Below are 143380 nucleotides of genomic sequence, written 5' to 3'. Positions count from 1 at the left end.
TATATTGTTACTTAGAAAAAAAATTTGTTAATAAAACCCAAAATAATTTGTTTTTTCATGGTCAAATATGAGTTTATCTTGTTTGGCCATTCTCTCACTTATGATCACTACAATAGGAATTACCACTGAGTATGTGCTAATTTGCTAGTTTTATTGAATAAAGGTTTGACGACCAGATTTGAAATGAGATTCAACATTGGATGTCAGGAAGTTAAGCATTTATTGCAAACTCATTGTCTTAACTCTCAGCATTCAGTGGGTGAGGCAGGTGTAACCAACAGGTCACTCTTTCCATTGGAAGTCTGGGGTCTCAGGCGTGTGGCTTCAATTAAGAGCATATGAAGTAGGAGCTAAGCACACCAACAAGAAGTCCTACTGTGTCCTTTCTATATGCTTCCCCTTTGCGGGGGGATAAGATACTGCTAGATGTTTTCGGCTCAGGGATATTATTTTTTTCTAAACTCTCCTGCTTCTGCAAAACCCAAGACCTCTCAAGCACATGGAGACAGCACTGACTGCAATGCACAAATTGCAGTCGTCAGGGCTGCAAAGAAGTTATGAAAAGATTCATCCTGAAGCAAAAAATTATGATTCTAGATCCCCCTCAAGGGATTTCCCCCACTAAAGGAATTCAACTTTTTTGCAGTGCCCAGATGAGACAGTGATCGCCCTAGTGATTGCAGTAAGTCTCCTTTCATGACACTTGAAACCACTGCCTAGGTGACTGCTCGTAAGCCAGGGGAAAACTCCAAAACACAAAATGAAGTAACAGTGCATAAGCACAGCAACTTAGGCCAATTCCCTCCCTTCTGAGCCCAGAATAGGATGTATTATAAATAGGCTGCACCTGACAGATGTTTTTCTGCATGGTTCTTAAAAGTCTGTGGCAAGAAGTCATGGTTTCCTTGGGTAATAAGTTTCATTCCTTTCTAGTCTTACTATTCAAAACCTGTTCTTAAAGTCTAACATATGGGTGGTTAAGTCATTTGCATGAAGTCCAAAATGATTCCATTACTAAAATCATACACTTTTCATTTCAAAACTCAATTTTGAAAAAAATGAAAACTCATGCTCTTTTTTATCTTCTCTGTCAAAATGTGGTGAAGCTGAGCAATGTAAAAATGTAGCATTGTTGTTTTTTAACTGCATACAGATCAGCACTTCAGCTATAATTTAGATCCGGTAATTAATTAGAAACATTTTCTAAATCTATACTATGGAACATCAAGGATCTGGATCCAGAAATGAAATCTGGAGCAAAATTCATTCCAACTCCTGGGACAACTCAGTAGTGAAAGCACTTGCATTTGAGCTAGTCTTCCTCATCTCACTTTCTTGTAAATAACTTTTTGTTATTTCTTGTAAATAACTAAAACTTTTAAAGTCATCTTTAGGAAGCAACATGACTAATGCATTTAAAATGTTAGATTAGAATAAAAGAATCTGTCAGACACAGGTCAATGAGACAGATAAGCTACATCCCTTCAATCAGATTTCTCGCATAAAACAAGTAAACCAGTGCCTGTTTTAAGTGACTGTTAATAATATGGAAGGATACAAAGAAAGTGAACACAGGAGAGTTCTGTATGGAAACATCATGTGGAACAACAGTGTTGGTTTTTTTTTCACGTTATGTCTTCCTCTGTCTGATGTAACTAAACAAAACATAGCTATGCCCAGCTGATGTTTTAGAACAAATCTGTTATTTGAAATAAATCTGGCCAACAGGAAACAAAGCAAACAACATCATTTCTCAGAATCCAAACTGACTCTTGATATAGATGATTTATTGAGTGTATTGGTTTTTTTTTTTTAAAGGAAGTGGAATATACATCCCTTTCCTTCTAACTTAGAGTGAAAGACAGAGCAATACAAACTATCACAGATACCTGAAATGTAATGGCAATCTGGAGATATTTGTTTCTTATTCATGGATAAAAATGATTTTAAGGCTCATCTTTAGGTTTACATGCTTAATGACTTCAGCCATAAATATCTCTGTGTAAAACAGGTTATACAAGCTGAAGTTTTTCATAAATACCTTTTTGGTTGCTACGTGTGTTTGCTGGGAAAAAGTGTTTCTCGAATCTAACAGGAGTGATGACGATGTGGGAACTTTTTCTGTGAATTCTTTAAAAATGTGTCAGTCCTAAATTCATTCCACATATATAAGCATTTTAGCCTTCTCATGCATTTGACATAAAGAGTATATCAGAGGTATTGTAGATGGCACAGAAAGGCTGGTCTTGTAACACTGTACAGTTGGTAAAAAATCTTGAACTTGCTGAGACTGAAAGGCATGTTTAAATGTAGAAGAAAACACAAAAATCTGATTTGCAAGTCAGTGAGTCCTTCATGGCCTGTTCTATTGGACTGCTTGCAGGAGGCAAATGAGAAACATTTGGAGCAGTGAAAAGAAATATTGATAATCTCCATTTAAAATCACAGTATCCCAGCATGAAGAGTCATTTGGAAATGATATTGGTGATTCATTGCAGTTTAACTCACAATAATTACTGAACTTACTGCATTCGGCCACAGCCAAGCCTGTTCATGAAGCAGCTTTTCACCTTTTTTGTAATAACATAAAGGTTAACAGTCTGAAATGGGAAACTACTTGATAAAAGATGAATCTAACTTACATAACCAGAGGGTATATTACATACCCATTCACAGCATGTCTTGACTGAGAGAGCTTTCCACACACCTTGCTGAAGCTGAGCCATTCCACAGTCTGACGTGCAGGAACCATAGGCCTAGATGGAAAAAAAAGCAAGAGCGGGTATTTAGTTGCATGAAAAAGGCCCTGAGAAAAAGCACTGGAAAGGGAGGCACAGACTTCTGTTTCTGTGTCCTGTAATGTTTTTGTCTTTTTGAGAGATGTGATCTGCTAGAAAAGGTACACACAATCCAGGAAGAACCTGGAACACTCTGTTCCATAATGAACTGTAGAAAAATAACTGGTAAAGAAAAACATATTTCCTGGCTGAAACTGGTATGCATCTTTTACAAGTTTCTGCTATCAGAAAGTATCCAGTTATTTAGACTAGTATCAATGGTATTTAAGCACATGTGTACGTATTAGGGCTTCTCTATGGTTAAGGTGGGGAAAAGCAAATAAATCAATAAATAGACTCTTCTGAAAGAAGTCATAAAATATAGTTGTGTCTGACCAAGAGAGGGTATCTTAAATGTAAGTTTCTACAACTGAGCTAGTTGTCCCAACAGAAGGAAGGAGATCATTTAAGTTAGACACCTAAGTCTAAATCCAGCATCTCATATGGAGGCACTTGGTTTCATTTAATGTAAAACAAGGTGTCCGAGACACCCTTGTGGAGCTAAGGATGTTACAAAGCACAACTGGAAGACCTTTGCCCTTCCAAATTGTGGCTGGAGCCCTGACAGGATACTATGGGGCACCTCAGGAGATTGGGGACTCCCAAGTGAATTAAACACTTAGATGAGACAATGGGGGTGTGTCTTGGGTGATATTTCTTTTATGTTAAGATGTATACACTTCAGCAGGTTTACTGTGTATCAGGCTGTGTTGTTTCATTGATCTAGCTCCACCAAGGAGAGGAACCCAGAACAGTTCTTTGGAAAAGCTATGCTTGTAGAATCAGGTGAATCTCCAAGGGAAAGACAGATGAGATCAGTAGCACTTAAGGCATCCCTATTTTCTAAGTTTGCACTCCTCTACCTTTTATTTCATGACTTGCAATATTGCCATTATGATTCCACATACCCACAATAATCTTTTAATAACTAGGGTGGAATTCAACTTACAGCCAGACTGTATATATTTATAGTATAGCTGCCTTCATTTAAATGTTATAGTCACTGAAGAAAAACAGTGAAGAACACCCCTTTATAGTCACTGAAGAAAACCAGTCACTTCTGCGATATACATTGCCACAAATGTCTCACCCTAAAACAGACCAAAAAATCTGGGATTAGAAACATGTATTTTTCTCAACTAACAATAAGAGTAATTTGGAGCAATTAGTCTGCTTTGTAGATATTTCAGTCCAGGAGGATTGAATTTCACCTCCTACTCTTCAGCAATGGCGTGTAAGGAGCTGGAAGGATCTGTTATCTATGAGGAAGGTTAGTTTGGACCAGTTATCTCAAAATGAATCTGCAGAGAGAAGAGAAGTCATGCAAAACTAAACTTGCAGCAGCCAGAAGTTGTTTTAGAAGCACAGTAAATAAATACTCCCAGCCTTCTGGTTTCCTTGTGTAACTGAGTCTCATAAATTATGTCTATCCAAATCAATCTTGCTCAGAACAATTCTGTTCAGAGATATGGGCCTGATGGCTTTGTTTCAACTACTGTTCCAAAGTCAAGTGCATTTATTGACCATGTCTGGTTTAAGTTGCCATCTTTGTCCTGTGTTCTGACATTCTGATCTTTCCATTCAAAACTGGAACCAAACCTACTTTTCTCTTCGGTTTGCCTGGTACGTGTTGGGACATGGTAGAACCTTAATGCAAAATACAGTAAGGAGGAATTAGTGAGGAGGAGGAGAAAGAAATGGGCATAAAAAGAGAACCACGCAAAAGCAAGACATGGATATACTCAAAGCAAGGCCAGCTACAAAACTGGGGCATTGAAGGGCACCACAGCTCTTGAATTCATCCCCACCTGCAACTGTACTTTGAGGAGAAAGCCTGACAGTGGTTAGAGGTTTGAGGAGAGAGCCTAACTGCTCAGGTGGTTAGAGCTAAATCTGCTCTATTGTATCCATCGACCACCCTGTCAGCAGCTAAATAAGCAATTTAGCCATCAGCTCCTAGAACAGCACACATGCTTTCCTCCTCATGTCCACTGCTGGCAATGAGAAGTCACCGCAAAAAATTCCTGGCTATACAACCTGCAGGTGCAAAAAGAAATAGGTACTAACACTCTTCTCCTGTCCTCAGCTCTTAACAGCTTAATACCTTCGGCTAGTGCCTTGCTTACATTTGGGACGTTGGGGATGGAAATCCTGTGCCTCACTGCATCAGCACAGCTGGAGAGCACCAGGAGAGACCACTTCTGTGGTGACAGCTGTGGATGTGGATTTGCAGAGGCTGCAGCTGTGTGCAGAGAGGAAATGGGCAGGGTAGGAAATGCAGGGCGGCTAACAGCTCATAAAACCAAAGCAGAGCGTCAGAAGCCTACAATCAGTGCTATGCAGTGTAGCAGTAGCCTAGGGCCGTTCATTGCAGGTGGAGGCTCTTCCAGGACTGATTTTTTATCCATCCAGCTCAAACTAAGCAGTCAAATGTGCTTGCCAGACAAATAGCAAAACTGTGGTCTAGAGGGGGAGAACACAGATGGGAGTCAACCTAGAGCTGAAAAAAAACAACCAATATCTCTGATGTTGCAAGCAGCAGATCTTTCACATCCCACCCCTGACACCAAATATGAAGAGATATTGAGAGGATGCCACTTTTTTATGTCAGCTTGCATTGTGGAGTCAGCAATGCTTGACATTCACTGATCCTTAGGAGAACAGACCCTACAGAGAAAGGGTAGATAGAGGTGTTGACATGATGCACATTTTAATTTGTCCCTTTTGCAAGCCATAACGAGCTGGCCCTAAACCTAGATGACTCCTGAACTACATACTAGCCTTTTCTGAGGAAAAGGAATACTTTATTTGGATGGTCTAAGGTGAAGAAATTACTGTTGTGATACATTACTGGGTTGCTTTGAATTTGTGAGGTTTTTTTAGACCCATAAAAAACTGCAAGAAACCAATTTGTGAAAATAGGCTTTGTACTCAGAGAGAGCAGAACTGTAGTCTGGCTGAGGATGCAGCTACAAACCAGTTTCTCAGAGTGGGAAAGCTCCAGTGGGTCTACAACCGTGAACAAAATTATTACTGGTTCTGACCCAGAATGTTCAGCTAGAGAAGTAGGATAGAGTTGCTTTGGTATCCTCATTTGGAAAACTGTGAGCTAGCTGAAGAGAACTGGTTTAGTTACCATGAAAGTATTGGGGTTTTGGGTCACATCAGCCAGTAATTTTGTCAGGAAGTAATTCTTCAGGGCTGGAGAAACACCGTTCCTTCCTCCTACTGGCATGGGACTAAAGCATCCAAGCAGGCTACATGAAATCCAGTTGAATTCTCTCTGATTCAATGGAGAAGACATAGCAGCTCTTCACAGACCTCCCCAAAAGGGATTTGTACATTATTTTGAGGAGGCTGTTCTCCCCTGTTGACATCAGCTCTGCAGCCCCATGGTTAAGACACTCCCCTAGGAAGCAGCGTTAGGTGTATTCCTGCATTCCTTTAGAAACTGCAAACCCTGCACAGATATAGGTGCCTAGAGTGGCTCTGGATGACATGTAGGTCTTCCCTGGCCTCTCCCTTCTATTCCTGAAGGGTATGGGTGTGCTGGTTTTGGCAGGCATAGAGTTAATTGTCTTCACAGTATCTGGCATGGGGCTATGGTTTGGATTTGTGCTGAAAACGGTGTTGATAATTCAGGGATGTTTTTGTTACTGCTGAGCAGGGCTGACACCAACCCAGGGCCTTTTCTGCTCCTTACCCCACCCCACCAGCGAGCAGGCTGGGGGTAGCACAAGGAGCTGGGAGAGGACACAGTTGGGACAGCTGAGCCCAACTGACCCAAGGGATATTCCAGGCCATATGGTGTCACACTCAGCGTATAAAGCTGGGGGACATTTGAAGTGATGGCATTTGTCTTCCAAGTAATGGTTACGTGTGATGGAGCCATGCTTCCCTGGGGATGGCTGAGCACGTGCTTGCCCATGGGAAGTGGGGAATGGATCCCTTGTGTTGCTTTGCTTGCATGCTTGGCTTTTGCTTTCTTTGTTAACTGTCTTTATCTCAACCCATGAGCCATTTGTAAAGGTCTGGTAGGAGAAAGGAACAGTCTTTATCTAGATCTGAAAAATAACTTCCAGCCAATTATTTTCAGCAAATTCTTGTCAAAGAACCATCTCATAACCTTGGGGAAACAATGCGCTGGATTCGAAACATACAAAATGTGTACGACTGGTTTGGGGAGCACTTAAAAGCAGCTACGGGAGTCCAAGGATGGTGACTTTTTCAGGCTTCTTGTTTCAAGTACAATTAAAGTTCTAACACTGTCATTTAAGGCATTTTGATGAAATCTTAAAGCTTTTGCTGTAGCTTTCTGCTAAAGGTGCTTGTTGATTTCCCCCCTTTTTTTATTTGTCCTGTCATTTTTTAAAGATTGCTGCTTTATGAAGGAGAAATATTGATTTATGGATCTCCTGTTTTTTTGAAATATGCACTGCAGTGTATAGGCCACCCAGAACCCTGACCTTGGTTATTATGATATTGCATGCTGTATTTTATTCTGATCACCTATTTACGTTGGTCTGGTTACTCCTTCCCCCTCAAAATGGAAGAATAAATAAATCCCTTAGTTCCAGTTACTCAGACTGCTTCCTGCTATCTTTTTCCCAAATATTTTCAGTCTCACAATCACCTTGAGAAACTGAGGAAGGTCTTGATATATGGTGTGGGCCAAATGTATCCTCACCAAAATTCCCATTGCCTGAGATAAAGTGTTGCTCTAGATGGAGAAATGATGCTACTGGGCTTATTACAGCTGTAAATTTCTAGTAGCAAAAAAACTTGAAAATGTCAAGTATCTGCAAGAAATAAGCCTCTTTCCCCCACCCCGCCAGCTGTTGACCTAATACAAAGTTCAGTGGGTTGTCCAGTGGGGGACCCTCAACAGCCCTGGTGGACTCAGGTCTGCAGATTGGCATGTCTGCAGGTGTCTACACTCTTGCTGCCAGAAGATTCACTTACTATTGTTCTTTGATTTCATTCTTTATTTTCCTTTTTTTTTCTGAGTCTGAGCCCACCTTTTCACTGCCCTTGCACCCCATATTCTCTTCTCAGTCTCCTCTCCTAATTACATTTCCCCCTTTGATCCAAGTTTTGCTTCCAGTGTATGCAAAACCCGATATTTCTGATAACATTCCCTAGGCAACCTTGCCCTCGTATGGTATTATTGATACAGTAGGTGTGAGTGCCATTGCAACCCAATCAAATGCCCCTGCCATTTTCCAGTTCATACTGGTTATATTTACTTTACCATATCCAGTCACTTGATATAATTATTCTGTTTTAGCCTCGATTCTTCTGCCTAGCTCCAGTTGAACACAAGCAGCTGCTTGTCTTATGTGCCAGTGGTTTGCATACCAGAGCAGCAGAGTAATTTGTTTCACATTTCTGCTTTGCATACATCAAGGAAATGTAAAAGTTCTCTTGTAAGGGCTTAGCTATACCATGAGGCCTCTTCACCTCGCAGACCTGCCTGATGGAAATTTGAAATATTGGAAGTGTTTTGTAATTAGCAAAGCATTTATGGATTTATGCATTGCTTTTTCAATAACGTGATCCAGATTTTTTTCCTGGATCAAACCAGGCCAATGATTTAAATGCTCCTTTTGTTTCCTTTTTAGACAGAAGTTCCAAATTCATCTTCCCAAAGCTCTAGAACACCTCTTCCAGGAGGTGACTGCTTTAATGAAGTTGGTTTTTCATGGTTCATAGGTTTGTTCCATTAGTTTCTTAAGTATCAATAGTGAATTTCACCAGACTTGACTACACCTCTGCCCCTCACTGCTACCTTCAGTCTTGCAGATGGATTTGTCCTGTCTTCTGTTGCAGTGAAGACAGCTTTAAAAAAAGGAGATTTATTGCATTTCCTCTGTGTGTGACTGGGTGTTTAAATTTCACTGCCTGGGTCATCCCCGGATCTGTGTAGCTTTAGGAAAGAAACAGAAAAAAGTTTTTTACATTGTGACATTCTCATATGACAGATCTGCAGATTACAGTCTTGTGGACTTTCGTCTTCCTTGTCCTTTGCTTTGTGGAAAGCAAACACTTTGGGTCAGTGACGTACCACTCCCACAGAGCCTGACAGTGTTTACCATGAAACTTTCTGTTTGCCAAAGTATTTTTTCTTTAATATTTCATGTTGTACAACCAGGGCATTTTTTCATCTGCTCCAGGATTATTTTTAGTGCCAAGCAATAAATCACAAGCTCCATTCAGCTTATCAATAAGCAAGTTAATGTATATTTACCTTAAAAGAACATCATCACAAAATGACAACTCCTTTCCTTGATTTTCCTTCCTAATTATTTTTCTTTCTTTGTCCCTTACTCCTGTGTGATAGGCCTGAGCAAACACAGGGAAAACCTTGTATAGTGACAATAATATTGGTCAAATGTGTGGACCAGGGTGAGGGTGAGGTAGTTTGGAGGGAGGTTCTATGGATGCCTCCAGCTTCCCAGTTCATTGTTCAGTCACCTGCTGTGTTACGACCTCTCTTTTGGGTCCGTTTGCTCTGAAATTATTCAAGCAAGAGATACAAAATATAAAGCAATATAAAGCTCAGGGTTTTCTGATATCTGATTGCAGGTTCAAATCTACACACACTAACCCACAGACAGAAAGGCTTTATACTGACACAGATTTATTAGACATTAATAGAACAGACCTGTTCCCATTTGGGGCAGCTGTATCACTATAGGACATTTTTATGTCAGTGCAGCTGAAATTACAGACTTGGCTTGTGCTGCTTTACTTTTCCATGGGGTGATGACAGTATCTCCAGAAGCCCCTGGTGATTTGTCATTTTAATTTGAAGCACCCTACCTAGTATTTTTTCCTTATAGAAGACCCTTTTCATTTTTTCTTTTAAGGATATAAACAAATGGTGAGCAATTAAAAGTAATTTACATTTGACTTTGAAGGTACTTGCATAAATAAAAAATAGAGTTGGAAGAAATTTTGAAAAGCCCAGTTGCAGAATCCACAGACATTCCAGCCAGCTGTTTGCCTAAACTGGCTTTCTCTCTGTTGAATTTAGTCTCTGCTGAGTTGGCTCTGGGAGACAACTGCAGCCCCCACCCACTCCCAAGAAGTTGGTCTCTCAAAGTAAACAATAAAATAACATAAAATCAAACTTTAAACACAACACTATCTATTAAATAACATAACCCGCTGTTCCAGTCATTTGCACATTGCAGTATGATGAGCTGTACATTATTTTCTTTCTCACTCATGTAACCTTAAATAAATATATGGAAAGACATTTAAGATTATGTTCCTTCAGAGAAAAATTTCCAATATTGGTGGGGTATTGGAATGGAAATCTCTGCCTGAAGACAGGCTGAGTGCCAGTAAAGAGAACCCTGTCACAAAATGTTTGTCTTCTTATTTTATCACTAATTAAATATTTTCTTTCTCTGTTGTTGATAGGATGTTGTTAGCACTTGTCCTGGCTTTGGTTGGGATAGAGTTAGTTTCCTTCACAGTAGCTGGTGTGGGGCTATGGTTTGGATTTGTGCTGAAAACAGTGTTGATAATGCAGGGATGTTTTTGTTAGTGCTGAGCAGGGCTGACACAGCATCAAGGTCTTCTCTGCTCCTCACCCCACCCCACCAGTGAGCAGGCTGGGGGGCACAAGGGACTGGGAGGGGACACAGCCGGGACAGTTGAGCCAAACCCACCCAAGGGATATTCCAGACCACAAAATATAATGCTCAGCAAAAACAGCTGGGGGAGGAAGGAGGAGGGGGGACATTTGGAGTGATGGCATTTCTCTTCGCAAGTCACCGCTACACATGATGGAGCCCAGCTTTCCTGGGATGTCTGAGCACCTGCCTGCCCATGGGAAGTGGCAAATGAATTCGAAACCGTGTTGCTTTTCTTGTGTGCACACTTTTTCTTTACCTATTAAAATGTCTTTATCTAAAAAGGTTCTTTGTCTCTTCTAATTCCCTTCCACCTCCCACTGTGGGGGAGCGAGGGAGCAGCTGTGTGGCGCTGAGCTCCCTACTGGGGTGAAACCACAGCAGTGCTACATGTCATTTGTCGGTAATACACAGTTATTCCGCATGTGTAACACACACATTCTGTACAAACTGTGACTGGTTTGTAGGTGGGTTGTATTTCCCATGAAAAACCTTGACTCATTTCTTTCTTCTGTATTTTATTGTCTCTTTTTTCTTGTTATATTGTTCTCTCTATAAATGTAGAGATACACAAAAGCTGCATTGATATATAAATACAGAGATACGTACACATAAAAGCTGCATTGAATATGTGCTGCCTGTAGTTATTGCTTATTTTCTGTGCTATTTGTAATGTCAAAGGTATTTATGATATGATAAAAGACATAGATCCACTCTGAGAGTTAGGATTACATGGCTTCCTGGCCTTGTCCCAAAACCAATGGTCCCCCTCAGCACCCCTGCCATGGGGAGAGCCCTGCTGTCAGCTCCAACTGGTCCTGAGCTTTGTCAGTCTGCAAGGAAGTCTTCAGAGCCTTGAGGCTGAAGACAAGCCATCATTTTGCTCTACAAGGCAGAGCTAACATTACTTCTGCATGTAACTTGCTCAGCTGGTCTTGCAGCATTGTAGCAGAGTCCTAGTGAATCCAAGCTTAAATAGATAAATGAATAAGAACATGGAAATGGTACAAGTGGGTCACAGCAAAAGTCAGCCTAACCTCATTGTCTATCTGCAGGAAAGGCCAAAAGTAAACTCCTAGGAAGAACTGAAGGGCAGGATAAAGCTATGATGCTTTCAGACTATTTCCCAGCCCCTGCTGGATTCCTTGAATTTGAGACAATGTATTTGTATTTAATTCCTTTGACAGATTATTCTTCCCTGAGTTGGCCTAATAACTTTCAAAACCACAAAATATTTCAAAAACATAGTGCAATGAGTTTTAAGAAGAAAATTTCGTATGACAAAAACCCAAGGTGAACTATTATTAAAATAATGCTGCAGGTGTTGTTTGCAGCTATTGAAAGGCAGGTGACAAGACCTTGCCAAACATAAAAATCAGGTTTTACAATCTTCTCACTTTTGAAACCAGTCATTGTGGTTTTGTATGGACTTCCTCCACCTTTCTTTTCAGTAGAAATTAGCACCAAAATAATTCATAAACTTGATAAATTGGAAATGAGTTCCTGATTGTGAAGGACGTTATTAGAACTGTGCTATCTGTCTCAACATTGCTGGCTGACCGCTAACTGACACAGAGACTCTGTAGAGAACTTGTCTATATCTGGCTTCGGTGAACCACGGACGTTTACCCAAACACTGCTGCATCCGCTTAACCACGAAAACCACACATCTCCTGTTTTGTACCCTCATCTCAGCAAGTACGCCCAGACCCCAGAGGATGAAAAATTCTCTGATAAGACGGTATGGGTGCTTGCACTGCTGCCAAGTGAGGGGTGAGGCTATGCAAAACAGCTCTTGGAAGGAGCAGAGACTTTTGGGTGAACAACTCTTGAACATCTATAAAAGAACCGTGACAACCAGCACCGAGTGGAATTCCCCACCTGACGTGAAGTCGATCTGGGCTGATGGGACCCCCAGCTCCGTGCGGTGGTAGCTATTGCACCTCTCTTTATTTTTCCTCTCTTTCTCTCCATTTCCTGCCTCTATGCGAGTACCATTAGACTTCTTTTCTTTATGGCATTTGACCTCGTTTGTGTCTTAATCTCACTCCGGGAATCACAAAGAATCTCCCCAGACCCGACCATTCCGGGCCTGGACACTGATGCGCTCTACTTGGTGCTGCATTTGTGCTGTATTACGTCCCTTAGGATACATAAAGCCTTGTTGCACATACTTACCAGATATTCAGCCAGGGGTGCCATTTCTTTTCTGGCATGACCCCATTCTGGGTGCACTAGCAGCATATTTATTAACTACATTGTACTCTGTGATACCATGCACTGGAGTACTTTGCTGTGCTGTAGTAATGATGACTATGACTGGGGGAAAGCCCACAAGTGTGCAAAACTCTTCAGGATATCTGAACTAGTTTCTGAGTACAATTTTCACAGAAGAAATAGTTGATAGCATTGGGCCCTGATCCAGACAAATATTTAAGCACACATCTAAGTTCAAGCACAGGAGTTTTTATATTCAAGCCAAAAGACCAAGCATCTTGGTGAATCAGACTCTGTGTGCGTGACTGTTAGCTTCAAATAAATAATTCTGACAATGAAGGGATCCTGCTAGATGGAAACCATTTCTCTATAACAAGGCCAAGCTGACAGAAGTCTAGTGTTGGGATGAACAGGGGTTGTTTTTCTGTTCCTACTGTGCTCTCCCCTGAGTGTGAGGAATTTACAGCCATCAAAGAGACCAAGACTTTCCCCTGTCACCAGTGGAGGGGGTGGGTTACTTCTGCCCTGGCATGGAGGTCTAAATGTTGTATATTTAAGTCTAGACATCCTTTATGATTATAGATACACTTGTACAAGATGTTCACCAAAGTCCAAAAAACATGGAGAGGAGCTGAATAGCTCTCCCTACAGGCAGGATTAGTTTTTTTGGCACATCTCTGACAGAGGATGGCCTTTTGGCAGTGCCTAATTCTCCTGTACATACAGAGAAAGTTTAGTCATCTAAACCAGAACTCCATATGCTACAATCCCACCAAAATTGTATGTGCAACATAAAATGTGTTACACTCAGTAACTGTTAAACAGAGAGTATTTTTCAGTTTCAGGAGATGAAACATCAATCCCTAATATACCAAGAGGAGATGTGTCCCAATGCTTTTATTAGAGTAGGAAAGAAGATGAAATCTCAACCCACTTTTTAATGAAAAAAAAATAAAATCTCCAGGTTGTCTAGCCAGGGGCAATGGTTAGGTGAAAATATCCAGCGACATAACTAAGAATTGCTTTGGGTCCTGCAGTTTCTTTTGGTCTACCAGCAACAACTTGCATGTATTTGCATTTGAGGAAAAAAGTGATTTTTAGTGACACTGATGTTCAGTTTTCCACCAGAGGGCACTCCTATATTTTTAATGAAGGCAAGTTTCTGAACACACTGGGCAGGTTTGCAGAGCTTGGCGTGTCCGCTATAATTCTAGCTGCGACGTGACAGACAGAAAAATGCAAAAAAGTCTCACCTAGTCACACATCTGCCAAACCTATGCATCATCTGGCACCCCCCGCTGCCACCCAGTCCTGCACCAGTCTTCAGCACGCCAGATGTGTCAGGCTTAGGCACATAAAATAAATAACCAGTTCATACACACAGGGTCTGGTGTAGCCAGGATATGACCTGCTTTAAGCTGGGATTGAAAGGATCTGTGTCTTCCTCTTGAGAAGGAACGAGACCACCTGTGTCACCAGGGTTGGTACCAAATTTCAGTGTTTTCTATGGAGTATTACATTCCTTGCACTGCCCAGTGATTTTATCTTAGTCCATAGAAATCCACATTGTTGTAAATATTAAATCATTTTGAGAGTCGATGCAGCTTGGGTTGATTTTGTAGCTTCAACGCTGGAGAATTTATATTAATATACAATAAAAAACAAATATCTGCAGTCAAATCTGTAGCAACTAGAGAATCTTAGTTTAGCTGGACTCTGTCCCTATCAGGAGCCATATATTATAGGGCTTTCTGAGCATTTTGTAAGCTTTTTTACTTGTTTTTAGAACAATGTTATGGTAGTTAGGTAATAATCTTGGACGAAGAAAATCCAGGTAGTTTGTTTTTCGATGCCAGAAGAGAGGGTACAGTTTTTAGGGCATCCACCTGAGGAAGCCAAAGCTTTCTGAAGAAAAATGCTGGAGAAAAATAGGAGTTTGTTTTATCTAAACACATTTCTTAACAGGCTCTGTCAATGCTGAGTTGCCTCCTAAAGGATTTATTAAAGTTAGTCTAATTGTTTAGTTACTGAAGTAGTCGACAAAGGCAGTTTAGGAGGAAATAAACCCTTCTGGTAATTGGACTAAAATATATATGAACGGAGTCAGCAGAAATTTGAAGTATGACACACCAAATGGTTTACATGTTCTGGCACCATGTCAAAAGCAACAGATTCTCACAGCAGCTCTTAAACTGGACAGGTAAATACTTTTCCTTTCCTCTAAAGCCGGTGAGAAGGAATAGCCTGAAATTAGACTCACACTCAGGTCTGCACCAAGGAAGCATTTATGTGAAGCCAGCTGAGACAACAAGGAAGAGCCAGGCTGAGCTAGCATAGGAGTAAGCATGCATTTTTTCCCCAGTCCTCTCCTCTCAGTTGTGTTTTTTTCCTGTGGACACCTTTGCCAATTTTTTTCTGTCACAGTTTTTCCCAAGTGGTTATAGTTCTACCAGAGGAGCCTGCAAAATCACTGGTCTTCCCTGGATCTACAGATGCCACATGGTTGTGACCTGCCGGTCTAGTTGGAAACAGAGAAAATCACGGAGAAAATCTGTGTGGGTTTTAGTCACAAATGTGCTTTGTAGTAAGACGACTTCCTTAACTGCACTGTTCTGTGATGGCACCTCTCCATCTTGCTGCCTCCTGTGCTCCAGCTAATGCATTCAGCCACTGTCTGTTCTGGGCCAAACTCATCATCTGTACTGTAATCGAAAGGAGATCAAGAATATGGGGTCTCCTATGAACCTGTGATGTTGCACTTCAGGAGGAGATAGCTGATCTCTGTGCTTTCAGGATTCAAGTAGGAGGAATCTCTAGCTATTTCAGCTAATGGGACCAGTCACTTCTCTGAAGTGTTTTGCGACTACTAACCTTAATGTACTTCTTAAACTTCTCCTTTTGACCCAATGCAGAAAATTTCGGAGTGTTTAACTGCCTGCCAGTATCTCCACTATTCAGTCTCCTGCTTTTCAGCCAGGACCCTTATGCTCTGCAGATCCCTCACCTCCCAGCCAAGCCTGCTGCCATTAGTTAGCCTCACTATAGCTAGCTTCCACACAAGGCTTTTGAGGCTGCAGATGATAATGAAGACCTGTCCCTGCAACAGTACGATCTAGACCGCTGGGGTGGGATTCATCTCATCCAGCTCTAGAAGCTAGGGGTCTACTTCAGAGCTGTTCTCCTTGTGCTGCCTTTAGAGGTAACAGAGGCACGTCAGGTTTGCATTTCATCTTTTCTTGCAGCAGATGTCTGGGAGAGGCTGGATGAGCAGTGAAGTTAAATGACTGCCTTGGCATCACCAAGACTTGAAAAAAAAGTATCATGTGAGTTAAGTCATTCACTATTCTATATCTCTTTGAGGACAGGGTTGAGGAAAACAACTGTTTCAGGAAGAGAGGTAAGGGGGAACTGTAAGGATAGAAATGCTGCTATCTCTATAGCACTATGTGTCTCGGATAACTTTTTGGGCGGTAAGGCCAGCTGGTTTAGCTCTGGTTGGTATAGCAGAATCTATATAAAAAGCTGAACACATATATAAAGCAAAGCCTTTTGAACCACTGTGACATATTCCAAGCTGCTGGTAATGAAGGGCCCTTGGCATTACTAACCTTTCAGCCATGTCAAGGCTTTTCTGGAGGACAATGCTAGTTGGTCTAAGACAAAATAGTAAGTCTAAGATTATAAAGGTAGAGAAAATCACATCAGTGTTCAAGCCTGTATTCTGGCTCTCTGTAACCTATCAATATAGATAGGCATGGAAAAAAAGAATGGGTGGAAAGCATTTGGAGGAAGATCTAGAAAAAGGTATAAAGCAAAGAACAGATTCAGGTCATGCCATGGAGACAGCATTTACTCTTCCTGCTGTAGGATGCCATTGGTGATTGACCAGCAGTGTATACATACCCTCTAAAATACACAGGGAGTGTGTTAAACTGCAATGGACACATGTAAGGAAGGCCTGCCTGAGCTGGCTCATGCTTGTTGGAAACTGCAGCACAAAGTCACCAAGAGGAAAACTGACTCCCAACTGATTCATCTTCTCATCAGTGTGTTGTTACCTTTGGAGCCTTCTTGATGGTGTCTCTCTGTGGTCTGTAGGAATGATTAAAATGTGCTGTGTTTCCTCTGTGAGAAGCAATGGAAAATTGCACCTTTCCACTTCTTCAGCTGCTTGGTTAATTGCAACAAGCTTCATAGCTTTGATGTGTAGACACATCACCTATTCCTGCCCTAGATCTGAGGGCTATTTTTAGAATGCAGTGCAGTTGTTAATGTGTTTCCCAGTTGCACAGTCACACAACACCTCTTCACCAGCATGAATACTACACATACCATATGTATTCCATATATATGAAATATCCAGGTAATGCTGCACAACTGCTATTTTGTCTTCAAAACATGCCTGCTGCAGAATTGAGCTCATACACTCACCTCCACGTGACACACTGCTGGAAACAGTGGCACGAAAAAGATTTGCTTTTCATATGGAACAATACATTTTACACAGTAATAGAATGATTTGGGTTGGAAGGGACCTTTAAAGATCACCTAGTTCCAACCCTCTTATTATGGACAGGAACATCCTGATGGAAATTTTTTATGGTTGTTGTGGTTTAGCCTCGGTAAGGAGCTAAACCCCACACAGCCACTTACTGGCTCCCCCTCAGTAGGATGGGGGAGAGAATTGGAAGAATAAAAGTGCAAAAGTTCATGAGTTGACATAAAGACAGTTGAATAGGCATAGCAAAAGCTGCCTGAACAAGCAAGGCAAAATAAAGAATTTATTCACTATTTCCCATCGGCAGGCAGGTGTTCAGCCGTTCCTGGAAAAGCAGGGCTCCGTCACATGTAATGGTGACTTGGGAAGACAAACACCATCACTCCAAATGTCCTCCCTCTTCCTTCTTTCCCCAGCTGTTATTGCTGAGCATGATGTTGTATGGTCTGGAATATCCCTTGGGCAGGTTGGGCTCAGCTGTCCTGGCTGTGTCCCCTCCCCGCCCGTTGTGCCCCCCAGCCTGCTCACTGGTGGGGGGAGAGGCACAGAACGCTTTGGCACTGTGTCAGCACTGCTCAGCAACAGCTTAAACACCAGTGTGTTATCAACACTGTTTTGGTCACAGATCCGAAATACAGCCCCATACAACCTACCATGAAGAAAATTAATTCTCTTCCAGCCAGAACCAATATATATAATGGCAAACAGCCTCACTGATTGCAAAGACAAGGACCTATAGAAATTGTTTTTAACAGTCTAAAATGATTCCTTCATTTTTCTGTAGCATGTAGAGTACCCACCAGCTTGTGTCAATCTTTGCCAACCCAGAATATGACATAATGCCTCTGTTGGAGAAAAAAATTTGAGTTTCCCGTGAATTGTTCCACAACATTACCAGTTTCTCTCCCTTCTCCTCATTAAAGACTGTCAATATGACCAAACTGGCTGTAGATGGCTGAAGTCATTCAGGACGGATCCCACCCCCCATGTTGATATTCCTGATGCTTTAATGGGTAAGCTCATTTGCTTTGGTTGACGCAGGAGCTGCGGGATACCTCTGGGCTAACAGGTGTGTTCAGTGCCTAACATGTGCAATCTTGTTTCTTATTAATTGGTAATGGGTGGACTGGTTGGCAGTTACAGCTCATTAGGTGATGTGTTAACTTGAATGGCCTTGTTATTTATTGTTAGTTCCTTAAATGCAGCAAAAGGGTAACCTATGTTTTGTGTATCACCTCCTGGCAGGACAAGCCTCCTGCCACCGCCCACTAACAGCAAAGCAGGTCCGATGCTGCGGTTCATAAAGTGAAATAAGACAGCTTGGGCTCAAGGGAGATGCTTTATGCAGAAGATGAGATCAGGCTCAGACATCGAGCTGCTCGGGGCGATGTATTATTAAATACTATCTACTGATATGCTACTTTTGTAGAACCTGATTAATGACATCCTACTTTATTATTCCTTATCTTTTATCTTCGCCTTGTTTCACAGATGTAGCTGGCAGTACACGGCACTAACCAAAGACCCGTGGCACTCATTAGATGGTGGCTGCTCCTCACAAGTGCCACCAGGCATGTAGTTCCTATTTACAATTTTGCTAACGATGCTGGTTAACATGTTGCTGTGTTGCTGTTCAAGCAACCTAAACAACATGGTCTTGTCAGTCTTGAACTAACTTATCTTTTACTTATCATTTTCTTTGACACAATCCTCTGATAAGCTGAGAGATAAATACATGACAGACTCCGCAATGCATTCCCCCGGCGCTAAAAATCTTAGCAGTAACACTGCAGAGGGGTTTCATTTAACAAGTGCTTCTTTTGACCTGCTTTCTGTTTTGTTAGAGTGTTGCAGCTGCAGATCTTAAGGCACATTTAAACTAGAAACAAATTCTTGTTTAGCCATTCCCCATGCCTCAGGAAGTTTTCTGTCTTTGTGTGGATGTGGGTGTTTAATGCTAGCAGCTCAGGACAGGTGCAGGATACAGACAAGTCAAACACAGCCAGTTGCTTAAGGTCCTGTTTTGGATTAGCTTTGATGCTGTGATTAGAGGAGAGGAGTGATCCCCTCTAAGAAAAAAACGACTGGCGGAATAATTTTCTGCTGGGTTAGCATGCTGATTTACCTCAGCAAGGGTTAATTAAGCACCAGGACATTTTTGTTGAAGACAGCTCAAACCATCTTCATTACTCACTATGCACCAGATGTGGATTTGGTGAGGAGGGAGAATCAGGGGTGGGTTAGGGAAATGCAGCTCCTTGTTAGTACTGGCTCACCTGGTGGTAATGGTGTGAGTCTGTTGTGTGACCGAGCGGTCAGTCTTCCCTTCCGCCTGAGGCTGTGCCTGATCCTGGGGGCAACCCAGAGCTCTTGCATAGGCTACAAACCCCATGCAGGTCAGGGGGTAAATACCAGGGCAGCTGCACTCTGTGGAGCAGTGAAGGCTGCTGGTACTACCTGAGCTATAGCCAAGGATAAAATCAGTTCCAAAAAAACCCATTTAGAGCCACGTGGTGTTCAGTTATTAAATTAATAACAGCATGGATAGCCTGTAGAGATAGTAACACATCAGTAACTGAGCCATGGTGTCACTGGAGGCAAGCACATGGGATTCCCCACACCTTGCCTGGTGCTGTTTCCCATTCCTAAAGCTGGCTGGGTGACTAGTTCAGTTAAAACTCACGGTACTAAGACACAAACAGTGTTCTTGTTGGTATACCATCATAAGAGTATGGCTTGGTTTATTTTATTTCAGTGGCACAGAGGAAGCTTGCTAATGATGCTGAACTAAATTGTGATAATATGCCCAACCCCTCTTTAATTCGGGACATTTTTAACACTTGTCTGCACATTGGCAAGGCTTTGCTGAAATATAAAGAGTGGAAAATTTGGAAGAAAACCTGTGATAGATGCACTGGCTTTCAATCCATACTTAATATTACAGATTGCCTGTCACTGCAAGTCCATTCAGCTCCATGTCCTCATCCTAGCTAATTTAAATGGGAAAACGACTGATCTAATGAAGTGGAAGTGAGTAAGATGCAGCTTTCTTGATGCACTATCCTTTTTCTATATTTTTCCAGGTCAGAAAGGTAGGATTTTCAGTGACACCAAACCCCTCACCAGTCTAAGCCGGGCAAGGGGTTCCAACCTCTGCCAGTCAGTCTCACAAGAAACTTTTCCCAATGTCAGCTTCCTGGGAAGCAGCTAACAAAAAAGCTTGTATTTCATACGTTTTTGAAAAAAAACCCTCTACAAAGTTTTTCCCCTTCTATTAAAAAATGGCACTGAGAAATGAAACCTTTCCAAGTGCATGTCTATCTGATGTCAGTAGCAGAGAGGGATTGCTCCTTTGTAGCTGCTGCACTTACACCTTTGTGCTCTTTAACACATGGCTAAGAGGTGCTCAGTGCCTTTTCCTGATCTCTAGCCCACACAGTACCTTGGTTAAGAATAAACCTCCTGAAAGACCCTGAACAAGACCAAACTAGACAGAAAAAAATTCCTCGAGTCATGGTCTCGAAGCAAGCCTGTAGGTTTATGAACTATGGCTCATAAATTTTGACCTTGTACGGAGGTCGTGGAAGGCCTCATCAATGGGAATAGTGGTCACCAGGCAGAATGAACCATGACTGACATGGAAAGATTTTCACCAATACAAAAGTCAAAAGGACAAAGTCCCCCCAAAATAGCACAAAAAAAGTCTCGGTTCTGAGCATGCAGGTACCTGAATCCAGTTATCCCAGGATAAGCTAGAGCTGGCAATGAATGGCTACCCACTGTGACTCCTCAAGTGTCTGCTCTTTCTCCACACACAGTAAAAAATAGGAGGTGATACATCCCTTTTTCATCATGCCTTTTGTTACCTCATGTTTATTACAGAATAAGAGCATATACATGGGCAGTTATTACAGAGCACTTCATGTCTCAAGACTCTTGCAATAGGTTTCCTCTACTTTTATTTGCGCAGGTCTTTACTCACACTGAGAATCACCTTTATTTGTGAGTATTAGATGTCATGAGAAATAGCTTTCAAAAAGCAAAGACTCACTACGTAATGAGATCGTTTCCGTGTAGTATTTTCAACCATCTTCCAGAACTGACACAGCTAAACATTTGTATTTAAGTCTTTAGATGATACTTGCTTTCCATCAGATTGCTTTAAACTGCTGTTTAAAGGGCCTTCTTTGCTGTAGATTATGAAACTGATTTTTAGAGTATGGACATACAGAAAATGAAGACCAGCTCTGATCTGTATACATTTGGTGTACTCACCCTTGTAGCAAAGGGTGTGTTAAGGGAAAGGTAACCTAGTTTGAAGCTTGACCCAGAGGGTGCTACAGAAACTCCTGCCTGCTGTCCAGAGAATCATTATGCCTTAACTAGGTGGGACAAACATTGCAACCAAGCAAAGAATATACGTTCTATATGCAAGATACAGAGATAAATTATTTGCAAAATTTATTAGTACAGCTGCCTGAGGCAGAATGGGGTTAAGCACCTAATTTTCACACCCTTACGTGTGTGAACTGAACTGATCCTGCTTTCAGGTGGAAGCAAGAGTCCCATGCATAGGGGTGTACGTGTTGGTAAGTGTCCCCAGAATGAAGTGTGGTGCATAGGGTGGAGGAGCACAAGCAGCTCTGGAAACGCCAGGGAATTATTTCAGTGCAGCACTGTGACTACATCCCGACTGTTTCACTTACTCATTTTTCTTTACTGCTGAGGACTGTGGGATTAAAGGCACTGGTTTGTACAGTGCTGGGGTTTTCTTGCAGCAGCAGGACTGCGTTCTTTTAAGAAATGTTGGATGTGTCCCTCTCTCTGAGTTGCATCACAGACTGAGTTAACAGTAGATCAGCTGCACAGCTGTCAGCAACGGTGCCCCAGTCCTGGGGAAGCTGAAGGACTCACACCACCATTGTGCTTTGTGCGTCTTCTACGTTGGAGAACTGGGCACTGACATCCGCAGCCAATCCACTCTCCTTAGGAAGTGTTTAATCCCTCTTCATGGCCACAGGGAGACCCAAATTACATTTCCAGAAAATTTAGATGCTAAATGGCTTTCTCTCTGCTTAGGTGGGAGTGGGTGTATGAAAGGTAAAGAGGAAGTGGTTTGATGCACAGTGAAAGACTGTGGTTTTGCTGAGCGATCTTTACCCGTCACGGTTGGAGTGACAGAGCCCTGCCTTGTCTAGCAGCCAGGAAGGTCGCAGAAGAATAGACAGGAAAATCTTCCTACCTAATGATGACAGCTGGTCTGTACCATAGCCCAGCCCCAGGTGGACAAAGCTCAGCTGTTGAGGCACTCTCTTCTCTTCCTCATACTTGGGATTTATCACCAGGTGTTTCTGTTAGAGCACACAGCTGATTTTCCCCTTTCTTTGCAGTTGGCTGTTCAGACATGAAGACCTCAGTGTTTTCAAAGAAAGTGCTGGGATAAGATGCTGCTTTCACTCGTGCAAAAAGCTGGAGTGAGCTCAAAGTCACCTCCCACCAAAATGGGGCAATCTTCACCCAAACCAGCTCCTGCAGTTGAGGTGAGCCTGCTGGACCAATTCCCACCCACAGTCCTGCCTTCCTTATCCTTTCCTTTTAATTTTTTCCCTTCACAGCTCATCTACTTAATAAGGACTACAAGCACATCAACTTATTGTGGGTTAGGAGGGACCGTGCCAATAGCTGAAGTGGGGAAAGAGATGAAAGAAGAGAAAAAGGGAGCTCAGCCATCTCTTCTAAATACACTCCTGGGACGAAGCTGATTTGAAGCCATCTGATAGTTCCCCACTGCTGCTGCGGGAGATTCTGTTCCTTTCTGTGTCTTCATGTCTCAGTAGCAGCCAGACTGTGGATAGTTTTTTGTCAGGTTAGGAAATGGAATCAACTCAGTAAGGAGGAAACACAGTGGTGGCACTGGAGATGATCTTCTTCTTCCAACAGTGGTAACCTCTGTAAGCCACCCCAGGTAACTTTGCTTCCATGGTGCTGTCAGAACAGCATTAACAGCAAAACTTATGGAAAAATTGACATAAATTGTTTGTCACGGCACTACTGCTAAATGATAAGCTTTGCAAACTATGGCCAAAACATATTATAGGCAGAATAATAACTATACTTATAGCAATGGACATTCCCTGCCACTGACAGCTGAAAAATTAAAAGGTTTATTCTTGACATATTAGTGAGGGGTTGGTCTGTGGACAGGCCGAGACTCAGATTAAAGGACTCCTGCAGAGAGCTCTGGGACAAATACAGCTGCTTAAATCCAGATGTATGGCCCTAACTGCCTCTGATAGCTCTCTGCCATGCCAAGGGAAATCTGTAACCCTTACACATGCCACAGCACAGAGGGAGTGGGAGGATTAAAACCTTGTTTTGTGTTAAATTTAAAGAAGCCACTCCTTCATCAGTCTTTTGTTGCAATTTACATCTAATTTGGAGACACTCACCTCTTGTGTAAGGCACTGTGCAGGCAGCTTGGATGCCAAACAGATGATTGTGGATGCCATGGCTGGATTTTGGGGTGGAAAATGTCAGGTTCTGCAGCATTTCTTGGATCAGCTGAGGGCACAGATGATCTCTGGTCCTCGTAAGATCTGAATACACCTATTGTATTCTTTTACAACTGCAAAAGGATAAAACAATAAACTACAAATATGCAAAACTAGCTGTAGATTATTTCTGTTTTCTTTAAAGGTTGTCTTATCTTTCTTACCTGTCCAGCAAGCTGATGTAGCAGAGCAAGTCGACAGACATAAGTCAGAAGATCCATCCAAAAATGGCATGGAACGAGGTGAACAATGTTCATCACTTTGTTGTACAACACTGGTCTAAAGGCTTATCTGTGGCTAACTGTTACAGACAAAATTAATGAGGATTATCCCCATACAAGTGGACAAGACACCTGTCTGCCCAACATGACTAATAGTTGAAGTACAAAAGTCCCAGTTTTTTTAAGGCCATTATGAAGTCCATTATATTTTTTATGCCATCATTACTCTTGCAGAACTGAATAAAAACATGCCTGATGCAGACTGTGAAAAGTCTGGTACTAGATACAGCATAGTATGTAGCGGGTGATGACTCAGCCTCAGAGGAAATGTGTTTGATGAAAGCAATGTTACGTATGACAGGTTAAAAGTTAGACAAACAGTACGGAAGGATGAACAGCACTGAGAGGAATTAACTGGATGGGAGCACCTCCACCACCCCCACCACCCCAACCCCCCATATATTTTGTTGTTTTGTGTAAACTTACAATTCCAACTAATTTCTCTGTATTTATATAATTATGTGAGAGAAGATTAAGCCAAACGTATGTGCTTCTGCAAAAATGCAGGAAAACAAATATACTAAAAAACAATGCATTCATTCAATGTAGCAATCAAACTTGTGTGAAAGGTTTAAATTCAACTTCATTATGGTCCTACACTCCCAATCTTTGTATGTTCACTGCACCCTCTCTCTTTTTAGTTGTCATCCAGTTAGTTTTAGCTCAGGAATGGGAAGTTTTATCTACCATGCAATTTCAGCTACTTGTGACATGCATTTCAAAAAGTCAAGCTGTATTTCCTTTCAATGCTTAGGACTTTCTTTAGGACTGTATTTGAATTCTACGTGATTTTCCACATTTTGATCAATGAATTCATATAAGTTTACATAGCAGGATATTGAAGTGATTGCAGAGCCGACATTTCTTGGCTTCCTCAAATGTTAATAACTTATGTTTAGTGTGAAAAAGGGAAAAAGAATTGATAGTTACATTAAAAATGTAACTGTCAGTAAGTTACATTAATAAGTGGACAGGATGTTAAATTTCATTAGCATATTTTAAAACATTAATATTTGTCAACTGTATTATCTAATGATGATTGATGCCTTTTGCAGTAAGTACATTCTTGCCTTTGTGATACACGTCAGGCAGAACTTTGGTGAAAGCTGTCAGGCAGATTAAAGAAATAGAGCTCCCTTTTCAAATATCAAGAAAGAACTGCAAGAAATTCACTGGACATATCATCAAAAGTCAGTTTTCAACAGTTTAATTTCATTTGTGAGATTTGTTGGTTTGTGTTGCCCACTTTCCGAGTTATCCTTGTATTAAGGCCACGTGATTGTCTGGTTGCTAGCTCTGTCTTTTAAAATGTGGAGTTTGGTCCTTGGATGTTATATGGATATAAATAAATAAAAAGATGCAAGCAAAAAGAAGCAAAAAAAAAAAAAAAGCCTATTCATGTGAAGATAGTCTTGAAGAAAGACAACATGGAGTCGTTTTTCTCCTGCTGTTGATTACATGTATACAAATTGGAGGTTATAATAGGTCTCGCCAAGCTTTGAAATGCATTGCCATTTATTCACTATTTACTTCTCTTATAAAGCCTATTGGATGTACAGGTGCATTGTTAAATGGTATTGTCCTGCCGTTTAAAACATTCACTGGTTTAAGGAAAGGTAGCTTTGTGTTGAGGGATGTTATTTAAAAACTAGAGATCCTTCTTGTAGTTACTTTGCTCAGGTGGATGTGCATTCTGTTTCTTTCAGCTCCTTTTCACAGAGAAGAAATTTTATTGTAAAACATGTTGAATACCTTCTCCTTGAACTTTGGGAAAGAGTTTTTGCCTCATGCAGCCAGGACAAAGCCTAAGTCAAAAGCAATGCATGGTTTCAGGAGGGATTTTTCAAACCCACCACACATAACAAGACTTCAAAATTTTTCCATCCTCACTACTGAAACGTTGTAGCACTTCAAAGTGTTAAATCAATCAAGGCTCTAGGCACACATTTAAAAGCCTACTTTTTTTGTGTGTTTGTTTTTGCTTTGCAGGTTGCAAGAACATTTCTTCAGATTCTGAAAACTAAGTGAATTAAGGCTCACGGCATGAGAGAGGTATAAAATGCATCTGTCTTACAGCTTTCAGAAGGCTTCATACATCCTAGGAATATCCAGAAGTTTTCATAACTATTGATAACTTTAAATGTTTCTCTTTTAGCACTAAAAGGATGTCATGACTATCGGATAGCAAATCTGGGGAAAGAGCAAAACTCATTTCTGCCTGCCACAGGATTTTTCCACCTACCTTTAAAAGACAATATTTTTCAAATAGCAAGAGGCAGGATACTGCCTTAGCTGAACTGTGCATATCAGCAGGTTTTGCTGTTCTTGTTACACCATTGCACAAGTGAAAGAATTCTTGCAGTTTAGACATAAATCTAAACTGATTTGTGGTCAGGCAGTTTGACTACTTAGGCTCATGCCGACTGAATTCTTTCCTTTCCTTTCCTTTCCTTTCTTTCCTTTTCCTTTCCTTTCCTTTCCTTTCCTTTCCTTTCCTTTCCTTTCCTTTCCTTTCCTTTCCTTTCCTTTCCTTTCCTTTCCTTTCCTTTCCTTTCCTTTCCTTTCCTTTCCTTTCCTTTCCTTTCCTTTCCTTTCCTTTCCTTTCCTTTCCTTTCCTTTCCTTTCCTTTCCTTTCCTTTCCTTTCCTTTCCTTTCCTTTCCTTTCCTTTCCTTCCCTTTCCTCTCCTTCCCTTTCCTCTCCTTTCCTCTCCTTTCCTCTCCTTTCCTTTCCTTTCCTTTCCTTTCCTTTCCTTCCCTCTCCTTTCCTTTCTGTGTACTTTTCCACATGAACCAGGGGCCCATGATATGGGACATACTTTAGGTACCGTCCTAGAGCAGCCAGCTGTCGGAAGGGAGCTCCATCAGAAGTAGGCGAGAAGGAGAAATGGGAAATGACCCCTTTCTATGGGTTTTCCCATGGCAGCTCCTTGTGCCCTCTGGATCCTTGGTAAAGGCAGGAAGGGTTTCAAGAGTTTTACCTTGAAAAGTGAAACCACCCAGGACAGGACATACTAGGAGAAATGCACACTCTGATGTGGAGACTCCAGTGACCACAAGGAGCTATCAGGGACAAGGCTTGCTGTCTTGCAATACGTTACAAAGCATACAGTATAACAGCTTTTAAATCTTTTACCAACACTGCCTGGTTGCAACATGACCGCTGGGTACCAGAGTCAGTCACTAAACTTCTCTCATGCCCTAGAAACCAGTAGCTGGACCTCACATAAAGCAGTGGTCATAGTTATCTTCCTTCCAAAATATGCTTAAATAAAAAAAGGTTGTTGTTGGAGGTCTGCCTTTTACCAGTTTGCTTTGTAGGGGAAGAATGTGTTGGGGGAATAGGAGACTGGCACAATGCCAGTCTGCAGAACAGCCAACATTTATGAAGAAGGTACTGTAAGCCCCAAGTTAAATGTTATTTGGGATGGGTGAGGGAAACACTCTGTGTTCCACTTATCGAAGGTATGTCCCTTTGGAGAGAAGAATAATATAAAATTCCTTGAAGCAAACAGGAGCAGGTTAATGTTTCTGTGGCACAGCACAGGACATCTTGGGGTTCCTGCTCTAAGGGTTGTTTATACCATTATAAATCTATTGATTGTTATTACCTCCCCATATCTTGCATCTCCTAAGTACCAGTTATCCATTTTATACTAAACTGCAATGGATTAAAATCCCTGCATATTTCTTAGCACAGAATCATCTCTTCATGTTTCTTGGAAGTAATCTGGGAACCTAGAACTCGTTTTTGTCCAAGAAAATGACCTAAATATGCTTGTGGCAAGGATCTGACCCACCTTTACCCAAGAAAAATGTTCAGTGAGGGCTTTCCATCCATTGGCAAAAGCTGTCTTCAGCTGTGATTGTAACTTGTGGCTGGCAAAGGTCATGGACATGACATGCAAGAGCTGTGCAATTAGCTCTGGATGGTGGTACTGGCCGCCTGTGCAGACATCTAACCACATTGCCAGATGCCTTTGTGTCTGCCCCCTGCACAGGAGATGTGTGTGTTCAGCAGCTTGTATGTGCCATGTCTTATTATTTTCATCTGAACTGCATCTCCCTAGTTTGCAAATGTCTTCCGCAGCTTTGTCGAACATACTACCAAAGCCAAAACAACATCCACTCGTCTGAGTCACTCACTGAAGAAAGTTTGGTTTGGCAAGATCAGCTCAGGACAAATCCATTATGGTATTTTCTACTCTACTGATTAAAAAATGTCAGGTAAACAATTTGCTCCACTGTCTTCCTGGATATCTAAATCAGACTGATTGACCTTTAGTTCCCTGTGTCCTCATGGATAAGATAGATGTGTGAGGGCTAATTTTGACTTCATTACATTACTTCTTTCCTCTTGTGTGTGACTGAGAAATTAATTCTTGAGGTATGGTTTATGACAGCAGGGAAGAGATTTCTAGACCCATGGACTTTTACAGGAGTGGGGGTAACAGGTCTACCCATTTCCTTAATGGTAACTTTGGAAGAGCTATTGCATCATCATTCTTACCTGGACCTCTGCTATTTACTTAAGAGTGCAGTAAGCCACATCCCAGTACTCACATCTATGTCCTGGCATTGCTTAATTTACTAGTAAGGATATACTCAAATGAGAAGGCTGTATATCAGGGAGGGAAAAAGTGGTGGAGATGAATGAGAAAAAAATAACCCCAACAATATGCACTTTGAATAGTGAATCCAGGCTTTTATACTTAATGCTCATCTTTCATACTAGAAAGCAATGCCACTGAAATGAATGATTTAGAAATGTGTGTTGAAATTGCCAATGAACTGAATGAGTCAGAAATGTGTGCTGAAGTTATTTTGTGCCAAAGACTCTGGGACTGAGAATTTTAATTATGACAGCAGCTTCCTTACTAAAAGAGGACTGGAATGCGAAACCATTGCCAGGTGAGACTAAAATAACATTTAGTCCCACTACTGACTTCACAGAAGAACACCTGCTTCCCAAAGGTCACAGAAGTGGATACCGCATGTTGTTTATGCTAAAGTTCATTTCTGTCTGAAAGAGTCTGAAGGAACTGTATTTGCCTAGGAAATCTTCAGTTTCTCATATGGACTGTTTCTGCGTATCCTGCTAATGAATCAGGCTCCCTTCAAGACCTAATGCTAATAAAGTCACAAAGTTGGTGAAAGTTTAGTGAACTGTATTTCATGGTGATAAGAAAGAATGAAAATCACAGTGAAGTGGTCAGTGAAAAATGTGTAACTAAATGATTGATAGAGCAAACCCAGATATTTAAGAAATAATTTTGCAAGACTTGTGTTAAAAGTAAAGTTCTGAAATGCAAATACCTCTCCCCTTAGCTATGTTTTAGTATGAATTAAGCCCTTTTCTCAGTCAGTTGTTCTTCATTAGAAGGCAGATTTGGTTACCTGTATTTATGCTAAGTGCAATCTTATACTACCGGCAAAATTATTAATTTAAATTAAATTTAAATTAAATTGAGGCAGGGTTGAGTCTATTTTTGGGAAAAAAGTCACTGAGGAGATGGATGTCCAGGAAGGGAAAAGCTGCACCTTTTATCTTATTTCAGTTTTGCATTGGCAGGAAGCAGGGCAGTGAACTTGATGAAGCTATGGGAAATCCAGGAGACTATGCCAAGGTAGTTGGAATAAACGTCTTCAAACTTTCAAAGCTTGGCTGAAAAATAATTGAAACACAATATTAATATTAAATGGGAATTGAAAATGCACAATGTTTCCTTTCAGAATATTTTTTTCATCAGTATTTCTTTTCTCTCAAATTTTTTTCCTCTTTGTTGCCATTTACTCCATAGCAGCATCCAAAACCTTTGATCACCCAGACAAAAATCTCTAACTCTTTCAAAGAGATTTCTCACTGAATTTGCAAGGTGGTCTGAAGGTTTATTCCTTTATTCAACAGCCTGTTATGACAATTAGGTTAATTCCGTAACAGAAGATTGAAAGTAAATCTTGCATTATGAGACTCAGCCCATATGCTTTTCTGTTAGAATTCTTAAAATTCAGATTTGCTACTTGGTCTTATCAGGTGTGTTGCTACTTCTACTTGATCAGTCACCTTTGTTTAATGGAAGAAGAAGAAAAAAAGATAAAAGAGTCCCCTCCTTCCCTGGCATATCCTAGATTCAAAGATGACAATTGCCTCTCCTGGTATGGCTCATATTTTGTGCTACCATTAGTATAAACATACACTTGACCTCACTTGCAGCCAACGTGTCTTCTTACACTAGGAAGTATTCATGAGAGTTTCCATATGGAAACCCAGACATTATCATCTTTGATGAAGATATCTAGGGCATATCTTGATCCATGAATTGGAGGGTATCAGCATCCCAATGCACACTAACCACTGTCTAACATTTGCCCACACTTAGCACAGATTCCTTCTTTAGTTTCACTCCACAAGTCATCCCACCTAGGTAAAGCACCTAGCACAGTGAAGCATGGGTCTGTAATAGCACTTTTGGCCCTGTATTTGAACAAATAATTTCACAACTTTTCCAATTGCATAAACAGATCGGTATTTTTAAAAGCATCAACTTTACCCAAGTCACAAAAAAAATGTTTAAAACTTACTGCATAATCCATTGTCACAAGCATCAGGGCAATCACCACAGGGTTCTCCTTCTTTGTAGGGTGTCGGGATTGAACTTCGTATATTCCCCCTGAAACATCAACATTACCAACATAAACTATAATGTCACTATAACATGTCTGAGAATAATATACAGATGCATACCTATAGTAATTTACACTCAGTCTTTGGCTATATGTGAACTTTTATATATATGTGTGGGATTTCTCTGGAAAGGTTAGGGCGGGGGGGGGGGGGGATATGACAGGATTTGCAGGGGGGATTTGCAGGGGGTGCTTCTGTAAGAACCCACCAGAAGCTGCCCCTGTTTCAGACAGAGCCAGTGCCAGCCAGCTCCAGGTTGGACCTGCTGCTGCCCAAAGATGAGCCCATCAGCTCTGAAGCCACCAAGATGAGTGCAGAAGAAGGCAGGAGGTGTTCCAGGTGCCGGAGCAGAGATTCCCTGATTCCCTGACAGCCCATGGTGAGGACCATGGTGAGGCAGGCTATGCCTCTCAGCCTGTGGAGCAGATATCCACCCTTAAGCCCATGGAGGATCCCATGCAGGATCCATGCTGCCTGAAGGAGGCTGTGACCCCATGGAGAGCCTGTGCTGGAGCAGGCTCCCAGCAGGACCTGTGACCTGGTGGGGGACCCACACTAGAGCAGTCTGTTCCTGGAGGGCTGCACCCCATGGAAAGAACCCACGGTGGAGCAGTTCATGAGCAGCAGCTGGTGGGAAGGACACACACTGAAGTTTGTTAAGGACTGTCTCCCATGGGTGGAACCCCATTCTGGAGCGGAAGAAGAACATGAGGAGGAAGGAACGGTGCAGACAAGGTACAATGAACGGACAGCAAGCTCCATCCCCATCCCCCTGTACTGCCCGGGGGGAGGAAGGTGAGAAACTCTGAGTGAAGTTAAGCTTGGGAAGAAGGGAGGGGTGGGCATAAGGTGGGCTTGGATTTTTTTTTCTCATTATCCTGATCTGTTTGATTGATAATAAATTAAGTTTATTTCCTCAAGTCGAGCCTGTTTTGCCTGTGAGAGTAAATAGTAAGTGACCTCCCTGTCCTTACCTTGACCCACGAGTTTTTTGTCATATATTTTCTCCCTATCTTCTTGGGGAGGGAGAGTGATCAAGTGGCCACTGGCAGTCAGCCAAGGTCAACCCACCACAACATATTGCCATGTGAATGTGAATATGAAAGTAAATTTTAGGTAGTTTATGAAATCATCACTCTGCCTCAAAATTCCCACTCAACCTTTTAGGTTTTAGTATTATTTATAGTCACAACTGTACTGTACACATTGATATGCCTTTCTGAACCAAGATTTTAAGTAGAACATGGAAAATATTTGTGATTTATTACTATGAAAATCAGGATTTTTAAGCAAATGGTATTTAATCTGAAAATCAGTGTCACTTGCATGTGGTTTATGCTTTTGTTTCTTTGACAATTCTTTTGATGAGTATGTTTCTGTTGTCTCATATTCCTAATACATTCTTCAGACCTGTTCCTCAGCTATGGGTGATGTGTACTATTACAAATTTCACCATCTCCTGACTAATTTTGATAATGTAAAAAGAAGTTCCAGAATAAGAATTTATACGTACATGGGACAGTATTGGCAGACATAGAAGTATTTGTATCTACTGTTGGGACAGTAAGCGACAGCACATCCAATTTGGTAAGAATTGTACCAAACCATCTGTAGATATAAGAAAAAGAATCATGGGAGAATGAAAAATACTCATTTAAAAATCATTAAAGTACAATATGCATTACAGAAACATTTGCAACCAAGTTAAGGCACTTTATTTACACTTTAAAGTAAAATGCAAGTCCCACCTTGCTAGAAAAAAGTTTTTTCCCCCTGTTTTCACCTCTGATCCAAGGAACATTTAGGATATAATGATAATAATTTATCACACAATTATAAAACATTTGAGTTAAACTGTTTCAATTATGTATGTTTTCATTCCATTAAAAACTGTTGAAGAAGATGTAGGAATCATCATATAAAATTTTGCATCCTGTATTTTGTGCAGGTGAACAGAGGAGATTATCATAAACCATTATCCAACTGGAAACTCTCTGAGTCAATGGAAAGCTGAAGATTGTAACAAACCTATTTATATTTTCTCCCTGATAGTTAAACAACCCTATTCTTCCAGTGCCTGAGCAGCTGTCAGATGTTAAACAAGCAAATAAATTTCTTCCCTTTGTTTCTTCCTGAAGTTTTATAATATCAGTATCTTTACTCTCTACTCTGTAAGGACACTTAGCCTATTGTTTTCATTTTAATTCTGTTACTTTGAAAGTTTTCATCTTTTGTCAGAATAACTCTCATGTCTCGATTGTACTTGTTCCCTTTAAAGATAATCAGAGGGTAAAAGTTGCTTAGCTCAGATATAGATATTTATTTATTCAGCCTGAAATATAAAAAAGCTGCATCTACCTGAGTGTAATGGCCGATGACAGCACCTGGTGTTTTTGCTCCAGTTCCGTATTTGAAATCTTCCTTCTCATCATACCAGGACTGAATAACATCTGGCCATGAGAAAGGGGCAGATGACATGAAGAGATTTTCACCACACTGTGTAGCTGAAAAAAGAAAGGTATCGAGAAATACATAAAAGATACACTTGTGAGAAAAAGACAGTAAAATGTGATATGTTTTCCATGGAAGTCCTCATCCTAGATTGGACAGCAGAGTGGTTTTGTTCCCAGTTCAGGGACATCACCTTTTGTCAATACTGAAGTTGTCACTGGACAAGTTTGCAGCATGGCCAGCCTGTTTGGCTGGTAGTCTGTTTGTTGCCATACCCTCTGCATCTCTGTAGCTACACCTGCATACGTGCACCACAGATTCATGACTGTAATTTTGCTCTTTAGAAGTTAGCAACCTAGTAATTATTCAGGTCACAGCTCAGTAGTCTTGGGAAAATCCAAATAATTCAAAGCTTACTTCTGGTACACAAGAAGGTGTCTACACTGTCTTCACTTACTGTTTTATCCAGGTCCAACCCTACTGTGTACACATTAGTTCTCACCTGGGATTCAGCTCAGCAAGAAGCAGAGGATTTGGCTTTTAGGCAGACAGTATGGGGACTGAAGGACAGTCCACATCTTTGTACAGCATAGACAGAAGTCAGTCAACAACACATCAGGCACTGATCGTGGCTATTTTTAACATAGCATAGCTGTAATTTCAATATCCAGTGACTGAAGTGTTTATATGAGTCTCCGAGATAGTTATAGGTTGCAAGCTGCCGGGGGACTTAAAACCTATGAGTCTTAGAAATTATGCTTAGTACCACCAGATGGTTTTGGACCTTCACCCTTTTCCCATTCCTTCCCAGACGGTTTCATCCAGCACATGCAAGATGGTTTCTGCGGCTAACTGGGTCTTGATTCTCTTCTTTCTGATGGATATTTTGAGAGAATGTGCTTTCTCACTATGATTTTTTTTTCCCCCACCTACTGAAGAAAATGGGATACATCTATGTAAAACTGATACAATTGGGATGAGAATGGGATTAAACTTTTCTTACTTACTGGACAAATTTATATCTAGATTTTTGCCATTGTCTCATGCACCAACAAAATCACATTGAATATAAATGGCATCTCAAAGAAACCCCACCAAACCCCAACAACTGAACCAGTCACATCAGTGACATGTATGACATCATTCAGTTAGCACTCATGCTTCACTTACTGGTTCTCCTCATGCTAGCGGGACTGTGACTTAAAGTACATTGATTGGCCCATTCTTGGGCATTCGTTGCAGCTGGAGGACACCATGCCTTAATGAAAAAAGAAAATAGAAGTAATTCATATGTGTACTAATTAATAACCCCTCCTGAAGGAAAATTTTGAAATTATGCTTCAAATCAGAAAAAAAAAATAAAAATCCTTTTCTTCCCCTTTTTTGGGGGGCAGGGAAAGTAGGAACAAAATCACTATGCACCCAAGAGAATAGAAACTGTAAAGACTGATGAATAATGCATAAGAAAGAAATGCACCATGCCATGGCTTCTCCTTTTCTTTTTCCTCCAGAAGAAAAAGACATTATTGTTCATACACCAGAGAAGTTTCCAGACTTTTTTTTCCACCTACCCAGTTTTAAGTTTCTCTTGGTGCTGGCCACGCTCAACCCTTAGGAAATGTCTGGAGAGTGAATTTGAGGCTACATAAAATAATGTGGCCTTGCATACAGTCCTGTATCTCTCAGAGTCCTTTACACATTAAAAATATATTTACAGCATGCAACTTACCATCTTCAACATGTTGCTAGCAGTTGGTTTCACTCCTCTCCTGAGGGCATTATGTCTGTCAACAATCAGCTTTTGCTGATCTGCTTTGCTAGTTGACAAAGCATCCAGACCTTCAGGTTCCTAAATTGCAAGAACATGTTATATTTCTTTTTAATTTGAATGTAACTAAATCCTGTATCCTGTCTAGGAAATATTAAAATACCAAGATGCTGCTATCAGCCAAAGAGAGAATCCTCGTGGTGGAGGAGGTACTGTGAGATGCTTTATCTCCTAAGCGTCGCTAGGGGTGCTTCTATGTGAAGTAGCACTTTCAGCGGTTTCACAGTGTAGAGGTTAACACTAATAACACTAGCTCCTGTGTCATATCTGCCAACCTTCTGTGATGGCTGAGATATCCTGGAATGCCTCGTGTGCCTGTAGACTCTTAAATTTAGGCAACTGAATCAGACTGATTTTACTATTATCATAATTTCCTTCATGAGATTTTGAGGAAACAGGATCTAAGAATCATCTGAAGACATGAATGTGCTTAACTTGTGTTCCCCTTCTTCAGTATTTTAAACATGCCTATCAATGTTTTTTATTCTAGGAACCTGTTGTTTAATCACAAGATCATAACAGACCTCTTGTGGTACTTCATCAGGACATCCCACTGAACAAAAAAAGTGCAACTGTTTTTCATGCCATAGATTTTCTTCCACTCCTGCCAAAACTGACAGCATTTTCCAAACTTTTGTTGTGTTTTCTCATTAAAACACATCCATGTGAAGAACTGAGCCTTCTCTTTATGACCATTCTCACTAGTCTTCTAGACTGAAGTATGGAGAGCAGAAATTGAGTAATTAAGGGGAAAATGTAATCAAGCCTTTGGTCACAGTAGTTTTTCTGAAGTAGAAGTAGCAAACTTCAAACTTCACACTAAGTATGGGTTGGGAGGAACTACTTTAAGTGTGTGTTGAGTATGTTAGTTCATTTAACTGTTTGAGGGAAATCGGTGATACATGTGGAGAGGATGGGACTGTGCACAAACGGAGAGGCACATAGCTCAAGGATCTGTCGGACTAGAAAGGGAGAGTAGTAGGCAAGTGCTGCCTGTAAAACTGTGGGGAATTAGTAGGAAGGGAGATCCAGATTACTGGATGTGTCTATGGAAGCTTCTGGAAAACATAGCTATCTCTGACCTAACTCATAAGTAACACTGAGTCTAGAGACAGTTTAGTCTGCAAGTGTGGAACCAATCTACTGCTTTGAAGTTAAACAAACTTCAAGGATAAATGCTTTCCAGATCCTAGACATCTACTCAGACTCTTTCTGCATGTGATCGGTGCACAGGGGAAAACCAATATTCAGTTAGACCACAAGTGCCTCGGGTCCCACCCCCATTTTCCGAGTACAAATTGTGGATCCTACCTCTCCAATGGACGGAGGCAGCACAGCTGCGAGACACAGAAATACCACTGGCAGAATCATCTCTGAAAAGAGGAGAGGGAGGATTTCATTTATTTTTTTGTGAAGCTTTCGATTCTCTGAATATATAATGCCTCTTTCTCCTGTGTATTTCCTGGTTGTTTCTTGAGTAGCAAGGTAATGTTTACTTTCTTTCCTCCTTCTCTCCTCCTCCCATTTTTAGTAGTAAAAAAATAAAATTCATTCCCCCTCTGCATTTCCAAGTTTCTATGAATCAACTGCTTTGTACATCTCATGCTCCCTGCTGTAATCCTGTCCAAATACCTTTACCTGTATTCACAGTACAGAAGGACATTCATGCTTCCCTTCCTCTAGGAAACCTTCTGCTCCTTCCCACCCTGTGGAATGGCTGGGGAGGGATGCTGCTTTTAGCTTGTTTGTGTCTGTGTTAGTCTGACGCTTCCGCTACTCCCTGTTGCTGGCTTTGACTGGACTGCGTTGGTTAAAAGGGAATTAGACACTCAGCCCAGATGCAGACCTCTACACTTAGGTGTCTGAGTCAGGATTCAAAACCCTTAACAACCAGCACAGCAGAGCCTTGCACGAGCTGAAGCAGAACTGCCTGGACCAGAAATGGACCAGCGCTGGCTTCCTGGGAAAGACTTGTTTCAGAAAGCTTTTCTGGTTTTTATTTTTTCAAAGACAGCTCTTAATTATATTACAGGTAGCGTGAAAGAACAGCAGAAATGAGAGCCTTCTCTCATGGAAGAAGCAAGCACCAGAGGCTGGACTCTAAGGCTCTGCTTGCTCAGGAGGCTCCAAGCCCCATACCATCCCACTGCAATGATCCGGGAGGTCACGTAAGTCACTTCAGTGTTCAGGTGTCTGATTGCAATCAGTCATAGGAGTTATGTTCATCTGGTTTCTCCTTAGTTACCTTGGGCAGGCAAGCAGGTGACTAGGGGGAAATTTACTTATTTTGGCATTTTTCCCAGCTTCCCACTCCCAGGGAATTTATGGGCACATTACCGCAGAGATATATTATTAGCCTAAGTTACTTGTTTTTGAGGGACTGCTGGTTTTAGTTTTAATTTATTCTTGGGGAAATGCCAATAGGCTTTGCTGATCTTTTCATATTCAGCAAAGCCACTTTACCTCGAGGCAACCAGCTTATATAAAACACAAGGTGCTCCGGCTCGTGGAGAACGTGTGGGTAAGAAAAACTCTGCTTTTTCAAATGGTACAGCAAGGCCCATTTTCCTCACTCGCTTGCTCACATTGCTTTGGGCAACCCACAGTCCCCAGCCTGTAGGCAGGGACACGGCTACAACCCTACTAAAGAGCTAAGCCCGTTGAAGTGGGCTGTGGCTGTGGGCAGCTGTTGCTTAGAGGCCAAAAAACTGGGCAAACTGGCCACATCGGTACAATTAAACTCTCACAGCCTTCAAAATAGGGTGGCTTATTCTAAGCACTTGTAGTTGAGGAAAGACCTAGTTGATCCAGGAGAAAAACACACTGGTAATTAACAGTAGAAGTCATTGATTTCCTTTTCTTAGTATTACGTTGCATCACTTAAGTTTAATTTTGACATCACCTATGCCTCCTTGGAGTACTTTATGGTCACAGAAGTCTTTTCTTACTAACTTTTCTACCACTAATTTCTCAGAGATGTTACAAAACTTCACAGCGTGTATGACCTAGGTGTTTAGCAATATAAGATTATACTCCAAATAGCATGAAAAAATCTTAATTCACTTAATTTCTAACTAGAAAGTACGTAGAGGTGGTGGTTTATTTTTTTTAGCTGTACCCAAGTTGCAAGCAAAAATACGTCTTTTGAGTGCAAAATGTGATGATATGCAAATAGAAAACAACCTTTTTTGCACCTGTAACATGTTAAACCAAATTCTTTGTTTTAAAGGAAAAATAACTCTTTATTGAAATTGTGAAGCTTTCTATTTTGGAAACCAAACTGAAAAATCTAACTTAAAGACATGGGCAAAGTATTCATTCACTGTAATATTTTCTATGAATTAACTTAAAATTAAATTTAATTGGTAATGTAATACATGATATAAGTTTCAAAATGCCATTGGAATGCTTTTTAAGACCCAGTGGGTTTCCTGCTCAAAGATATTAACATACTTTTGGCAATTCCACTGATTTCAACCAAATGCTTATGGTTTATGAGATGTAAATTTAATTGCTCTGCATTAATTTCTAGGCACTGGTCCTAAAATCAGTCTCTCTGTCCCCCTCCCCTGTTCCCCCTCAATCAACATAAATCAGGACACGTGCCAAGTCATACTGACTTTCCTGCAACTCCATCTGTGTACAGGGATCTGCCACTGAAAGATGGTGCTTTAGCATCCCTAGTTTGTATGAGTTTAGCAAACTTGTGTGAATATGTTTTTCCCATCTCTCCTCCTAAAAACAGATAAAAAAAGGTGTATCCTAAATTATTCATACAATTGAGTATCTATTACAAAAGAACATCCCTGTTATTGTTATCCTTGAAAAAGACCTAAAGGGGAATAATACAAAGTGTCATTGCACTTCTATAGCATTGTTGCACAATGTCCTTTTTATCAGCCCCCTTGCACAAGAGTGGGAAGTTGCACAAGGTGGTAATTTCCCCACTCTGAAAATAGGTGGTGATAGCTACATACAGCAACAGAATATACTGAACTGAATATATATCCAATTCAATATGTTCTGTCTGTCTCTGTCTCTTTCTCTATGTACATATAATCTGCCAAGATACTACTTTCTTGCATACAGGCAGCTTTTTATCTGTTTTTGATTGTTCATCAATTTTCTCTCCCTTTTTTCATCTTGTGTTACACCACTGCCTATGTAATCCTTATTTTTCACTGAATAAAATCCTCCTTCTGTGACTGTCTTAATTTGTTCAAGAAGTCTTTTGACACTAGGTTGAATTTTAATACATGAAAAAAATTGCAATACTTAAATGAAATCAATATAAATTGTACCTTTTGTTTCCAGGAAGATCAGATGTTTCTTCTGTCTTTCTTCAGGTGGTTGTGGAAATGACTGGTGTTCTTCACTGGAGGGTGATTTATAACTCTTCTGTTTCCTGATAGGACAAGGTGACTCAGCGTCACAGGTAATATAAAATTCAAATAGTGACCAGATAGAACCGTGCATTTGTCAAATGCACATTCTTCCAAGAAGAAGGTTGTTTGTTTGTGTTCCATTTTTATTTCCTCTTACTTCTGGTACTGGAAGAGATGAACTACACTGGAACGAGTTGTATATGCATTGCTCCTTGTATGTGAGTTTGCAGTCCATGCGAACCCCAGGTACAAGGGCTCACTGCTAGTGATTGACACATCCAGTTGTAGTAAGACTTGATCTTAATCTCCAGCAATGCAAATCAACTCAGCTGGCTACTGAGGTGTCTCCAGATTGATACTATCGTTACTAAGATGGAATCTTGCTTATTGATTTTTCCATGGGGCTAAAAAAAATCCCGGGCCAAGTTCCTCTTCATGTTATGGCTTCTTTACATCAATCCTGTAGTGTAAAAGTGAAAAAAAAAGAGACAAAGATACTTTTGTAATTACTACTTTTACCCAGTATTGGATAAAGATTAAAAGATTATCATATGCACTAACATTAAAGCATATATTTTTTTTGGCATTTCAGGCTGGGTGAGGTAAGATGAGAATGGGTGGAAATACTGCCAGATCAGGAGGGAATTTGTGTGCACATTGACTGTTTCTGTCCACATTCAGTCTCAAGTAATTGCTGACGAGAGCAGTTGTCATTGTCTGCTTTTATATAAAATGTTGTTATTTTTCTATTTAAATTCAGGTCTTCCTTCCTCATGGTCACTCAAATCCTGCCCTAGTCCCTGGTGAAGTGTGCCTTCAGAATAATCTTTTGCTTTTCATTACCTGGGAAACCTGTTTATTGGCTCTACCAGACAAAATGGTAGTGGTATGATTTGTTGGTTTGTAATTACATGGAAAGGAGCATACTGTCAGCAAGTTTGGGGGTTAAACCAAATTGCAGGGAGCAGTTGATATGCTAGATTATAAGGATGAATGAATCTCAAAAAGATGAAGAAATTACTTGATGGAAAAGATGTGAAAGTAAACAATTGGGAGAGACCAACTGTCCAAGGAGCAGCTCTAGCAAAAATTGTTTGAGGGTTGTTGGTAGACAACAAGTTGCGTATGACTCAGTGCTCCCTTGCAACAGTGAGGGCTAACCATGTACTGCACTGCGTTAGACATTGCGTAGTGCAAGTGCTGGGAAAGGTGATCACAGCCACTTTTTCAGTACTTCTGAAGCTGTCTGACTACTCTGTCCAGTTTTGGAACCCCCAGTACAAGAAAGACACTAACAAACTGCAGTAAGCCTAACAAAGGGCCACCATGATGGAAAGGGGAAAGGTGGGGATGGACTCTTTTACAACAGGGACATGAGGTAAGTGCCACAGATTGCTACCCTGACTAGATATAAATGAAAATAATTTTTACACTGAGGCTTGTTAAAGCACTGAAGTAGATTGACTAGGAGGTAGTTTTTGCTTACTTGGAGGTACTCAGAATTGGACAAAGTGCTGAGCAAACTTTAAAGTTGGCAATGCTTTGAACGTGGTGTTAGAACAGATGAGCTTCAGAGGTCCTGTATAACAAAAACTATTCTAAGGTTGTGTCATTTTTGTATTGTTTGCACTGGAAAGGCACCAAATGAGACTTGCCTTATTTCACTTGTTGACAGATATGACAGTTTAATTAGTTATAGTGGGAACCTCTAATTGTTAGAGGGACTAAGTGTTACCAGTATAATTGTTATAAACATTACTAAGAAAAAGATCGTATTCAGGCAATCACTGAGCTGTGGATCCTAAGATAAAGAGGATATCCTGTTATGCTCATGTCATTCATCTCTCTGCTTTGTATACACGGAGATGTCTTGAATCAACTTCCCATGTAAGGGTAAGGCCTGTCTACAAACCCAAGTGAATGATTCAGAACAACAGCCTATCCTGTAAATAACATTCCTGTGCATGTCTGTCATGACATTTCGTAAATTGTTCCTATAGTTTATATCATAGAATCATAGAACAGCCCAGGTTGGAAGGGACCTCAAAAAAATCATCTGGATCAACAAAAGATCTTTGTCTGTGGGAAAGGGAACCTGGATGAGATTAGCAGCCTGTCCAAACACACCTTAAAAGCCTCCAGTGATGAGGACTCTACCATGTCCCTGGTGAGGTTGTTCCAGTGAATGATTGTTCTCACTATGAAAAACATATTTCTCATGTTGAGGTGAAACCTCTCCCAGTGCAACTTGGACCTGTTGCCTCCTGCCTTCTCTATGTGGCTCCTTGCGAAGAGACAGCCTCTGTCTTCTCTGTAGCAGCCCTTTAAGTCCTGGAATACTGTCATGAAGTCCTTCCTGAGCCTTGTCTTCTCCAGGGAGAAAAAACCTGACTTCTTCAGTCTTTCCTCAGAGGGTACATTGTCCATCCCCTCAACCATCTTTGTGTCCCTCCTTTGCCCCCTTTCCAATCTGTCCATGTCTTTCTTGAACTGTGGGTACCAGAACTGGACACCAGACTCAAGGTGTGGACTGACAAGCAGTGAGTAGGGTGGGATGATGACAACTTTATCTCTGCTAGCTTCTGAGGTTGCAGCCCTGTGTCCAATTTGCCTTCGTTGCTGCACCAACATGCTGCTGACTCATGTTCATCTTGTTATCCTCAAGGACCTTCATGTCCCTTTCAGCAAGGCTACTCCCCAGCCACACAGATCCTAGCCTATACTGGGCTCTTTGGTTACGATACGACATCATAACTCTCAGACTGGGCATGGAGACCCAGTTCTTCCTGCTTGTTGACTTTAACTTGTATATAAAGCACTTCTACTAAAGCTTTTCTAGTGGGAGGACTGCCACTTCCCTCTGCACAGAGGACTTGACACCCCCACCCCCAAGATTCTGAAGCAAAACTAACTGCTAAAATGTGTTATCAGGGATGATAAAAGGTGGCTGTATCAAGTGTTTTTATCTTGACTGTCAAAAACATGCATTGCATAAACACAGGCTTAGAAACTACCTCTCTGGCTCTAGAGTTCAATCTCTTATTTGAACTATAGATTTATTTGAATGAAGCACTTCTAGTCTGAATTTCCATGCCTTCCATTTCTAGACTTTGGATCTTACTTACCTTCAAGTAAAATTTGCCCTTTTACAGAAACCTCTTCTTGCTGGAGGCCTTAGTTATGTTGATCTCAGGATCACAGAAGAGTTGAGGTTGCGATGGGACCTCTGGGGAACATGTAGCATAATCTTCCTGCTCAGAGCAGGGTCACATAGAACAGGCTGCTCAGGGCTGGTTCCAGTTGGGTTCTGAAAGGCTCCAGAGATGAACAACATCTCTGGCTAAGCTATTCTAGTGTTTGACCACCTTCGCTGTAAAATAGTTTTTTTCTCAAGTTTAAATATAATTTCTTGCATTTCAGTTAGTTGCCACGGCCTCTCATCCTTTCCCTGGATATCACTGAGAAGATTATGTTTCCATTGCCTTTACACACTCCCATCAGATATTTTTACATACCTATAAGATCCACCCTAAGCTTTCTCTTCTCCAGGCTGAACAGACCCATTTCTCTCAGGCTTTCCTCATATGAGAGATGCTTCAGTACCTTTGTCATAGCATCTCTTCTCTGGAGTTGCTCCAATATGTTCATTTCTGTCTTGCACTGGGGAGCCCAGAACTGGATGCAGCTTCCCAGGCAGTGCTGAGTAGATGGGAAGGACCACCTGCCTTGACCTGCTGGCAACACTGCCTTCTGCAGCCCAGGATGCAGTTGGCCACCTTTGCCACAAAGGTACATTGTTGGCTCATATTCAGCTTGTATAGCAAGATGGCCAGGTCTTTGTAAATCTGATTTCCAGCCAGTTGGTCTCCTGCATGAACTGACGTATGGGGCTATTCTTCCTCAGGGGCAAACCCTGGTGTTTGCTTAAGCCTTTGCTTGACTTTGTAAGGTTGTAAGGTTCGTGATGGTCCGCTTCTGCATCCTGCTGAGGTCTCTGAATGGCAGCACAACCAGCTGGTGTGTGAGCCACTCTCCTCAGTTTTGTATCATGTGCAGACCCGCTGACAGTGTACTCTGTCCCATCACCCAGGTGATTAATGAGGATGGGTTATATTATTGGTCCCAGCACTAACCCTTGAGAGGAAACAACTGGGTTTTTAGTGATCTCTCCTTAGTTTATTCTGTACTGTTTTGTTCTCAGAATTAATTTTAGTATTACACTGAACTGAAATGCTTTGTTATCCCTAATCGGAAAATTCAGTATTAAGCATACTGTTAAAGTAAGATCTGACAGAAATGTAAATTCTTGAATGTTTAGTAATAGTTGATCTAATACCCTCCCCCACCCAAAAAAGCCTTATTTTTATGGTGATTTTCACTAAATTTGGGAAATTAAACTCTCTGATGTCATTGAAACTAGTTAGGCGCTTCTCCCCTGATAGCATATGGGAAAAAATGGACACTTCCAGGATGTGAATCATGTAATCCTGTATTACTTATCTAAAATATATTATATCCACAAAAGCTTACAAACATCTGTTTTACTTCATTTTCTCTAAACAAAGCCTAGAGCAACTAACTCAGCTCTAGACTTTATACTGAAGATGACTAAAGGATGATGAAGTAAATCACATCCACTGAGGAAGCAAAGTGGTCACGCACACAGAAAACATGATTATCTAAACCTCACTTTTCTAGTAAATCACATGAAGTCTCAGGCATTTATAATGGGTCTGTATGACTGGCATTGCTAATATAAAGACTATTCCTAACCATGATTTTTTTTATCCCAGCTCCATCTCATTAATCATAAGCTACTTGTTTCTATTTTTCAGACATTTTCAGACCCTCTCTGTCTCCTGAAGTCATCTTTCACCCACTCTTCAGATCTGACCATGGCTTCCACAGCCCCTGGTGTTTGCTTTCACCTATTAGATAATAAATTTTCAGCATCTTTGGTTTTGTTATGGGAAAGTGGTTAGTAAACATTTGCAGAGCTATCTCTAGATCTTCCTTACTTTTATGCCTACAACATACTTCAGTGAGGTTAGCTAGTTCTAGTCTGTGGATATTGTCTTACAAATAGGTCAAAATAATTTTATTTTGTCCTTATAATCTCCATTTATAAACCCTGTTTATCTGTACCCCTCTTTTATCTTGTCTGGTAGATAGCTAGGAGGAAAAGCATCCATTTGTTCTCATTTGTACAGCATCTTCTAAAATGGTTTCTTGGCACAGAACAGGGTCCCAGAGGTTATCACAGTAAGAACAAAAAGCACTAATAAACTACATGAAGAATCATACTTCAGATTGCTCTCACCTGTCTATAGATGTCCAGATAATGCATAGCTAGCACAAAATAGGTCTCTGGAGTCCCTCAATAGTCATGAAAGTAGGTGACATCTTTCTTTTTTCCTACCATAGACAACTGTATTAAATAAATCAGCTTCTGAAAGTATTTTTCTGTTCTTGCTGGCTACAAAGAGAGCCTGACCTAATCTAGAAGCCACAGAAGCCTCCAAAACCTCACTCTGCAAAAAAAAATTCCCATATGTTAGAGGCAGTCTCCAAATATCTAGATGTTCCTGGTCTTGTTCCACTTCATGATTGTAGAAAGAATTAGATGCAGAAAGAATCAAATTTTTCCAGTAGAGGAAAAAATAGTTGTTTTCATGGATTAGGATTAATCTCAATTAAGTTTATTCATCTAAAAATTCATTTTTAGCCTTTAAAACGGCAGGTAGCCTCCACATTCATCTTACTTAGAGGCCAACCTTGCATGACATCCCTGTTCATGCATGAAAACAGACACCTGAATTACAAATGTCAAAACATTTGAGCGAGAAATTTCACCTTTCCAACCACACAATCTCTTCTGTTCAGCAGTCCTGCTTTACACATGGGTGGAGCTGTCTCATTTTCTGTTCGCCACAAGCAAAAACCCCAAATGCTCATCTGGAATTTCATGCCTGTTACGCAAATGGAACAGTCAATAGATGTATTGCTCCTAAAGCCCAAGGAGGCCTGCTGGCAGCTTTCCCACCGGTATTTTAGACATAATGGGCCACATTCTTTTCTTATGTTCCATATGACGAAAATGTCCTCAATTACTCAAGCATATAATTTTTTTTTATTACCCTGAACAAAAGTGTGTTCTTTCCTACATATCATCTGCATTTATCTCAGGGAGATAATTCCATTGTGAACAGTATAACCCCAGAACACCTGCTCGATTAAATATTTTGAGTCCATTATTGAGAGTCCAAACTGTATTAATAATCCTGAAAGAAACTTGATGCCTCAGCTTTTATTTCTGCCTCACTTTCGTGTTTCCGAAGGCCTCAGTTTTACCAGTAAACCGATAGAAATATTGTGCCATTAAGTACAACCTTTGCAGAACAGTATCCTGAAAGCTCCACTCTGCATTTCTAGGAACAGGCTGGTTGCAAAGGCAACTGCTGGGGCACAGTGCTTCCATCCTAAAGATGATACGGTTTCTTTCAAGGGCCAATGACTCTTTCTTCTCTCTCCATCACCCCTCCTGCAGACAGAGCACAATACCCAGGCTCTTCTGGAGGTCTTCCCAGAGTACTAAAGCCAGTAACTCTAAGCAAGCATGACTTAGAAGAAGGTTAAACAACTCCTTTATTTAGTGACGTCAAACTTCTACCATAGAAAATGCATTTAGCAACAGTACATTTACTTAGAAGGATTATGTTTCAAGGATCTATTTTATTAGGCAGTCACACAGGAAAATGCAACTAAAAATAAAACTAGATTTCCATAGTTTATCTGAAAGAAGTGTTTCCATGTTTAAGGTGAGATGTCGCTTGCCACTATTTTAGTAATGTAACAAGGTTGTATACCAATATCCTTGTACCATATCATGCTTTTCTATAAGGCCTCATTTAGATCTTTGGTACAGTTAATTCCCAGCATGCCTGCTGTTATCAATCAGTTCCGATTAAAAAATGTCAAGAACCTGTTTGATGTCACAGAAGGGAACATCTATGATAACTGTTTTGGGCCTGGAAAAGATGATAGAAAAGAAGCATTCTGTGAATTTTTATAAATGTCTGATATATATATTTCTTACCCTTTGTTGAACATGGGTCTTTTAAGGAAAGAGTACATCCATGGGTATGTTCCAAAATTCAGTACCTTCACCTAACGGTGCACTGGACTGGTGAGGCTCCCATTTCTCTTTTTCCAGAAGGGTTTTTTTAGGCACAGCCTAACCTTTAGCCTGATTAAACCCTGAGGTGGTCAAATGCAAGGGTCTGTTACAGACATAGCAAAATCTTGTGTTTAAGACTAGTAATGTACTTTATTATGAAGTAGACTTGGAATTCAAAAGTAACTCTATCAAGAAATCTGAGTGGAGAAAGATTTTGTGGCAAAACTATATTTCTGTTTTTCTATATCCCTGGATATGTTCATTTATCTCTCCATGACTCAGAGTAGAGAAGAAAATCCACTGGGCAAGGTCAGTTGTGTTCACAGTGCAAATTTGTTTTCCTCCAGCACCTGCGGTTCCCCAAGCATGCACATCAGAACAAATCTTCAGGTCTTTTGGGCTGACTCAAGACAACTTGGCTAGAAATTCCATCACTGTTTCCCTGGCTGCAGTGGCATATGTGTTATCCATGAAGGACTCTGAAAACTAAAGTGTCACATCTCCTCTTACGGCCAAAGCCAGAGTGTCCACTCAGACTTGAAGCTCAGTATCTTGTTTACTATTTATTATGTCCTTCATCAATGTGTAGAGGATGGAGAAGGCTCCAAGAGCCAACAGAGCTTCTGTGGACCTTTTCAATATCTCCAGGAACACACGTAGGCCCTCGTTAATGGAAGTGCAGAATTGCACCCTGTGGCCTTTCACTGAAAGAGAAAAGCCCCAAATCTTTTTGAACTGTCTCCCACAAAAAGGCCTTGTCTTGATGCCATGAACAGGAAATGTTCAGGCATAAATTCATCACAGTTGGAGAATTTAACAATTATTTCTATGAATAATGTGCTTCCAGTTTTATTAAGAAACCCCAAAATCTTTGGGAATAATTTCTTTTCCTTCTACAGGTTAAAAACATATCCTGGTATCAAGTACCTGGACATGATTCCAGTTGGCTTCTAAAGTAATATTGTATTCATCGTCACACTAAATTCTACACATATAAAGGTAATAAAAGCTGAATCTTTTTTTTTTTTCCCCAGGTATTCTATGTTAATAGACATACGCAATACAGGAAACTTTATCTATCAACCTAAACAGCTAAAGAACCACTGTGCCAAAACTAAGTGTCATTACAATGTAAGAAAGAAAAACAGACAATGCTACTGAATCACGTAGTTTGTTTCTTCTAAAGAAGCAAGTATTGGCAGCCTATACATTATAGCTGTGGCTGCCCCTGGCATTAGTGGCTTATATAGTCACATCCCCTTTGAACTCACTTAAAAACAAGGTTTACTAAGAAAAATGGTGAAAAGTTCTGAATGAAAGAATATTACAAGGGCCATTAAGACCACATGCTCCAAGTCCTTTTGGTACCTGAAATGGAATTAATTTAAACAAACACAGCCACCTACATTTGAGCAAGACTCCTTTCAGAGACTTTGGAAATTAAAAGATATCTTTGGGACATGCTTCATCCCATCCTGAAGTTAACATCTACACAAAATCATACTGCATCCTAGAAGTACCTTTTTATCTTATGATTATTGAAAGGTCATATTTTTTAGTTCTTCCTTTTAAAAAAATATTTTTATTTAACTAATTAATGAAAGAGATACTAAAAGTTAGCCTTGTTAAGATACACAAGTGTAGCAGAAGCTGAGGGAAATGGGTGAAGGAAGGGACTAGCACATTCAAAGTTGGTGCACAACCCCTGGAGAGTTAAGTCTTTTCTGTTCTTTTCACAGGGAATTTCTGTAGCTTCTCTGGTTTGTGTGCCATGTCCCCTGGCTTCTTGCGCTGTGGAAAGACACATTTGAGAAGACAGTCTGAGAAAAAGTAGAATCCAGTCAGAGCCAGGGCAAGAAGAGAATGCCAAATGCTAAAGTGTGGAAGAGAAAGTGAACTCTGTTGTTAGATGAAGGCTGGGTTTGTGAAGGTTAAGAGGGACTTTTTCGTGCTCATGAGAAAGCAAAAAAGAAGGACCATAGGGGCGGAAGAGAAGTGAGAATGTTCAGTACTGTTGGGTTGTAACTGTGATTGTTATCTCTCTGGCAAGAACCCCTGAGGATTCTAAAAATTTCAGTGGTAAAAATATTCCTGGACATATTTTAATAAGCATCAACGAATGTGTCCAGCCAAGTTATCTCAGAAAAGGGGAAGTAATATTAATTGCCGGATGCAATAAGAGGAAACAAGAGGAAAACAGTTGCTTGTCAAATGCAGGAAGTTTGTGGCTCAGTGAGAAATGGAATTTAATTTTTGTACACAAAGCCAGCCCTTCCTTTCTGCTTCTTCTCTTACAAAAAATGTCATTACAAGAGATTTGCACGATGCAGATCTTGTATACTCTACATCCACCAGAAGGGGATGAGCATCCTCTTCGGGTATGTCCTCAGTAGTAAGAGTAAAGAAGGCTGAGCAAGCTTGGATTATTTGCAAGAAGGAAGAAATGTCTCCATTTATGGAGCCATGAGCCCTGCCTGGGGATGAGGGTTATCTGCCTTTGATCACACACCATACTGCACCGTACTGCTTAGCTGTGTCTTAGCTGGCTGGTACTTGCAGTTCTGTGCTGTGTGGGTGACAACTTGCAGGGTTGGATCTCCACATGCTCAGGGAAGTTTGAAGTGGAGACATGTAAGAGAGGATTTTGTTGCTGAAACATGGATGTCTGTTCCTAGTTTTGCTATAGCATGGTTGAGACATATGCATGGTACTGACAGGTATTGCACAGCATTTATAGGAGACCGCCCTTCTGGAGTGTCAGGTGAAGGCTAGATAGGGCATCCTGCAGTACGTAAAATAACCCTAAATGTCTATTTTCAGGCAAGTGAATCACATCCCTATTGTTTCAGGCATCATGAGTTATGTTACCTGGCCTCAGTTATGCTTCCAAACCTTGGGGATTTCCCAGAAGCTGTCTGTCATATCTTCATGGTTTCTAAAATGACACTAAATACCAAAGTTTGGGCAGCTGAATATAGCCCAGTCTCTGATCCAGTCACTTTCCTTCAGATGTTGAATTCAGTTACCTCAACTTCATCGCCTGGCACTGTCTTCAGATGCTGTAAGATATTCTGCCTTAACATTAGCTACTGGTTCAGGAAGTTTGAGCTTACCATTCATGTTTTGTCATATCTGACAGCCCTGGGTGGCTGTCTCAGATATGCCAGGGCATCTTACACAGCCAGGAATAGCTAAGCTTAGGGAAAGAAATGGAGACTCAGCTGTCTAAGTATTAGGCATATAGTCCCTCTTAGAACTCTAATCCATACTCCATGAGCATAAAATTCAGACACTTCTATCCAATTTCTATTGTACAGGTCTTTTCTGAGTCTTAGGAAAGGGTGAACCACCCTCTACAGGCGCCTGTATCTCTGCAGTGCCTGAGTGATCCTCTGGCAGGATTCAAGTTCACACACCTAATGGCTGGTGTCTACACTTGACCTGCATGTCCTGACTCTTGTAATCACTGGCAGATTCAGTTGTCTACAGGCATCCAGAGACATTAGGAATGTCTTTGAATATTAGATATAGTAATGGGGGCCATGGTGTTTGTTTAGATTTCTTGATTATGCTGAAAGAGTCATGCAACCAGTGGATCCAAAATATGTCTCTTAGAGTCTCCAGAAAATCAAGGAGTTTCTTGTGCCATTTGTGTACTCCAGTACAGATGCTTTATTTGGTTAGACCTTGAGCAAACAAGGCTTTTCCAGTCCTGATCTCTGACTGAGATGCTTCCTTTGATTTCCCTGAATCCTGCATTGTATTTGCAGGCAGGATTCAGCTGGTCCTGTAGAAGACAACACCTTTTTATTATGGTACAAGACCCAAAAAGGGTATATCTTTTGGAGCCCTAGCACATTGGATGAACACTTCATGTGGACTTCACTGCAGTGTACTAATCTAATGCAGTAAGGATACAGCATCCTAACAGCCTGGCCCTTGCCGTGGTAGACTGATGAAAATGCAATGCCAGGTGCCATGTAAGTACCCAAATGAAGGTGGATTGTGATGGGGTGATTTGTAGGTCATACTCAGCCTGGGCCATTCATCCATTCACAGGTTTCTCATCAAGCCTTTTTCCCTTATGTTTGTCTAGGCATTAATGGAAATAACTTTCAAAGAGGAGACCTCCTCGAGTAAATACTGCCACAGGTGAGTTCTGGGTATGGAAGGAAGATGTTACTAACCCTGCAGTTAGAGTTTAGATCTTACGAATCTGATTTTAATGAAACCATTAAATACGCCTTCTTTGTTTGCAAGATCTGAGACTTACATAGAAGCACTTTTTTCCTTGGATTTGATTTTTTTCCTGTGTTTTGTTTTTGTTTTCATGCTTGGACCTGAGCAATAGCCAGTGATGGCTGTTTCTATGTGTGTGTGTATGTGTGTTTGTGAGCCCAATGCCATATTTGAAGTCTTTCACCTCACGCTTGTCTGACAGCTGACCAAGTACCGAAAGTGTCTGTCACAGACAGATTTTCACTGCAGTTCACAGCTAACATAACAGAGGGAGAGGGGAGGGGAAAGACAGTTCACAAAATGTATGAGGAAACGTGTCGGGAAGATGCAGGGATCTCTGTGCAGACAGAGTGTCTTTTGTCTCTCGGGCAGAATGACTCCCTGGCTCCAAGCCCACAGCGAAGCAAATAACAGAGCAGATTCATTATGCCTTAATGTTGCTACATGACAGTACATCTGGGGATTAAATTATAGACAAAGGTGGGCTCTCTCTATATTATTTTTTTTATAATCTCAAGAAGTTGCCGTTGTCTCACCATTCAATAGCTTCTTTGTATTCACTAGATCTGCACACGAAGCCCAGAATTGCCTTGCTCAAAATCAGTTACAGTTCCATTGCAAATGTTTTTTTCATATTAGCTTTCACTCCATTTCTAAAAGAACAAGGGCCTATTATTGATCAGTTATACAAAACAGATGGTGTTTTTCTTTTTTATATCAGAGGATAACATAACCATGTTTAGGTATGCATGCTAAGATCATTTTTAACAAAGTCTTCATATGTTAGAGTCTAATGTCTGGTCTAAGCTAGTCATATAGATATCCTGTAGTGATTAAGCTGAAAAAGGCATCAATGGAGCATGATTTAACCCACTTGAACAACTAAAGATGCATTGCATTCTGGAAATGCTTGTACTACTCTGTTGATTACAGAGATCTTTGACACAGATGTCTGTCTTACAGATAACTAAAGGATCCCAATTTCTTCTGAACACTCAAAAATTTTGACTTTTTAATGAAGATTTTTCTTTCTACTTATATTTTTCTTTTTTTGTTTTGTTAAAGCCAGATGTGACTTTACTTTTTATTTAAAATTTTCTGAGTAATTAAATAAAACTTTGAACAAGGTTGTGTAAGAATCTGTGACCAAAGAAACAAAGAAAAATCCCCCAAATCCATATTAAATATTCGCACTATTTTTATAGTTATTTACAGGTGGAATTTTACACTTTCTCCATTTTGCTAATCACTGTTTTTACCCATCCCCCTGAACTTCCAGGACTGATAAATGTCTCATTTTCCTCTGAGGTTCTTGACACTTTTTTCTATGCTTTGGTAGCTGCGTAACCTTGTGTCATTCAGCTGTAATGTAATAGTGGCTTAGCTTAGGAAGCAATGGCTCTGCGCAGAAATAGTTTATTGCTTCAGTAAGATAAATCTCCATGAGTTTTCATATGTCAAGGGGTACTCATTTGGTGTTATACCTCGTCCAGATGAGTAATTTCTTAAATATCCAACCACAGCTCAGCAATTGCCATCAAGGATCCTGCTGGCACCCAAAACAGAGCCTAGAAAAATGAGTCTAGAGAAAGCATCAATAATTTTGTTGGTAGACTTGTGAACTATATGCTGATTCCATGTACAATGTTTTTCTCTTCTGAAACACCTTGTTTGATTTTAGAAGCACAGAGTTTTCCTAATGTATAAAATGAACGGTAATTTTCAGGTCTTGAACTTGCACAGTAAGCCCAGAAGAAAGGCACAGCACATAAAAAGAGTAAATACACAAATATGAGCCTAAATGCTGCCAAATAAGTGATGCTGTCACACATTTAGTTTGTAAGAAAGAAAAGGTAAATAAATTTTGAAATGGAAGGGCTGGAGTTTAGGTCTTAGCTCTGTATCCTCTAAGGCTTTGTTGTATGTGTATATATTTACATATATATTGTCCTATATGTACATACATAGGCTCTCTATCCTTGTCCCCCTCTCTGTACATACATACAGAAATATACATATGTGTATACACATATAAGCATAGCAAATAAATCTGTGCCAGGGGCTGATCTCTAGCTGTGAGACAAGTTGGTGAGCCTGTCAGCCTCCAAACTGGATGACTGCAGTAACACTGCCTGTTCAGGATGGTCTCTGCCTCATGCTGGGTCTTGAACCATGCTTGGACATTATTTGGGAAAGACTTAGACAGGTACTCTACCCGTTACAGTGCTGAGAGAATCAATGGAGTCTGCAGAGCTATTAATTTTGGCTATGTTGACTCAACCTGCACTGGCTGTAGCAGGAGCCCAGGAACCTAACTTGAACATGGACACCTCTGTATACATGCTCAAGGGCAGGTCAGCTGAATTCTACCTTCATCCTCTCAAGGCAGCTTTGAAAGTGAAAACTCACAGCTAAATTGATTTGCTCAGATAGACATGTAAAGAATTTTCTAAATTACTCCATTTCTTTCGTATCTTATTTTTTTTAAAATAGAACCTTTAATGTGCCATTTGAATGTTCTCTAATAAGAGAACAATATTATAGGACAATAGAATAACTCCCAAAACAAAAGAAGCAGATCTTTCCAAAGCCCAAAACCAATGCAGTACATTTAAAATCACTGCTTTTTTACTCCTACTGGTACTCATCCTGCACCAGTGAAGTCTTTGTTCATTTTAGTACACACAGAATAAGAGCCATCTTTACTTTACTATAAATTAGCATGAATTTCGGGCCATATGTTGACTGCATACTACAGGTACGTAACCTGGACACTGTAAGATTAATGGTTTATAATCTAAACAGTGTTTAGAACACTTAATGATTTCCATCTATCCATTGGATTTTCTCAATATGGGTGTTGTTGGCTTGGTGCACACATTATAAGCAAGATATATGCAAATTTCAAGTACCACAGAGGCCATGAAGCTGACTGGAGGCTGGAGTTATGACATAAATAGAGATGCTGAGGAAGCTGTATTTGTTCAGCTTAGAGAAGAGAGGGCCAGCCAGGAATGTCTAATTTCTATTTCAGCAGGGGCTGTAGAGAAGACAGATACAGATTCTTCTCAGAGATGCACAAAAAAAAAAAATATAAAAATACACAAGGGAATGGGTATGGGGGGTAAATCAAGGTGGGAGGAAGAGGTGAGGCCAAAAGAAAGTCCCATTTCATTGTTCTTACATTGTAAGAAGCTTACAAGAAAGGAAAATAAGAGCTTCATCAGCGTTAATGTTGGGGAAGAGAGTAGTTTCCCACAGATAAGCAAAAATTTCAGTAATGGCAAAAATATATTGGCTGTGTCCTGCAGAAACCAGGCCGCCATGACAATCATAGAGATCCCAGGGATTAGTACAGATGATTTGGGTCTTTCTGCCTTTTTTCATTCCTTTTCCTCTGACTGTCTTGAGATGGGGGGATTCTACTGTAGTCTAGCTGTGTAGAGGTGCTCATGGACAACAATAGCTACTGATTATTCTGCTTTTTTTTTTTTTTTTTTTTAATTGAAACCGTCTCTGCTTGAATAACTGCTGTATTTCTCCCCAGCACTCTTTCCTCTCCATTTTTCTGTGCTTGCTGCCAATCTGCAATAGCTTTAGTTATACAGGGTAACCTATTTAGCAGTGCCTGTTAGTGGCACCCATATGGTCCATGATGGAAACCTCAGCTTTACGTTCTTGAAAATTTCCATACCCTGCTAACTTTTCCAAGCTGTCCCCACCTCTGTTCTGTGTAAGTGTATGTCCTAAATCTTGTCATTTCCAGATCAATGGAGCGCCTGACTTACTGAAAACCCTATTCTGGCAGTTGTTACAGCGTGCAGCTGACTTAAAACAGAGAGCCTGTTTTTCTGGGGACTACTCAAACCTTAATGTTAAATATTCCTTGATGAGTCAGTTGACATTGACTATGACTGTAGGCGATTAATATGAATTTCCCAAATGACAGTAATTTTCTTTTGGTAATTTCCTTTTATTTTGTCTCAGAAACAATTTCACATGGGCAGACTATGACAGGTTGCTACTGTGAATCTGCTGCAATGCTTCCAGGTATTCACAATATTGTTTGCATTGCTAAATGCGGTGAGGGAAAAAATACCAAAGTTAGGGGAATATGCTCTGCTGAAGCTGATTAAAGAGTTCCTTCAGTCTGCAGAGTTATGACAAATAAAAACCTCCTGCACACAAACCCAAGTTATCCAGGTTGTCTGTTAATGAAACAGATGTCAGTTTGCTTAAATGTTAGGCTTCCTTTTTTTCTGTACTTCAAATCCTTGAATTTCTGCCTGAGCAAAAGTTACAAGTGTGCTCCTGCATCACATTTGCCTACATGGTAAGAAAATTCCATTATTTGGCTCTTCCAGAATTAAAAAGGGGGTCTTATATACAAAAGAAAATGTTGGAGAAATCAGATCTCATTCCTTTGATCTGGTGTTCATCTTATTCATAATTACTCCATTGGAAAGGCAATTATAAAGTAGATTGACAGAGGGTAGAATTCATCTGACCTAAGAATCTTTTCACCTTAAGGATCTCAGTCTAACGGATTGTGTAGGCTTCCTGTGTGGTAGATGGAGAGACCGTTGAAGGAAGGCTGTTCATCACACCTTTCCAGGTTTCTCCAAACAGTAGGATAAACATTCTCTGCAAGAGATTCATTTTCTCCAGTGATCATGGACAGACTAGATTGGATCAGATCCCTAACGTTTAGAAATCTGCAGCTAGGCAAGACACCTTGAATTTTCTTTAGGAGTTTAGAAACATGGGAAAAAAAAAAAACCCCAAAACAAAAAAACAAAACCAAAAACATTGTAGTATCTCTGAGAGTTACATTGTGGTCAAAAGTTGGAAGCACCTTTGTAAAAACAGTATCTTTCTTGAGTTTTCTCAAGTGGTGTCAAGGCAAATAACATTGAGGAAAAAAAGATTAAGAAGTTCCAGCTGTTTTAGCAGGGAATTTGATTGACATACAAGGAGAGGCAAAGCAGAAATATTCCTAGTTAATAGACAGCAAGACTTAATAGGAAATAAAGGCTAACTGGAAGATGATACAGTATAGATAAGTTATAATACAGCCATACTATAGTTGTACAGCACAGTAGGCATAATTAGTTGTTATTTAAATTTGGAAATGTGTTCTTATAACAGCTATTTTGTATTGTACCACAAGTACTAATCTCTTCTGTGCCAATGATATAACCCTCTTCAGTATTTTTCTACCTCAATGATGCTTTTATAGGAACCAGGATAGTATGGGTGTATGGGTGTGTTGGATCTGTGGGTGGCTGCAAGAGTGTCTCTGTTTCCAGTGTGAGCAAGTGCCTTCGTACTTGCAAAAACCTGCTGAAAGGAAAGGGGACATGCAGCTAGCATGGATTACTCTGCAGTTAGCATTAGTTGTGTTCTTTAAGCCTCGAAGACTGCATCTCTCGTGAAGCCCAGAGTTGTGGTTATAATCTGGGCAGGAACACCTGAGGTGGTTTTCCTCTTTTTTTTTTTTTTTAGTTTGGGTTGATGACACTAGAGGGACTGTTCTCAGCTGCTCCAGGCCAGTAGGATGAGTGTTTCACAATCATCTTTAACCTTTCTCATGTGAAGAAGAGAAAGAGGATTAATTTAGCATCCCTGTGTTATGGGTTATGTGCATGTTAGGGGTGCAGGTATGTCTAGTAGTCATGTCCTGGAGGAATGACACCCTGCCCCTAGTGCATCCTGCTGACGCTCTTATCTCTCAGAGGAATTGTGAATGGATGGCGTTGAACATGCTAACAACCGGTTGGCTTGGGATGGTGCTTATGAGTAGGACAGGGAAAAGGGGCAGTGTCAGAGAACACTGAAGGGAAAAGGCAAAGAAGGGATTTTTCACCTCCAGCTTGGGCTCAGCCACAATCATCTCTTTGCTAAGGGCTTGGTATCCCCCCATCTCTTCAGGTTTTATCAACTTCATTTATTTCACAAAATTCTGTTCCACCAGGCTAACCAGCAAAATGTATGCATATGCTCCACTGATACCAGCTCATTTGACACTGGTTTTGTAAGGTTGGTATGGGTCCACAGGAGCCATCGCATTTGAACATTGGAAAGTCATTGCACTCCTAGGCGTGTTATTTACCACTTACCACTTTTATTCTTTGAAGTCATATAAAGCAAGCAGCATGTCTCTTCTCCTTGCTTTTTAAAAAGAGGCTTTTTCCCAACAGGTGATGCAAATAGTATCATACTCACAGACATGCACTGAGGCAGCACTCCAGCTGACCATGGATGGGTGAGTGAATGGCTCTTACCCCTCTATGCAGCTGCTCTTTGACATCAGTGAGAATAGCCCCACGGCAACAATACTAACAGAGGATATAAGAAGCAGTTACTCCTTTGGCATGGATGCCACTTCCACGAGTAGGACAGTATGACTCATTTGCATATATTTATATGACTAGCATATAGATGCCAATGCCTTATCTGGTCAGCCCCATTCTTCCTTTACAGACGACAGAAAAAAATAGGGGCTTGAGGGCACCAAACTCATTTTAAGGTCCATATAAAATAGGTGAGATGTTCACATTCTTCTTCATTGGGTTTAGCCACACTCAAGACTATCCCATGTTGTCAACACTGTGGACATAGGGGCTTGCCCATACATCATAGGTATCTAGAGCAATCTGAGATGCCTCTGGGCATGGGTCTAACAGGGAAGGGTGATTATATAGCGTATCCAAAGCCTTCTGGAGAAGCAGCTGAATGCTAGATAAGACACCTCTGAGTGCTTAAAATGACCTTACATGTAAACGTTTAATCCCATCCTATTTTTCCACTGGTAGCAACAGTAACTTGGTCATCTTGCTCAGATGTACAGATTACACCGTAGATACTCCAACCTACAGACCAGTGCTGAATATCACCCTTAAAGTTAGATGACCTCAATCTCACCCTTACAAGTGTACCTAAATTCAAGAAACTGAGACCATGTCAATATGTACTGAAAGTACCTGTTAGCAAAGGTTGCAAGACTCAATGTTCTTTAAAACTGAGGTAGGAGTTTTTATTCTTTTATGTATGTAACACAGATACCACGCTCTGTTGACTTCTTTGATTCACAGTAAAGCAAGCAGTCATGGGTAATATTCACACTGATTTACTCATATTTGTTCCGAATTTAAAAGGCCATAACAGTTAATCCCATCTCGGTTTACATGACAAGTAGTCCGTTATATACTAGATATGAATGCATTTGTTAATAAAAACACGTATTGTTTAAAGCAAGCAGGCAAGTCAAATCCTCCTGACTGAACTTGGAATGGATTAACCAACTCAACATTACTAAAGCCACACAGAATCTTCACAAGTGTTACTGTCATCTACTCACTTACTGCTTAGTCCATTGTTGCAAAGGGGAGGACAGTGTCTGCAGGGGATTCTCTTGGGGTAAGGTGTGTAAATCCAGATCACTAGATTTATTCTGAATTTTTGAAATTATGTAGAATGAAACAAAATCATTTCTTCTTATCTATTGCAAAGAAGACAAGAAACCTTGCTCCCTGGTACTGCAGCTTCTACCCAATTAATCAAGGGAGAAATGAATACCTAGAGTCTATCTAATTTTCAGACAACTGAATTCCAAGTTACATAAAGTTCTAGGACTGGCAGAGAAATGTTGGTCTCACTCATTTTCATAGCCTTATCTGTTGTAGGGAGAACTTAACGGTAGCATAATTAGATGGGTTCTGAAACTGAGCATATATCCTAACAGCAGTACTCAGCAGTACCTAGCTCTTGCAAGTAGTAAAATCCTGGCACAATGTTGGGATGTATTGCTGCCATTGTTGCTGCTATTGGCAGTGCTACACAGCAAATTGGTTCTTCCAATGCAGCATAAATTTTATAGTTCAAGCAATACTTAGGATTGGTTTCCCACCACTGTCCTGGATGCTTTTGGACCATTAAACATGAAGTTTAGGTTTCATCAAACTAGTCCTGGAGTGAAGATAGCCAGGAGGGGTGTATACTTGGATAACAGGATTTTTAACTATAGGAAAACTCTAGACAATACACATTTTGAGAGTTTGCTCCCTTTTGTCAAGGAAAGGTTATGAAACTATTCAGGCATCTCCAGAATTAAGGAGAATGGCATACAAATGAGACAAAGCAAGTGCTTCAAAATAGTATTTTGGACACATCTCAAATGTCCTTATCAACACCGAGCTGATCATTCTTGCATGCCTGTATGTACCTTACACACTTTGACCTAACTTCCATTTCTACCAAGGTTTCTTTGGTCTACTGTGACAGCCTAAAGGGAACTTCAAATGTGAGCAAATGTCTTGCTACTATCCCATCTCACCTGTTTACATTGCCAAAATCACACTCATATACACAAAGACTTTGCGTATATGAGAATCTGACTCTGTACTTTAAACTGTCATTTTTTTAGTATGAAACAGCTTAAACCTTAACCCTTTCCTGAGTCCCCTTATCAATGCCCTGAATCTCATCAGGTAGATCTCATCTTTGAAGGAAGGCTTTCTCTTCACCCTTTTCTGATTCTTGCTTTGCCTTAGTATCCCCTTTCTATCTTAGCCGAGGAGAGTAAAAATTATTGCTGGCAGCTGATACAGATTATCAGCCTTCAGAGCTGCTCAGTGCCATCAGATTCAGGTTTCCATTCTCCTAGTGTAGATTTTACCAGCTTGCTTAGCTGTTTGCTGCTTTACATTCTCTGCTCCAGTGCATCAGATAATTCAGAAACTTTGTGCTTTTGGAAATACTGTTGTTATACTTCTTGCTCCTCTTTTGCCTATACACAAAAGAATGCCAAGAAGTTTATACCAGTCAGAAAATATTCGAGAAAAACAAGCAAACTTACTTTCACATTGACTTCCATAATTAGAATTATAAGATAAAGTTCACTTGTCTGCCTAAGTTTTAGCATTCTTTGCAGCAGTTTCAGACATTAAGAAAATAAGGGCTGAGTAACACAATTAATTCAAAGGATAAAATAAACTACTGAAGGAGGTTTGTCTGCTTTGGTGGCTTTATCAAAGGTTGAATATAGAAGCTGATATTTTTAACACCTCTAACTAAGAACTGTGTGTGTCCAGAGTTTTAGGACCTGTTGAGTTTCTTAGCCCAGTGTGCACGGGTAGTTCAACTGTCTGCAGTGTTTAAAATTGCTTATAACTCTCATGGGCACTGTATTTCTCTAAATCTATAAAAACTGGCCACGTAATCAAGTTTTTCCTTAAGGAATTAGATCCCCAAATATAGATATCTAATCTCTTAAAAGAAACTTGTTCTCATTTGCTTAGTGTACCAAAAGTTTCATGCAATATAATGATAAACTTTTAACTTAGCTGACTGATTGAATTTTTAGTTAATAAATACTGAGCTAAAGCTACATTCCTCGGTTGCTTGTCAAACCGGTTGTTGATTTCATTTCAGTAATATTTGAAGAACTGCTTACTGAATAAAGAAAACTTCCATACTCGCACAAATTTCCAGCATTATTGGCTAATTAAGGCTTTGTCTACACTGGCAGCTGGGGACTTTAGGCAATCTCATGCCCATATGCACTAGCCATTTACATTGTAAATCTTTTGGCTAGGTCTTAAGTGACAGTCTTGCCTGATGCTGCAAAAAATGTTGGCATGAGGCTGATCTGACCCCTTTATACCATGTGCTTTGAAATTATCTGGGCACACAATCTGTAAACACTATAAATCGATCTGCTGCAATCCCGCAAGTTCCTGTTTTTGACTTCTTGTAGTTCCTGCAAATCCTTTCCTTTCTTTTTGCCACTGGTAAGTACAGTCAATCTCAGAAAAATGCAGAAAATCCACAACTGATTATAAAAAGAACTCAATTTCATGTGCTATAAGGGAAACTGTGATTCACCTTAGCCCTTAGTCAGGTAACATAGACATCAGATACATGATTTATAGTCCTTGGGAACTGGGACACACACACACACACACACACACACACACACACAGAGTGTAGGTTCACTGCAGACAATTCAAAGTTGGTCATAAATACCAGATTAGCTTTCCTTTGTAAAATATCATGAAGACAACATTTCAAGGTAGCTCATGGCAGAGGCATAATATTTAACAAGATAAAATAAAATTTATCTTACAAACTTTTTTATGCACAGATTTTTCTAAGTCTTAACTGTTTGCAAAGATCTTGTTTTCATTACCTAAGCACCTAAGAACAAATTGAGCCTTTGACTTACACGGAAGTGCAATACATATTGACAAAAAATATTTTAAAGACTAACAGGCTGAAAACACAAGGAATGCTAGAATTTCTCAGACCACTCAGAAAGCAGCCTGTTTTTACTGACTCTAAACCATGGCATTTTTTACTGCTCATGACATTGTGTTCAGTGGCTAACAGTAGTTTCTGCCCTTATTTTCTACAGATCCTCTCCTTTTTTTTCCCCGATTTTCTGCATTTCTCACCATCATCAGTACTAATTATTCCTCTGGTTAAAAGGGTGAATGATGATTTATAATATCTACCTTCTTGACCTCTCTCAGCTCCACAGCATAATGCATAAATAAGTAGTACTATCCATCCTAAATCCTGTCTAAAGTAGAACTGGATCTTAGATTTTTTTCCATAAAGTCTCCCTTTTCTTAAGAAAAAATAAAGGTGCTCACACAGGTGGAGGTAGATATGTACATTAAGAGAACAGCATCCCTTTCAGAAGGGACTGAAGTTCCAGCTGAGAAAGAGAAACATGTAGGACAAGCAGACTGTATCTTCCTCTGCGGAGGCTGCAATGTGAGCAGCCTTAAAGGTGGCCTGGTAAGAAAGCAAAAATTACTGAACAGAAGAAAATGTCTGCTGAAAAATACTGGCAGAGAAATTGCCTGCCAGCCTGGGAGCTGTGAGCTTGGGAACTAAGCCTTCAAACTAGACACATCCCTGAAAACTGCAGCTGGCCTCTTTGAAGTATAGCTGGGATACCCAGAAGACAGAGGCATCCTGAGATACCATTGATAAGCACAAGAAACTGTAACAGCAATTTATTGCCTGAAAAAGTGGAATCAGTCTGTGAAAATAAAACTGTTTCAAAGAACCAAAACCATCACCATCTATTGGCTGGTTCAGGTGAAAAATCAGAATTAAGAGCACCTACTGGCTCCTCAAACTGGTGATATCCTATAATCTCGTATGTCTCTATGATATAAAAAAGACATATTTTTTATCCAAAATGGAGTGTCTGCCTCTGAGGGCTTCCCATTCTGCATATACCTTTCCCTTGCCTTGCCTTGCCGTGCCTTGCCGTGCCTTGCCTTGCCGTGCCTTGCCGTGCCTTGCCGTGCCTTGCCTTGCCCTGCCTTGCCTTGCCTTGCCTTGCCTTGCCCTGCCTTGCCTTGCCTTGCCGTGCCTTGCCGTGCCTTGCCTTGCCCTGCCTTGCCTTGCCTTGCCGTGCCTTGCCCTGCCTTGCCGTGCCTTGCCTTGCCGTGCCTTGCCTTGCCCTGCCTTGCCTTGCCCTGCCTTGCCTTGCCGTGCCTTGCCGTGCCTTGCCGTGCCTTGCCTTGCCCTGCCTTGCCTTGCCTTGCCGTGCCTTGCCGTGCCTTGCCGTGCCTTGCCTTGCCCTGCCTTGCCTTGCCTTGCCGTGCCTTGCCTTGCCTTGCCTTGCCGTGCCTTGCCGTGCCTTGCCTTGCCCTGCCTTGCCTTGCCTTGCCCTGCCTTGCCTTGCCTTGCCGTGCCTTGCCGTGCCTTGCCTTGCCCTGCCTTGCCTTGCCTTGCCGTGCCTTGCCTTGCCCTGCCTTGCCTTGCCTTGCCTTCTTGGCTGATTTCTCTGCATGAACTTTCTATGACATCTTGAATTCTCACCAGGGACATCTGGTCACTTCCAGACTCCATGACACAGATCATCTTCGAAGTGAGATTCCATCCATTATCTTATTGGTCCCCCTTTGAGTCCACTTTTGGGGTCAGATCGGCTTGTCGTCCCACCTCTGAAATGGTAGGGTCCCCCTTTAGGATTGGTTTTCCCTTCCCCTTGAGGTGGTTTTTCCCCTTTTGAAATCTAATTCACTTGATACTGGTATTATATAGCCATATAAATAATCTATCATAAGTGTATCAGCTATTATATTGTTGATAAGTTGCTTCACTAATTATAAGTTTGCAGTACCCTGTAATAATATATACCTGCTTGGTTATTGCTGCTAGTGCTTGTTGCAATATGATTGGTAGATGCTATTATTAACTGCTGCCATGCTATTAATTGCTACTATATGATTGATTGCTGATAGAACTTCTAATAACTTGAGATATAAATATATTATGTCTATTAATCATAGGTATACCTGCTAGCGGTGATTTTGTGGTAGTATACTTGCTACTGGTGATTATTTGTGCTAATCTGTAATAAAGAAATTTAAAGCATAAAGGCCTCTGTGCCTTTCTGTATTTCAGAATCCGATGAACCTGCGGTCACGATCTCTCTACACCTGCAAGCTGGGTAACCCTTTAGGTTGTGACAAGCTGACCCTGAGCCAAAGGATGCAAAGAATTTCTCTCCCCAAAGTCAGCATTGAACAAGACAGTGGCAGACCAGATTTCACACAATTTTAGGAGTTCTTAATTGCTTCATAATACCATGACATTCAGTAAAAATGAGCAGCCATCTAATTTCTGATACACGATTTGGTGGTCTGGAAGACACAGAATCACAGAATGGTTGAGGTTGGAAGTGACGTCATGTCAAGCCCCCCCCTGCTCAAGCAGACCCACACAAAGCCAGTTTCCCAGGACCATGTTCAGATGGCTTTTGAATCTCTCCATGGAGGGAGACACTCTCCAAATCACAGCTTCTGTAATACGTGGTGACAAGGATGAGGTGTCAAGACATTTATGCGAAAATGGTTGCATCATTTTTCTTGCCTCCACCAGAAGATTAATGAAAATTGAGTCCATGAGGCTTCTGGTATCAAAACATTAGAGAACCACTGCTTCAGGAACATGAGCAACATCTTTACCACAAATACTATCATAAGCATGTGGTAGCTGTTGGAATTATTCATCACAGCATGTCAGTGTGCTTGCCAGTGACCTCATCTTGTCCCTTTGGCAAGTGAGTAGACAAAGCAGCATAAACTGCAGCAGAGCCCTAAAATACAATTTAAATAGATATCCATTTGTATTTTCAGATCTTACATTATATTAATTTAGGTGTCAGCCTGGGACAAATGTTTGCCAGCAATACTTGAAGCCTTTCAGGTCTGCAAGGGGGTTTCTGATGACCACATGTTGGGTCTTCTCTAAAGATTTCTAAGGAAACACCACAGCTGTCTGGGGTGTACATCAAATTTCAAGTTCACACTTGTCTGAGGTAGACGTGATCCAAACAACTGGCTAGATGAGTACAGTTGGTAGACTCATGTCAGAAAAGGAAAAAACCAAACATTTCTGAATTCCCTAAACTGCTGTAAGTTTGATCACCTGGATAGTTCCTGTAAAACTATCTCACAAATGACATAATGCATCAAAGAGTGTGACTTTATTGTATAACTAGTAATGAAACATATGTAAATGTAGGAAGAGATTGTCTTAATGTTGGCAGTAAGTGTTGACTGTGGATGTTGCTCCAGCCAAAGATATCATCTGACTTACCAGAGCTGGACACAAAATCTGAATTTTGCCAGATTTCACCCTGGTAAGGAAAATTAAAATACCTGTGGGATACTGACTAGACATGTCTACTTGGTGTGTCCCTCAGCCCATCTGCACATGAATCCCCAGTACTGGGATGTTTCATGATAATTTCCATCAACTTCCAGTTTTACAGCTCTGCAGATAATGGCTCAGCCTATATATTTATACTTCTAAATTACATAGGGCACAATCCTATGCATTGCAGTGCAATGCAAAGTCTGTTGTTTAAACTGTTAACACAGGCCATAGCTCATCAACACTTTCCAGACAAACCCAGGGTAAAGTTTAGGATTTCCCAAGGACCAAGGACCACCCCCAACTAATAGTTTAGGATCCAGCCATACTGTCTGGCATGTAACAGCAGTAGCTGGGCCCAGTCAGAGGCAGAAGGCAGGGCTGGCAATGCTCACAACACTTGGATACGTATACATATACATAGATATATAACTGTATAGTCCCAGTTGTAGAATAGAAGGGCTACATGCTGTTGCTTACATGGATAAACAAAGCTGCTTCACCTTACAGTGCAGTAAATTTAGTACATTTGTGCTCTGTATATCACACAGGTAGTGGAGTTAAATGCTGGGGGAGGATATATGGAGGTTAGTAGCAGTTCTTAGGCTAAGAGAATAGTTCTTGGTGGGTTTAGAAGCCACAGGTTGAATACTACTATGCAAACCATCCAAAAAGGTTTAGTAACTGCTGTCTCCTATAAAGGCCACATTTGGACCTGAATTCTCTACGGTGGAAAGCATGGAAAGGCTCAAGGTGAAAATAAAATTCTGTGTTGGTTTATGGTTTGTTAGCAGTAATGAGACAACTATGTACCCTCAGCAAAAGCTTGGCAATGACACCAAGCTGAGTGGCATGGTCAACACACTAGAGGATAGGCACCTTGACAGGCTTGAGGTGGGCTGATGTGAACCTCATGAAGTTCAACAAGGCCAAGTGCAGCACCTGGGTCAGGGCAATGCCCAGTATCAGTACAGGCTGGGCAGAGAATGGATTGAGAGTAACCCTGAGGAGGAGGGACCTAGGGGTGCTGGTGGATGAGAAGCTCAGCATGGTCCAGCAATGTGCACTTGCTGCCCAGAAAGCCAACCGTACCCTGGGCTGTGTCAAACGCAGCGTGGCCAGCAGGGCGAGGGAGGTGATTCTGCCCTTCTGTGCCACTCTTGTGAGACCCCCCCACAGCTCTGTGTCAGTTCTGGGGCCGTCAGCACAAGGAAGACACAGATTTGCTAGAGTCAGTCCAGAGAAGGGATATGGAGATCAGAGGGCTGGGGTACCTCTCCTGTGAGGACAGGCTGAGAGAGTTCGGGTTGCTCAGCCTGGAGAAGAGAAGGCTCCAGGGAGACCTTATTGTGGCCTTTCAGTATGAAGACAGACTTTTAGTAGGGTCTGTAGCGACAGGACAAGGGGCAATGGTTTAAAACTAAAAGACTGTGAATTTAAATTAGATATTGGGAAGAAATTTCAATGATGAGGGTGGCGAGGCACTGGCCCAGGCTGCCCAGAGCAGCTGTGGGTGCCCCATCCCTGGCAGGGCTCAAGGCCAGGCTGGACGGGGCTGGGAGCAGCCTGGGCTGGTGGAAGGTGTTCCTGCCCATGGCGGAGGGGTGGGAACGAGATGATCTTTAAAGGTCCCTTCCAACCCAACCCATTCAATGATTCTATGAACTAAAGGCCAGAACAACTTCCTTGAGCTGTCTCTAAGCATGACCTGACTAGCTCTCCCTGCTTGTTAGCCTAAAGGTAGGCTCTTGCTGTAGAATAGGAGGAAGTCACCATCCATAACACGATGTGATACCTTAGGTAGATATATTGTTCTTGGCGAACACCCATGGAAAGTTTCCATGTATCCTGACCAGAGGATCCTCCTCCCAATGGCCCATGAAGCTGATCTGAATGCAGACCTGACTCAAGGAGGCACGGGTGGGGTTGATACATTCCAGAAGATACTTCTCACAACTGTCGCTACCATTTGGGGAGATTTCTTACATAGTGTTTTCATTTGTTCCATTTTTTGTAACAAAAAGACAAAGCCATACTTACTGTTCAGCAGAGAGCTGAAATGTGTGCTCCAGTTCATTCTCGTTAAGGACAAGGTGAAATAATAGATACTTCTGGCATTTTTATTCACAATCCTCTGATTATAACAAGTTTTTAATACATGCATTTTCTTAGATAATTGTTTAAATGCTGTTTTGAATATGAATCACTTTTCAAATAAGGGTCTAAATCATTATGGGCCCTCAATATAAGGGTGCATTGCTCAGGTAGAAAAAAACAGGGATATCTTTCTGTCCAAAATATGGAATAATTAGAACACCATGGAAACTGTCTCAGTCCTACAGCAGAAATAGTCCTATTGCACAAACTCCTGTAAAGTAGAGGTGGGATGGCAAACCAAACATGTTGGTGGATGGCTCAACATTTCTGTGCATTTTGTATCTCCATCACCAGGCACTGGAGGAGCCAAATTGCCCAGTAGTCATAACAGCTCAGTCCTCTGTGTAAAGATACAAACTCCAGCTCAATTTTACACTGGAAAACCACATCATCATCACCTTTGCTTACTACTGGGAATGGCAGGTTAATCTAGACATAAAGATATGCTTATTTAAACAGAAAAGTGATTGTGAATCCACTGAGTTCAGCTTCTGCGCTTTTGTGTGTGTAACATAACAGGCTTGACATATATTGGGCTTTTAGTGCTTTTGTAGTTGCAGATTATTCAAAATAGCCAAGATAATCAAATGGTACTAAGTTTTTGCCTAATATATTTCCGCAGCAAAAATAGTTCATAATCTCATTTGGAACTGATACAGAAAAATATTTCTTGCCATAATTCTGGTAAATAAACAAACCTTTATCTACAATGTCCATTTTTAAAAATTAAAATCAATGGACTTTTTATGAAAGGGGTGAGAATGCATCTTCAGTCTCTAGGAAGACTGTAGGAATAAATGGTATAAAGATAGGAAGTATTTTGAGATACTCGTCTTTATTTTTACCTGTTCTGAGTTTGTATCTCGAGCAATACCTGATCACATCCATGCTGAGAAACCTTTTCTGACTTTGTCATGCCTGTTTTCAAGTGGTAGAAGCTGTGCTCAGATTTTTTGCCTGGCTCTTGCTATAGACATCAGTAGCATGCAATGTGATCAACACAGTCAGAATATGAAGCTGTCTCTGGGTTAATTTACCTGCTGATATTACAGTAAATTATTATGGCAGTCATGGTACCATTGGTTTCAGGATCTGTGGAGCCTCATATATATTCTGAAGACAATCTTTGTAATAGGTATTCTTTAGCTATTAAATTGTGCCACACCTGGTGCAAATTTCAGCTAATCTCTGCCATTTACTTAGACACTATCATTTAAAATCAAATACACTCTTACAATCATTTCACAATCAGTTCAGCCTGGCTTAACACAGAATGACTCCCAGTAACTCCCAAGTGAGCGTCATATTTAAATAATCCTGATATTTTATGTCCATTTTAATGAGCAAATGAAAATGCATTAAAAGTAGCTTTAGACTTATTTTTATAGAATTAAAAAAAAAAAAAATATCTTACATTGCCCTTGAAAAACAAATTCCACCACAGAGTACTGGTAGAAGCACTGCAGATCAAACAGAATCCAGTTCTTGATGCTGAGGCCCTTCTATACTAGTGTTTGACTCAACATTATGGCAGATGTGCATGGTTTTGGTATGCATGAAAGTGCAGAGAACAGCTTTTAGCACTGAAAGCCGCTCTGTCAGCCGAGGAGCACAGCAGCTATCTTTGTGTTCTCTCTAATACCATGTGTATATTATGGAATAGGCAATTTGCAGCCACGCTGACTGTTTACCAGCTGAGGACTCCCTCACAGTACAGCCGTTCCCAGCTAGCTTTGAGGAATTCACTCGCATTCTCCAGAGGTTAAGTCTCAAAAAGGGTTTTAGGCAATTTGTTCTGTACTGGGTCTCAGTAATATTTAATATAGTTTTGCAAATGCCAGAGGACAGAAGTTGAAGCACTCATGGTCAGGCAGCACCTGAAAAGCAGATTGGAAAAATGGCTGGAATAAGCAATTAGATTGTTAAAAGATTTTACCCAGAACGTCAAATCATGTTCTCAAAATATAATGTAGGACAGATGTTTGCTCCACATTAGAGGAAACTCAAGGATGCAAGATTAGAAGGGACTTTCTGAGCTCTTAAGTCTAGTCCCACCAATATTACAGATAACTGAATTAGTTTCTTTTCAGTTCATAAAATGTCCTCTAAAAAGCAGTCTATATTTCTTGTCACAATAAGTTGTTTCCAGACTTTGGCCAAGAGCTGTAAACTATTAACAGCTGCTGTTGGGTTGTTAAGGGAGTATGTTAAACAGAAATACAGAATATACCATTCCTCAGTAACAAGAATTGACTTCTTGCTAAACATGAATTATCTTTCATCATAGAAAATCAATATTATATTTTTCTCTGAGTACAGATCCGGATTCCTGACTGAAATTTACATCATACAAGCACTGATATTCTTTAACCAGGAAGAGCTCTCCCAACTGTCCTCCTTGAACAAGGGAAAGCAGGAAGGAGACTAGCAAAATTTTAGATATAAAAAGATAAGATAAAATCATAGTCTTTCATTTTTTAACCAGTTCATGTTTAATCACCATTTTCTTTGAACCAGTAGAAGTATTCAGAGACCTTGTGGTGCCATGGATAACAAGTTGAAAGCCTTGTTAGAGTAAGGCAGCAGTATCTTAGCCAAATTTCAGTAATTTCAAAGCTTAGTCAGAGGCTTGTGAATGGATCACAACTTCTCTGCTTGTTAAGTTTTAACAATTCACCACGGAACAGTTCAGCAACCTTTATAGACCCTTTCTCTTGAATGTATGCAAGGTGCTACCTTGGAAGTAATCAGCTCATAGCAAAAAGAAACTATGAGATCATGGGGCAGATCATGTGCACATAGTTTAAACAGAAAGTAAGTTGGTTGCGTTTGTTTAATCATGAGCACTCAGCATCTCTCTCTTGCATTTTAATGGCATGCTTTGTAGCTCTAATCTTGCAATTTAACAGGAGAAAGGAATAATGCAAATATTTGCAGTGGTGGAGAGGTACTGATATTTAATATTCAGAGTAACCATAAAGATAGGAACCCTGCATAAAGTTCATGGCCTTATGCATTCACAACATTAATTATGAAGGATGATATTAAGGCCTTTTAAAAGAGCAGGTAGCCCCTTTTGCTTCATTTCCTTCAATTTCATTTGCTTCAATTAGATCCCTAGAAATAGGTAATAAAATCTAGTTAAGTTGTTCACTTGCAGTTATAAAAATATTTTCAGAGGTTTGACATTGGACCATTATTTTTTAAAAATCGAATTTAACTAAAGTGCTATAGATTCGAAGTGCTGTTATAACAATCAGATTCACAGATTCAAGTGATCTGTTTTTTCTTGAGACAGTCATTGTACCTACAGTTCAAAATCAAAGTTTACTTAACAGAAATCTCTTTTCAGAGAGCCTGGGACATTCAGGCAAGCTGATTTCTGGTCTATTTCCTTACTCAACATATGCTGTGGGATTTCATGCCCTATTTCCTGCTTTGAGGACAAATCTTTTATGAAAATTGAAGAAATTAGGATTGCACAGAATAACCTTAACCTTTATAGTAATTGCTCCATGTACCTGTACCCTGGTTGCATGATTGTTGTGTGTCGGTTTGTTCACCTGAAAAAAGTCTCTTCCATGACATCTCAGTGATGATTTATAATCAGTTGTCCTGAAAGTGGGTGGTAGTAATCTCATATTTGCATTTCCTTCCGGATAAACAGGGAGATAAAGCAAGGATTACAAAGTTTGAACCTGGGCCATGGCAAATGAATCTTCAGGGTAGCTAGAGTATCCTTTTTTCCCTCACCTTTGCTGCTGTAGAAGGCCAAAATATTTGCTATTTTCTTACCTTTATTCAACCTCTTCTCTAATGTAAAGGGATATAAAATGCTCCAAAAGGGATAGATATGGCTTTTCCAATATAGTATATATTAGCATATACTTTATCCCATAATTTAGGTACATGTTTTCCTATTGCTTAACCTCCTCCTTTTTTAGAGGTGGTATGAGACACAGGTATTTATAAGCCGTATCATCTCCAACACTATTTCAGAAAATTGCTGACTGCTCACAGTATTAAAATATTACTCCCGTGATATCGACTGGCTAGCGAAATAATGAATTTCCTTTAGCTGGCACTGAATGTAATGGATGATGATTATACAATATGTGACCTTTTCAATGCTTATAAATATTATACGTGCTTTTACAGAAGACAGTTTCAACACTGTCAAAATATTTACTTACTTATTGTGGATTTGGGCTTATAATGAGCTGAAGGATCCTGCCTCATCCATCCAAAGTAATTGAAGGCATAATTGACTGAAAGCAATTTCTACCAGCCACCTGCATGAAGGAGCATTTGTTGAAATTGCCTTTTCCCTGTAAGCAATTATCAGATTTGTTACTGACAGTATCACATCGAGCTTCATTAACCAACAGCTCCTGAATCCTGCAAAACAGAACATGCTTAATTATAATCCCAGCCTACTATGCTTATTATTGCAAATGCATCCTAACCATAAACATTAAATTTATTAATTGGAGCTTTAATGCTAAATGAAGCAATAGCTAACGTAGATTTTTCTAGTTTGCGTTTGGCATGGAGGTTGTGTTGTTGGACAGGGAAACACTATAATTATTGCAACTGAAGGGAGTTTTTATCACCTCTAATATCTCTGAAAACTGAGATGTGGTATCATGCTAGCTGGCAACTTTATATTGCAGCACTCTCACTGCTAAACAATAATTTTGTGGGCAGTGGAGCTACTGAGCTGCAGATGCGATTTAGCTGACAAATTAAGATGTCTACAAGTGACTACACGTAGGTGTGCGCTAGGTATTCAGATCACATTGCAGTCAACAGAGCTCAGACAATACAGCGAAACCTATAGCTGTTCTGCTGACCACGTGTCTGGCTGAAGAGCTCCAAGACTATCACCAACTTTCCCCTGTTAGGGGCACAAATTTCCATTTTTGTTCTCTATCTAGTCAGTGATTTTCACATCATTTTAGGTTACATACCTACAATGAGTCTGATGGCACTAAGTGAAGCAATGCTAGGAAATGATCCTGAGCACATGGTTGCTGCGTTTGCGTGGGTCCTGGCCTGATGTCGGCCTGGGACAATCTGTGTTCTTCCGAACACCTCCTGGGCATGATCTGGGGGTTAACATGGGCCAAAACCCATTACTAGAGACTGTTTGGATGTGGCTACCCGGTTTGGGAAGTTACAAAGCTGTGATAGTATGGCATGGCTGGTCCATGCCCTTGCGCCTATGGGCACAGTGTTAAGTTTAGCTGCAGCCGGTGAAATCTGGCAAACATAGGAGGGTGAAGAGTGGGTTCGAACATTGTTCAGGTAAACAATGGCTGCCAAAAATAGGTGTACAGATGAAAGGTGACTAGATATCATGATAGCATTTTAACGAGGCTAATAATACGCTATCTGAAGTAAGCATGACTCAATTATACCAACCTGAAATCATGTAAGTCATATCTGGGACACAAACACCATTTCATATTTACCTAAGAGTGGGTTGCCATGGCTTCATCTTGAAGGTCATCTCTGAGAAGTTTCAACCGCACCACTGCCCTAGGACTTGTGTGTTTACCAGTGTGGTGATTTAGTGCATTCTGTCATATCCACAGATGGCAAGGGCATGCCAACAGACCCCTCATTATTGGAAAACTACCTAGGTAAGCTAAACATTGTCAGCTCCTATTCTGCTGCCATGAGACCAACTGCCACAATCTGCCCCATTCGTGCTCTGAAAGAGGGAGTGTGCACCTCACTGTGTGCTCAGACAAGATCTGGTGTAACTCCTGAACCCTGCCTAAGAAACATATGGGACGGTGCTTACGGATCCAAGCCAGATCCAGGGACCATTCTAACACCTCAGCATCATAGGAAAAATTCAAATTCTAGTGCAAAACCGTGTTCCCCACCACTGTTGGATTCACTAATACAGGTGAAGCTTCTGAGAATGGGTTCATTCAAGCAGCAGTCACAGTCTTTCACTAACCCTCTGAACATGACATGTAGTTTAAGTGAGTACAGTACAACATGCAATGCTCCACTGAGGTGGACGAATACATGGTGTTAGTGGGACTCTGAATAGAAGTGTTTGCTAAATCTCTTAGGATATGACCTCCAAAGCCTTAGGAAATGACCTTTAGTCTGAGGACTTGTAATAAATCATATTATTCTGCAACAAAATTTGCAACTTAAAAAAGTTCTGACTATTTTAAGGAGAATAAGATGCTTATGCCCACACCACAAAGACATCCCAGCAGGTATAGCATGAGTTAACTCAGAACCTGAAGTGCTGAAAGTAAATTTCACAAATGCTTACCTTGATCTATCTGTGCCAGGAAGCACCAAACACTATGTACTTGTTGCCTCAGGTTGGCTCCAGTCTGATGATTCTTTATTGCATGCTGTTCCATGCTGCATAGAAGACCTTCCTTGCTTTCTTTTGCAGATCATTCATTGAATTCAACAGCCCTACCTTTCAAGCAATGTGGTTTGGAAGATGAACCAGGAATTTTCTCTCATAGTTGAGATTTGACTTGATTAGAAGTGCACAAGTCATGCAAAACAAATTTCTTTGTTACTATGTAACAGGACCTAATTCTGAGTTGCAAAGCTTGCTGTTCCTTTCTCATGTTGCCTTCTTATGCCTCATTAAACAAATGGTGCCTACCCTTAAACTTTTCCTTACCTGAGTGTGAAAATCTGTAAAATAATTGATGAGAGCAGGCTGTGGGTCTAATGAATTGTTCTTCTGGAGCTTTCTTACTTTCTGTTCCCAAAACTGTGCTTACGGTCTTTATGTATATTGAAATATTTTTTTAAAATCTTGGGGGGAAAAAAGAATGACATCAAATCCTCTTACGAAAAATCCTGTTGTGAATCATAATGGATACAAAAAAAGAGTTCAATCCAACTGTCTTTAGTAATGCCTAGTAGTACTGCTCTGCCTGCATGGCAAATAGTACATTATTCTTCATGGGTGTGGATTTGTTTGATGGAGGATCATCACAAAATTGAAGTCAATATCTTTACATCAATATCTCCTGAAAACTTGCTATATTAATGACACTGTGTTAAGCCTAGTGATAGGGAAGTCTGGCATGGAAAAACATTTTGCAATAAATCTTTGTAACATTAAATATCTTTCCTTTCCTGTGGTGTCAGCTGCTCCCCTTCCATTCACATATGAAACAACTTTTAAACGTCAGAAGAAACATAACTCCAAACAATCAGAAGAAATATAGGTATATTCAGGGTTCACTGAAATGCCTTGGTATGCCCATATTGGCACATGCACACTCCTTTCTTTGACAATCCTCTAGCTGAGAAACAAAATAGAGCCTGAAACTGAATTTTCCCTGACATTAGGGATATTTGGAATCAGGTTTTGATTTGAATGCATTTTGTCAGTTATGTTACTGACATTTGATGGGAATTATATCTAAGATATTTTTGTGTGCGTGTGTGTGACATTTGGTTTAATTAGGAAAAAAAAACCCTGCAAATGTGAAGGCAGGTGAAAATATTCGTTGAATTGTTAATTCACCTTCTAATTAGAAGCAGTGAAGTACCTTTGAAATAGTCTCTGGCTGAGGGAACACAAATTCAACAACTCTTTTTCTTTTCTTCTTTGGTTATTGACTAAATAATTTTCAGGTATGATTTGTCTGTTTTTAAGTCAGGGGAATGCTTTTTATGTTGGAAATCATCTCCAAGAAAAATTCTACCAAAACACTGTTTTATTTTTGTTTGATGAAGAAAGAATGAATGAAAAATCAATAAATTGATAGAAGGCTGATGTTCTCTGTCTTGGCTTTGTAATGCCTTTGGCATGATCCCACACAACATTCTGGCCTATAAATTGGAGAGACATGGGTTTGACGGATGAACTGTTAGATGGATAAGGAACTGTCTGGATGCCCACATCCAAAGTTATAGTCAATGTCTCAATGTCCGTGCGGACACCAGTAACGAGTGATGTCTCTCAAGGCTCTGTACTGGGATCAGTACTGGTTAATAACTTCATCAGTGACATAGTGGGATTAAGTGTACCCTCAGCAAGTTTGCAGATGACACCAAGCTGAGTGGTACTGTTGCTTTGCTAGAGGAAAGGGATGCCATCCAGAAAGACCTTGACTGCTTGAGGTGTGGGCCTGTGCAAACCTCATGAAGTTCAACAAGGTCACCTGCAAAGTCATGCGTCTGGGTCAGGGCAATCCCCAGTATCAAAACAGACTTGGGAATGTGCCCCTCTACTCTCGTGAGACCCCACCAGGAGCTCTGCATACAGCTCTGGGACCCACAGTACAAGTAAGACAAGGACCTGATGGAGCTGGACCAGGGGAGGACCATAGTCAGAGGCTGGAACACTTCTCCTATGAGGAAAGGCTGAGAGAGTTGGAATTGTTTAGCCTGGGGTAGAGAAGGCTCTGAGGAAACATTACTGGTACCTTCCAATACTCAAAGGGGGCTTATAAGAAAGATGGAGAGAGACTTTTTATCAGGGTCTGTAGTGGCAGGACAAGGAAAAATGGTTTTGAACTGAAAGAGGGTAGAGTTAGGTTAGATATAAAGAAGAAATTCTTTGCTGTGAGGGTGGTGAGACACTGGCCCAGGCTGCCCAGAGCAGCTGTGGGTGCCCTGTCCCTGGCAGTGCTCAAGGCCAGGCTGGACGGGGCTTGGCGAAAGCTGGTCTGGTGGAAGGGGTCCCTGCTCATGGCAGGGGGCTTGAAGCCAGATGATCTTTAAAGGTCCCTTCCAACCCCAAAATTAAAAATTATGTAAACATTTACATTCAGGCAAAGAATCAGTATTACTCATCCATCAATCAATCAATCAACTGATAAATTAGTGTAAGGACAAGTTGTATAAATGCATACAAATTTCCAAGGTTTTTTGGGATTTTGGAAGGTAGACAATACTTAGTGAAAAAGCAGAATTTCTCTCCTATCTTTTTCCTTTGAGTTTAAAAAAATCATAATAAGAAATCTGCAGTACCAAAAAAGCAATATCTGCTTTTGGTCATCAACTGTAATAATCTTTTTTTGAGAATACTGATTAATTTCAGCCAGTGAAAATGAGAAAATTATTTTAAACTGATTTAACTGTAATTAAAGGAAAGCAAAGCATATAAGTATACCCTGAATTTACAGATTCTAACTCAACACTACTGTCAGCATTTCCTAGAGTCATTTTCTGTCCATTATAGCAAATTATATTGAAGATAGGATTTAAGATGCTAAGCATTTTCTATGCAAGCCAAAAAAAAAGTCTTCTAGCAAATTCCATGAGTTTGATTACAAACCAGTTGATCACAACTTACATCAAATTACCTGATCAAAAACTATGAGACTTATGTAAAACTTCCTATAATTTTTAAAAGCTTTAAGTTTATGAATGGGAACTAGATCTTTCATCAGATGATAATGAGCTGATAAAATAAATATAAATGAGTTAAATTATATTTATTTTTATGCTCACTAATGTAGAAAATATCTGATTATTTCACAAAAATCAAGGAGCAGAAGAATCTTCTTTGTGAATTATTAGTTTTCAAATGAAAAGGTAGTTTCAAAGAACCAATACTACCTATAATAAAAATAATGTTTTTCAGTTTTTCCTTCAGAAATGTTGATAGAATGATCTGTAGGAAAAATGAACTGTTAAGCTATTTTTATATGTTCCATCAGAAAAAGTAATTCTTACTTTTCAAAATGCTGAAGTAAAGATGATAAAGAGAAAATCAATGTCTTATTTAATTTGCTTGCAGGACACTCCATGTAGTCCTTGTTTATGGATCCTAAAAATAGGATCCACTTTTTTTTTTTTACACTAGTTTTTGAAATCTCTCTGAATAACATCAATAATTTTCCCAAATTAATCTTGCTAATATGACGTACTTTAGATCAGAATTGTCCTCCTCAGAAATAAGCAAATGCTTTAGTTCAGTCCCAGTCTGTTGGGTTTTTTTTTTTTCTGTCAAGGTTATCAACAGTCTGATAGTTGTAAAGTATCTTTTAAATGTAGATTCCTTTTTGTACAGAGACGAAAAATACTTAATCTGTGTCAAGCAACAGGTCATGCTTTCAACTACGTGCTTCAATTTTTTAGCTTGCTTTTCCTTTTTAGGCATATCTTAAAGCAAGCAAGATAATTCATGATATATAAATCACGTGCAATGAGTTTGAAGTCAAGGTATTGGTTTTCAAAGTGATATGCGAGGGTTAAAAGATTTACTTTTGTTCATAAATATCGTTATAAATCATATCAGTTATCCATAAAACATTTAGCTAGGCTTAAGCCACCTAAGCCAGTGGCACCATAGGGTTGCTCTTTAAGGTGTTTGCAGAGATTCTCACTATTTGTCTGCGGTTTCCTGCTTGCTGCACCAGCATATTGTCTCCAAGTACACCATTCATGAACTCTTTGGAGATGTTGCTTCATTCTGCCTACACACCCTGCATGATCGGACCAAAATTCACCACTGATGCCTTTGGACACTATTTCCACATAACCCCTGTTGCCATTACTTACCACATAAGCAAGGCTACTTATGGGGCCTCAGGTATGTATCCAGAAGTAACAGCTCATTACTTTAGAATATTATCATGAAACGAATGTTAGATCAGCTTAAATTTTTCTCATATCAAAAATATGGCTTAAGGAGTTAAACATGAGTTTCACAATTTTGTGTGGAGTCATATGCATGTAATATGTTTATGGTTTTGATTTTGATACTACAGACTAAGATGACACAACAGTAGTAACTACCTTTAACTGTCAGGTTATCTGTGTAAAAATTGTAGACCACCAAAAGCACAGACATCACGACAGATAAAAAGGGTGGGACAAAATTACTTGGAGTAGAGCAGGACACAGCGACAGAACTTATGCCTTAAATATTATTGTAGCATTCCTGTAAACACAGTTGTCTACATCTGAAGGTAGCAACTTGATTTCTCTTTGAAGCAAATGAGAAGAAGGCAGCATTTTAATAGTGTAGTTCATACCGGAGAGTTTAGTGTTTGCTGTAGGATAAGATGAACTGAAATCTGGAAACACCCATTTCCTCTTTAGACCACAATAGGGAGACTAATAGGCTTTCAAAAGGATTTTCACTTCACTGTTTGCCAGAACTGGAGGAACTGACCTTCAGGGCTTACTTCAATGGCCTACTTTGCAAGCAAATAACTTAAAGTGTAACATCTAAGTAGGGAACAATTATTTTCTTGTTGTGCTTGCATCTGGATCACCTAGGAAAAGGACAAAAGCTTACAGAACAAGTTGGTTTTTTACCTATGACAGAAATTTCATTGAACATCAGTCTACTAACTGTAAATTAAATACCTTCACAAATATGTCTGTAGATATATATACTTAAATATATACACATATATGTAGTTTGCATTTTCCTCTATACTGACGTTTTAAAGAGGAACTTTTGCTTTTTTAATCTAAAAGTTTTTATTTCAAACATTATTACTTGCATAAATATTCTCACAAAATTTAACCACAAAAGTTGACAAAGAAACCCAAACCAAATTTTCAGGTTTGTTATTGAAAACATCCTTCTTCCCTTCCAGGCTGACCGTCATCCCTAATAGCCTTAATGTGGAGAACAGTTCCTTCCCAAACCTGATTTTTTTTTTGAAACGGGCACAGCTCACTGCAATGTTACATGCAGCAAAAAGACATACGGCCTCATGGCAAGAAACTTTTTCCTGAAGTGGGAAGCTTATGAATGAACAAGTGCCATGATTTAGACTCTTATTTTTTCCTTTTTTTTCTCAGGCTAGGAATAAAGAAAAATCACTAAAAACGTCACTATATAGGTATACTGTACATCTACCAATCTCGCTGCTTATGAAAAGCAAGGACAGCAAATTTAAAAGGAGATACCATCATCAGTTTCAGTAATGTGGCACTCTTAAGACATAGGAATAGGTACAAAGTAGGAACAGTGATGAAATTAGCAGTGTAGTCACTGGGGTGGAAAAGGAACATCAAATATCCTGGCTGACATCTTGCATGTCTGTATGACTGAGCTCCAGTTGTACTGCCTCAAAGGAAGAATTCTAGAGTCATATAGTCCCACCTCCTATTCATTGTGGAATTGAACAGAAAATCAGTCTCTGACCCAACTCTCAGTTCTTAATTTAACAAGGTTCTTATAAGTAATTAATAAGGGATGACTTCTGTCTAAAAAGTAATTAATTTAGTAAGGTAATGATACTACCCATGTACAGAAATATCATCAACATACTTCATATCTGAAGATCGTCAAAGATATTGAATGTTGTCATTTTATGTAGGAAACTAAATATGGTGAGAATAAAGGTTTGGTAACCAGAACAGTAATGCCGGCGGTTGGACTAGATGACTTTCAAAGGTTCCTTTCCAACTCAAACCAGCCTATGATTCTATGTTTAAAATGAACAGCCTCTACTACCTGGATAAAAGTGTTCAAACCTTCAAGGAATTCATTAAAATGCCAGAACTCTCCTTATTATTCTGGTCTTTGATTTTAGCTGAACTCACTGCTGAGTATGCTTGCAAGCTTTGATCAGCCAATGACCTTGAGAGTGGAATACATAAATTGTGTCTATTTTTAAGTACAAACATGGTATCTACAAAGTCAGTGCAAGGAAAATGGAGTCTGTCCTTGCTTAACCACCTGAGAAAATGGTTTGGATAAACCTATGCAGCTGCAGACACTTTTACATGATTAGAGCTAGGAGGTGCTTTAATGGATGGGTCCGTTATAATATATTGGCCCATACGGACAACAAAGTGCCATCTCTGTTTTAAATGAAGTAAATGTGTGTTGGTACACACTTTGTTTAACTGTGAAAATATTTTGCCAACATATAATGGAACTTACATAGGATTAGGTATTATATTTTTTAAAGTTCAGTTCTCCAACTGCCTTAGTCAACTGTATAGTCATTTCAGAGCTGTAGCTGTCTCTGTTTTGCAGTAATAAAATTCCCCAGAGCTTGATACACTGTACATGAGCACATAAGCATTCATTTCCTGCCTAGGTTCAACTTTGACTCACAAAGATAATGTTCCCTTGCCTGTGTCATTTGAGGAAGCAGACCTTGACCTCATCGGCATCCTCTGAACAGGCTTTGTGTGTGTCACAGAGACCAGGCACCACAGTGAAGCCTGGCTGCTGTTCTGATGTACTGAAGTGAAACATCAGCAACAGAAGCTCCTGGAAGCAGCTGGCAATGGTCCACTTCCCGATGACACTTCAGTAGCTAAAACAGGTACAAAAAATGTGGAAGGAAAGGGCTGAGGTTCTTTTCTTCCTAAATGGAAGTTTGGTCTTTTCAGACAGAACCCCAGCACGAAATCATTCTGCTTCCAACTTCTTGTTTTATTTCCATCCCTGTGTCCCTGTAGAAACCTTTCCCTTGGTTGCTTGCTCAGGGCTTGACTGAAGTGAAAGGGATTCAGAACTGAAGTGAGGATGAATAAATTAGTACCAGCAAGCTGCTCAACAGAGTAGTTAAAATGTTAGGAAAGAAACTGAAATATGGATCATTAACCAGGGCTTCCCATTTAATTGTAAAGTTTGGTTAACCTTTAACAATGTTCTCCTTTCTGGAAGAGGTGCTTTGTTTTTATGGCTTTTGAACTCTTACCTCCATGTAGCCATATAATTCTGTATGCCTATGTACTGTAGGTAGATTACATAGCAACAAACTACAGTATCTATACAGAGAACAAGCGAGAGGGAGATAGTTGGTCACAACTCATAGCATTAACTCAAACATTTCTTCAGCAATATGTAGCACAGTGAGGCCTGCTTGAATGATTGCTGGAGTTAAATTATTCTGCAATATGAAAGCGTCTATAAAATGTAAGCAATAACCTTTACCCTAATAAAATCTTAGCATTAACAGTTCATTCATAGAATCAAAGAATCATAGAATCACTTCGTTTTGAAAAGACATTTTAAGATCATCAAGTTCAACTGTTAGCCCAGGACTGACAAGTCCACCGCTAAACCAGGTCCCTAAGCACATTTTTTGAACACTTCCAGGGATGGTGATCCCACCACACCCCTGGGAAGCCTGCTCTGGTGCTTGACCACCCTTTCAGTGATGAATTTTTCCTAATCTCCAAACTAAACCTCCCCTGGTACAACTCGAGGGGATTTCCTCTTGTCCTATTGCTTGTTATCTGGGAGAAAAGGCCTACCCCACCTGCCTGCAGCCTCCTTTCATATAGTTGTAGAGAGAGATAAGGTCCCCCCTGAGCCTCCTCTTCCCCAGGCTGAACCCCCCCAGGTCCCTCAGCCGCTCCTCATCAGCCCTGTGCCCCAGCCCCTGCCCCAGCCCCCTGCCCATCCCTGGACACGCTCCAGCCCCTCCACATCCCTCCTGCAGTGAGAGGCCCAACACCAAACACAGTAGTCATGACTCATGATTCAATATTCATAAGGGCCAAGGATAATCTGCATCCTTTATTGGGTGTTGCAGGGAATGTTGCCACAAAGGATGAGGAAAAGGCTGAGGTGCTTAGTGCTTTCTTTGCCTCAGTCTTTAATAGTAAGACCAGTTACTGTTACCCTCAGAGTCCTCAGCCCCCTGAGCTGGAAGACAGGGACAAGGAGCAGAATGAAATTCCCACAGTCCAGGAGGAAAAGAACTGCTGCTCCACTTAGACACACACACGTCTATGGGGCTGAATGGGATCCACCCGAGGGTGCTGAGAGAGCTGGTGGAGGAGCTTGCCAAGCCACTGTCCATCATTTATCAACAGTCCTGGCTAACTGGGGAGGTCCCAGAAGATTGGAGTTTAGCCAATGTGGCACCCATCTACAGGAAGGGCAGGAAGGAGGATCCAGGGAACTACAGGCCTGTCAGCCTGACCTTGGTGCCAGGGAAGGTTATGGAGCACATCATCCTGAGTGCCATCATGTAGCACATGCAGGACAACCAGGGGACCAGGCTTAACTTAGCTATCTCGCTGGCACAGAGTCTGACAACTGAACAAGTGGAGAGTCACTTCAGGCATGATCCATTTCCTCTACCTTTAGACACCTACTGGATAGCTGTCTTAATTTAAGTTCTTCATCTAGACTCTCTCTAAAGTCTGGGAGAGAAAGTTTCTAGTTGCAATTCATGTTATCCTAACTGGATGGCCAATAAGGGTGGGACACAACATATTAAATGTATCTATTTCTTTCCATGGACTACAAACTGACCACACAGTGATTTCAGACATAGGCAATTGGATTGTCAATATCTGAAGCTTGGGGATGTGAACCTGATCATCTTTGCCATCTCCTAATGACAGTGTGAAGACTAGACTTGCTCATCTTTAATATCACATCCCTCAGCGTACAGCCTTTCTCACTTCCAGAACTAATGAACACACTGCTAGGAATAAAGTAATGTTCAAAAAAGATGTATGAGATGTGGAGCACATCCTGTTTACAGCGTCTCCAGAGGGTAGTCTTTGAGGGTTTTATGGCAATAGCATTTATCCCAGAGGAGAGGAGACAACGGCTGTGCTTGTGTTTTCCTTGAATTTGTTTTTCCACCAGGGAGCCTATTCACAATACCCTCAAAGAGCCTATTCACAATACCCTCAAAGCTGTTTGCTCTTTGGGCTCTGAAGGGAGGCTACTTTTTTTAAAAGATAGTTTATCTAGGAGCAAGAGTAACATCAGGGAAGAAAGCACTATAGGAAAATGCACCACAGAATACAGTGCAAGCAGAAATACTCCTCTATTTTCTGCCCCCTTACATGCATAATATGGAATGACTCTTCCAAATTAGACTAAATAAAAGATATAATGCAGATTAGATGAAAAATGTGATCTGGAGTCAAGTTCTTCCAGTCTCTCCTATTGAAGCAATTGAATTTTTGGTGAAATAATGAACTATTACTTTAGCTGGAGAGATGTAAGGCAGTGTCATTGTATTCCTTGATAGCTGCAGAACACTTCCCTGTTCTGTGGAAAGCCAGCTGTTTCTGTTGCACCCAGTCAGTCTGTGTCATCATTTGAAATCATATCTCCAAGTCCTGAGTATTTTATCTACTTCTGGTTCACTTGTAATAAAATACCTTGTAATAGAAAAGATTTTAATGTCCCTAAAACCCCTGTTTCTCATCTGTAGCTACATATTTTATTATCAGAAGACACTTAACTAGCTTACATATCTAAATTTAAGAGAGGGGCTGTGATGGAAACCCACTGTAAATTTATCTTTGGGGTGCAAGGCTGCCATTAGCTCTAGTGTCTCTCCACAGAGTCCACCGACTGTGTGAATCTCACCCTTAAGTGACAACTGTATTGTATGTGGGCATGGTTAACTAATTTAAAATTGGAAAATCTTCTCTGGAGAAAGAAGCCTAAAATTAGGTTCTGCAAAATCTCAAGGTCCTTAACATGTCAATTTCCCTGCCCATGCGTGACTGAACCTCTTCAAAATAAGACAATTTATAAATTCTGCAGAGGTGTGAAGATAAAATTCCTGGTTTCTAATATTTGCCACAAATTGTGGACTAAGGGTATTATTTACAGCAATTTAAATCTGCTTACAGTTGTAGTTCAGTCAGTGTTCAGAAAGGAGCTGCTGTAGGCTGGCTGCAGTACCTCTGTGAAATAAATATTCCCTGGGGCACAACTGACCTTTCCCCTGAATTCCTCTGTCCAGCTGTAGAAAATACCCCTAAAAGATTGAAAACAAAAGGCTCCTGCTAAAATGGACTGAGAAAACTGTGATTTTCCCAGTTCTAAAGTAAAGAATTCAGAATTCCTGAACACCTACCAGGGAGCATAAGGCCTCGCTGATACATATCCTTAGACCAACTACATTTTCTTCCAAACTGGGATCAGTCCCTTTTTCAGTGAAGGGAACATACAAGTCCACACACAATGATCTGAGTTTTGTCATAAAGAGAAATGTCAAACAGCTGTAGAAGCCATCTTAAGTTAATTATTTTACTACTCAACAGTTAATTAGAAAGGAAAGACAAGTCTTCAAGCAGTATGGGTCTCTACTATGTAGGCTATATCATGCACCCCACTGTGCATGAGCACATACCAATACAGATGTTCAGGAACACTTGCATTCCCTTGAAATAGCGTGTTTGCAACTGTTAGTGATTTCTCTAAGGCTGTTGTGGCATCTTAAATCTTTTCCCATGCCTTGTAGCAGAGCTGATTTGAGACATCTTAGGAAAAATCGCATTTTGTGACTGTGACAGAAGAAGTGTGAAGGTTTTTATGGAGATAGATGTGATGATAAGTCAAAAGAAGGATCAGTGAGGTTCTGGAGGATGAAGATGTGGGTTTAAAGAAAGCTCCAGGCATGTGAAGGGGGGCTTTAGGGATAAGACCAGCAAGGTTTGATGAACATTTGAAGAGCAGTGAAGAATTTCAAGAAGTTATTCCTGAAAGAAAACTACCTTTCCTCCTTTCTTACCTTTCATTAACCTCCCCTTGACAGCTGATCAGACTGCGAGGTTGCAGTGCGACTGCAGCATGCTCTTCCACTCCCAGTCTTTTTCTCCCTCAAAAGCACCTTCTATCATCTCACACGTTCCCTTACAGAACTGTAGAGTCATAGAACGGTTTGGGCTGGAAGGGACCTTTAAAGATCATCTAGCTCCCACCCACCTGCCACAGGCAGGGGATTTTTCGCTTGATCAAGTTGCTAAAGCCCCATCCAACCTGACCTCGAAGATTTCCAACAACAGGGCATCCACAACTTATCTGAGCAACCTGTTTCAGTGTCTTACAACCCTCACCATAAAACATGTCTTTTTCATATCTAATCTAACTCTGCTCTCCATTTAAAACCACTGCCTTTTGTTCTGTCATGACAAGCCTGGGTAAAAAGTCTCTCTCCACCTTTCTTATGAAAGGTGCCACATGAAAAGACCTCCAGACGCAACCTAACAGGTCCATGTTTTTCCTGTACTGGGGGACCTAGAGCTGGAAGCAGTACTCTAGGTGGGGTCTCAGGAGAGTGGAGTAGACGAAGAGCATCAACTCCCCCAACCTGCTGGTCACCCTTCTTTTTATGCAGCCCAGGAGATTATTGGCCATGATTGACTTCCTAGGACTCTTGGGCTCCCATCGCTCCAGCGAAGAGTGGGAGGGGGTTTGAATGGGGGGAAAAATTGCCTGGAGCAGCCCTGGGAAGCTGGGCTCAGGGCAGAAGAAATCCTGGGAAAGGCAATGGCAGTGCTGGTGGGGACCTTCCCCCTTCTGCTCTGCCAGGTTTATCTCAGTGGCAAGAGCAGCAAGGCTGTTTGTGCTGAATTGTGCAGGCAGGAGACAGGGGTTAGCGTTTCAGATGGTGCGGCTTGCTCAAATAACCAGGCCTTGTAACCCCTAGTGTAGGAACGGCAGTACAATTACTTTATTGTTCCAGCAGACCTCTTTCTGAGATAAACTCTTACTGTGCCAGTTGTAAAAGCCACTTCTCAAGAATTCTGTTAAGGAAAAGCCACTTCTCAAGAATTCTGTTAAGGTAAGGTATGAGCCATACAAATATGTCTCCAGTCGTTAGCTCTACTGTAACGCAGCAGTAAAAGGAGGAGACATTTGTCTCAGAGTTCAGCTTCTATTTTTTTCTCCATAATCTCTGCCTCAAAACAGTACAGGAGGCTGAAAACCTGCTTGGACCTGATGAACTTGAAAATCTACTACAGTTTGGCTGTTATTCACTGGGATTTGATCAATTGCATAATCAGAAAAAAAATTATTCCATGAAGTTTCACTGTGTTCAAGGTCACAGCCTGGAACTGATGGCAGACACTGCTCCAGGCTCCTGGTCTGACCAGGTGAAATAGGTGAGCTTAGCCCTATAACAGTCCTCTGAGGTGAATCTTGCCAACAATAAAAATGTTGTCAAAGGGGAAAGACAGTTGTGTAAGATTTTTCCCACTGCACCTCACAGTGCGAAACATGGAAAGCAGAGTGTAAGAATGTGGAACAACAGGAGACAAGTAAGGCCAGAAGGTCACTCCTGTAGCTCAGCCAAAGTTAAAAACAAAACAAAACAAAACAAAACTCAACATCTGGTATTATTTCATGTCTGATTCTTTTAGATGAAAGAAGCTGAGCTCCTAGGCCCAGTAAGTCACATACCAAAACATTCACATGTCCAGCTTTACATCATGGAATGAGGATACGGATGTATAGCCACATCCCTGGGCAATTTCGTAGTGCTAGCTTCAGCAGCTCCCACTGCTTTATCTGCTTTCACCAGGGCCAGATTACGCAGCAGGTGTTCAGCCAGCACAAACCCAAGGATGGTTTTGTCGTGTCTTCATCGTTCAGTGCTGCTCTGGGACACCTTGTAAATGGCTCAGGAGCCATAGGATGACAAATCAGACAGCTGATAGGCTTCTCTTCGGAAGATAGTAAGAAGACCTGTTGTGACACCCATGTTTCGAACTCCATCTATCCACTGATGTCTTCAAGCCTCAGTCCATCTTCTTGCCCGATCATGCTTCCTTGGCCACTGAAAACCAGAGCACAGCTATCTGACATGGAAAATGGAAGTTGTGGAAGCAGAATTGAAATGAACAGCTTAAATAACAAATCAACCCAAAGAAAGGCAGAAGATCTAGTGTAGAATGCCCTATTCATTATTGTCTACTTCATACTAAAGGTTTCCATTACTTATTTGAATCACATATTGATCCAAATTCTGTCAGAGACATCAATGAAGACTCATTTCTGTCTTCATGAAAAGTGCCTAAGGAAGACTTCTCATACACAGACACCCTGAATGGAGGGCTTCAAAAAACATGAGGCTTTTAAGCTCTTTCAAGTCACTTTTAGGAAGCTAAAAATAATGTCCAAGAAAGCTCTGAGATGAACTCATTCTTAGTTATCCATTTTTCAAGGAATGCTGGGTTAAGTGCAATGGTGTGGAATAAGAAAATGAGTCTACAAGGTGTGCATATATGTTGTTTTATGCCACGCCATTGTGCTTAATCCTCTGTTCACTAAACCACACTGTAAAAATAAATTGGCATAAAATTAAATATATTCTGGAAAGAAGTAGGAAGTTCCTCCTGACTGACAGCGGCTTGCAATGCCAGGGCTTGTTCTATATTCATACTTACAAAATGCAGATTATATTTCTCTCATGCTGGCAAGCCAATAACTAAGCTTCACTGCTTTTGGCATTCACTAGATTTTTGTCATACCTCCCTAATATGCCTTAAGGGTACTTGTTGATACCAAGAATTGAAACAAAGCTTATGCTTTCGGTTGCCAAGTCACTTCAGCCAGATGGAAACATAAATCTGGAGCCAGAAAATATTATTACTGTTATTTGAATTTGGAATGTACAATGGTGGCTTTGTCTTTACCATGTAAATGTTTCTTATCATGGAAAAGTCTAACATAAGAAGAGATGTATCTCGTTAAGGCTTCCTTTGTTGCCATCCTAGCAAGTTGGCTTGAATATGTTGCAAGGTCTACAGCCTACTTGTGGTAAATAAATGTACCATGTTCCTTTATGGACTTTACTTCTTCTTTAGCTGAGGAAGGAATAACAATGAGTAATGTTTGTAAGATGAAGTCAGGCAAATCACAGCAGAACAGTGCATGTGCATTTAACAGAGAAAGTTGAACATCTCTGGTATTTCATCCTGGTGTCTTTAAATCAAGACTGGATACCTTTCTGGAAGATCTGTTTTCATGCAGCTTGAGGAGTTTTTAGTGTAATGCAGTGGTGTCTGGACAGGATATTTATTACTGTATTGTACAAGATATGTTAGGAGTTGTAACCATCTCAGTTGGCTTTATAAACTCATGGAATCCTAAAGTCAACAGCAAAGGTCTTAATTTGTTGGCATTCTGCACAGGGCATCTTTAAAACAGCAGTACAATTTGTATTTTTTGTCAGGCAAGGTGTAGTGAAAGGAGAAAAGTGACATGAAATAGAGAGCAAAGTATCACTGCAACGCTAAACTTCTTCAGTAAAAGGAGATATTTCCCTGTGTATATCACACATTAGTACTGAGGTGCTCTTCTGAACATCAACACTTTTTTTTGGCATTTACTCCTGAGGCTGGGAATGAAACTGACCTTTAAAAGGTAACAACTAAATTAGGCAACGTGTATTATCTATTGAAAGCTATCTGGATTTTAGAGGTTGCCTGGAACTACATGGTGTCAGCTGAGGGTGATGAAGACTTTAACAGTTGTTCTTACATCACCGCAGCCATTGCAGCCCCATACTCTTAGACCAGACGCTCCTTATTCTTTGCGGGAGACACTGATCAAATTAAGATGACACTTCCAGCCATCCCAACTTCAGCATCTGCTTCAGCTGTTCTGCAACAACCAGCAGCAGAACAATGAGGTTCGTCAAACTTTCCCAAACAGTGACATAGGCCACGGTTCTGCCAAAGGCTGTACAGTAATGATTTTCAAGAGTGGTGCTGTATTTTCTTCAAATGTGGAACTGACCATGCAAACAAAATGTGATGGGCCCACACTGTAGGAACCATCAGTTTTCTGATTTAAAATTTGCAGTTTTATCAGCCCAGAGAGACTGGAGAGAAGCAGCACCAGCTGACCAGAACAAAACCTAAGAGAATACGAGAGAGTCAAGGAGAAATAATTGATGTTTTTACGTATTACTTGCCTTATACCAAACGACATCAGAACCAGAGTCTTTTCTTAACGCGCGTGCAGCCAAAGGGATGGCTGCGCTGCTGGGGGCACGTGGGGTCGGTGGCTTCGGTGAGGTGCTGGATGCCCAGAGCTGCCTGACTCCCGGGCCAGCTCTCTCACCAGGCTGTCCAAACACCTGCATCCCACCGGCTGGTGTCCAAGCCAGGAGCCAGATGGTCTGGGAGTCTGGAAACAAGAGGACCGACGCTTCCAGGGCAATCTGCATACATGCAGCCTTTCCAGGGCTGATCTGGAGCTGCGAGCCCTCCAGCCTGCACAGCCCTGATGGAGCCTGGCCAGTGCCACTGTTAAAAAGCACTGCTGTTACAGACCAGATTGTCCCTTACTGTCAGCAGCTGTCAGGGTACCTAGGGAGTGCGTTTTGCTTCGGGATCACAAGCGTACCAATATTACTGAAAGAGGGCAGTGCGGATTTATTATTATTATTTTCATTTTTTAATTTACTGATATATCTCCGTTTCTTACCGTCTTTCAGGCTGAACAATTTTTTCTTTCCGCAAAAATCCCTCTTCCCCAAGACTCCGGAGTTACCGTGTGGTGGACAAGCCGGTGCCTGCAAGCACGGCAGATTTTCCCGGAGATTAAAAGCTCCATCTAGTGGCGTCAGGGTGAGTCTACAGGGAACAGGGAAATTGTGGCTCGTTTGTGGTCGATAAACTGAGTCACAGGCAGTAGAGGTGTCCGGGTCCTCCTTTGGTGTTTCGCTCCATCAAACCGTACGGAAAGATGCTTGCTGCGTGGAAGACAAGCTTGCAGGCTGCACGGAGCTTTGTCACAGGTTCAGCATCCCACCATCCCCACCCCACTTATTGTCTGCTCACAAACAAGACAGCGGCAATTTTACTTGGTTACCAAGAAACTGCTGACAAATCCTTCAGAGCAGGACTTAGGTACTGTAGATAATTGAACAAGACAGGTTTCAAGCCAAAGGAAAGGTTCTTCTCAATGACTCCCCCAGCCCCCCTCCCCACCCCAGCCCCCATCCCCTCCAAGACTTCAGTCATTCCTGTTTGGCTTCAGAACAGCGTATGTTATCGTTGTTGGCAAGACCTACCTTTGAGCATAGTGGTCAGCTTTGGCCTGCACTTTCTTCCAGCTGGTAGCCTGAATGACCAAACTCCTTCACTTCTACCCCCACAGACATAAGGATTCACCTATCTTACTGGAGACTTGCTTTCCAGACACATCTATCTGTCCTGTCAAGATGTCCCACTGTTCTACTCTGTAGGATACCCCATCTCTCTAAACTGTGATGGTGCTATAATGATGCAGGCCTAAAGCACCGAGAGATTAGCTACTGGAATGATGGATGGGAACTAAACACTTGGTTAGTAAACTAATGAGCTGGGTGCCTAACATCTAAGGATTAACCAAGAGCCTGCACAAGACAGCTGATGCATTGCAGGAAATCCAAGGAAGTCCAAACACAGCTCTTCAGTTATGTATAAAGACTGACAAGACCTTGCTGTCAGTGACTGGAGCTGGTGCTGGTAATTAACCTTTTCAAATGGATCGTATTTTCTGTGCGACTAGCTCTAGGAGAACCTGCTTTTGCAGGGGGTTGCACTAGATAATCTCCAGAGGTCCCTTCCAACCCTGGCCATGCTGTGACTCTGTGATACCGCCATGCAGAGGCACAGGGTGCTCTGTGAGCATATGGTGAAGGGAAAGGAGAGGAAGGGCAGGAACCAGAGCCCAAGACTTATACACCTGAGTTTATGCACACTGTTTTGTTATGCTTGAAGGCATGGGTCTGAAAATTTCTCTTTCCCATCAAGCAGGGGCCCCTTTCCACATAACTGATCTGCCTCCCAAGCTTTATCCACTTCCTTATGTATTGCATTACGCATTTGCCTTATCACCTTTTATCAGCAGCCTTGCTTCCCACTGACTAGAAATACCAAGGGTCACCTTCAAATTTTGGGATCATTAATAAACTTGCAGTTGGGATCATTAATAAACTTGCAGTTTGGATCATTAATAAACTTGTGAGTTCTCATGAACTGTTCTTTCTTGGAGTTAGCCTCACTTCAGTGCTAGGGGCTTCGTTTTTTCAGCAAAGTGATGGCTAAACCTCATGGAAATCACTGGTACCACCAGGTCAGGGAACTTCTGCTGGGAAAATTGCTTCTTTTCTGCAATCCATGTCCAGCTACTGGACTCAGAGGAATTAACAAGGGTAGTGATGCCCTCTTTGGCTGGCCAACCCATGAACTTCAGTTCTTGCCTGTTGACTGTCTCAGTGGCAGTTCAGTGCCCTCATGGAGGTGGGATTTGAAGCTTTGGTGATGAAATCAATTGCAATAAATGATGTATTTTAGGGACACACTTTTCATATTAAGTCCTTATTTTTCACATAAAATGCAGGAGGAATATATCTTGCTCACCTCCTACATAGAAAATAAATTTCAAGATTTGTCCTAAATCTAAAAATATTATTACAAAGAAAACATTCTGTCCACATCACCCTCACATAATTACATCAACACATAGGTGACAGTTTGACAGACTAAGTTGATTAACTACTGGTCATATATTTCTGAAAGGATGCATTTGTCCTAATTTAGAGAAAAGCCTTCCATTCTTCTGTAGTATTCCATATCTAGTAGGTAGATTTTGTACAGTTCAAAATAAGTTTTAGCTAGCTAAATCTAAGCAGCAGTCTAAAAATCATGAAAAAAACCAGGCAAGGTGTCGTTTAACGTACTGAGATACACACACTCTTTAGTAGTATAAGGTTGGCCAAATGGCATCTCTTAAGTTTCTTGTAACTCTTCCGGGGTGAAAAAGCAGCTCTTGGAGCATAAACAACAACATGAGTAACAATAATTAATGATCATGGTCTCTAAGCTCAGCTGGAAGTGTGAACTGGGGGCTCACACTGAGGCGAAATGTGTGTGAAGCAGCAGCTCCTGCCTTCTGCTGAGTTACAAAATCAGCTTGAGCCAAGGAATAAAAGGAGGTTGAAGGCATAAGGGTGGGGTGATTAGAGAGGAGGAAGGGGAGGGACACAAGACAGCATGTTGGTGGCAGGAGTGGAAGGGCCATCCAAAGTCAGTAAGGTCAGTAATGCTCCTGGTGATACAATGTATTTTCCTGGTGTTTCATCAGGGAAAGAATGGTTATGTCCAGGCTAAACTGTTTTCAATCGTGCAGGAAAGCAATGCCCTTGATCCCAAACCTGCTAACATAATTCAAGGGCCGGTACAAGAAGCAAGCACTTTATGCAGGAAAACAACCTGTTCTGAATCTGTGTTTATCTTTAAGCTGCTGAAGTTGATCGCAGTTAAGCACGCGTTTAATTAGAAAGGTACACACGTGCTTAGAAGCATATATAGTTTTAAGATTTTGCTTATATTTTTTTCCTGTATCCAAGATTTTGCATTTATTAATACCGTTATAACATCACATATGTGTATAGCTTTAAAAAGCAAACATGAACCCAGCATAGAGAGAATACAGCATCAGAAAAGTGAAAACAAATTATGAAGATCATCAGCCCATGCTGACTTGTATCTGTGTAATTTCATTATCTACTTAAATAAAATGAGATTGATCCTTATTCTGAGGTTGTTTAGTTCCTGGGATCTTTTCCTTATCAAGTTTTTCTTTGCTTTTTCCATCTGCTTTCACATTTTAGTGAAATACATGCAAGTTCTGATATAGAGCAATTTGATTTCTTATGCCTTTGAAACCCTAAACTGTGCTGACAAGACAGGTTACTGTTGATCTGTCAATAGTTCATATTTGATGCACTGGAGAAAATGCGGATACAAGATAAAAATGTGATGGCTTTAGAGAGAGATTGAGCTTAATCTGTTCTTTCTTGCGTACAAACATTAGAAGTTTCAAAGTGCTCTCTCAAAAGCATTTCTCCAGACAACACATAATCTTTAGGGAGATAAAATCAAGGGAAATACTGGAAAGTAAAAAAAAGAACAAACTTAAAATACCCCAATCACTGGCCACTGAGTAGTGTGAAGAGAGCAGGAGTCCTTCCACAAGGAATATCACTTCAGGAGTGTGTGGACCCTCTCTGGGATGTGCTAATATCAGGGATATTTAAACTATGGACAAAAAAGTTTTAATACAGACAGACTGGGTGACCATGCAGGGTGGAGCAGAAAAGATCCTTTGCATCCTAAAAGAACCAAATACAGAGTTAGAGAGGGAAAAGAGCCTTCAACCACTCCTCTCATCATCACCATCCATCACCATGGAGATTCCTACATCACATCACATACCTGTCATTGAAACCACAGAAATCTTCCCGCACTACACCTCTCCCATTTTGTCTGGAGCTGTGTCTATCCAAGTGAAGATCATGAGTAACCTATATAGCTGCTTTTTACGTAAAAATTGTAAATGACAGCCGCAGGTCCCTTTAAGTTTTGCTGTCTTAGGTCAGTTGATTTGATCTCTGGACATGTCATATCTTTCCATCAGCTATAGAGAGATCTCATGTGTTTAGCAGTCCAGGATAACTACCTGTACTGTACCACACAGCACAGTTATATTAGCAAATGAAACAGGACTGTGGCCTTGGACAGTTGTGGGTTACCAATGACCAGGGACCGTTTCTGACAGATGGCTTTCATGCAGATGCATTTTTTTCTGAGAATAAGAGTGTCATAGTAGGGACATAGCAGACTGTGGACAAAGAATGGGCCCTGCAACTGCTTAGTTTAATGCTATAGGTACAACCACAAAGTCATTTTTTTCTTTGGAAAAATGAAGAATATATGGATGTAACTATGTTAGGTTTCATAACCAGAGGTCACGGACCAGGGAATTCTTCCTCAATACAGTTGATTGAAAGCCTGTGGTCTGGCAGATAAATTGACTGATTAGTCAACTATGCATTTTATGTACAGCTTCATTAAGAAAAGAACAGCAAATGCTTTGTCCCATCAGCACACAATGAGCACACAGACTCTCAGAGGGTTTGGGCACTTGACTTCTCAACAGCTGTTGGGTTCCATCTGTAGAAACCTGAGTGCTACATACCTGGTGAGTATTTGGTACTTGCATACTTCAGGGGAGGAATCTGGGCAGAAAAGCCCAGTTTCAAGAAGGAGCCACCACAGAAGCTGAATACTGTTTTATCGAGAAGGAGCTATCTGACTTGGCTTCATTACAGATTCACACATTCAATCACACCAACATCACTTTTCAAATACCATCTCTTACAAATGGATGTTGTTAACTTTCCCCGACAGTAAAGGCACAGCATGTGATTTTCATCCATCAGAGGAAGCTTAATAAATCAACCAGTACATTACAGCTTCACGCCAAGTTAGCACCTTCATCATGGAATGAAATTAGCAAAGCAAATACACTGGCTAATTGTGAAATATGCTAATTACCAGCTCAACCCGTGAAATAAGGCATGAGTGATGTGTGACGAGCTTTGTACAGAGTCGTGAACACTTGGAAATGCGACACTTAAATAAAGTCTAAAACTGCTTATGCAGAGAGAAAGGAGAACAGACAGGGCTACGGAACAGGCATGGTGGAAAAATATTTTCATAAGAAGTTTGAAACCTTTTCACTTCTGCTACTCTCATGGGATTAAAGGCTGGGAGTAGGGAAATGCACTGATAACAGGCTACAGACCATTTTTCATCTATTTCACACCAATCTAAATCTATTCAAGGTCATTACTGAAGAGAACTGAGCCAGCACTTTGGGATAAATTCACCAGTTGGCACGGTTTGACTTGAAGTCAACAGAGTTGTGGTTTTCCATGAGTAGAGAATTTGTCTTTTTATTTGATGAATTCAGACTCTTTGCTCACAAGCTAGGCACTGACAGTTAGTCTTTGTAAATGTCTTCATTAATGAGAATGAGAAGATGATGCATGGGATCATATCCCAGACTGAGAACCCCAGAACATAGGGGGCTCTCTGCCATTCACCTTGGCTATTATGTAGACTCTTACTTGTATTTCTGTATTGATCTCCTAAATTATGTAGTGTTTTCTATATTTAAACAACAGCCCTACCCACCCACCCCCCTCAGTTTTTCATCCTGCTAGGGGTAAAAAAAAAAGCCATTGAGAGAAGGATAAAGTCTTACTACAGTTCATCAACGAGGGAAAGCTGCACAGATGCAGAGCATGAGTCCTCTTTCAATAAAGCTGCCCATTTAATGCCCAGCTGTTCCCGCCTCAATTCTTTCCACGGAGTCCAACCAGGTCTATTCAGATGCATCCTTGGATCAGAGGTGCAGGATCTAAGCCTTCAGAGACTTGAAAAGCAGTGTCAATGTCTGAAAATGGTCTCATATTCTGATTTGTAAAAATGGAATTAACCCAAAAGGTTATTCCATAATAAACAAACAAGCAAACAAGATCTCTATTTTTAAAAGTTATTTTCTGAAAATTGCTACCTGGAGCATTCCCAGCCCTCCATTAGGTTGGCATACATTCAATGTGGTTTTTTTTCAAATTCTGCTGTAAAACAAGTGCTAGAATGGAAGTGTCCTAAATTAAATATTTCCAGAAGTGCTCAGAGAAACTCAAGACTGAAACTGAACAGAGTTTGCCTTTTTATATCTCACTGGGTTGAAAAAAAAAAAAATTGCAGTTCACTAAAACAAAAATGGGACATTATCTCATGATTTAGTATTAACAGTAGAACAATCTGCAGCTGACCACATGTTAGTAAAATAGAAATTGTGTCGACCCTTAGCTTTTCTACCTTTCCAGTGGCCCCTAATCTTTGTTGACAAAGATACAGACATTGTCTAGCTCATGCAAGCTTTTTATAGTAATCTCACTCGAGAAAAATGAGTAACTCCATGAACACTTTAGTTAACAGAGCTCAGCACCATTGCCAGACTATCCTATCCCCCAGCTCTTTACTGTCACATCCTCCCTCATGCCAGCATGGGTGCTTGTGTGGCCACACTGTGAGTTGGATCAGGAAACCGATCCAGCTGAAAACTCAGAGTGATTCTCTAAAGATCTTGAATTTGATTTATCGCGTGCATGGGTGAGTCTTAGAGAAGATCTGCTTGGTTCAACACTGTCCCCAGCAGTGGCTGGCAGCAAATACTTTGGGAAGAAGAGCATGCAACTGCAGAATGAAATGTCTCCACAATTCTTTGTTTGTCTCTAGGCAGTTTGTAGCTCAGGGGCTACGCACTTTCAATATATTGTATACTGGAGTCAAACTGCAGAAGCTCTTTGCCTCCAGACACCACAGAATGAGTTACTGGGTGCCCAGAATGAGTGCATAGTAGCCTGGAAAGGGTTAACATGCAGGTTCTTAATAAGTTCTTGCAGCACAAAAAGCCCAAATGTATATTCACCCTTTTTTTCCTAATTATCAGCTACTTGTTGAAAATATAATAAGGGCAAAAGCAGATGAGGATTGATATTTTTCTATAAATTTGACATAATTTTAGCTACCTGTCCCTCTGTCTACACTTAATTGAAAAAAAGAAAAAGTTATGAATACCTTAAAATTAAAACTGAATATTTGCATTTATACTTTGGTTTGTTCCTGGTAGGGTTTTTTTGGCTCTGCTAAACAAAATATTGACCTTATTGTTGGGTTTTAGCTGGTTAAGGATCCGTGTTCAAGACAGGCTGAAAGGCAGCGTCCTGACAGAGTTCAGATGCTGGCTTATTGCATTAAATTGTTTCAGTTTTTTAAAATTTCTCCTCTTGAAGGGTTAAATAGCTCAACTCGTCTATCAAAAGTTTGTTGCTGGATCCTAACAAGAGTAAGGAGATGAAAAAAAAAGGCATCCTGCAGGTAGGGCCTGTTCATTTTGCCTCTGACAGGTGTGCAGAGAGGAAAGGGTGGGAAGGGATGGGTAAGACCACCAAGAGCACTTGTCTTCTTGTCACTCTGGAAGAAGGTGATGAAGACACTGGTGGCAGTAAGGCGATCCTGTGATGCAAGGACAGGAGATCAAACACTATAAATCAGATATGGCCAAGATGAGCAGTCTAGAGCAGAAGTACCAAAGATGTATATAGGCAGAATACGGATGTCTCACAGCATGTAAATCCAGGCTGGGAAGCAGACCATGGAATTTTGAGAGAGGCATCTGTGGGAAACGAAGTGTCTCCAGGTCAAGACTCACAGTGAAAGCCAAACTCAGCACACCCTGCCTCACACAAAGGAGAGGTACCACCAGTCTTCTCATCAGCAGGATCAAGCCCATAGAAGAAGGGGATATGCCTCACTCTTACATGAAAGGCAAGTTGGGCGTTGCTTCTGTCAGAGTCTGAAGAAAAGGAGATTTCGGACTCTGGTGCATTGCGGGATTAGACTTTATTAACCTCATCTTCTTCTCACATGCTGGTGGCCTGAATCAGTCACTAAAGTCATGCCCACATAAGGCTGGTAAGTCTGGCAGGAGAAGCAGGCATGAGATTTTAGTGTTTGGAATGTTAGGTGTATAGGGGATGTGGGGGGGGGAGCAAGATGATGTAAAGAGACAGTGTGTTTAGAGGAACTTACATGTTCCTCAGTGAATTTCCCTTGACAGTTTGCAGAAATACAGTGAGTCAGCTGTCATCATATAATATATTAGGATAAAACAGTGTAAAAAGGGACAATATGCTTAGGCACTGATTAAAAAGAAAAGGGGAAAGGAAAAAAAAAAAAAAAGCCCACACCAAAAAAACCAACCAACCAATCTCTTTGTTAGTGAAAGGGAATTGTGAGAAAGTTTGGAAGTGTGCCTCCACTGAACTTCAGGAATTAGTTTTGAATTAGTTGGAAGTATTTTCATTCAGGCTGCAAACCAGCCCAAAGACCACCTGCTGTGAAATAAAGGAGCACAGACCAGCGGCTATTATAGCAATAGCCATAAGTTTATTGCTTATTGGTACTAAACTTAAATCTTAGTAATTTTGAATTACTGAGTTAGCTTAGATTTATGGAGATGCAGTATCATTTAGAACCGCAGTCATTCCAGAAGGGTATATTATCTAAACCAATTTTCTTATAGTGATGCAATTGCAATACCATAGTTACGGTTGTATCAGCTTTTCCATTATAAACTCCTATTTTCAGGGGTTTGTAATTTGACCATAAAAATTCACTCCTTGTTGAAACTTGGCACACAAGGTCTGAGATGAACAACTTTTTTTTTTTTTTTCCCCAAAAAATTTAAAGAAAACAAAATCTGATCTGTTCAACCTTTTCTAATGTTCCAGCTCTGCAGACAACAGCAAGAACAAAGCAGAAGATGGCTGTTTGACATCCTTCACTGTCCATTTACCATAACTTAGATGAGAACTTTCTGGGTAAGTAGAAGATGTCAAATCACTCCTGTGTTGTGATAGGGAGGAAAACAAATCGTATGCATCGTTGAAAACACTTGGGGAAAAATTTGCACTTCTGTGTAGCTTTTCTAACGTGGATGGATGAGATTGCAAGTGTTCATGAAGCCTTTAAGAACAGCTTTTTAAGAATCTTTAGATGCAAAAAGAGGGCTCACGTTTTGGAAAGTTATGTGGTTCATATGATGGCATGGGCCTTATGAAAACACCTCTGAATTATATTTTTTCCCATTTAAAAATTTTGCTCAGAAACATTATCAACCTCCTTCTGCTAAAGAATTACCATGGATGTAATTAAGCTAAAATATTAATATTTACCTAAATTAGTTCAATGTTGTTTCAATTTGTTAACTTAAATTCTGATTGACTTATTAGAATTTCCTCTTAAATCAGTTATGCTGATGTATTAGGAAATGTACCTCTCTATCCACTAGAAGGCACACCTTACATTCAGATTAATATATTTACAAACGATGCAGTCTTATTCAGAACCATGTTGAAAAGCACATTTTTTCCACCTGATCTTAGAATAATGCAGATAAGGACTGACATTTCAGCCAACAGAAAATATACCAGGTTTGGCTTTAGCATTAAATGAATCTAGCAATGATTATTTTGCCTCTGGCTGCTAATTATTGCCGTATAGTACTTCAGAAATACTTAAAGCCACACAGTGTGTAAACCTACAGCAAAGTTTGCAAAGTCACAGTTGGATGAAGTACCTACAAAGCAATTGCTCTGGCAAAGCCTTATTTTAATCTCATGGTGCATTTAGCTGAAACTGAGATCCTGTAAAATCACCCCTTTTTAAGCCATTCTTTGAACGGTGAGAAGGACCTGTATTTTTGTTTATTCCTCCTGTGGTTAATAAGCCATTGAATTGGAAGGTTTGGGTTAACCTCAGAAAGGATGTCAGATACTACTACTGATTGAGGGGTTGATCCTATGCTCAAGGAAGCCAATGACAAAATGCTTATTGGTTGCAAAGAATTGAGATTAAAGTAAAACCAATAATAATAATAACAACAACACCACAGTGTATTATATTCCTAAAAATCTGAATTTTGAAAGTGGAAATGATGTGATTCTACATTAGACATAAATTTCACACATGTTTAAAACATGCATACGGTGATGTTTCTGATGGGGAATAGGAATGGGTGCCAGCCATAAGATTTAAGTTACAAATCCCTGCCTGATTTACACAAATCAGTATTCATGAATGTCAAAAGTAGTGAAAATTCTTTTTCTATTATTGAAATGAAGTAATCTTTTTTTAAAGCCTCTAAAACTGCCTCTTATTTATTCCTGTAATCATGAAGAAAGTTGGTAAAATGTTGAAACTGTGTAAAAAGCTAGGGATAATGTCAGGATTTCTTTCTGCTGTCATTTGGATATTTAGCCTCAAACATTTAAAATTATATGGTAGACACGCAATTTACAGTGCTTACCGTTTACTGTATACTGCCAGCACACCTCAAAACCAAGCTAAGATTTAAACCAAAATGGAAGTGTTGCAAGAAAAAAAAAAAAAAAAAGTGTTGCCTTGCATGCAGTCCTGCGAGTGCTGGTAAGTTGTGTGATGTTTTGAAAGTGCTAGTATAGAGTGCCTGCACTTACTGACACGTGAGTTGTAACAGTTAAAGGAGTGTGCATCTTCAATATGGTTACTCAAAAGAAAATTTTCAGTAGACTTAAACATGTGACCTCAGTCAAACAAATTTGGTAATCTTGGGCTAACACTAAACTGTTGAAATATCATGTTGTTATCATTATGAGGCTGTATTATTGGCTTTATCATAATGAAACACTCCTCTGACTGCATTTATATTGGTGTCCTTAAGATTGTGCAACTATCTTGCCATGATAATCTTTTGCTTCTAATAGAAAAGATCAACACCGGGTAAGACCAAGGAACTATATAGCCTTAGTATTTTACGTATACAAAATCAAGGATGGAATAATTGCAAGTTGGAGGGCGCCGTTCAGATGTGGAGAATGAATGTTACATCCCAGGCAGTTCTGTAGGGGAAAAAAATAAAGCAGAAATTCAAAGCAGTCGGTCTTTTTAAATTCCCCAACACCTTGACAAAGCAATTCAGAGTTACCTGTCTCCCTTATTCTGGGTATATTTTGACGATGACATGAATGGAGCTTCAGCAGTGGACTTTGCTTCCGCTCTGCTCTGGAACACTTCAGTGGAAATCCAGAGGCAATTGTCCTCAGCAAATCAAATTGGCCTGCGCTATCCTAAGTCCATATAAAATGTATTCAAAATTTAAGACTTCATGAGGTTTCTTTAAGCTCTCTTTGATGGCACTGAGACAGAGGTGAATGACTCAAAATCAGAACTGACAGAAAAGAGCCTCTAAACAATGATAATTTAAAATTTTCACACTTTTTTTTTTTTTCCAATTCTGGTACAAGACGAGAGTGAAATAGCAAACAACTTCACTGTACAAAATGAAACCAAATAGACACTGCTTTGGATCAGGTCCAAACCAATGTTTGTTTTGATAATTTTAAAACATTTTGTTTAAGAATCAGGTGTATTTCTACATATTCTTAAGTGGCAAATTAACTCACAGTTTGGAATGCTCTTGAGGTAGAAAAATCCTTGTAAATGATGTTTTCTTACACACTGAAGGATTTGTTTCTGAAAAATGGGCATATTCTAATATTCTGCTGAGGGGAGTGGGGAAAAAAGCTTCAGCTGTAAAATTCCTGAACAATATCGCTTAAAATGTATAGCTGTTAGGAAAGGTGGGGGGAAAGATGTGGATCCCAGGGGATACCTTTCATGTTGCTTGTACCTAGCTTTGGTTTTGCCACTGTCAGTGAGAGGACACTGTTTTTGCAGGAGTTAATCTAGCTCTCATTTTCAGGTATTCCATCTTTATTTCTGAAACCGCCTCCTGCCCACCTCCCACATGGAAGATATATTCACACAAGCTTCTTGTGTCGTCAGCAAAACAGGGAGCTGAATTCTTATGGCATCTCACCTTATAGATTCAACATCTTTTATTCTTGCTTTCCACATTGACAAGAGCAATGCTTTATATTTCATTTTCTTTCCTTTTAGTGTTTGTATGCTCAAAGTCATTAATCTGGATAAAATCTGGGTTAAAAAAAAAGGTATGAATGTATTGTCAAAGACAACCAAGTTTATCAAAGTCAATCATTTATCAATTAGAGAGCTGGTAAACCTCTAGTGTTTATTTCATGACAAGCAAAAGATTGCATTGATTAGGTAGAGAAAGAAGGCATCCTCATAAGCAGATGCATAGATTTACATTAAGGGATGAATCTATACTAGCAAATAAAATGGGCCATAGACGTTTCACTGGAGGGAGATGGCATTATGGACTGCTAGCAGGCCCCAGCCAAAGCTGTGTTGAGGAACCTGCTAAAAAATGGTGGGAAGGCTGAGGGAGACAGCTCAGGTGCCTTGGAGATGGCTGTTCATTTGTATAGATGCAGTCCAGGAAATTGGGTTCTGTTCTTTTCTCAGTTTTTCATATTTTAGAAAAAAAAAAAATCTTAGTAAACACACTTCACCTGCTTATGCTTGTTTCCCCATTTGTTAATGGGCATAAAAATACTGACCTCCTTTGCAAAGATCCTTGCAATCTGCTGATGAAAAATGATACGTCAGCAAAGTTTTTTTCATCAGCATTATGCACACAAAAATTTTGAAGGACAATGAAATTAAATCACGTAATCTTTGCTAGGAAGTGAAATGAACATGAATGACTCTGGCACCAGGCTCTACAATGTGGAAGTATTGGTGTGATTAGGGCCAATAAATTTGGAACAACTCTGGTTGTTCCAGCCAAAAATGTGGCTTGCTGGCAAGTAGAGAACTAGCCAGACCTTTGCCAGGTATGCATGCACAGCTGTATAGATTATGTGCCATTGCTGTTCCATCTGTAAAACAGGCCCACAAATCCAATACTTCATGACTGGACTGAGGTTGAAAGGGAATTCATTAGGAAGAAAAAATAAATAACTAAAGGAATGACCTGTATCTTGGAACAAGAACTTTTTTTGGTCAGATTATCTTCATTCCTTTTCCTTTTCCTTTGTATTTATACAAATCCACTAAAGTAAAAAATACTAGCATTAGTTTACTTATTACTATAGGGATGAGAAACCCTTGTTCTGATCCAGAACTCTACTGAGACATGGAGAGAAAATGCCCCAAAGACAGAATCATCTAGACTGTGTTCAATCGTCTAAGGAGCTGAGACAAAGCACTCTGAGTGAGTGATATACCCAGGGAGCGATATATGCCTTAGATAACTATTTTAGGAAAGCATCAAATATTTCTGCAGAAATATTCTCTTTCTCTCTATTCCTGCTAATATTCTCTTTCTCTCTATTCCTGCTAAGTAGAGAAGGTGTCTAAATGACCATGGACACAAAGGCAGAATCTTCTGGCATCTACCCCTTCATCCACTGAGACCTAGGATCTGAAGATAAAAATCATGCTGAAGGAAAGATTAGAGGGATTGAAGAAAACTGTAACAACACAACTACACAAAATAAGGAGGAAGTAATATGGTTTAAAGAAAAGCAGTTTGGATTTTCTTGGTCAGCTTTGCAGAAAACGAAATGTGAAGAAGAAAGATGACTCTCTGAAGCTGGTTCTGACATATGACTAGAGAGGATTGTATCAGGAGCCAAATCCATTTAGTGGATGGTTTAGGAGGCAGTTCTGAAAGGTCCAGTATAGAGCAGTAGAAAATTAATTTCTTTATTTGTGAAACCAAGTGTGATATAACTTTACACCGAGTTGTCAGATGTATCAATAATCTGTACCAGCTTCTTTGTTTATTATTCTTGAATAAACATCTGAATTGGGAATGCTAAATACCCTAGAATTCTAGATTAGAGAGAGACCAAACCTTCCTCATAGATGTAATTTGGCAGAGTAGGTTTAGGATTTTTCCAGGAGACGCATGTCAGCCTTCAAAGAAGCCTAAATTCTGATTTCTAGTTTTCTCCTTTGCTTACCTGCTACATTCAGAAAGTAGTGGAACTGGTCCTGTATGGAAACAGAAGGCATTTGAATTAAGAGGGAACACAGCCTTTAAAATACAGTATAAGAAAAAGGTATCTCAGCTATCCCAGCCTCTAAAAATATAGTTCAACTCCTGTGATCTTGTGTTCAAATGCCATGATGTGCTTCCCAACCCACTTTCTTAAGTAATCCTCTCCTTTTCTATGCTGGTTCTATCTCAAAGACAGATCTTTGCTCTTTACTTCTTTCAGAAATATTAAAATTTATAGAGTGTTGTTTTGAATAAATGCTGAGATCAGATACCATCCTTAGTGGCTGTAAAGACAGGACAGCACTGGTTGTCTTGAATTGTTATTACGAGATACCCTTACTTTGTTTAAATCTTTGTCTACATTGTGTAACTAAATAGGCCAAAAGGCAAAAGTAATGAACACAAAACAAACCAGAAGTGGAGTTAATGTTGCTCTCTTCTTGGAGTTAATAAATAAAATCAGCTTGTCTTCTAGGGCAAACTGGATTTTCTTGTTCAGCTCAGTCCGTTTCACCAGTTTACTTTTGCTCTCTTTCCATAACCATAAATTAAATTTACTTTCAAAGATCTTTCAGTCTTATGACTTTGTTGTTAATTTCCTCCTAATTCAGTGTCTTTCTGTCCAGTCTACTGATTCTGCCGAAGCATTTCTTTACTAGAACCAGTACATATGTCCCTGCTTGTTTCATTTCCTTTGCTGAAATCAATATCCAACCAAATGCACTGCAGCCCCTTGGTCTGAGATTCACTTCACTCTGATTCTCTGGGTTTTTTTTCCACCAAATTTAGATTCAGAATTCCCTGCCCAGTAGGAGAGGGAGGAAAGATGCGTGCTGGTCATTTGCATATTTTAACAGACGGAGCTGCTTTTGCTGTGCAGCTGTCAATGCAGAAGAAATATTCTTTGGGGTAAAGCACTAGCCTAGGCAAAAAAGTCTGTGAAGAATTCCATCTCTTCCACTCCTGCTTTTCCACCAATGGGCACAGAAGATCTTGTCATGGTATAAGATTATCTGGCCTCCTGTAGTCAGGACAGATATCCCTGGTGGCTTCTGGAAAGCTCAGCTGCCCCAGACACTAAAATCCTTTCTATTTTAATACTCCAAGAACAGATGAGTATGCTTTGCAACTGCTTGGATTTTGTTAATCAAACAGATTGGATTAAATTTTGCACTAGACCCACAAAGCAGAAAGTTTCTAGCTCAATGGTCAGTGAGGGCATCTGCTGCAGCAAAATTCAGTGTATTCTTTCTGGGAGAAATCAAGGCTTAGTATCACACTAAATTCTGCTTCTTTGCAAAACCAGGCATTTGTGATCTTTAAACAATAAAAGAGTGATAAAGAAATTAACAGAAATGATGAATTTGTTGCTGAAAATGGTAGAATGGTAGGATTAACCTATGTATTTTTAACTGACTACAGATCAGATGTACAGGAATGTATTACCTAATTCAAAGCACTTAATATTGGAGGCCTAAAAGTTAAGCTGAATGTATAGCCTGTTTCCTCATTCAACAGGGGGGAAAAAACCCATCTTGAAAGAGTTATTCATCATACCATAATATCTACTCTTTAAAGTAGAATAGTGCCCTGGAGCTGCCCTATTTTATTAAATGTGAGGAAATATTGATTAGCTTAAACTCAGCACACAATTTTTAGAAGGCTAAACATGGATGTGAACGTTTAAGCTTGGCTGGATTTACTGAGTTGCAGTGACAATGCTTCTTCCAGTCTTTTGGTAATGGTGCTTAAATATGTCTGGTTTTCAGAAAGCTTCCTTGTCTTTAAGTTTTCCAGGTTTCAGCTTCTGAACACAGGGATTTGATATGCCTTTGTCTATTCCATCAAACTGTGTCCAGAATTGCTATCAGGGTGAAGGTAGTCCCTGCATCAAAGGCAGCAGCACCAAAAGTTTGATAGAAAAAATGGAAACACTGAAGGAAAGTAGCAATATTTTAAATACGAGGACTGCAGGGAGATGTCAAGGTGTTATCTACTCCCTCTCTCTACATCCAGTCCTCCCCTCTGACCACTGATGCCATCCGTGTGACCCAGAGCATAGTTATCAATCCTGGAAGTTTTAATTTAACTCATTTCAGTCCCCCTAATAAATTTTCAGAGTTATATTTTCCACCATGCTTATTGTTAGAGCATAACCCAGTTTACTTTATATGCTTCACTCCTCAATACAAAATGTCATGTCTTCTTTTTTTTTTCCCCATTTATTTTGTGTTTGTGAATTGTGTCCAACAATACTGCCCACATATTTTAAAAGTGGCAACATAAGGAGTTATTTGCAAGAAGTCTTGAAGCACCATCAAGGACACCTGCTTGCATGATTGTATTAAATTGAGATCAGCCAACATTACAGTGTATTTCAGCACTGGAATCAGCCAAAAATATGTCCCTAGCAGTGCTATTTTCATTATTCAGACCTTCACCCAAAATCTGTGTAACTGCCTCTTAAATTAATTTTCACACTTGCCTGTCTCTATAACTAGCTTCAGCAGCGTGCTGTATATCTTAACTACAAGGAAATATTGCAGGTAGAAGAGTTCTCCCTGAAATCACTAGCATCCTCCTTAAATTCAGTTCACGATCTCTCAGTCCCACGCATGCAGTGGGGGGCACCTGTCATCTTTTTCATCATGGCAAGCTATGCCCTAGATTCTGCACCCCCCCCCCTTCCCACTGCACAGGTACATGTGAGTGCATGTTCTTTTCTAACTGAATTTTTTATTTGATAAATAAATAAAACTTTCCTGAAGTTGCTAAGGTCTCAAACGTGCAGGAACTTGTAATATGAAAAAAAAAAAAAGAAAAAAAAAAAGAAAGAGTTCAAAGACAACCAGGCAAGGTAGAAAGGAAAAGATCAGTTTGCTGGGACATAACAGGAAAATGTAGTTGTTCTAGACTAACCAGTGGAAGGGATGGGAAATTTTAACAAAACCCAAATCATATTGATCTTATGCATTTGGGCCAAAGTCATGTGGGCTTGCTGCAGAACCTAGAATGAGCACTGAAATGCTTAGGGAGTGCAGCAAATTTTCACTGGTAGCTAAATACAGATTTTCCAGGAAGGCAAAAATTAATGATACCATAATGAAAGTATCACTTCCCCCCTGAGAAAGATGCAGTTGTACTGGACTTTTCTTCCTCTGAGGTGATGTGTAGACTAGGCTTTGCTAACGTCAGGCATAATGTATAGAGCAACATTAGCTTTTCGTAAAATCAGGCTAAATCTCAGAGTTTTCTGAAGTGCTTTGCCTGTCTTTTGCCTAGTTCCATATGTTGAAGCGATTGCATAACCTCCTTATTACATTGGAAATCATATTAAAACTTTTGGGACTTCATCTCAAACATAATACTAATCTGTTTATGTCTACAGCTCCCGTGTTTCTATCACAGCAACCATTTAGGTATCTTAGAGGTAGAGAAAAAATACGTTTAGATTATTTTCACGGAGTAATTTTCACCATTAATCTTCAGGCTCCACCTAAAGGAGAGGCAACAAACAAAACGGATGATCCCTACCCTGCCCTGAGCGGTCTTTCCACTCCAACTTTCTATCTGCAGCATGGACCTTAGCTTTCTTCACAAAACATTTGTTCATTGAAGGCCAAATATTCCACCCCAAACCTTTTGATTTTGGTGAGGGAGCAGCAGGTTCCCATTCAGGTAACCTGGGATCCACAGCAATGTTTTTTTGAGATATCAGAATGTCCCCATCATGAAAGTTTCCAGTTCTATCCAAGAACAGCACTGCTGTTGAAATACTTTTTGTTCTGTCTCTAGACTGTCATGTTTGTTGATATGTTTTTGATTGTGGGCCAAAAGTAAGCAGTTGAAATGTGTGAAATGTCTCAAAGTCATGTTGGTAGGCAACCAGTGTCAAGGAGCTTCTTGAGGTTTGTTTTGGGCCCCTAGAGAATTCCAGTAATAGAATATTACCTGAATTGATTTGCAAGTGTTTTTTCTTTCTGTAAATAACTTAAATTAGAAAAAGTTTTCTCTGAATTAAATTATAAGTTGTTTTCTTAAACAGGAACCCTCTCCAAGATGGACAAGAATTCCATCTTGCCAATCTTTAATCACAGCTATGCTTGATTATTCAGATATGCTTCTGAAAGCTATGCTTGGACAGAAATCTTTTAGTGGTGTTTCTCATATTTTCCTTAGGATGTCAAATGCAGGCAGCTTGGTGAACTCCTGCAACGTGGTACAGAAGGATGGTTTAAAGTTCATGATTCACAATGGCCCAGTTCAGGAGACGTGCCTTCTTTTACTAATCCGTTTGTAACTCTAGGTACTACATGTCACCTTATGGGTTTCTTCTCATGCTGATTTCTCGATTAAAACAGTAGGGTCCTTGGGATATGAACTTTTTGGATAATGATGAATACAGTGGGGCTTGAGTTCATGTCCACCAGATGTTTTCATTGCATGAATAATAAGTAATATCAGGCTAATGATGTACAAGGCTTACCCTGGACTGTTGCAAAAGGGGAGTTTTACCTGCTGGAAAAAGCCCTTGGTGAAGTCAAAGGAACCTCTGCAACCCAAAGCTGCTACCACACTTCCAGCTCACACTAAATTATCTTTTCCACCTTTCATGTGACAATTTCCCAGATGAGATTTTAAAGGCCATTGCCTTTGCCAGATATTTATTTTTTTTGAATTATTCTTTTGCAACCATCTTAATTCTATTCAACTCATGAGGGAACAGAAAACAAGAAAAAAATAAAAAGAGAGCGAGAGCGAGACAGAGAAGTTAAAAAAAAGGCAAACAAACCCATCAAAATGATAATTGCTAAGTTATCATTTGCTTGCTCTTTTCCAGTCTAGCTGCTGCAGCAGCTCCTCTCTCGTCTTCCACTCTGCCTTAGCTCCCAAATGGTATCAATTATCCACAAATCTCATAGGGCCTGCACCATCTGAATAACAATTCATTAACCTTCACTTTCCTCCTGCTGATTAACTCGCCCCCACCACCTCCCTGATGTAGGAGACAGCATGTCGGAAATCCAGCCAAACTTTTTAATTATGCAAATAATACAACACCCAGAGATAATTATTTAGCCCAGGACTCAGACTGCATAGTCTATGCTCTGCTCTGCTCTCATAGGTTTTTCAGCTCCATTCTCGTCTTTACATCATCATAGTTATGTCAAGGAGAACGAAGGATTTTCGGGTTCGTTCAGTGCCGATGATCCATCAGACAAGCCATGCACAGGCACGCCGTGGCGTGGGGCAGGACACGTTGCTGCAAGGCTGCCCAGGGAATGCAAAGAACCAGTTTAACTTTCCCATATCTATCTTTCAGTCAGCGGACTTCCAAGCAGCCTCTAGATAAACCCTGTGTGGGTTTACCAATCTTTCATTGCAGGGCTGAGATTTGTATCTTACATCTGGCAGGACCCCATCTGCGTAGCTTGAGGTTTTTTCTCAATGCTGGTGCCTGGTATGGAACTGCTGAGCACTGCCTACTTTTTTTCAGTCAAAACCCTTTCCAGTCAAACTTAATATTTCATAAATGAATAATTGGAAATCAAGTTGAAACCTTCCAAACTTTTCTTTTTGACAGAGATAACTTAAAAAAAAACCAAACAAATTCATGACCAGAATTTTGTTTTATACAGATACACATAACTTTCACTCAGAGCTAACTCGGGAATGGCAGGATGGATTAGTTTCAAACTCTCTAGCATGCTTTTTGACAGACACATATGGGATTGTTTCCATTATGCAAAGGGTAAGATTCTGGGCACATGAGATTTTGAACTTGGGTCTGCAATCAATTTGCCTTAATTTGCCTTATGTGCCATACACATAAATACGTCTATGCTACAATGCAAGTGATCTACGTACTTACCTTTGTGGCTCTGGCTGGTCTATTGACTTTCTTTACCTGTAAAATAAAGGTGACATTGGTTTATGAAGAATTTTCAAATCTCTGAACTGAAGCTTTCTTAGAATTACAAATCACATCGACAATATCAAATTTTACCATCTGCTACATTCATCTGACATCATTCTTGTACATTGGAAAAAGATAATTGATTCTGCTTGATAACCAACTTCAAATATAGTAGCTTAAGCAACCCTTTGTGAGATTAAATGGTGCAAAAATCAGGAAAGATAGGATTCCTCTGGCAGTACTTTATGTGTCCTAATTTAACAGTGTTTAAATTTCATTCTTGGAAGCAGATCATGGTTATGTATTCAATATCTCAAATTTCTGCTAGAAATTTTGTAAAATTTCAAACACATCTGAACTGATTTCACTGTTCAGGATGTAAAAGAGAGCAAACCTACATCATTATGATGTTTTGGTGGTAAACCTCACTTAGTATCACTTCAAAACAAGAAAAAACAATACCAGGCCATTCCATTATCTTGCAATTCTCAGTTTCCTAGATATTTCAGAGTAGCTGGATATAATTATATCAGTTTGGTAAGTGGGAAAGTAAAGATATAGGCAAAATAAGGCCCTGTTCTTAAGTCTTTTTTTTAAGCTTAAGTAGGAATTGCTAAATCAGTAAATGAATTATGGAGAATGTTTTCTCAGCTGCTTCCCAATGGAAGAGGACTCCACTTTTTTTTGGCACCTTGGCTGTTCTCCAGGAGCACGAACTTTTCTTTTGGTGAGCATAAACTACTCAATTCATGATTCTGGAAAGTTCAGCACCTAAAATCCCAGCATTTCACAGCAGATGTACCCTGTGCCCTCTCTTGCCAGTTGGGCTCAATCTTCTAGGAAGCTGAAATAGGTCTGGATGACACAACATATATAAATGTTCACATAATTAAGGACTGTGACCACAGATTCCTCTTCCTCTCTCTCACATTTCTTACTCTCATAGACAGTCCCTTGCTCAGGCTGTTGACTTCTACAGGTCTCATTCTGAGGTACCTAGTTGTTCTCTTACCTTTTATAGGAAACCAAACTGAGGGTACCCACCCAGCAGCAGGAGTAAGATGTAGCTACAAAGTCCAAACTGAACGTAAAAACCAAATGTCGTAAACTGTTTAAGAACCTAGTGCTTAGAAAAATATCCTGTTTCGCAGAGATGCTGAGCACCTTTAACCATTATTGTTTACAATGGAAGAGTCAAATGGTCTTCTCTTCCAGAAACAGGTCACATACTTAATTGCTTATGGATGATGCTTCATAACTAATTTTAGGGACCCAAGTTTTAATGGTTTGCCCTATGGAACTGGAAAAAATCACACTGAACAGCAGAGTCAGTACTGAAGGGAGGATAAAGGCAGTCTTAGCTCTCCGGCCCACGTTCAGTGTTTTGGATTATATTGCTTGTTTTTATCAATGTTACATATGACTCACTCTGCCTGCCTAGGGGTTGATTTTGTCCTTTTCAGTGGCCAAAAAATGACACTTAGAATATACAGAAATCGGCTTGAGAAGTTAAGTGAAGAATAATATTTGATCCGAATGAAACATTTGGGACAGAGAATCAGGCCTATGCAAGATTAGTAATGGAATGGATTCACTTTCCCAAAGGTTAGAGAAGTACCCACTAAATACCTTCTGTGAAGGCAGTAAGTGGGAGAAGGTATAAACATCTAGCTTCAAAAGGTATCCAGGACATCAGTCTTTCTAAATCTTCAACCATTGTGAACAGCCAAGGTTTGATTTTTTTCACTGACTTACAGACATCCTTACAAACGTTGATTGCATAATGCCACCAAGGGACGTGGGTTTGGTATCAGTAGGGATTCACAGGCAAAACTTTTCCTAATGGAGTTCCGAGATTGCATCTTGCACCATTCTGAAGGTCTCTACACCTCTGGTTGCACTTTTGTGCTTCAAGTTTTCGTACTTAGGCATAAAAGTATGCAGAAGTCTTCTATGCTAATACTTCATTTTCTACACCCAATGAGATATTGATGATTAGTCTAGGTCTTCTTGGGTGCAACCATGTCAAATAAATTTAAATGGCCCATGATATTCCCATGCCATTTTTGGGAAGAGATGCAACATTGATTATGTGGCTTGCCTTTTCATTTGTGCAAACCAATACTGATCCTAGCAGTTTTCAGATTTAGAGCTGGAATAAGGTTTCCAGGTAAGACTCACTGACCCCGTTTCTCTCTCCAGCTGGACTGACCTTCAACACCAAAGTTGGAGAAGGACTCAGTTAATGTATGTCTACAAACTTGTAACTTGATTTTTATATAAGTGCTAAGCTAACTCTGTTTAATTGATTTTCCACATTGTACACTGAGAAATAGGATTTTTATGGCTCTTGAATAATTCAGAACTTTGATTCCTAAGGCAAAAAAAATGGGCAAGGAATAAAAGCATAATTATCATTGTAGCAGAGGTCAAAAGGACAAGCTGGCCATAAGTTCATAATGTGCTTGTGCTCTTGGACTCATTGTGGACTGTGGAATATTACCTTGTTGAAATCTTATTACTTAAAGAAAAGAAAAAAAAAAAAAGGCACACAGGCAGTTAGCTGCAAAAGAAATGGAGGAAGTGTTAATTTTTAAGCAAGTTTGACAAAGATTGAGTTTCATATGACAAATACTGTCAGCAAGACAGGATTCTGTCAGTGGAAGAAGTTTAAACATTAACAATTTCTGTCAGGCTGTTGACACAACCACGGCAGACATTTCCCAAGATGCTGAGATGACTGCTGGCATTTGTCAACAATCCTGTCACAGTGACAGCAATAAGACCATGTCTGGAAATGTGACAGTTTTGGCTTTGTGTTCCCCTGAGCATTGGCCCAGGTGTTCAGAGAAAGTGTGGGAAAAACCCGTATTTCTGCATTGTCATTCGAACACGGCAAAAACACAGGAGGAAAATGAGCTGTCACTCCAATTCCCATGATGCCTTGCTGCTTAGCATAACTCCACTCCGCGGCCCAGGGTCCACTGGTCCATACTCTGACAGATAATTAAGAAAGCAGCAGCTTTTTCTAGACGGCTCTTCCTCATGATTTGCATTTTAGCCAGAGGCGACCAGTTATAAAAAAAACATGATGGAAAGATGGTAAGAAGCCAATTAGATGGATGGATGGCTGACTGACAGCTCTCTGGTATTATTACTCCAGATTTCATTGTATGTAGCCTGGCAGTTTTCAACAAGAACCAACTTTTACAGGTTTGTAGAGCTGTTAAATGAAGGACTATATATAGAACGCAATAGTTTTGCACAAATCTTTTAGTTTTCCTGAAATAAACATCTATTTATTATTTCATTTCTAGTTTAAGTGCAATAATCTTTCTTAATTAATCACAATTTACCTAACTGCATTCAGAAATTCTGGAAGGCTTTGTATTAGAATAGCTCTGTCAATACAACAATAATTAAAAAGTGAGCTGTAAGTTAAACGGACACTTCACAACACAGCAGAGGTGAAGCCAGTTAGTAATTAATATTTCTAAGGAACAACTCTAATTCTTTATTGTAACCAAATGACACTGATTCATTTGAAAGAATGAAGTATTTCTTTGAAAGAAATAATTACTTGAAAGAATAAAGAGAAATCTGAAATCTATCATTGTGCTGTGAGAGTAAGCTCTCAGTGGATGTTTCCTTTCTTCTGGGGATCTTTTTCTTTTTATTTTTTTTTTTCTGTTGTTTTTCCAAGAAAGAAAAAATTGTTTTGCACAGGACCTAACAGTTTTAAGTATGAAATAGCTTGTAAATTGCTACTTTCCAGCTCATCTGTTCAGCTCCAACAGCTGGTAGCCAATCAGAAATATCCTCCCGTGCTAGTGCCTTGTGGCTGTATCTCACCATAAAATTCAAACATTAGCAGTGCTTTTGTTTCACTTTTGTTTTGTTTGTGGATTATATTTTTTTATATGAATACCAAATTTAACGAAAGCGCTGCAGCAATTGCGGTTCCAAAGCTGCAACTGCTATTCAAAGTGTAATAGTCTTCGCCAACATAAAAAGTCCCTCAGCTTTCTTTGGGTTCTGCAAGTTTATCCGATGCTGGTAATTATCTCTTGATGAATGGTTGGTCGTTTTAGCAAAGTTTCCCATACACCAGATCTTCAAGGAACATGACTTTGTGGAGGTGAGTCATCCAAATTGTCATCCAAATGGATAACTGAAAATGTTACTCCTTCCTTTTTCCTGCTGTAATATAACAAAACCAAAGCAAGCTCATTGGAATCTCCTTGCTCAAACCTGGCTAGGATGTTTCCCCCCCCCTCCCCCCCCCCCCCAAAAAAAAAAAGTAAAGCAAATTCTAAACATGTTAAAGACCAAGTTATACTAATTCGTGTTAAACAGCAACCTGTGAGTTTTCCACTGGAACAAAATACACTAGTGTATTAATAGAGTAAGAAAGTTTATTGTATAGTGAATTGCTCAGAGCTTGCAAAACTTTTAGAAGACTAAGAAATCTTCCAGCTTTGCCTTTTGTTTCGCTTCATTCTTCAATACATCCCTATTTTCCATAGTCTAGGAAAAACCTGAATTATGGGCTGCAGGACATATTGTGAACCTCATGAGGAAAAAATTGGATTTTTAACACGATAGCTTGTTGATCTTCCCAAAAGTCAGGTCTCCACTACAAGGTCCTTCATCACTTTTTTATCATCCAGCTAACACAGACTCCTCTCCCACGTGATCTACTATTACATCTGCCACAATAGATGGCTCTTAAGACTCTTCACCACCTTTCCGTTGTATCTCTTTCCTCCTGAAAACTCTTAGTCCCAGACTATTTTTCAGTAGTAATACTCAGCCACCTCCATATTAGTGATAATCCTACTGTACCGGAGATTTAGCCCCAAAGTATTGCTGCTGGCAAGCACTGAAGGCTAAATACAACATGATGCCTAAACACTGGGGTACTGAATGCACTTTGCCAAGTAAACTCCTTGAAGAAGGAACATGCTGATCTGTGACGTGACTTGGAAGACTAGTACAATTCTGCAAAAGCATTAGTATAGGAATTGTGACGTCATGCTCAGAAGTTCTGCGTGGCTGAGGAAAATCTCGTGCTACTTTTTCTGGCTTGAATTTAAAACCTTGGGAGAATCCTCCATGAGAAAAATCAGAATGTAGGCTTATATTTATATTCATAAACTTGCCATCTTCCTTCCAAGTAGTAACAAAAATACAAAGATGCTGTTCATGATCAACTCTAAACTGAAATTACCATCTGCTGTGGGAATGGCCAGAAGTTAGGACAAAGTATTTTTACATAAATTGAAAAGTTTGCTAATCTTGCATATTCCAGATCATTTAAATATACTTTCCCCCCATTAGATTTATGCCCACATTTACTTATTTCAAATTATCTGTGAATTTGCTCTAGTAGCTGTTCACAGAAATTCCTGTTATTTAAGCTCTAGGTCTTCAAAATACTCAAAACAACATGAAAAATATCAAAGCCATCATTTTTTAGGAGGAGAATATTCTAATGGTATGGATATCTAATTAAACCAAAATATATTTTTAGTTGATCCCACAAAGCATTTTATATATATATAATATACACAAATATGCACACACATACATTCAAAGGGAGGTTTCTGCAAATAAACCCCAACATTAAAACTTTCCTCACAGAAAATTGTGTGGATTTCAAGAGACACAAGGTCTGGAAGGAAGATGAGAAGGTGGAAAAGAGGAACAGAGGAAGGTTAATGTAAATTTTTACTATCATGTTTTTCCAATGTTCATTTATTTATTTATTTAATTACCTAAAATCTAAAATGTGGACTAATTTCAAACACTTCTTTATTTGGAAACAATGCCACCAGTGCTTATGGATTTTATTTCAAGGTATCTAACAGTGATGTAACACTGATACAGAAAATCCACCATGAAAATTGAGTTGATTTGACTCACCACTACTAGAAAAGAAATAAATAAATATCCATGGCATATTTTTTAACTTTTCCCTCTGTGAACACCCTAAAAGACTGGACAAAGTAAACATTGCACATCTTGTTTGCTTGAGCTATTTGTATTGTTACCGCTGGGTTTCTGAGGATGGAAGGACAGGGAATTAACTGTTAACACAATTATTACATGAAGGATGGAAGAAGGGGTGATAGAGCGTGTTCATGAAGATTTCAGTGATGATCTGTAGTGATGAAATTTGGAATGTGACTGTGATACCTGAAACTACTCCTGTTAGAAAGATTCAGGGACATTATAATCTAACTTTGCCTACATAAAAATTACGCATTTAGTTTAAGTTTGATTCTTCTGATGTCAGGTTGAGAGAACCACTCTGGGGATGATCCATCCTTTCCTAAGACCAAGTGTCTTGACACTTTCATTATTAATCTTTGTAAGCTATAGGAGGGAGCTGAATCTCTAGTTTAAAGCAGTCACTCACTTTTTAGGTGGTTCACGTTGGACAAAATGGATCCCACACTCCCTCCACACATGGCTTTGCTGTGGGATTTAGATTTTACTGAGTTCTTTAGCTTGTATCCAAGACTGGAGGCCAGGATATTGCTTGACTCTGACACAGTGGCTTGTGTGGTAAATCATTTTCTTTAAGGAGAATCCAGAATTCCCTTATAGATCTTTTGCCTTACAGTCAATTCTGTCCAGCTCCCTAGATGAGTAATATCATAAGCCTAGCGGTGTTTTAAGCCTACCTTTCTTTGTTCTTTCAGTGTAAGTTGCTAACTGTGACCTGCTGCTTTAGTATTATGTAGTGAAAATTATTCTTCTGGGGTGTTTGATGCCCTCTTTCCCCCACAGCAGTGATGAAAAATTGTATATAAGATAAAGGCAGAAGATCCTGAAGGTAGGAACCACGTCATTATTCACCACTATTTATTATTTCTAGTGCAATAAAACATAACAGTAACACAGATTCCAAATATAGCCAGAATACTTTGGGAGAAACATTTTGCCCATGATCTCAAAGCCAACGCAAGCGTAATTTCACATTAGATGTTATGATGGATGTACTGAACATGACAAAACACCAGGCTCTTCAATCCAAACCAAGACGAATGTGACAGATGAAAACAACTCTGAAAGTGGAGCTTAAAAGCAGAGCAATCTTTGTGTAGAAACATTGCAGCAGGTCTTAAGGTTTGACTAAAGACCAAGGAAAAAACCCTTGCATTTCCCTAGTGGCCTGGAGAGCAGGTTCAAAAAGCATAGGGCACAGCAGCGAGAAGTCTGATCACACAGGGGTTTAAAACAGAAAAGGAGAATCACAGATATTCCCTAATTGGAAGACTGGAGAGAACAAGGGTGAGCGCAGATTTCTAAAATTCAGAAGAAGGAAGAATGAGGAAGATGAGGCATTCACTGAAATGTCAAAATAAAATCAATACAGCATTTTCTGGGAAATCAATGCCGAGAGTGGAAGATATTCAAGATAACAGAGAAACAAATGCTTTCTCTGGAGCGGATGAAAACTCTGACAGTGGCACTGAAAACAGGTGTTGTTTTCATAATTAAAACTCAAGGGAAATCTGCCTAAAGGGAGCTGTAATAATGAAATAGGGGAAAAAATACCCATGGAGAACAACATCTCATTAGGAGAGATAAACTTCACATGCGAACAATGTTGAGTTAAATGATAAATTGTTTTTCTTAATGGTACTCTGGCGTGAGACAGGTTCAGAGGTTCTGCTTAATTCGCTGAAAGCCAGTGATTAATGACTGTGAAGGTTTTCACAGAAGTGTGAAAGACAGGGATGGCAAATGAAGATGCAAGTTGTCTCTCCAAAGGGGCACTTTGTAAAACCAGTGTCTGGGCAGAAATAGTAAAGCCTTTGAGAGGTTAGAAAGCCCTTATAATAACCGGCTGTGGAATGACCCAGTTTAGTTATTTTCTGTTTGGTTTCTAGTTAATACTGTTTTCCCCTTGAAACCGATGCACACTAAAACCTCAAGAATAAGACCCTGAGGCAATTCTGAAATCATCTACAGTGTATTTTCTCAGAGATAAAGAAACATCAGCAACTCCAGTCCCTCTGACTCAGCTTGGTGTTCAGGTACCATGGAGTCAAACGCGGTGCAGACAAGCAGAGCGTTGCCAGAAACCCTCCAGGAAATCTGAAATGTCTGGGTGATTCCACGCTTGATTTTTCATAACCTTATCAATAACATTCCTCAAATAGGGATGTTTAAAGACGGAGAGAAACTGCTTATGTCAAGGGGTGGCTTGTAGAGCAGAGGAAAACTAGTTTGCTCTGGATAAAACTCTTCTGCTACGAACAGAGTTTTCAGAGGAGCAGTGTGGTGCAGGGGTTTCTGATAAGGGGTTTCTGGGATAAACGTCTGCGGCAGATCCGATGTTCTCCAGTTTCTATGTGTTTAGCAGGCACAGCTGGGATTCAGCAACTGTTACAGTTGACTAACTACCTGCTCCATGTCCAGAAGTACCAAATAGGCCAATAAATCCTCAATTCTGTAAACAAACAAAGCCACTATTCCAGCAAGTTCCTGGGTGGGAAGCAAAGATACACCATAAAGAATGTTGCAGATTGCTCAGCAGTAAAAAACTTGGCCGTTGTCATGTAGAATGACTTGGAATATTTAGTCAAACATGTCTTTTCAATGACAACATGTTTAAAATGAACAATTGTAAAGCCAAGCTTGCATAAAGGCCCTGTTTGTAGATAGGTTCGATATCTGCAAGAAAAAATTTTATAAGGGATAATATTTAATAACGTTCTTATGTCAGTAACATAGGGTTATTAATGAATAGCTGTGATTTCGTCTTCAAGCACATCACTGAAGAGATCAATACTTTATTGAGTTCATATATCTAGACATTAAAAATGGGTGTTGGAAAACTGAAAAACCTGTGGAAAGCTACTGTCAGCACTGAAAATCTTACACTGGAAAAATTAAGAAGTTCCATCTCTTTTACTACACCTCCAAGACTAAAGAGTGACAACCCTCAATTTATACTTCACATGCACAGGATATATGGAATCATAGTACTCTTCTGTCTCATAGAAGAAAGCTCATGATATACTGCCTGGAATTAAAAGTCAGGCAGATCAACATTAGGGAAAAACTTTTTTTTTTTCATTCAGGGTGATGAATCAGAAGAGAAATAACCTGTAAAATTACAAATGATCTTTTATGGGATTTTACCAAGAATTATATTAGTCACAGTAACAGTAGGGTATTGCCATACAAATTACATGTACACTTGATATGATTAAGCTGATATAGGTGTCTAGAAGAGATAAGACCTTCCTGTGACCTAAGATCATCTCTGTACCAAAGACCTTTTCTGAAGGTGGCATGTGGGGACAGAGCGTTTCTCTTGTGTATGGTAAAGAGGTAAAGGTAAAGAATCTCAGTACACATTCCTCTGTTCTGCCAGGTTTGAAAAAATTCACTTTATTTTGGGAGGCAGTGTGCAAATGTGAAACATGATTGAGCAACGCCCCATGAATTCAAGGGGGACATACATGTAATCTTTTGCAATTAAAGTTGCACAGGGAGTATGGATAGGTGAAATAGTAATTATCAAATTGGAGCCTTGCCAGAAAAATGGGACAACCTTGTTGTCTTTGTTTGGTATCTCAAACTTTTATCTTTCAAGAAAAAATGGTTAGGATGTCCCTCCAGAGACCTTACACCCCATCCTCATCCAAGGGACTGCTTTGCAATTTTATGCATTTAGGACTGCCGCCTTAAACACTACATCTCACAGCCGGAAAAGAAACCTAAATTCAGCTGTTCCCAGCTGCACAGTAGCTATTGCCCAGCCAGAACTGAGAGCCTGTGCCTCCTGCCCAGGCAGCAGGACAAGTTATGTTCCTTACAAAAGGATTTTAGGTGAATAATTTTAGCCAGCTAACCTGAAAAACCAAGAAAACCCAATGTGTCCTACATGATCACGTTTTTTTCAGCCCTGGGATAAAAATCACTATGAACTTGACATTCACTGCTGTAATTTTTTTCTAGATTTCCATTAGGGACAACTGAGTCATTGGGTGGCAACTTTTCTACACAGAGGTCTGGCCTTGACAGGAGGTGGAAGAAGGGGGTTCCATCCTTGCCTGCAGCTGGACAAGCTGTTGGTTTAACCTGCTCTCCGTGTGGAAAGGAGCAGAGAACCCATGTTCTGTCTATCCAAAAGGACCTCTCCAACCCCTAGTTGGCATTTAAAAATGAGCCTCTACCTCTTGTCTTTGGTTTTAAATGGAAAAGGCCAGCTAAGCTTTCTTGGGCAAGTCAACACTACCAGTCAAGGCACCCTTGCAGGATCACTTTCCTTCCTTCCGGATGCGCCAGTCCCGCGGGTCCTGAATGACCTACAGGCATGGCATCAGCAGCAGAAGTCTCTGCAGTCAAAATGTTGTGGAGTTTTACACATCCCTCACTGTTGGTCTTATGGACATCTACATTCTGCCATAAATAAAGTGCCTGTATTTGAGACCCTTTGGCTGCAGCTGTGCTACTCAAGTACAGCCAGGCCCTGACCCGAGCACTGCCATGTGGTAAACTGTACTGTCAATTCCTAGAGTGGTTCCTGGGCTAACGGCTCCATTTTGGCCCAGGCCAACCAGGAACAACCACGTAGCCTTGGATCATTTGTACATTAGGATCACGTCTAGCAGGAAATTCCCGTGCAGTCATTTGTTGCGAAGGATAAGAAAGCTGATCTGTGTAGCTGTGAACTCTCTTGTCTTGGATCAGGGAAAAGTCACTGACTTGTTTTATAGTAATAAAATTATAGTAGAGTAATAAATTGTCATTAAATTACATTACTAGCATAATAATAAAAGGTTAAACTTATTTTATTACTATTATAGTCAGACCAAATGTCCCTAGAGTTTCGAAGTCTGTCTGTGGGTAGTGATGGGTAAAAGAGTCAGGGCTGGACCAGGCAGGTATTGCTCCAGTGTACGCTCCAGACCCCACCAACTGATGGCCTGGAGCATTCCTGAGCCACTGCCTGTGCTGATGTACTGAAACTCCTTCCTTGCTTCTGGGGTCGGAGCACTGCAGAGTCACTCAGCTTCTGGAAATTTGCCTGTCCATGAAATAACATCACATTGGCCGAATTAACAGCCAAGGACTATGTGATAGCCCAGCAGTACTTAAGCAGTGGACAAAGCAGAGAAGGGAGATGTGCAGCAATCCAACAGGAATGAGATGTGAGGAAGAGATGTTTATCTTGCAGGAGCAGCTAATATCCACAATGAGGATCAGAGCTTGTGTGGTCTATATACATTTTATATATATATACATATAATTCCATATATATAAATCCACGATAAAATAATAAAAAATTTATATATAAATTTATAGAAAAAAATCATAGTAAACCCCAGATTTTGTCTGAGGAAGCTTAAAACAGGTAACAATAATAAGAAGAAAAATAACACAAGCAAGCAAAACATATTTTTTTCCATTTTACAGGAAGGGATAAGAGGCACAGAGCGATTAAATGATTTGCCCCAGCATGAACAGGGAGTGTGTCCTGACCAGGAATTTCTCTCCTTTGCTTTTCCCCTAAGATTATCATTAATCAGATTTGTAAGATTCAGACTGCTTCATATATGGAACACCTACACATAATAATTTCTAAGGAGCCCTGCAAGTAAAGCCTGTCTCTTAATGTCGGATGGGGCAGAGAGGCTGAAGGTCGGTTGGAATTTGGAGGAAGGATTTAAGAAATCATAGGATGAGGAGAGCTACTTGAACTAGACCCCAAATGCATTTTAAAGCTTAGGAGAACAAGATCTATTTGCAAATGCATATTAGCAACAAAATGCAAAGACAGCAAACTGCCTGAATCAGTCATCATATACCCATTTTAACAGACCTGCCAAAACTCCTAATTAAGGTCTCCCTTAGGACTCTTGTTTTCTATCTCATTATCCTGATAAAGTGGACACCAATGAGTCTCTTAATGAGGATTAAACTGTAGGCTTTAGTTGAATTTGCATCTCACATTTGCTATTGATGAGACCCTCCTGAAATCGGCTACATCTACTTGCCAGTTTCTAACTCAGAATTCAAAATACCCGACGAAAAATCTTCCACTGCTTTGCCTAGCAATTGTCCAAAAAATAAGAGATAAAATTGTCTGTTTTGATAAATACAGTGTTTTCCCATCCACAGTCCAACAGTGTGTGTCATATTGCTATGTATCTGGCTTAAAAGGGACAGCTGCTCCAGGGATCTGGGAACACTCTTTAGTTTTTAACAGAATGAAAAACTGAAACGGAAGCAGATGTTTGTGACTGTATCATGCGTGAGATAAGGCCTTTGGAGACTTTTTTTTTTTTTTTCCCCGACAGCAAGTGTTTAAAGTCTCATCCTCCTTAAAGGAATTTTGAGTTCATGCCTGACCCAAGAAATATGCTTTGTGTAAATTCACATGACAGAGTTTCTTGCTGATGGTTTTAGTTAATGCTGGGGCTAAGTCATTGGGTTCTTCTGAAACCTGGTTACTGCCTGCTCTTAGCAGAGAGGTGATCCACTGCCCGGTAAGAGTTTGTTCTTCTGCACCTCCTCCATCGCTGCTCTGTTCGTTGTAAGGTAGCATCGCTAAAGCCTGTACCCTACAGAGGCTAGGAGCCTTCTAGGTCCTAGGAGAGAGAAGGGCTACCTGCTAGAAATGAGACCAAAAAAAGTCTGTTCGGCATTCCTAAAATCCACAAGTCCTGAATTAATGTCTCAGTCAATTTATCCAGTGTTCAACAAGCCTTAATTAGAACCCTCTAAATGAAATTTGTATCTGTCTTACAGAGATCTTCTGTGAACCCAAGAAGCTCATTTCTTTCTAATAACTTCTTTGCTTTTCAACATAAACAAGGATCGGCACTGACACTCCCAGCAGCTTCTCCACCACACTTGCTCAGCTCTTATTTCTCATTTCTTACCTTAATCTATTCATTGACATCTGACAGTAGAATGGTGAGGCAATTTAACCTTCAGAAGAGATGCCAAATGTTTGCCCTTATATATAGTAGGAAATGCACACCTACAAGTAGGTATCTTTGCCACTAAGCACATTTGGAGGTATTTTTGCATTGATGTTTAAATCACGAAAGACTCAATATGTTGTTTGAATTTTGATGCCTGGGTTATCCAAACTCTTTTACACCTGTACTAGATTCTGTGTTTACAGAGTATCGGTTTGATAGAAACCATGAAAATTTTAGACTTTAGGATATCACAGAAAAACTTGGAAATACCACAAGCACACCTCAGGGTTCAAAATCTGAGAAGAAAAAATCTGCAATATTTACTGTCAATTCTGAGATCTTATTTAGGACACTCTCAGGGTGTATGTGCATGCATGTGGCCTGATGCACAGGTTTTTTTAAAAGTTGGGAGATAAAAAGCCATTAATAAGTAATTTCCATCACTTTTGCATGTCATCATCTACTAAATCTGAGCTGTGAAGCACATCTATGAATGCTCTTGTTCTGGAGATAAGATCACTGTTCTTAGGTTCAGATAGGGAATATGACACAAATTGCAACCACAATAAAAACAATGAGACACGTGAAAGCAAATCACAGATGTCAGGCAAAGTCAAAGGAAATATACAGGAAGGCTACAGTCTTAGAGGCAGTGTTTCCCAACTTTGGCATTGTTGCCCATAATACGATGTCAGACAAAGCTTTTTAAAAAAAAAACCAAACAACAACATTGCTTCTTGTGCCTTCCCAACAGTAGCCAGAAACAAAATTCTGTTCTCTATCTGCTGTGATGACAAACCAGTATTCAGTTTGCAGCAGAGCTTTCTTTTTAAAAGGTTCCACCATACACATAAGAGCAGCGGGGGCCATAGGTGATGCCCAATTTGAGTTATCTTCCAGGCAGCTCTTAGAGGCATTTTCAAATCCCTGTTCAGCATCTTGGTTTTAGAGTGGGGTTACAGACAGCAGCTGGAGGGAAGAGCGACTTTGGCACAAGCATTTTCTCCTTCCCATTTCATGGCAAGAAACAAGAGCAGTCACATTCATTCAGCAAATCAGAAACACTTGGGATTTCCTATTTTTTTAATTAAGTAAAAACAGATAGATTGGGAAATGACTGTTCACTGTCTTGGTGCAACAGTGAGGTAGATCAAATGAAACAACAGGTCAGAGATTTAAAACAAACTAGAGAAAATCCCTGATCATAGAACATGCAGTCAGCCCATGAAATTCCCTGTTTCCAGCCGCTGATATCAGATATTGCAAGTGCTAAAACTTTAATGACTTCAAGTGTTGCCTACACAACTTTGCAGAAAAGTTCATTGACTTCAATCCAAAGTGTGATTTCAGGCTCAGGAAATCGCTGAGCTGTAAGGCATTGCAGGATGGAAGAGAATTCAGAAGAATTGGTTTTTTATGCTTTTCCAGGCATTAATTGTTGGCTCCTTCTGGAGACAGGATACTAGTCTGATCCAGTACTGTGCTTTTCTGTTATTAAATATAAAAATGTTTCCTTTGGCATTGCAACATGCAACATCTTGTCTTCCCAGTCTTAATCTCCAAAATAAGATATTTTTTTTAACAAACAAAATTAAAAAACAGGAAGGAAGAAAATCATACAACTTCTTTCTTTCTGATTAATTCAAGCTGACTTTTCTTTTGATTTTCTTTTTCAACATCAGATTAAAAAACTGTTATTTGCAGTCAAAGCTAAGATTTGCTTTACTTAGTTTAGTCAGTAAATCATTTGGACTTGAATTTGAGCAGGTTTGTATGACAGTTTGTTAGCATCTTAATTTGGGAATTAGGGATCTTGGAGGAATCCTACTGTTTACCAGCTTCAGTAAAAAAATCAATTTTAAATTAATTTCAATGACTTCTGTTTCTTGTCTTCCCTGTGGACAAGCACACCTCATACCATGTGCTATGCTAGTTATACCAGCCACCCTAACTAACAGATAACACCTGAGAATAGTTTTCATAGATGTAGCAGGGACAATGATTTTCAAGTAAAAGCAGATTTTCCTGTTTGACTTCAGAAGTGGATAAAATTTAACCTTGGTTAAAAGTTCTCAAAGCTAAATCACCTCTGGTTCGAGCTTTCTTGTGCCCCAGAGACCATACTTCTGCACATGAGACGTCACAGCTGACAGTCCTGAGATGTGTTTGTTTGGGGACAGTGATAGAGAAATTATTTTAAGTGAAGGGCTTGACAGCCTGGAATTTGCTTCTGCCCTTTGTGTAATGTCAGCTGAACTTGTCAGGGCATTTCTGCAAAGCTTGTGTCTACATGAAAACATTCCCTGTGAATTGACTATAAAAGTATAACGTTGCAAAGTTCAAGCAGTAACAATTAAGCGCCTAGCTGAGCTGATTAAGATTTTCATAATTTACAAGACCTATTGTATACATGGTGTTCTAGTCCTTCCACTTTTGGCTCTAACTGTAACAGTTTAACTCAGGTGTGAACTCTCTCCATAATGAATCCTCAGAATTGCCACCTAGATTTCCATATGTACCTGAGCAGCTATAAGTAGGCACAAACACCTGGTGAGATTCACAGTAGTGTTAAGATGCCCAAATTAAAAAAATCCACAGGATTTATGCGCTTAAATGCTTAAAAATAAAATTACTCATGTTGTTCTAATTAATCCATTAAATGAGAGGTGTAGCATCCTTGTCTGTCAGCTCCGCTTGAGGGCTCCTGTGCAAATAGGACCCAGTTGTCAATGGCCAATGTCATTGTGCCTGACATCTTCCTTCACAACAGCTTTGCACTAGCACGGCTGAGGTGGCTGAAGTTAATGGGCAGTCAGCCCACTGACGTCAAGGAATTTATAGTCACACCAGTGAGGTCAGAAAAGAATGCTTTTGAGTCACAGGATGACATTGGGAAATGAGTTGGATGAGCTCATCCCTACCTTACGTTTCAGGAAGTCATTTAGAGCAGTACTTACTGGAACTGGGAATGACCTGGTTAGACTGCCATCACTTATGCATTGTAGGTACCTAAATCTGTGCTAGACTTTTTCAACTCTGTCTAAATCCATCTCAGAAAGATCTGCACAGCCAAGCTGGATTCTTTTTTCTAAAGGAGGTCAGAAAATACGTGCTTCAGAAGAAGAACATATTTGTCCTTAAAGAGGGTGTGACTGTCTCAGAAATAGACCCCTTCAGTTAGCTACCCTGAATAACTTCACCTGTTCTCTGCATTTGATTAATACTCAGATCTAAAAGTCAAAGATGGGTCAAGGTCAGGGCCTACTTTACTGTGTCTTATGGTGAGAATGAATGCGATGTACCTGAATACTCCAGTTTCACTTTAAACACAGATTTTCAGGTGCTCACCTGAAAAACAAAGTTTTGTTCATCTGTTATTTACACAAATGGAGATGATGACATAGTGCAAAGATAACCTCCATATAATAGAGAGAACCAAAATCAGATGAGTATCATACCTATAATAATAAATTTCAGAGCACCAGATGTGATTCGAAAGAAGTCACATTTGGTGGGGAGTGGGGGCTTGTCTCTGTGCAATTACATCTCTTACTTTTAAAAGAAGGGAAAACACTTAGTAAAACAATTAAAAGGAGCAAAGTCTGCCGTTTCCCCTTCTGCACGCACCTAGTAAGTCATGTGTAGAGCCAGGAGCTCTCAGCCACCCATTTACCAGTTTTAGAAGGCATGTGATGCTTGCTGAAGAGACCAAGTTACTACTGTATATTTTAGTATGGGAGGAAAATATGTCTCCGATGGTTTTGGACACCTTGTTACATCCCATTCTGAAATCTGTCAAGCATGTAATGACAGCTAGGACACAGAGGAATACTTCTCCAGTTCAAGAACAAGAAGGCCCACAAGGAAAATTTGCTGATTTGCTAAACTCTTTACATTTCCAGATACAGCTGTAGGATACTGAGCATATTACTGTAAACTATCAATCACAAATATCAGGACTTTTGCCTCTGTGGGTTATTGAGCCAGGCAGTTTGTATCTGAACAGTTCCCCTGTAACCTGGACACTGCCAATAGAGTAATCCTGAAATCTTGTATTGACAGATGGAGCCGCATTTGGTTCATTCAAATGCAAGTTGCCTAGAGGTTTCAGTGGAACATCTTTACACAGATTTCAACCCAAAGCGCTAACCACTTGTGTTTGCTATCAGCGTACTGACAACATCTTACCTCAGAGAGCAAGTAACATGTAGTTTTGGGTGTATTTTTATTAGGGTAAATGGTAGCAGTAAAGATAGCCAGTCCTAGAGACATATCCATGCTAGTGTTGCAATTAGTATGACTGTTCAGTGAGGAAGCATACACAAGGGGAAAGTGATTACCTTTTGCTTAAATTTTGTAGTAGAGGTAGTATCCAAAATGTAGTCCCCAGCTTAGTACCAAGGAGATAAGAAGATGATGTGGTGGTATAGACTTTAATACCAGATACCTATGTACTCTCCAAGCCTTTGGTAGACTCACATGGCACATGCTAAAGCACTGTGTCTTCACTTTAAGCCCATATGGGTAGATGAAAACTGCCATGACGATGCCTGAAATTAGATCTAGTATGAAAATGTACAGGTAACCTAAATGACTTCCAAAATCATGCTAAGTAGGAGCAAGGCAAAAAGACCATCTGCAGCCAGACTGTTTCAATCCCATCACTACACCTTTCCTGCCAGAAGTCTCTCCACTGCAGCATGCCTGGAAATATGCAGAAAAGGCAGCTATTTCACTTAGCAAATCCTCAGATCAATAGAGTTACAGTAAGCAAAACTTTGACCCTTCTCCCCAAGACTGTCTAGAATAGATGTTCTTATGCTGTTTTCTTCTGGGAATAAAACCCTAGCTCTACCCTGCAGGAATCCTTTCTCTCTTTGTAGTAGCATAGTCACCAGGATCAAATTTAAAATGTTCAAACTCCCAAATTCCTCAAAAGGTAGTGTGAAACTGCACCTCACTTGTCACTGCAAAAGCAAGCAAGCAAGCTTTGATTTATTTCAGAAGTGGCATGTTCCTTCAGTCTCCCTAAAAGTTAGTTGTAGAGGAGAGGTGGTAGTGTGGCTAAAATACAGGGTTATAAAGATCCTGGTTCTTTTCCCAGCTTTACCACAGAATTAAATCCAGACTCCCCTCACCCAAAATTACCCACCTGAAAGTTAGGCGTTCAGCCTGAGTCCCTATGGCTCCCCAGACAATGAGCAGAGACAATAAAACCACAGAGAAATTATGTGTATCGATAAACACAGACTTATTAATAAATGGTGGTTTTTAATAAACACATTCTTATGTAGGTTGGATGTATTATGACTTGAGGGTGCTGCCTGTCTCTGTTTGAAGTGGAAGGAGTCTGGATGACCAGTTTAGGCTTTATCCCTGTAGAGCAGATAGATTTCTATGCAACAAATCCCACTTTCCATTTTAGCAGCGTGCAGTGACTACAGTATCAGTTCCTCACCTCTGGGGAGCCCTTTACACGCACTTTGACCGAGATGGATCACCCAGAAGAACCGCTATATTTCGTGCAACCTGTCCACACCTCTCAAATCCTAAAAATCTGTCAAACATTGTTTTGTACTTGTTTCGGTTGCTAAAACGAGTGATTTCCCAGGCCACGTCTGAACTGTACCACTGGAGCACTAGGTGGCAATGTTGTTACAACGAAAACTCCTGCCAGCTCCATGAGCCATGGCTACTGTGAGCCACCAGAGATCCCAGCCGGGCTTCACAGGCACTGCAAAAGCTGAGAGCTGCCAGCACTTCCTCAGTGGTTGCACCACATCGTTTGGGTTGCCCAGACTTGCTCTGAGTGAAAAGTTGTTGCTCGGTTTGTTTGCATTTTTAAAAAATAATAATAATTAAAAAAAAAAACCACAACCAAAAAAACCCAAAACAAAACCAAAAAACAAACGAAGATGATGACCTGACGTTTAGCACTGCTTTGGTCTTCCCTATATAATTTCCAGTGGCTCTAGGGAACGTTGAATAGGAGACAGAGGAATTAACTGACAGTCCTGCCAGGGTGGGATTCAACCACCTGACAAGGGGAGGTGAGAATTCAAGCCTGATCCCAATAATACGGGTGGGATCGTAAGACTTGGCTTGTGCCTTCCCCTTTCATTATGTACTAATTCCAGTGAAATCAAAGACAAAATTCCTGGGTATACAATCTAGGATGTAGGCAGATTTTTTAAAGATTTGTGCTTTTAAAGAGAGAAGAGCCAATGCCTGCTACAGCTTTCAGTTCAGCCTGTGCTAGATCAACTTCAGACAATTAATCAGTATTACCCAGGTCATGATTCTGAGTGGCCTCTGCACACTGAGTATTTATTTTAATCCACATCATTTACCATTCTCATAAACTGTGTGAGTTGCATCTATGGGTACCAACAGGATAAGGAACAGTTCTGGTCTGACTTAATCCCATCACTACAGGAGCCTCCCATTTTAATTATTTTTTTAAGAAAACACAGCATCCTGTTGATAGCAGCTCTTGTGCCTAAAAGCAAAAATGTTCACAGTGCAGAAAACCCCTCTGCACACCCCAGGGAAGGGCAGTGGGCTGCATTGGCTCTCAGTGCTCCTTCAAGCTCTGCTTTTCTACAGGACTATGAAGAGTTGGATCCCACAGCAGGTATTGAACTGACCTGTGGTGTGAGCATCTTGGACTGCACTAGAGTTACCAAGGGGTCAGCATAGTCCCTCACACAGTTTCTCAGTGATGCACAGTGATGGTCTGCCACGGTGCTCAGGACAATCCAAAGATGCATCAGTGGTAGGGCCAAGGGTCTAAACAACCCACCTACGTGTTTGTCTAATCTGGAGCTTTTTCTACTGAATGTGAGCAATACTATATCAGTTACTTACTCTACCAGCTTTAGTTATCAGCTAAGTAGCTGCTGTTTTACTCTACAGATATCTTACATGGAGGTCATCTGCCAGGTCAGTTTCCAGAAGAGATTTTCACAGTGTGAGTTTCCTCAGAGTATTAATTACACTGCAAAACTACAGCAATATTGCAAAGGAGTGAGATACAATTTTATCTGACTGGAAGAACAGGAGAAAATTACAGGTCTTACTCAGTGTGTGCTAAGGAGACATCAGAATTACTCTCTGGATTTGTTTGGGGTGGTGAGGAAAAGATTCTTCTTCATTACTTTGGTCCTAAAATGTCCTTAAAGTTTCATGTAGTTTATATAGAAGTCTAAGCAAAAAAATTGGATTCACATCCATGGACTCGTAAGAGTTTTGCCTAAGTATGTGTACCCAAATGTGTAAAGTTGTTTCATGCACTTATAGTTGAAATGCTAAACTCAGGCTTACTTGAAGTTTTTCAGTGGGAAAAAAATTAGTAAGGCTGCTGCTCCAAAGGGCAGCATTTTCCTTTGGAAATCTCTCATTTTTACAGATTATTTTTTTTTTTTTCATGAAAATGCTACTAGAATTTTGCCACAAGGATGGAAATTTATTTACTTTGGGTGGAATTGGTTTTCTTTTTGAAACAGCTCATATATCCTGATTTCACAAATCATGTAAACTTGCCAGGATGTGAGCTGCCCCAAAAAGGTTTCTGCTCTTTCCCTGTCTTTTATGACCTCCTTTTCTTTTCCCTTCCACATGCTTGCACTCTTCTGCAGTGAGTCAGAGCAGAGACATTACCTGTTTGAATACAGTTTTCTTGTCTGGTGGGATAAAATCCATGGCCTAGTGACCAGGAAAGATAATGTGACTGGAGGTGGGCAAAGCCAAGCAGCCTGCATGAATTTGATTTGAGCAGTCAGTAAAGCGTCACTCCTCATGCTGGAAAATTCTCTTTGCTGGATCAAATTCTTAACATTTCGGTGACAGTTAAAAAAAAAATAATTAAAAAATCAAAAGGGTGGTTAGCAGCCCTGAGGAGTTTTTGTGGGTTTGGATTTTGTTTGTTTGTTTCTTCATGTCCTCGTTTCAGCTGGGATAGGGTTGATTTTCTTCTCAGTAGCTGGTGAAGTGCTGTGGTTTGGATTTGGCATGAGAACAATGCTGACAGCACACGGATGCTTTTGGTTGTCGCTGGGTGAGGTTTGTACTTAGTTTCTCAGGCTCTGCAAGTGAGAGGGCTGAGGGGCACAGGAAACTGGGAGGGGACACAGCCAGGGCAGCACCCAAACTGGCCAAAGGGATACTCCATACCATAGAGCGTCACGCTGGGTATATAAATTGGGGGACAGAAGGAAGCGGGGCTGGGGGAGGTTTGGTGCTACGGTGTTTGTCTTCCCAAGCAACTGTTATGTGTGATGGAGCGCTGCTGTCCTGGGAATGATGGAACACCTGCCTGCCCATAGGAAGTGGGGAATGAATCCCTTGGTTTGCTCTGCCTGCATGTGTGGCTTTTGCTTTACCTATTAAAATGTCTTTATCTCAACCCACGAGTTTTCTCCATTTTACCCTTCTGATTCTCTCCCCCATCCCATCGTGAGGGGAGTGAGTTAGTGGCTGTGTGGGTCCTGGTTGCCAGCTATGGTCAAACCACAACACCTCAATATCTCATTACAAGGTGGGGACAGAGACAGGGAGAAGTTTGATTAATACCATGAAAAAAACAGATTATTTTTCTCACCCAAAGCCATCCACTTAGATTGGAATAAAAATAGAGGGATGAAATGAGAGATTTTTGCTGGGTTTTAGCCATGTGATCATACATAGACTTTGACAGCACAGTGAAGTTGTGCTGATATCGGAGGAAAAATGAGAAGCAGCTAAAAGATGGAAAGTTTAAAGAAGTGAAAAGATGTGCATTTCTGGCCTTATTCATGTCTCATTAGCTTCTGGCACAGTAAATTGCCTAGGCCAGCAAAAACACTTGTTCTTTCTCTTTTTTAATGCAAATGTTGGGGTAAAAATTGTAACGTCAGTGAAAAAAGTGGTGCCCGAAGAACAGACCGGACTTAACATTTTCAGAAGCATCAGATATGACAGTTTAGAGTTTAGACAGTGTCCACCATCCCCCTTTCCAAACTGGTTTATCACCCCATAATTCCCTTTAAGACAACTTATTGACAAGTTTTCAAAAGCATATTCCTGCTATTAGATTTTCCATGTTTCTGGGTTCAGGCAATAAATTAGGAATAAAGAATTTCCCCCCAGCCCAGAACTGGGATGGTAGAAAATCTACAAAGGAATTAATTCAACACATACTGAAATGAGCAGTGTGAATTTCTAAAGGTTCTTGGATGCTGAAATTTGTGGCTGAAAATTCACATCTTTTTGAAACCTCTCTACACTTCCAGGCACCAAAGTGTCTCTTATTTGGTCCCAAGGATCACAGTGATGTGACAGCCAAATAAATATCCCAGCAACCTCCAAGCCTTCCTTATTATTTCCGAAATGCATGGCTTCCAAACTCCCAGATGAAAAAAACAGTGGGGAAAGGCAATACCCTCTCTCCTTACTTGTGAAAGGCACCATGACTCAGGAGAGGCATTTTAAAGCTCAGAGGGCTTCCTTTACACAGCCCGTTTGTGATTCCTGTGTGATTTACCTCCTACTTTCTTCACTGAATTCCCCAGGAAGCACCCCAGTGGAGAAATGTAAGGCACATGAGCCCAGTCAGAAATCCTGGAGCCAGCTAAGTCAAGCAGATCATTAGAACAGGTGGAACAACCCTGAAAAAAGCCAGCCTCTCTGGAAAGCCTCTAGCTGGTATGTGAAAGAGAATTTTTTTATTTTTCTTTGACTTTTTTAAAAAAGGACTTCCCTCCCACCCCTGCCTTTGCACCTCCTTCTCATTATTAATTTTATCCCCAAAATATTTAATAAAATGCTTCAATTGACGGTGTTTACTAATAGCCATGACAAAATAAATGTTTTCATTTATATAAACTAAAAATTGCCATTAGGTAGTGTCTATCACCATTTCGACATGGATGCTTAAAATATACTCTGAAGTTGAAAAAAAACCTAAACCTCTTTCTTCTCTTTCTAATAACTTTTTTTTTTTTTTTTTTTTTTTTTTGAATACCAGCTCATGAAAGCTTTTACATGCAGTTGTGTCTAAACTGGGACAGTGACATGGGGACCTTCAGGCTGTACCCAGAACTCCCTGGTAGGAATAACATGTAGGGAACTAAACTTTGATGCTCTGCTATGTGATATGATACCTAAATTATACATGTTTATAGGAAGGAGAAAATGAGGGGTGGTTTAAAGATGGCTTTTTGCAATGGAAAATAACCCACCTACCGGTCCTTACAATCACAGAAGAAATGAGATGAGGAAGAGCAAAACGAGCAATGCAGATTAAGGTGCTCGCAATCACCCCATGGAAATCACATGCTAAAAGTTGCTGAGGTGTCCCTACATATCTTCAGTTGAAGCGGGGTCATGAAGACAGGTGCTTTCATGATTTTCCGTCATGAGTATTTTATTCTCACATGCCTATTCTGACAGCTGTTTCAGCATTGTCTTGCACCTGAAGTAGCCATCATGTTAGTGCCAGGTGACTGTCACTATGCCCACGCTGGAGGTCTTTCCTACCGCTACACAAGCTGCATAACTGATGTTGGGCAAGATCCAGTGTAAACATCTTGCAAGCAAGCAGATGAAATTGCTTAACGTGTATTACTACCTGGTTCATTAACGTATAGTTTCAATAAGTAGTTCCACTTATTGTAACTCTCTTCTCAGGTAGTTAAAAGTACACATTACCGTGAAAGACCATTCTTGCTGCTTCTTGCATCAAAGACAGTCTTTTGAGGCTGACCCCCACCTCCATGAAGCCCACATCTTTTTGTTATAGCCATTAAGGCAAAATTTAGCATAAGAAAGATGTTAATCCTGGTACAGCAACTTGGAAAGTTTTGTGCCACAGCACAGCATGAAACAGTAATTAGATGGAGAAAAAAATAAGTAACTCTTTTTGTTTAAATGGTGATGTGCACTTTGAAAGCAGACATGCAGTCCATGACTTTCCCCAGACTCATTAAAGAGAAAACCTTAGCCTTCCTGCCCCTTTCAAAACCATAAATTCTGCTAGGATTACATGCCAAGTTGATTTAAAGTGGATGCTCAATCAAAAAAAAAGTGTTGACTCTAAATTTCAGTGCTTTGTAATGTTCTGAAGCAAGCTGTAATCTGCTTTCATGGACAAAATGAGACTTTTCACCCTTGCAATTTGGATTGTCAAGTTTTTTATTACTGGTATTATGGGATAATCACCCTTTTGTTTTGTTCATTGATTGGTCTGGTTGGTTTTTTTCCCCCTCTTATATTTTTTAAAGGCATCACTGATTGCTTCAAACAAAACTCGCTTGACATCCTTCAGAGTTTCTGCCCCACCTGTGCAGCAGTTTACGTCATCCTGTGTGATTCAGTAATGAGGCTTATCCCGACCGAAGCACAGCACAGAGGGCTCAGCCCTTCGTTCTTTGGGCCCTCAAGATTCCCACTGAAGCACTGAATGTTGGATTCAGCCCTCTACAGCAAACATATGTCAACACACAGATGGTCACAACAGCAGCATTTTCCCACAGACATTCACTTGATATTTTTAAGCAAACTCTCTTCCATTTGTCCTCAGATCTGCTGCTCACCCAAGTATTCCAGGCAATATAACCTACAGGCAGATATTTTTTTTCCCTGAGGAAGACACACAGATATGATAGCAAAAGGAACCCCCAAAAAATAAGCTGGGAAGAAGGTTAGTGAGCCAGATGGACAGACGGACTGAAAATTTTGTATGCAGAAATAGTTTGCTTGGAGCAAATTCAGGAGGATGTTCAGAGAACACAAATTATAATGTAATATTATAATGTATATTTAGATTATAATGTAAATGGGAAGAGTTCAAAGCAGGAACCTGATATTGCAAGACAAGCTCGTGTAGGCTGGAAAATAAATGTGTGTGATACTTAAAGTTTTTTTTATCAAAAAACAAAATTCCCCTTTCCCCCTGGAAAGCAAGGATTTTAGCTGGAAGGTAACTTTAGGTGAGATTGAGACAGACTGAGTAACAGGAACATAAGTAAGAGGATGAAGAACCCTCTGGAGGTATCTACCTCCACAGACCATGGAAGAAAATCCAGATGACTAACAGGGGTGAAGGATTATCTTTTACAAAATCCAAGTAAAACACTACCAAGTCAACTGTTGGACAGCTTTAGCAATCTTGGGATCCTACAGTTCACTACAGGGGGCAGAGCCCTGTCTGGAAAGAAAAGCACCAGTGCTACTGAAGTCCCATGGTAGTGTGAAGGAACACATAGGCTCAGAGATGTGAGACAATTTTAAATTAGGCTAACTCTCCTGGGAGTGGTACCAAGTGGGTCATTTCATCTGAACACAAATAAACAGGGATGATTCTGCTGTACAGAAACTGGAGCACTTAATTAACACCTGGCTGTGGATGAGCCTTTGTCATGATCAATACTGCTGCAATAATATGCAGAGAATTTAAACAGATCCAGGACATGATTCTTCACTAAACTTCATGGAGTTCCAGTGCAGACCAGTCCAATGGCCCCGTTTCACATGTTATTCTGTAGATACATATATACACACCAGATATTCTCCAGTAACAGCATAGTCAAAGACCGTCCTCTCCCCAAAGATTTCAACTCTTATTCCTTCTCTGTCACACTCGGGAGGTTCCTAGGAACTGTTAGACCTCTTTCTGTGACTTTGCTTTACGGGTATAAATAAGAACTGCCAGACAAGACTATATTGGTGCATATGTAACAGGGGTCATTTAGCCCAATCTTCTGGTAGCCTGTTACGTTGAGTAATCTATGTGGTAATAGATGACAAAATTGAAAGGCTTAAAATAATTAATCTCTCCCTAATACTCTATCAAGCCACTGTTGTTACATGGTTTTCCCTTTCAATACCCTGCTGACTCTCCTCCTACATGTAGATCTCTGCCAGCCTTTCGCGACCATCAGACTTCTCAGTCCTTCAGTCCGTGTCCTCTCCATTTTGTCCTGCCTTTCCACAGGCCTGATTTCTCTGGGACCCCACAAGTTTGCACCCTGCTTTGCTAGCCCTTTTACATCTCTTCTTTTATCCGTATCTCCTTTAACATGCTAATGTCTGATCTCATATAGGCACATCACGCTTTGCCACTGCTTCAGCCTTGGCTCCTGAGGGCAGTAGGAATGATATCCATGGTGTCAATCAGCATCATCCCTATTGCCTTTAGTACAGCTACCTCCAATTTACACCAGCTGAGGATCCAGCCTTCCGCTGCCAAAAGTACTAATGACTTTGCAGAAATATGGGTGTCTCTCTCCCTCTCTTTCTCTTTTTTTCTCCCAGCATGAAAGATCTAATTACAAATTGCTGAAGGCTTGCTGCAAATAAAATAAATAAAAAAAAAAGGGGGAAAAAAAGATACCCTTTTGCCTTTGCATTGTCTGTTACTAATTTACTGAAAGGAATTGGATCTGTATTTTCTCCTGAATAAATATTTCTTCTCATGAATGCTGAGAACAACTATTCAGTGAAATATCTCCATGGAGAGTTTTTAAACTTATTTTCACAGCTGTGGGTTTGTTCAGGCTGATATTACTGGATATCAGTACTATGAATGATAACAACATTACCATGGTATAATGTTAACAGATCCATCCAGCCTGGCTTTCTGCTCTCTGGAAATACCAATTATCTTACCTCCCAATAGTTTCAATTCAGTGGATGGGATATGTGATGTATTTTTATTTCTTATGATTGTATTAAGGATGACAACACAGCAAAGGCTAAAGACGACATTCATACCAATAGGCCAAACAGTGTGAGGGCCTTTTCTCTGCCCCTGGGGCCAGATGATTTCTCCTTGGACCCCCTGCCAAGGTGTGCCCAGAGAACACTGGATGGATCATGACAGAGGGGTCTCTGCTCTGTGATGCTTGATGGAAACAAAACATCTCAAAACCAAAGGAGACAAAGAGACTATTGGTCATGGGGCAGCTGCTTATGTTTGGTGGTATTGATGTCTGGAGCAAAGGGCTGAAGGAAAGCAATATGAGTTTTGGAGTCCTAGTCCCCTCCACAGTTTAAGTAAATTCAGGAAAGTAATTTTCTGAATCTAGGCCTCAACAATTTGTCCAACGTGTGGAAGCTTCAGGCTGAGCCAGGAATGGACCCAGAGCTGCCTGGCCCCCAGCTCACTGCCATGAAGAAGATCACCTTCTCTCTACCTGTGATTACTACAGTCAGTGACAGTGGCAATGTGCTTTCCCAGGGAAGAAAAAAAAAATCTGCTTGAACTATTTCCACAGTGCTTCCAATCATCTGAGCCTTGGGCTACAGGCACCTCTGTGGGGACAGGGACAGGCTGACACCAGGCTGGGATGTCAGCTCATGGGTCAGGGTTCAGGTCCAGACCAACAGTGCCCATCAGCAAGTCCATGCAGAGCTGTGGCATGGTGGGCCTATAGCTCATGTGGGGTCACAGAACAAGATCACCAGCCCCAGGCAGCCGCCCCAGGCAGAGGGATCAGCCCTGGCTGACCCCATAATACAGACCTGGAGCCCTGTCTAAAGCCACCAAAGGAAAGCAGACAGCCCTCCTATGTGCCATCTCCATCCTGGCCCAAAGTCCCAGCGGTAAGACCACCAAGCCTCTGTGTGTGCCCAGGTCCCTTACAGTGTCTGTGGTCCTTATCAACCTCCAAAGGTATCTGTTTTCCTTAATTGAATATAAAGGTAGAAAAGGCTAATTATCTTACCCTTTAGCAAACTAACTTCTAGGCATTTAAAGTTGAAAGCCATGAACCGAATCCTTAACACCGAATGCAAGCAATTCTGACAAGAATAACAAGAGGAATAACATAAATGATAAAACTGCATGGAACTAACTCCTGTTCTTATTGAGGGGAAAACTCAGGTGCAGAGTGTGCCCAGCAGGGAGATCCTTATGGGCTCACAGGTCTGAAGAAGGTACAGCAGCCCTAAAACTGAGCTCCTGCCAGAGGCCTTCAAACCTGCTGTTGAACCATTGCAATGTGGTTGAGGTTGGGAAGGACCTCTGAAAGTCATCTTGTCCAACTCCCCTGCTCAAGCAGGGCCACCTAGAGCAGGTCATCATGGGCCATGTCTAGATAGGCTTTAAATATCTCCAAGGATGTATACTCCACTACCTCTCTGGACAACCTGTGCCTGTGTCTGACTGCCCTCACAGAAGAAAAAGTATTTTCATGTGTTTTAATTTGTGATCGTTGCCTTGATTATGACTCTTGTCCTGTTACTGGGCACTGCTAAGAGTCTCTCTCGTCATCAGCTGTGGAGCTGGAAGCAATAGAGATGTACCCGGGGACTGAAGGTGATGAGTGCTACTGAAGGCAGTGTGGATGTCTTGGAAGTAACACTGTGCTAATGGGGATATGGCCAAGAATGAAACCCTGCCCCTTGCTTTTACCTGAAAATTATATCCGCTCCATAGTAACTTTTTCCATAGCTGACTTTTAATTAAACCAGTGGTCTGATGGTTAAAAAGTCATCAGTCTGCATTGGAAGAACTTTCTGTCCTAGTTATCATCCTCCATTACTTACAGTGAACTTTCTGTAACTAGTTGGTACTGGGGCAAAACCGGAAATCCTGCTTACATCACCAGAAATGCTTTCATCTTTTTCCTGTAGGCATGGAATGACCATTTTCTCTCTTCTGAAAGGACTATATCCCTGTAATTTATATACTCACTGACCCCTGTAACATCCTGACAAAACAAAGGTGTATGATTGCACATAGGATTTGCCAAGTGTAAATGAAAAAATAGAGTGAAGGTGATGGCAAAGTGGACTCAGAAAGAAAGATGGGGAAACAGCACGTGAGTCAGCTGCCTAAGCATATGGGCCATGGGACATATAGTAACAGAGTCCTTCTGGAGATGTGACTCAAGGCAAGGAGGGATATTCTACGGCATTTCTGATAGCCATAGCTGTTCTTAGCTGGGCCGCTGCCCTGCACACCAAATGCCTCAATCTGAAACCGAACCTTCCCCAAATGTCTCAGTAATCCATCAGCCACCAAAATTGTGAGGAAAAAACCTATGTCTTCTGAAAAGAACACTTCTGAGATTTACACATGCTTTGGCACAACTCCAGGCACCAGCATGGTGCTCCAAAGTCGGAGCAAAACACTACCAGTCACAAATGTTAACAAATTTCTTTATACATTTGGTTCTTGTGGTAGGTTTCAGTTGGCTGAATACAGGCATGTAGTGACATTTGAGATACCCTGAGATACGCGCACAGGGTGGGCTGGTGTGACATAAGGTCTTAGGGGAGATCTGCATACTTATCAAGCCACAGAGTCCTCCTGAATGACAGTGAATTAAGGAAACGGAATACTGCCTGCAGTGCCCACTGCTTTGAATGCCTATGCAAAGAGCGGGGACACAGTGAATCATGTGTTTATTGTAGAAAACTCTCTGATCTATGTGGAACAAACACCTGAAGACAGTTCACCTCCTGCTATGAAGAGTTTTTCTGTGGTTAATCAAACAACCCAGATTTTCTATAGAGAAACCAACAGATTGCCTTAATCCTTAGCAGTGAGCCTGCTCTTTCCAGACCCTGAAACCCTTTTGGCTCAGCAGATCATTGCTCATCCTCTTACGGTTTACAATACAGGTCATGAACTTGGCGTATAATATTCCAGCACTTACGTTTTTAAAGTGCAATCCGTGTAGCATTTTAAGCAGAGTAAACAGTCAATTAGAAGACAGCACGATACTCCCAGTATGATGTTATGTGACAGGGAAAACAGGACAAGTAATTGTATTTGTTTAATTTAAGAAATCAAGTGGACAAGGGTATCCAGACCTTTCTCTTACCCTTATTACTTGTTTCAATTTTGTTGCTGGTACTTTTCCTCCTGTTTAATAGGCAAGGCAGCTGACAACTGAATTAGTACTCTTTCCGTAGCATGCCACTGGCTCATGACAATAGCCTTAGGGGTAAGATATAGATAACTGAGAAGTTTTCTCACTGTTGTGATATATTTTTTCATATGGTTAATAAGGCAATTGGAATGACATTCTGTCACAGTGGTACGATCCAGTGTATTTGTGATTTCCCTTGTGTTACCACTAGGAGGAGATGCACCGTATGAATATCCCCCTCTCTTTTTCTTGGAGAACACGTTGAAAGGATATGACAGTCTGCAAAGAAAGCATCCTTTAGTGTTGCTAAGGATTAGCTACTGTTTATTATCAATAATGGGAAAAGGCTTAGGGCTGAATTTTTGTTGCTCCACTGTGGATTTTGTTTCAAAAGCCTCGCAAGAGTGCCCTTATATTCTAATCAGTGAGTTCAGCAAAAGAAACACAAATAAGGAAATCATTGGCAATTAAACCAAAAAAATAATAATGGCTAAATCTGCATAAAAGCATGCTTAGTAAATCGCTTATAAGCAATTACATAGTTTTCCTTACAATAAAGCTTGCCACAGCATGTTGGGCTCAGCTCATTTCTGAAATAACTCTGTTAAGGTCCTGATGCCAAATCCTGCTATTGCTGCTGTTAATCAAGATATTTGAACTGAGGACCAGATCAACTGAAGACTCTGCTCAGTCTATTTGCATCAAGATGCCCTGCCCTGAAAGGTGTGAAAGACAAAGTGAGGGACCAGCACTGAGCACCTTGTGAGAGCAGGGCTTTTGTCAGCAAAGATCTCCATCAGCGCCACGTGCTCTTCTAATTTGTTAATTGATTATTTCCCAGAGGCCTCTGTACCATCAGCTCAGATTCATATAAAACCAATGTCTTAGCTCAAGCATCTATCACAACTATAACAACTTCAGGGGAAAGAGGTAATTGGAGTGGCAGAGACTGCCCTGTTCTCAATGGACGGGCAATTGCCCCATGGCGAGACAGAAGTGGATGGTGTATTTATGCATAAGCACATATTGTTCAAGTGGTGCATGCCTCTAGACATACTGTCTGCACTCGAAGGGCTCCAGCTTGCATGTTGCAGGTTCTTAATGTGATCAGTGTCTAAGCGTAGGGTTTTCAGCTGGAGCTGTGCTTACTGTATGCAGGTCATTGGAAAACACATTTAGCTTGTGAACTGTTTATTGGAAAACTACAAGGATATAAATAAAAAAGTAGAATTTTCTCTTCTTATTGTGAAAATTAAGGCACAGTACATATATACATATATATTTCTGTTTTCCTTTACTGGTGTTGAAGGTTATCAGAGGTCTGGAGTCCCAGCATTTCTCCCCAGCTTTGAGCATGCTCCGACCTATCACATCCCAAGCTTTAGGAATGTTCTGTATTTATTCAGTCCTATATTATTGTTACATCCCAGTTTCACCCTTTGCACAGACTTACATTCATTTCAGCTGCTTCCTTCTTCCACTGTGTGAGCTCTCTTGCTTGTTACAGGCAGTTGACATGTTTTTGTAGCTGACGCCCAGTAAAATCTGGTGTATGAGGTGGAGAGAGACCATGGTGTCAAACAGCCAGAGAACACATCTTAATGGAAACCTTCACTGAATGACATACCATGGCTCCTTCTCAGAAGGTGACCTAATGTCCCCATCTGTGGGGACTCAATGATCTTAAAAGTCTTTTCCAACCCAAATGATTCTATTCTATGATCTCATGACCAGATTTTGCTCTGCAAGCTGATGATTGGGAGTTAGTTACCTAATACAGATGTGGTCATGTACGTATATGCTGGACACATTTCATGGGTGTCCAATGCCACTTGAAATGCCTACTGCTGACCTGCTGCTCCAGAAGGGAATCGGTCACCTGTAACCTTGTGTGATACCTGGTCATCCTTCTAGATGACCTGGATACCCTGGAGGGATCTCATATGACACTGGACCCTGCTGTACGGGGTCTGCCCACTTAGTCTATTTGTGCCCTTCTCTTGTGCTTATTTTTGTATTCTAAACCTCTGGGCTTGCTGTAAGTTTGTAGCTGAGGCAGGAACTGATCAACTCTGTATTCCTGGAAGAAACAAAACCAGATACAAATTCAACAACATTTTTTAAAACAGTTTCATTGAAATAAAGCATTAGAAAAAAGGAAACATTAAATGACTTAGCATAGACTTTTCTTTTTCAAGTTAAATGTTTGAACTTTCCATTTCGGAGGAATGTTTTATTTTAAAATCAACTTATATTTTTAAAGGGAATAATAAAGAAGCAATAAATTAGCCCAAGATACTCTGCTATTTCAGCTTTTACTGATAGGAGCCACGATCCTACAAGTAGTATGCACAATTTAAGGCTAAGGACTTCACCTTTTTCACACTGCTCTGGTGATGAGGATAACACATGTGCACACCTTTGCAGGATTGGGGCCCAGCTAAGCAATATCTGATTTTATGTATTTAGAAGCAATGAGCATATGTATAGTATATCTGTAGGCCTGAAGATTTAGTGGCATGTAGGAAGCTTGACAGGGTGAACAGAGAGTACTGCAGAGCAAACAGCAAAACTCAAAATTCCAGTAAATTAAAGGAAATTTAGAATAAAATAATGACAGATGAGAGTCCAGATAGCAATCAGAGATTCTTGCAGAACCAAACTCTATGAGGCCACATCAATGACAGTTCAAAAAGCTAATGCTCTGCTCATGTAACTAGTGCTGTGGACCTCAGCATCAAAGGCCAATAACAAAGTACGTTGGTTGGAAGGAAAGCCCTCCAAAACTGGACTTTGTTGCTTGCTGTAAAAAGCAGCACATGTAATGAGACTTCCTATTTTGATATTTTTCCTGCAACACTTGCACTGTTATTTTGGCCTCTGGGCACTGAAGAGGATTTTTCCCTTTCGTCCTAGACACTGAACCCTGGTCTAAAACATCTTTCATCTTGTCGCTTTCAGTGTGTTTCAGCAGCACTCATGGAAGAGTAGGGAAGGAGTGGGGTGGTGGGAGGTGATTATGTTTTTCTACATGGTGCAAGGGGTTTTGCCTTTCAGTGAGATCTTCCCACTGCCATCATGGTGGTTTTCACAACCCCCAGCAGCCAGGAACACCTCCATGAAGAGGTGGATCTGGATGGGCTCCTTCACACAGGGAGTGCTTCAACAACTCTTAACACAGAGAATATTAAAAGCTGAGAATAGTATCTCCATGCCTGTTAAATGCTTGTTCCAAAAATCCTCTCAATCTTTTTCCAATCATGATTCACTTTTAAAAAAGAGTTTATCATTCCTGAAAGGTTCATCATAACTGAACACTGGGAAGGGTTTTCCTAGACCTCTTCAGATAAACATGCTATCATCCACCATGGCTGTCTAGATGCACAAAGGCCTTAAAGAAAATAAGCTCAAGATCTTTCTTAGCATGGCAACATATTCTAAATTTTTATATCTTATTGTGCCTTAACCCAGCAGAGAAGGCAAGCAGTATTCCAGCATTAAAAATCTGCTTCTCCTCAGCCCCTTTCCATGTCCATAGGAAACTGTTGACAAGTCATTTAAAAGACAGACAAAATCAAATATAGCCACAGCACTTTAAAACATGAAGGCCTTACGAGAATAAAAGCGAAAAGTTTTGCAACACTTCTGTAGAACACAAATTCGAGAGTTTTAGCTATGGAAAATTAACTACTGTGGGCTTAGACTAGAGGGAGTAAGTAGGGGGGGGTATGGAGATTGAAGTCACGTTAGGCACTCCTTGATAAAGTCTGTGATGGCTTAGCCCAGGCAGCAGCAACTTTCAGAGAGGAGTATCCTGGATGTAATACATACCATAATATGGCCTGTAACCTCTGTACTGAGCAAGTGTCACCAAGCCAAAGCAACTGACCTTGCTCTGTCAGGTTGACTTGAGTTATCTCTTTTTAAGCACAATGGAAACACTTTGTCCTCTCTCCTAAATTTAACGGTGCCCAGGAGCTTTCCCTGCAGTGGATGGCTATTGTCCATTCTTGGCCTGTCCGAGCTGTCTCTCCGGGGTCTGGTGACTAGCACCCTCTCAGAAACTCTTTCCCAGGCATAGTCTGGGAGCCAGCACAGACCAGAAACTTTTCCTGACAGACATTTTGGATGAGACTGCATTGTTCTGGAGTTTAAGATAATGGGCTGTTCTGCTTCAGCTGACCTCCCTGCCAGAGAACACCATGAAACTATACTTCATTTACTAGTATAACCATTGAATGGCGTCATTTCATCTGGCTGGTGACTTCCATACTAAGATTTCTTTAGAACTTTGTGGAGAGAAAAGGGCTTTTTTAGTGTCTGATTTGTCTGACTACTTTAGGTGCTTCCAGGAGGATAAGATGACTTGCTCTCTGAGAATGCTTATTTCTTTATGTTGGCTGAAAGTCTTGAGTCACCACCTTAGATGGAAATTTTTCATTTCATGAGGCAAGTTTCCCCTCTCCACCCATTACAGCTGAGTTATCTCTGGCAATGCATAAATTTCCGTGCTTGTCTCAGCTGAACCTGGCCTCAACTTTGCAGTGTAGCCATAACTTCAGCTTTTCCTTGGTTTTCCCAAAAGGGGTGATTTGTTACAATTTTTGTAGTGATAACACACACCAAACTCCAAATAAACATTACTGGAAGAAAATACTGAGTTCTCTTTACTTCAGGATGAGTTTTGCATGTGAAAGTGTGACATGTACAAGGATACCTTGTGCAATCACAAATCCTCATATGAAGCCCCACTGCCAAGCCTCTGACTTTTCAATACAATCTATTTAATAAGTAAGAAACTTTAAAATGCCTATTTTCTTTGTGATTCTTGAACTAACCGTCACATTGAGTCTCAGTGGAAAATTAAATATAAATCAAATAATCAGAAATTTTCCTGAGCAATATTGTTTCAGATAAGCAATTACAAAGGTTTCCACAAAGATATTGTGAGAGTGCAGGTTTCAAAAAAGGGAGGAATGAGAAGATTTACAACA

The 143380-nt window shown here is 40.4% G+C and overlaps 1 protein-coding gene and 2 long non-coding RNA genes across 3 annotated transcripts; 2 read left to right on the top strand and 1 right to left on the bottom strand.

The window, feature by feature from the left end:
- The first annotated feature begins 21730 nt into the window (after window positions 1-21730).
- Window positions 21731-39445, top strand: LOC114016476 (uncharacterized). Its single transcript, XR_008732917.1, has 6 exons — window positions 21731-23988; window positions 26017-28251; window positions 29583-29651; window positions 30939-31504; window positions 37021-37156; window positions 39335-39445. It is a non-coding gene; the product is annotated as an uncharacterized LOC114016476 (long non-coding RNA).
- LOC102056108 (cysteine-rich venom protein TEL1) lies at window positions 29574-48126 on the bottom strand. Its single transcript, XM_027808654.2, has 8 exons — window positions 39290-48126; window positions 36300-36361; window positions 34890-35009; window positions 34331-34418; window positions 33068-33213; window positions 32223-32317; window positions 30607-30695; window positions 29574-29689 (listed from the first exon to the last, which is right to left on the bottom strand). The coding sequence occupies exons 1-8, from the start codon at window positions 39462-39464 to the stop codon at window positions 29679-29681; spliced, it is 786 nt and encodes a 261-aa protein (XP_027664455.1). The 5' UTR covers window positions 39465-48126; the 3' UTR covers window positions 29574-29678.
- LOC129736395 (uncharacterized) lies at window positions 47450-62053 on the top strand. The gene is made up of 3 exons (XR_008732921.1): window positions 47450-47549; window positions 50647-50702; window positions 56990-62053. It is a non-coding gene; the product is annotated as an uncharacterized LOC129736395 (long non-coding RNA).
- The last annotated feature ends 81327 nt before the right edge of the window (window positions 62054-143380 follow it).

Source organism: Falco cherrug, chromosome 6 (genome assembly GCF_023634085.1).
Source record: "Falco cherrug isolate bFalChe1 chromosome 6, bFalChe1.pri, whole genome shotgun sequence".
Classification (NCBI taxonomy): Eukaryota; Metazoa; Chordata; class Aves; order Falconiformes; family Falconidae; genus Falco; species Falco cherrug.
Note: the sequence above shows the minus strand (reverse complement) of the source record. Positions and strands in the feature narration are given on the sequence as shown.

What these genes read in the sequence shown, in the direction of transcription:
- LOC102056108 (XM_027808654.2), bottom strand. Translation starts at nt 39,464, where the DNA reads ATGCACGGTTCTATCTGGTCACTATTTGAATTTTATATTACCTGTGAC. An exon ending in GATCTTCCTGGAAACAAAAG is followed by an intron (nt 36,362 to 39,289) that starts GTACAATTTATA and finishes TCCTCTTTTCAG; the next exon opens with AGATGATTCTGCCAGTGGTA. An exon ending in TGCCTCCGTCCATTGGAGAG is followed by an intron (nt 35,010 to 36,299) that starts GTAGGATCCACA and finishes CTTGCAATTTAG; the next exon opens with GAACCTGAAGGTCTGGATGC.